This window comes from Danio rerio, chromosome 1 (assembly GCF_049306965.1).
Source record: "Danio rerio strain Tuebingen ecotype United States chromosome 1, GRCz12tu, whole genome shotgun sequence".
Taxonomy (NCBI): Eukaryota; Metazoa; Chordata; class Actinopteri; order Cypriniformes; family Danionidae; genus Danio; species Danio rerio.
Genome location: NC_133176.1, coordinates 48,096,645 through 48,240,823, shown reverse-complemented (window position 1 = coordinate 48,240,823; position 144,179 = coordinate 48,096,645). Strand labels below are relative to the sequence as shown.

The following is a 144,179-nucleotide window of genomic DNA, read 5'->3' as shown; positions in this document are numbered from 1 at the left end:
CATCTTTGCACTTCTCAAGTATGAAAAGAGGCTAAAAGCAGCTGCAAAGACACGTGCTATTAAAATTCAACAGTAACACATCAGAAACTATTATGAAACTGCAGAGCAGCCAAACACATTTAAAGAGATATAAGAAATGTCTAGGTTTAAAAAAAACTACTCTTTCTCTCCCACTGGTGCTTTTAGAAAAGAGAGTTTCACTTAGCGAGCATCAGTCAGGCAAGGCATAAGATTTTAAGCTCTTGTGATATTAAACCCCACTATGAGTGCGGTATTAAAAAATCAACTGGGTCAGAGAGAGAGAGAGAGATGGAGAGAGAGAGACTGAGAGAGGAGTAAATATTAAAAGAAGGAAACGAAGGAATGGAAATCAAACAAACAGAGACAAAGAAACGGCTGATAGAATGAGCGCAGTGAGTCTACAGTATATTTAGAGCAGGAGCGACAGAAATAACACAAACAGGAAGTCAATAGAATTACGACAGGAAACCGCATTGCTGCAAATGTGTGCATTAACACCGCATTCCCTCTTCCAAGCTTGACATCGCTCCCATGCCTCCTCAGAAGCCCACATTTCACATCAAAGCTCAAATGTCGATCTATTTAGCACTAATTAATTCATGTGTATTAATTTCAGTGTTTTCCAATTGTTTCACAGCATTGCTACAGAAAATGCAACCAAAACCGCAGTCCACGGTGTAAGAGTTTGAATCTTTCTTTCTTTTTCTATTCGTTAAAATCATTTAAATGACTAAACGAATGATAAAGTCATTCCAAAAAAATCAAAAAGTCATTAGTTAAAGCCTTCATGGAAACAAAATAGAGTTTTGTTTCCATGAAAAAATTGTTTCCACCCAAAAAATTGGTTCTAAACATTTATGAAATTCTTTCTTCTGTAGAACAAAAAAAGATATTCTGAAAACTGTTGAAAACCGGTAACCATTAACTTCCATAGTATTTTTCTTACTAATATGGATGTCAGTGGTTTCCAACAGTCTTCGAAATATCTTAATTTGAAACGAACTTGAAAGAACAAGTGAATGAATGAAAGAACTATCCCTTTAAGGTCATCTATAATCAGTGTTGGGCGTAACACATTACAAGTTACGTGAGTTTTGTTATATTATTATTTTTACTGAGTAACAAGTAAAGTAAAACAATACTTTAAAAATTAATTAATAACATTTGAGGTTCTTTAAATTTTTTAAATGCAAATTACTTTTTAATTTAGTTGATTTGCTTTGAAAAAATCTCATTGAATGCTGCACGGTGGCGCAGTGGGTTCACCTCACAGCTGGTTCGAGCCTCAGCTGGGTCAGTTTGCTTTTCTGCGTGGAGTTTGCATGTTCTCACCATGTTGGCGTGGGTTTCCTCCAGGGACTCCGGTTTCCCCCTCAAGTCCAAAGACATGCCATTCATTGTCTGAATGGACGGTGATTTTACTTTTTAATGAGATAAAATGTACAAAAGTAGCAAACGCATTGTTTTAAACTTTCATTAATCTGTATATACGGCATGTAGAGCTCTGGGGTCAGGAAGATCTCAGAAGGTAACATAATCTTACAAAGAAATTGTATGGACAGTGTGTTGTGTGGAACAAAATCAATGCCAAAAGTATTGAAATAAAAAGCTTGTCGAATAGCACTAACCAAAATAACAACTGCATTTTAATGACTTGAATTGCCAGGGTTTGTAATTTTAGGTCCTGGGAATTTACCATAGCTGTTGATTTAAGCTGTGAATATTTAAATTCAAAACACATTTTCATATTTTAATTCAATATTTAATTTTCAACTTCCAGATTTCACTTCCAAAATATTCAGTTCTGTTTAAAAAATACGAAGTATAATATTCAAAAAGCAATTTTCAGTTGATTTTATTTCAGTTCAAAAAATCGATTTCATAAATTCAGTGGCTCAAATTCAGCTGTTAAAATTCAACATTACATCCAGGAGCTGCAGGAAAAGTAATAGAATGCAGACAGCAGATTCAATAGATTGCAGACTGCTTTTTAAAATATTATAAACCAGTGAGTTTTAAGCAGTTATTAGCTTTTTCCTCACCTATTTACTGGTTTTAAAAAATATATATATTTTTTTAACTGAAGTAAATTTCAATACTTTTGGCATTGATTTTATTCCATAGTTATGTTAATCGCAAAAAAAAAGAAGAGGAAAAACTGCAAGTTTTAAAAGAAATCAAGCCTCTGCCAGGTCATGAAAAGTAGAGCAAAAGTAACTCAAAAGAAATGTAACTCATTTCTAGGGCCAGATGGAATCTGCGGAAGCTTTTTGCTATTTCTGCAGAGAATTTTGGTAAAAGTCTGCAGATTTCTGTGGAAATATTTTGGGAGTATCAGAACTAAAACCTTAATATGTGAAATAAAAATAAAATAAAAAGTTAATGTTTAAAATGCAAATCCAATCAGATTCACTTTATTTGGTAAAAAAAGCACGTTTGTCATATAATATATCTGGTAAAAGACAGAAAATATTACTGTGTAAACTGCATTGTACATAAATCAGATGTTTTCATATTAATAATAATATTACTGAAATTAATTTAAAAACTGAATAAATATAAATTTACACACATTTACTCAAGTAAATAAACAGAATTAATAATGGGCTAAAAATCTATGAAATTCTGCGCGTGCAACTAGTTACTTACTTGGGGAGTAACTCAATATTGCAATGCATTACTTTCTTAAGTAACTTTTCATGACAAAATTTACATTTAGAGGATACAAGCATTCAGAATTTACAGTTTCTCACTTCCACCAATGATACTAATGACATCACTCAGATCTTCTGTCCAATCAAATGTCCAATCTTTGTAGAATCTCCTACCTTATTGTCTATATACTGAAAAAGACACAACAGCAAATGTTTTTGTTACTTACATTATTACATGAATCAGCTTTCAACTAAATTTCTTGAGTTTATACAAAGTAACTTTATTTTAGTCCGTTTGATTGATGTAAGTTGAAAAGTTCATTCGATTAAACTAAAAAAATAGATTTACACACTTTTAAATGTAATTAGTAAATTAAAGTGAGGAAACTAATTCACTTGAAAACAATGTAAAGTAAAACCTGTTGAAAATTGAAACTTGATTTTTTTTTTTTTTTTTTTGATTATGCAAATCTTACTCACTTTTTATAGTCAACCAATCACTTTATACAGTGCAGCATAGCTAGACGGCAAAGCTAAAATCAGTCACTTGTTCACGCAGTTATATTTTCTATATGGGGATTGAGACACCGCACTATATAGGGGATTAACGATTCACACACTGCATATATGTTTTCCAATGGTGTGAATGAATTTTTGTTTTGCAAAAATGCAGTGTAAAGAGCAGATCAAATGTGCAAGACACCACAGACCACAATATGTATTAGACCCATTTGAACTGCACACAAAAATTCTGTATTTTAAAGTGATACGAAGGAGGTTTTGAGGTGAAATTGGCAGAACTGTTTCATGGACTAAACAAAATGACACAGGGAGGGGCTGTTCAATATGCCCCGCCCCCTTTCCCCATATTCAGTTGCAGCTATATCCACACATTGAATACATTTTTTTTGCTTTAAGCCATTTTAGAAAACCTTAAAGTCAAACTGTTAAATAATCTGAACTGATTTATTGAATAAATAAATGTAAAAAATCACCCTGAAGGTATATTAAATGATGTTCATATTATTGTTACATATAATTAATTTGATTTTCAGTCTTATTCTGCTTCTTTACTCAACTCAAAAGACACAAAAGATCAAAACGTTTTTCTTTTTAGTTCATTTAATATGATTTATACTCCAACTTTAACAATAAAAAACATTTATATAAATATATATATATATATATATACTTTTAACAATTTACAGGTTTTGATCATAATCCCATTTTGTTTCTGAGTATTTCAAAAATAACATGAACAAACACACTGGTCAAAATCAAGCAACTACTAAAAATATTCTAGTAATAATGAAAATCAAGCCTGCTAGCAACACAAAGTAAGCGCTCTGATGGGTTAACTTGATCCTAAATGGACTTCTCAGATGTATTTCTCCGACATATTTACACTCTGCCGAATGACAGCTCAAATAAAGCAAAGTCTCGTATTGTAAGACCGCTGACTGTAGGTCAGTTTTTTTTTCACACTCCTCAGTTGTAGCTGTATGAATCATAGTCACTGTTTCTGTTGGACGAAGGCTCTCTGCTGGTGTTTACCGTCAGTCGCTCCAAACCTGACAACACACATGACATAACACAGCATGACAGTGGGAGACATTAGGAGAGACTGCACATTTTAAATCAATTTGGCTAATTTAATCATTTGAACATTTAATTTTCAATGCTTTAAAAAAATGTTTTATATTTATTTCATGCTAACAAGCAATGATCAATACATTTGATTTATTTATTTATTTATTTATTTGTTGTTTATAATTAGTTTATGTTAGTAAATGTATTAATAAAGATTAAATGAAGCCGTATTGCACAGTGTCACCCAAAATGTTCATAACAATCTAAATGTGCTCAAATTTAGCATTAAATAAACATGTGAAACATAGATAAATAAAATTATTATCGCCTAAATTGAATTAAGATACACACTTTAAGAAATGCTTGATTATTTTTTGTCTTATTTCTTGTCTAAATATTTGAAAATTCCCCAAATTAATGGCAAAAATAAGTGAGTTTATCGTTTTGACATAAGATTATTTTTCTTACCCCATTGGCAGATTAGTTTGCTTGTTTTAAGGACAAACTCACTTAAATTTGGCACATTCATTTTTAAATCTATGAATTTAATGATAAATGCTGTTGAAGTATTGTTTAGAATTAGGTCATGTCGGTAAATATATTAATAAACATTAAATGAAGCCATATTGCAAAGTTCACCCAGAATGAATGGGTGAAATATACTAATTAAAATAAACAAAGCCGTATCGCAAAGTGCCTAAATTGAATTAAGATACACACTTTAAGATACACGCTTTTCTTACTTAAATTTTTTAATTTAAGATTTCTTGCCCAAATATCTAAATTATATCTGGTTTGATTAAATCAAACAGATGAAAATCAAAAGAAGCCAGCTAACATATGACAATTTTATTTTTAGATTTTAATAGATAAAAATATATATGTCGCTCATTTTATAAGATTTTTTTTTTTAAAGCAACTGCATATACAATAAGATCAGCCAATAAATATTACAGTGTTCATGCCTCTTCATGGCTAGATTTCACTGTCTTTACTCAATGCAGAGAGTATAGGGCTTCGCGATATAAAAAAAAAAACTGATATTGTGTTATTTTATTTTTCTGCAGTAAATATTACAATATAAATACAGTTTCACAAAATATTTGACTATAGCTCTTTTTGACGGTTTTAACAACTCTTAGGTATAGAAATTGAATAATCACACACAAAAATTGCTTTTCTATCCAAATATCTAAAAAAAAATCTTAGATATAAGATTATTTTATAGATATAAGATAAAAATATTATTTTGTTGTAAAATTCAGATGAAATACAGAACAATTAATAGTTTTTCCTTTAAACAAGCAAAATGATCTGCCAGTGGATTGAGTGAAATAATCTTGTTTTCACTTTGAGATGTAGATATTTGGACTAGAAACAAAGACAAAAAACTTTTTTGTTGCATAAATGGTATAAATTCTGTATAAAGGTTTGTATGAAGGTATAAAACTGAATAATTCTGTATAAAGGTATAAAACCGTTTTATAATTTTCATGTACAGAAACTAAATATTCACAATGCAAAAAATGTTTTTCTGACTTTGCTTCGTCTCAGTTTTACTCCAAATATCTAAAATAAATCGTAGATCAAGTAAAAATATCGTTTTGTTTAAAAATTGAGAGGAAATAAGGCAAAATTAAGAGTTTTTCCTTAAAACAAGCAAAATGATCTGCCAGTACAGTTAAAAATCTTGTTTTTGCTTTGAAATGTAGATATGTGGACTAGAAACAAAGACAAAAATGTTTGTTTCATTAATCGTATGAATTCTGTATAAATACATTAATTTAATATAATTATAACTATAATCCAGACATTGCATATCTGTGACTATTGCAGATGCACACATTGCGGTTTCAGTGTTGAAACAATACAGTATATTGTGCAGCCCTACAGGACAGTACTTATTTTAAACAGCAAAAGAAAGTTTGCGCTGGCTCAAGCTGCTAGTAAATGTGGTCACGTCAAATTCATGGCATTATTCAATGCTTTAAATGTCATGAAGAGTTCAGAAACTCATGGTCAATTTTATGAATGATGATGACTTGGATACGTTCATGCACAGTTCATTCTATGTTAGATAATAGTTTGTTCTGACATACTCAATAGATCTCACAACCATACAAAAGAACACAAACACACACACACCATTTATAATGCTGAGTAGTTTGAATGAAAAGCCCAATACATCATCATAATACTCTAGTCATCATTATGTAATTGAGTACAAAGTAAATGCGAGTGAGGGATTAATAGAGTTCAGAACGCTCAATAGAGAGACAGAGAGAGGGATGGACTCACCAGGATAAGACTGTCTCTTGACTGTGTTGTTGTTTGGTCCACCTTGACCTCTGTGATACGACACTTGAAGAAGAAAGATAAAATGCTGAATCGCCTGTCAGACTCAGGAGTCACGAATGTGTTCATGTGTGAAATGACTCACCACTCTGACTCTGAGTCGGCCCGATCCAGCGACTCTGACGCTTCTGTGAAACTGCAGCATAAAAGAAAAGGCAAATTAGACAGTATTTAACATAACATTTCTATTAAAAACTGGGCTAAACAACAGAAAATGCAACTACTTTAAAGTATAATAAAAGAAATAAATATATGGAAGTATATATTAGCAAAAATATAAGAAATTTTATTTTTATTTTTTCAGTTTTGCAATTACAAATTACCATTAACACTATGAAAAGCTTGTTATTTTTAAAATCAGTTTACAAGTTAACTCGAACCAGAGGAATATGAAAAATGCTTCTAAAATAAGTATTGATATTAACTTTTTACTAACTTATGCATTATAAACATTTAAGCCTTCAAAATTCAGCAGACAAATAAACACTATAACAAATGTACAGTTAAAGTCAGAATTATTAGCCCCCCCCCCCCCTGTTTATTTTCCCCCCAATTTCTGCTTTAATGGAGAGAAGATTTTTTTTCAGCACATTTCTAAACATAATAGTTTTAATAACTCATTTCTAATAACAGATTTATTTTATCTTTGCCATGATGACAGTAAATAATATTTTACTAGATATTTTTCAAGACACTTCTATACAGCTTAAAGTGACATTTAAAGGCTTAACTTGGTAAATTAGGTTAACTAGGCAGGTTAGGGGTAATTTGGCAAGTTATTGTAGAACGATGGTTTATTCTGTAGATTATAAAGAAATAGCTTAAAGGGGCTGATAATTTTGTCCTTAAAATGTTTTTAAAAAATTAAAAGCTGCTTTTATTCTAGCCGAAATAAACCAAATAAGACTTTCTCCAGAAGAAAAAAATATTATCAGACATACTGTGAGCATTGCCTTGCTCTGTTAAACATCATTTGGGAAATAAAAAAAATAAAAATAAAAAAACTCAAAGGGGGGCAAATAATTCTGACTTTAACTGTATTTCTCATTAGTTAATTTAAATGAATCCATTGACTAACTGATAGGATAGCATAGTATTATGTATTGCCAATATTTTATATCATATACAAGCTATTTGAGTAAAAAATTTCTGAGTTGAAAATGAGTGTGACTATGTTCTGAGGAACCATGCAGAGCTGTCAAATCCTCATGCATGAGCGCTAGAACAAATCAAATCGTATTGTTTTTATTGGACCACTAAAATGATGTTAGATAAATCTTACAGGAAAATTATTTCAGTCTTTTGGGATTAAAATGTCACTTTTAATTCAGTGTGTCACCTGCCACATCTCTATAACTACGTGCTGAATGTACAACTCGCAAAGACTTTACACAAGACTAAGAAGCTCTGCACAGAGTTCACATGATCAGTCTCTGTAATTTGCTTCGATTTGCTTGTTTGGAGAGTTATAAAAGTGTATCATCTGAAACATTTCTTCTCGATTTTACTTTATATATCTTTAATGCCTATTTTAAATACAGTCTTTGTACAGAAAATTATAAGCGAACACAGAAATGTTACATTATTCCATGCATGTAGAAACATTAAAGAGATTAAAGAGCGACTTCACCAACTCACATCTTTTTCGGATGACTTTGATCGTGGGGCGACTGAACTGAATCAAAATGAAAACCAGGATGAAGATCAATATGCCAGTTACTGCTTTATAAGCGACCAACTCATTTCCAAGCGAATCTGAAAAAATGGGAAAGAAAATAATGTTATTTATAATGCACATTTTATATACTAAGGTTTACAGGTATTTTGTCTAATAAAGCTTGTAAGTACACTGTCAAAATATCTGATTATTAACAGTTTCTGTATTTTGTGTTTCACTTTCCGTTTATTTACAGTTGTAATTTGTATTATGGGATGTTGATCTCTGCTCTGTCGACAATTATTATAAAAAATTAAACTCTATAGATTAACAAAGTAACTTTTATTGACATTTTAGTCAGTAGTTGAACTAATACACATATTGAACATATTCATCACACTACGTTGCACTAATTCATCTTGACTTGTTGATACCCACTGTACACATACAGTTGTAATTATCTATCTGCGTACCTCTGATTACTGTTACCTTACAACCTGTACATATATTCATCTAGTCTCTGTTCATGGCTAATACAATCTGTGTATAATGTTCATAGTACATCCTTCTGTAAATATCACCATACACTGTAAAAAAATCCATAGTTTTACTGTTTATGTCCGGCAGCTTGGGTGGCGTAAAAAAAGAAGAAGAAAAAAATGTAAAATAATCGCTGTTAAACTACAGAATTATACCGTAAAATAACGGATATCAAATTACAGAAATGTCCTTGAATTTTAATTTCTGGTAAATTTCTGTAAATTAATATCCATTATTTCACTGTAAATTTCTGTAGTTTAACAGCGGTTATTTTACATTTTCCCCCAAGCTGCCGGAAATAAACTGTAAAATTACAGATTTTGTTTTACAGTGTAGTTTTTCTATTACTGTACTTTATAACTTATACCTGTATCCTGCACTTGCTGCTATTGAACTCCTGGTTAGACCTCAACTGCATTTCATTGCCTTGTACTTCTAAATGTGTAATGACAATAAAGTTGAATCTAATATAATATAATATAATATAATATAATATAATATAATATAATATAATATAATATAATATAATATAATATAATATAATATAATATAATATAATATAATATAATATAATATAAAATAATATAATATAATATAATATAATATAATAGTCTAATATAATACGATGTATAAGAAGTAATATAGGGAGAAATAAGTCTGTAAAATGAAAGAAAATGTACTGGTAGTTTATTACAAGATTTTTGTGCCATAATATACAACCCCTACCCAGACAATATATGACTTTAAACTATTAAAAGTTTTCATAAAAGTCACTTATTTAAAATTTTTAAGGTTTAAAGTTAATGAAAGAAGGATCAAGCTATCATAATGCAATTGAAAAGCAGAAATAAATCAGGGAAGAAAAACATAAATCACAAACCTACGCAAAACTGCTTATTTACAGACTTCTTTTTTTTACAGTAAATATAATATCAAGAGGAACATTCCAACACAGATTCCTATTAAATGAGTATGCAGACATACCTGTGCAGCTTATACTCAGGCCTGAGCACTGAGTGATGTTCAACGTCATATTGCTTGTGAGCTCAATCCCAGAATTGTATTCATTAAAGTTAGTAACAGAGTTCAAGTCTCCACACCGCATGTCCTTACACAGTCCACGCAACAAGCTGGTTCTTTTGTGACTTGAGCAGCACAAAGGCTTTTCACCGAGAGTAGCGGAATAGACATACACCCGACCCTCACACGGACTCTTTCCTTTTACTTTCAGCCAGGCCATTACTGTCTCAGTGATCCTTTCAACAGTTTTCGGACATGTAATCTGTGGGACCATTAGTGTTGTAGGTATTGTTTTGCTTACATTAGCTGAGTTGTTTTCAGAGTTGTTGGTTGTGTTTAGATCTGTAATTCCTAGTCCTGCAAGAGGAAAACACACATGGAGATAAGTTACTTTGAGGACATGACATTGTTCATCTCTCTATGAGATGTTTAGTTTAGATATAAATACAAATCAAGGAGTTGTAAAGGTTTTATGTATAGAATACAATGAAAGCTGCACAGAGATTGCGTCTATATTTGTTTGCAGTGAGCATGGTATTCTGTGCTCTTATTTTGTCGCAGTGCATTTGAGGTGAAGTGATGGTGTCATTTTAATACAGCATGGTGTTCTCGACACATCACTTAATATTATTGAATAATTTTTCATTCAAAGAACCCCATGTTAAATGTTCGACCTTTGCCTGAAGGCATTCAGAAAATTATTGTGTGTGTGCACACACCTTCATATTTATGTTACATGTTTATAACATATGCCTATATTTGCAAACTGCAGTAAGGATTAAACCATTGTGTGTGTGAATGCTCATGATCACTGTGCAAAAAGATCACCGCGCAATCTGCTGTTACAGTATCATATTATACAGTGTGTGCACATATATACCACGCAGCTGTGGAGAAAATAAAGATTTGATTTATAGTTGTGTTCGAAAAAAACATTTAAATTAATTTTGTAAATTACTAAAGACATTTCTTTCAAATTTTAAATAAAAAAATTGTTAGAAAATTTTAGATTTTTTTTTTTTGTTGCATAAATTAAAAAAAGACACCATGGTTGTAGATCTGTTTAAATTCATCAGTCTTTAGACAAGACTTTACCAATGTCTTAACTTCTGAGAAGTTAAACCATATTTGGTGGAATAACTGCGACATTTGTAAACATTTGATATTATGACGGCTTGTCTTGTTTTGGCAAAATTTGCTTTAAATGATTTCATTCAGATATGGAAGAGATGTTATCAGACCTTTAGTATAAAATAAATATGAACATTTTAGTTAAGCCTAAATCTAGTTTCTAACTAACAAAGTTTCTAGCAAATTTTCCCATACTCTCTGTGAAGTATCTCTTATTTGTATACAGTTGAAGTCAGAATTATTAGGCCCCCTGTTTACTTTTCCCCCAATTTCTGTTTAATGGAGAGAAGATTTTTTCAGCATATTTCTAAACATAATAGTTTAAATAACTCATCTCTAATAGCGGATTTATTTTATCTTTGTCATGATGACAGTAAATAATATTTGACTAGATATTTTTCAAGACACTACTATACAGCTTAAAGTGACAGCTTAAAATGTTTTTTTAAAAATTAAAAACTGCTTTTATTCTAGCCAAAATAAAAAAAAAAAAAAAGACTTTCTCCAAAAGAAAAAATATTATCAGACATACTGTGAAAATTTCCTTGCTCAGTTAAACATCATTTGTAAATATTTAAAAAAGAACAAATAGCATATCTGGCATATACTTAAATAACATAACCAGACATAAAGTACAACCATTTGGACGTGTAAATATCACATTATAACACGATCTGCTCATGTAAAAATCAAGATTTGTAGCACACAGTTTATCCGTAAGCAACATTTTAAAAATGTAAATACATCATTCATCATATTAAAGAAATGTGCAATAAAGATATTGCAAATTTGACAAAGACTGAATTAACCATATTAGATAATCATTTATTCACCTTGTTATAAGTGCATAAGTTTTTAAATACACGTGCCAACATAACTCTGCAAAAACTGGAGAGTTCGTAAGACTACGAATTTAAATAGTTGCTTTAAATAGTGATTATAACACAAAAAATTACAACATTTTGATCAAAACAATACACGGCAAGTGCATTTCTAATGTCATTTTGCAGGCAATAAAATGCTGATATACGTGTTTACATACAAATATAATCCTCAAATGAAAACAGATACCATCAGCAAGTGGCAGGTTTTCAGCGGCAGAGCAGATCATGCAAAATGTGTCTCTAAATTCATCGACAACAAGGAATAAGCAAAGAATGAATCATGTACTCACCAGCATCAATGAGCAGAAGCGCCGTAAGACTCATCAGCAGACGGTTTTCCATCTGGCAGAAGGTTGTGCCAAACATTTAACATCATTTGACTTAACAAAGAATCAACACACTCAAACTTAAACCAGGCCCAGAGGTCAAATCAGTGACCTTTGGTGCACAACAGTTTAGAAAAAGGCAATTATAAGGTTTGTCGTCTATTTCAGGGGTTCAGCACGTAAGCAGACTACATTCAATGATCTGGCCTGTATGATGACGTGACTTTAAAAAGAACAAATGCTTCACCAAATTAACAATTGTAGAGTTATTTAGCTGCCACAAACCTTAATCTATTAAAGTATTACTTATGTTTATTGTTACTTTATAAATATGACACTACGTCTCGTCTTTTCTCCTCCGCTTCAACAGCGTTTGAAGATTGTCTTTCCCAAAGAGAGTCAAACATCAAAACATCAATGCTACACCACGACTTCTAACCAGCTTTTTTTATACAAGATTTATCAGATCTTACCTTGCTTGTGACTGACAAGAACAAACGTGTGCAACAAATGACAAGAAAAAATTAAGTGAAAGGAAATAGGCAGAGGTGTGGAGCTACAATCTTCATTCCCCGCCCCCATTCTCTCTCTCCATATACAGCGTGTTTTTTAATGTCGAGCATTGTTTGATTGCACATTGCACTGCTTCCTCTCTTCAAAGAGAGCGGCACACACACAAAAAATGAAGAAAACTTGAAAAAAAAAATGGGTAAGTGGGAGGAGAACAAGTATTTAGTGATGTGATATTGTCTCATCTTGATATGAAAAGGGATTTTACCAAATTCAAAACATTATGGTACACTCAAATAAATGAGTTAAGTTCAAACTACCTATTTAAAATGAGCTGAAACAACACAATTCCTACTTTTTTGTGGGGCGGGAAAACTTAATTGTTTTATGTTCAATCCACACTGAAAAAAATTATTCAGAGATGATTTCTTGGATTTACTCAATTTGTTTACGTTAAGTGGTTGTAAAAAATGTATTTGTGTTGAGTTAAAACAAACAAATTAAGTTGAACATTATTAAACTTAATTTGTTTGTTTAAATTGAACACAATTAATTTGTTTGCAACAGTTCTGCATGCAACACTTAAATTTGTACACAATTAACTTATTCGATTTGTGTTGGGACAAAATGAAGGAATTGTGTGCAGCATCTTTACAGTGTGGTTGACATGAAAAATCTGCATATTCAAAACTGAAAATGTGTTTGCATACAGGAACTGAGCATCCTGTGGTGTACGGCCCTCGAAAAATTGCACGAAAGATGATTAATGGCGCTTGTAGGAATCATTTGCGATCATCGTGGCAAATCAGTAAAGCTATAAAACCACCGATATATCCACCCCAATCCTTTGATTTCAGGGTTACTCATATCTTCTTTTCATTCACAATCTTTCCCAGCCGTCTTTGTGCCCTCCCTCACTCTTTCAGTCTCTCTCAGGTGTCGCCGGGCTTGGTTTACCATATCGTACAGTGGGAGAGAGACCCGTAACGACTGGTTTTTGTATGTGAAGAAAAAAAATTCCCCAACACCCTCTTGAAACTCTCATCTATGATTCAATACGGGACCGAATTCAAGCAGCCGTCGAATGTGAGTCAGTGAGTTCAAGTATAATTTATCTTCCTGTAAATTTGGCAACAAAAGGTGTAATCCTCAGTTTAAAAAAATGATTTAATAAAACAATTTGGGATTGGGGTTGCTAAGCAGTGGCAGTTCTAGACTAGAGTAACTGGGGGGAAGGCAGGGGCCACTTGTACTTTTAGGGGGCACACTTTAACATACATCACAAACTACTTAAACAATTATTCAGAGATTTTTTTCATGCATCAATCTGCAGTCTTCATGAACAGGCTAATTTAATAAACTCAAAATAGTCTTACATGTTAGTTTATTTGACAAGTAACTTTGTATTGTAGTAGGATAACGCGTTTTTAACATTCAAGTACAGTTGAAGTCAGAATTATTAGCCCCCTTTTGAATTTTTTCCTTTTTTAAATATTTCCCAAATGATGTTTAACAGAGCAATGAAATCTTCACAGTATGTCTGATAATATTTTTTTCTTCTGGAGAAAGTCTTATTTGTTTTATTTCGGCTAGAATAAAAGAAGTTTTATATATTTTAAAAAACATTTTTGGGACAAAATTATTAGCCCCTTTAACCTAATTTTTGATAGTCTACAGAACAAACCATCGTTCTACAATAACTTGCCTTATTACCCTAACCTGCCTAGTTAACCTAATTAACCTAGTTAAACCTTTAAATGTCGCTTTAAGCTGTATAGAAGTGTCTTTAAAAGATCTAGTTACATATTATTTAATATCATCATGGCAAAGATAAAAAAAATCAGTTATTAGAAATGAGTTATTATAACTATTATGCTTAGAAATGTGCTGAAAAAATCTTCTCTCCATTAAACAGAAATTGGGGAAAAAATGAACAGGGGCATTAATAATTCAGGAGGGCTAATAATTATGACTTCAACTGTACATCAAGGCACACCTGTAAACTTTAACAGATGCAGGTGAAGTCAATTTTGTTTTGTCCTCCCATTAATTTAAAATAATGTTTCCAAGTGATTTTTAATAAATCAAGGAAATCGACACAGTATTTCCTATAAAACAAAAATAATTCTTCTGGAGTCATAATAAGTCTTATTTCTTATAGTTTGTCTTAAATAAACAATTTTTAAAAAAACAATTTTAAGGTCAGTGATATTAGCCTCCTTAAGAAATATTTACTGTATATTGTATTGATTGTCTACACAACAAATCAGTTGTACAAGAACTTGACTAATTATTTAAACTTTCCTAGTTGACATAACTTAGTTAAGTCTATAAATTACACTTTAATCTGAATCAAAGACTACAGAATACTTAAACGGACTTTGTCTGAATACAAAATAACTAGTAAAATATTATGCACTTACTGTCACCATGGCAAAGACAAAAAAAAAAGTAGTTATTAGAAATTAGTCCGTTAAACTATTATGTTTAAAACATGTAGAAGAAAATCATGTGTTTGAAGACTCGTGCTTTATGTCACGACTGAAAACAAAAATGAATGAAGGCAAAACTAAACGAGTTGAATATTACTTTTACATGAGCGAGACTGAAAACTACTGGATCAATGAGTTTCATCTGTTCTCCTGCACTTGCCGACTGTTGCATTTTCCTAATGTAAAACTATGCACACTCAATTTCTGATTAATAATAGTTTCTGCATAGCCGAGGACTTGTTAAAATCACTATTGAAAAGAGAAGTCTAATATAATCAGCAGTGGACGTTTTGATGGTGTTTCACAACATGAACATGACTGTAGTTGAATCTTTTTGATTACCTGTGTCAATTTGGGGCTTAACTTCTAAAAAAAAATGTGGTAAACTGATTCGAGCAGCACCGTCAGTGACAAAAGTCAACAGAAAGCAGATAGAGGGAGTGCGCGCAACACTGAGAGCGGCCTCAGTCATATCTCCGTCTGCCACCGATGGCTGATCTCGCTTCTCTGTGGCGTTTTAGTTGTGACACAAAAATAAGCATCCTAATTTAGGGGGGCCAGAGAGGGGGCCAAGCTTGTTGACATGCTTTTTGTTAAATTACAAAAATTAAATACAGTCTTTAAGGTTCAGTGATTAAGCTTTTTAACATTTTGTTGTCATTCTTGGAGCAGGTTAAATCTCTGACAGGCCTGTAGCCAGAGAGAGCTCTGGTGGTTCATGAAACCCACACTCCACTGACAAAGTCCAGAATTTGACCCCTATATGAGCCCATTTGTCCAATTTTTGACTACTTCACCATCATAAATTGTGAAAATAACCGAAAGAAGAAAGCTTTAAGATAATGTTTCATTATTCAAATGGACAAATTCTGACTGAGGAGGGTTGAATGCGGCGGCCAGTTTGTTATTTTCCTACAGGCTACAGTTTTTAATTTAAAACAAGTTTTAACAGATTCTTCATTGCTATTTTTAATGGATCATAATATATTTAATTTTTTTATATTTCTTTTTTTTTACATTTAAAATGCTAATCTCATAACAATATTTATAAATTGTTATTGTGCATTGTTATATACATATTGCTTTGATAAAATTGTAGAAAATATTTTTGGTACAATAAAGAGTGTGGCTACTCTAATCCAGCAAAGTTTATTGCTTAAAATATCACTAAAATGCAATAGTTAAAGCTCATGATTTATGAAAAAATTTAAAATGAATCCACTTTTTTTTAGAAAACAGAACCACCCCTTTCAACAGGCTGGCTACAGTCCTGTCTGAAACCTGAAGCAGTTACCGTAGAATGAACGGTTCCCCATATTGCACTTTTAGTCTGTACCTGCAGTTGAATACTATAGCATACAACTCCTTGACATGAAACCACAAGTTGGAAGAACACCACTCCTCGGCCTATTCAGTTTAATTGTCTCTCTTTTTTTAAATATATTTATTTTCTTTAATTATCATTATTTATTTTATTTAAAGCACCAAGCTGCCAACTTCAACTTTCAGTACTGACCTGTCTATATGCTTAATTTGTACAATGAATGCACATCATATATTGTTTATGCACATCATACACTGTTTGTCGCACAATATTATGTTATAATATTATAGTGTGGTTTATTTTTTAATTTTTAATAAATTTAGTACAAGATTTAAATTATATACACACACACACACGCAGTTGAAGTCAGAATTATTAGCCCCCCTGAGTTATTAGTCCTAGTCCTGCTTTTCCCCACTTTCTGTTAACTCTAGTTATATAGCAATTTCTATAACAATTCTAGTTATTTTTCAACACATTTCTAAACATAATAGTTTTAATAACTAATTTCTGATAACTGATTTATTTTATCTTTGCCTTGATGACAGTAAATAATATTTGATTTGATTTAATTTTAATTTAAAGTCTTTAAAACATTTAAAGGCTTAACCTAAAGGGTATTTCCTTGCTCTGTTAAACATACTTTGGGAAATATTTAAAAGAAATAAACAATTAAATGGGGGCTAATAATTCTGACTTCAGCTGTGTGTTTGTGTGTGTGTGTGTATATTTGAACTGATATTTTCTCTTATAATTTTGTTTGTTAACTGTCACAAAAATCTAATAAATCCGTCTTATTAAAAAAAGGGTTTATTTAAAATATAAATCTTTGTAACACAAATATTAAATATATTAATGCTGAATAAAAATATTTATTATCCTTACTGACCCCAGACTATTGAACAGGACCAGTGAATGAATTCATAAATGAAATTAATAATTTATACAAATATAGGTCAGACCAGTATCCTCAGCAGTAAATAAATGGAGAACTTTTAAACAAATATTACTGTAAGGAAAGTAATTAAAACATGATTGTAAATAGAGTTAAAAAAAAAATTTTAAATAAAAAACATATTGAGATTGGGATTGTTGGTGATTTTATCAGTATTAATGGTAAAACTGGGAAGCTATACATGAACGGAGGAAAACTAAGACCTGTTAAAAATATATTTAAGACCTACAACACAACATTTTAGTAGATTTAAGACTTTTTAAGGCTTAAATTTAGTTTTTAGGACATTTAAGACCCCGCAGTTTCCCTGTATATGATGGACTTGCTTTGTTTTTAAATAAGTGGATGTAACTGGATTTGCATAGTTAGCATTAAATAAGTTTAAAACTTATTATTTAGTATTTCATATAATATGTTTATATTCATACAAGTTTGGCGTTACGATACTTTCAAAATACAAAATTATGTGCAGAAATAGTTAAAATTGTCTGTAGATTCTGTCTGGTCCAAGTTATGATTAACAAAAGCGCATGTTGTCATGACTAATTGATCATATAATCAGCACTAAAGTACTAGCAATTTTTAAACAGCATTCATCTAATAATAATAATAATAATAGAGAATGTTATATTTTAAATGTATTAAATAAAGGAGATATTGCAATCAACACAGAAATCATAGATCAACTTCAGATTTTAATATCCACACCCGAATAAAAGGACAATAAAAATAAAAATACACTTTTAACAGGCTACAGTCATCACAACCAATGCAATAGAATCTCTTTCCTCTAATGCTGCAAATCAATGTGCTAATAACATTTTCATCCCATTTTTCCCCCTTGTTATTTATTTTATTTTCTCTCTCATCCTCGTGTCGTGTCACCCCTCTCCCTCGCTCCAGGTGCTGGGGAGGGAACCTAAACGTGGGGGTTTTGCTACAAACCTGAGTCTTAATTACTGAGTTCATGAATTAGATAAAGCCACCCGAGGCTTGATTGAGGACGCCTCTGGTTTTGAATTGCTTTAAAGTACAAAAATAAAGAGAGACCCCGCACACACGCTTATGCTAAAGCTGATGGTTTGAAGGCCCCGCTCCAGCTCCTGTTGCCGAAAAAAAAGTTCAGGGCTCTTAGTGTGGAGTGATAGTGTGATTTACAGGAGACTTCGGTGGGGCTTTTACACAACTACATAACAGCTCATAATGACCGTTTCATTGAGTAGGCCTACATCTTTGTGTTTTGGAGGCTAGCATGAAGTGAAGTTGGGTTCAAATCAAACCACAACACAAAAAGTATTCGTTTGGTGAAGAATAAACGCTCCAGACTCCCCCTTTTTATTTTCATTCTGACGGGACATAGATATATACACTAGATACCACATACGGACCCAGAGCATGCGTCAGTAGCGCCACCATATTTGTACAGTGCTTCCAGGACAAATGTCATTCAACTGCACTAGTCAAGACGAAAGCCAATGTGAAGATGCTAGACTTTAGCGCTGTGTACGAGTGTAGTAATGAGTGAACAAAGAAAACAAAGCACAAAGGCTGAACATTTCATAGGTGAGATTTCCTTTTTATGTTACAAACTTTTGTGCTAAACAAGTATTGATGATAATATAGTCCCTTAGTGCACTGATCATGAGGAAAGTAGCACCAACTCGCACTAAATTCTAGGCTTATGCTAGTTTGGTTGAATAAAATCAGCAAACAATGTAAAAGAATTATGACAACAAAATGCTGAGATGCTAGAAACTTATATTATTGTAAAATCGTTCATAGCGGAAATTCATTTACAAAGTATTCCCTCCCTCTGTTAGCATTAGAAGTGAACGCAGGAGGGTTTCAGGAAACAGATTAGACCAAATTCAACAGGGAGGGCGGATAATACATTTATGCACACAAACACACGCTCTTTGTTGGCAATGCCCGTGCGATCACTCATCCATCGGTGTAGAAATGTGATATAATTTTCGTAACTTAAAAAAATATTTGCATACTGACCACCGGGAAAACTCCCGATAATAGATATAGGTATTTAATGTGTATATATATATCTCTGGCTCTGGATGGCCAGTCCTCCACTGCACCTTGTTTCCTCATTCATTTCAAACGAGCACTCCCCTGTACTAAAACGGCGGCTCTATTGACGCATTTCTCCAATATACACCAATAGCAAAGGCGACATCTAATGCAAATATCTATGTTGACTTGAGGGCTGGATATGCAAAACGGCTCATCTTTATCTGAATTCAGTGTGTAAAATATGCAGCCAGGTATTCATCTGCATAGTTTTACCAACAGAAAGGTTTCTCTACCTTACTGGTAGATTCTCAAGGCTATATCTACTAACCTAAGCGTATTATGCAGCGCCTATTTTCTTTGCATATGCTCTGTGCTATGTTACATCTCACCTGCCCCACCAAATCCTGTGCTATAACTGATACAGCGCTCAGCATATACGAGTACACCCCTCACCAATCTTTTTAAACAGGAAGCTCTGCAATATTATATTTGTGCATATATATTAGATTAGTCAGTACTGAAGCCAAATCTGAAGCTTATCTAACAAAATAGCTTGAAATAACGCACCAATAAATAGCACACCCAAATTAATGTTATAGAAAAATATTAAATACAAATTTTAAAAAAAGGAAAGATCAAAAATTTTGTTGATTTTTGTAGTTTTAATTTTATTTGCAATATTTTGCTTGAATTTTATTGTATTATCTTTCAATTTCTGAATATGTTTGGTGACTAAAACCTTATTTTAATAAATATACCCGTTCAATAAATATGTTTTGTTTAAATGCACCAAAAACATTCCCTATATTTACTGAGAAACGGACAAAAATATTCATTTTCAGAATGGGGTGTACTCAATTATGCTGAGCACTGTAGATATGTCTATATTATTATCCCTAGTTCTCCAGTTTCCCTTCAATATTAGGTTGATTTAAGTACACCATTCCCACTAGAAAACATGATAATAGTCTACTCCTTCTGATCAAGCGGTATTACAAATAAAAGGAAGTGTGTGAAGGAAAAAAAGAGGGAGCAAACAGAAGATTAGGAGCAACTGTTACACAAAGCATCCGTAACAGCGTCCGGTGACATTTTAAATCTGCACACATGGAAGTCATCTAAATGTATGATAAAGATAATCTTGGCTTTATTTAAGGAGTTTTTAATCTGTGATAGAATGGAGAATGATGCTGTGCTTTCTGGATCGACTCTGTCAACAAGGGTCCATACAGACAAGAGATCCGCCTAACGCTAATGTAACCCTTCCGTGTAGTGTGGCGTGTTTTTCTCAGTAGATTAAACTAAATCATTGAGGAAACAAAGAAACAGCCTGATACGGCTGAGCTGTAACACAAAAAAAGCATCTTGTCGTTTGAATATAATCAGAGATTTTGAAAACATGCTTCAGAATGGACAGGAACCGAGCCGTTTTAGCTCATCTCGAGTCTCTGACTGAGGTTGGGTCGGGGAAACAAGCACACGCTCAATCTCAAGTGTCTTTATAAGCCTCAGACAGGAACAGGATGTGACATGTGTACGCAAACCACAAATCTGAGAGGGCAGAGCAGGAGGGGAAAGGTGGGAGAGACAAGAGGGAGGATTATGAGAAAAAGAGAACAGACAGACAGACAGACAGACAGAGTGGCTCAGGAGTATGGCTGTGGTACCCCAAAACCTGCCCTATAAAGCGGTCTACCTGGGGGTGACTGGGTTGATGGTGCATGGGGGCCTGTGGGGTAGTTGTATACTCCATATTGCGGGTATGGAGCAGGATACTGGGCAGGCGTGGGACCAAACTGCCCAAACGGAGGGGCAGGAAACTGGGGCTGAGTGGGATATGGGCATGCTGGGGGACCAAACGCAGGCCTGGGAGCTGGAAAGCCTGTTGCCTGAGGGAATGGGGCGCCCTGGCTGGGGTAGGGCTGAAACGCTGTGCTGGGGTTAGTGCTGCCTGCTGTGGAGGCTGATGGAGGAGCGACGGGATAGGGGGAATAAGGGAGAGCAGAACTAGAGGCGTTGGAGGGTGCATTGATTTTGGAGCTCTGCTGCGGCTGCTGTTGTTGCCACGGCGATGATGATCCAGCATCCTGACTGGCACAGGGCTGTGATGCAATTGTAGCATCTCCGATCCCTTTGCTTTTTTGGCTGAGAATTTCTTGCAGCTTTTCGATGCGCACTCGTCTCGTGTGTGCGAGGGAGCGCAGGGAAAGGAAGCGTTCGAGGAAAGAGTCCAGCGATATTGAACCTTCCAGAAACTCATCTGCTAGAGCCTGAGAGAAAGACATTGAGTGGTTTTTAAATCCTCACACTTTGGGTTTGGTAATACAAGATCAAACCTTTATAACATTATGCAATGAAAAATGTTAGCTCGAAACTACAGTTCAAAACATATGTAGCATTCAATGCTTTTGATTTTTCACTTTTGCTGATTTCAAATGTGTTTAAAGGTGCAGATGGTGATTGTCTTCAGAAACGTTTTGTTGTGCTGGTTGAAAGTCTCTTCACAGTCCAATAGTAATGATTAAAATAAATTATCTAAATGTGTTTATATGTACTTTTTATATTCTGGGTAAGGTATAAAAAAATGTTCATCCAATTAAAATTTGTCGGGCTGATGATTCCCATAATTCTGATAAGTAGTCCAAACCGTCTGTCAATAAATGTAGATTTGTACATCTGTGCACCCCTGCTTACGCAGACAGATTCGCCAGCGGTGACAGCAGTAAAAACAAACGCTCAATCAAAACTTTTTAAAATCTCGAACTAGTATTGTAGTTACTTTTGCACGCTGGAGGAAGGATGACAGCATGGATGAAGTATTTGTTTTAGACAATGTATATTTAAAAAGCATTTTAGTTCTGCAAAGCTTATGTAGATTGGGTTGTTATGAATAGGTTATATGCACAGAAGTGTTGTTTACCCACTGAAAATCTTCTGGTGATAGCTTGATGTGACTATTTTCAGTTTCATAAGGGTCCTTTTACAGCATCGATAATGTAGATTTTTATTTAGTTTAACAACAAAACACAAGCAAACAGCACTATTCCTCCTAGCCTACTTTACTGAGCTGAAGTTGCTTTTATATTCACATTGGTTCATTTTTGAACAATGACACCTGTGACCCACTCCCCATATTGTTTACAATGCTACTCTGAAAATTGGGTCTGAAATAGCATGTAAGTACGGCTTAGTAACAAGTGCAATTTCTGCCAACCACTAAGCATACAGTAGTTGCTTTAGGACAAAGCACAGGAGAGAGTGAGGCCAGCAATCCTTGTATGCATGAAATATTGCACATTATGACAGGTTTGCTTGCTACACAACATAAAATGTGCTAGATATAATTCATTTTATTCTTTGGCAGTTGTAGAATTATAAAGTACAATAATGTTTTTTAACTGTCACATAACATGATCTAGTGGGATGTCCACTGTCATCTTTAACCTCCTAGGGCTTATTGGCTACATACGTAGACAGAACACTATAGCTATAAAGTTGGTATTTAAAATACTTTGAATGTTTTATATTTTGATACAGACATAGTGTCATCCTGCAACTGTTTTGCAGCTCAAGAAATGTCCCACATACTATTTTAACCATTCAAAATGGGCAAAAAAGTTTGTGTTTACTCTCTGATAGTCAAAACATGTTCAAAAAAATTATATGTTATACATGTATTAAAAAAAACTGTCAGGAAAAAGTGTTTATGTAAACTCACACCTGGAGTCCACATATATGAACATAATTTTTCTCTAAAAGTACATCATATCAAAAGATAATTAGATAATTAGAAAAAGATCATTTTAATTAGGTTCCAATAAGCCCAAATAGCAAACAGAAATGAAAAATGCATGCAAAAAACACTTTGGGCCTTTAGAGGTTAAGATGCGCCTTCAGGATTTCAGGCGGCGTGGCTTTAGGTGAGGACAGGGGGTGGACTGTGTTTTCAAAGATATTATGGTAACAGATTATTTTGGCAGATCACCTACGGCAGCTTTAAGTAATATAAACGTTGTATAACATTCTTAATAATATAAAAGCAGTTATTCAACATCTCCGCTCAAAGAATCATTATAAGGATTACATCAGATTTTCTTAGTAAACTGGAGTAATGACTGATGCATAATATTCGTAAATTGTTATATTAGTATCATTAAAATATTGTTCATATTTATTTTTTTGTTACATTTTAGTTATAATACATTACAAATGTTTACTATATTTTAAATGGAATTAAATAATAAGTTGCTGATGCAAACTATGAAGTTTATTTATGAAACACGTGTCCAAACATTTTAATTGTACATCATATGAAATATAGGTTAGGACTACATTAAAATGTATAGGTGTTAACCATCTGAATGTACAAGAATTACTCATTACCCAAGTAAATTCACAGATCAGATAAATGAAAAGCCAAGGATCAACAAAGAAGAAAGAATATTTTAAGTAGATTATAAAAGGGATGGTAACCCACCTCTGACTCTGCCTCTGTGCTGGCGCCCTCTGCCTGCAGACGAGACAACAGACCCTCCGGAGACACCTGTCCCATGATGCTGTCTGCGCAGAGGGAAAGAGAGAGACAGAAGTGAGACAGCGTTGATGCATAAATAGGTCTGTAAGAAACTGAGGATTGAAAACGGTTCTGCAAACACACAAGTTGGCCAGAAATGTGTTGTAATTATAAAAAAAAAAAAAAGGTCTAAAGGACTGAGAGGAAGTAGAATAGGGCTACAGTGAAGAAACAAGCCAGACACATAGCAATCCTGTGATGTCATGTCACAAGAGGAGGAGAAACAGTGGCAGAACAAAACAAGCTCTTAGAACAGCTCTATACCACAGACCTACGCACAGATAGAAGATTTTCTGGCCGAACAACATGCTCCGTTCAGAAATCGAGTTTAAATTCTTTTCAGAGCTTCATTCTTTCAGAGTCTTTGAAACTACAGTGACATTTGCCATTGCAGATTAACTACAGAGTGAACAGAAGCTGAAAGAGCACTGTCATTTTAATCTTATGTAATCACTATTTTAATAGAATATTTGGATGGTTTATTTTTACTTCGATAAATTTCATTTGATGCAGACACCAAAGTTTTGTGTCTCCTATTTGACTAAAAAGTAAACAAAACCCAAGATGTTTTAATAAGAGAATTACAATTACAGTCATGCCATAAAAAGATCTGAAAATGTTGGTCGGTTTAGATGAATGTAGATTTCTCGTATATTCATTCATTCATTTTCCTTCGGCTGGTCCTTTATTTATCAGGGGTCACACCACAGTGGAATGAACCACTAACTATTCTGGCATATGTTTTATGCTTTTTTATGCCTTTCTAGCTGCAACCCTTTACTGGGAAACAACCATACACTCTTGCATTCACACACTACAGCCAATTTGTTTTACTCAATTCACCTTTAGCGAATGTTTTTGAATTGTGGGGGAAACTGGAGCACTCGGAGAAAACCTACGCCAACACGGGGAGAACATGCAACCCCCACACAGAAATGTCAACTAGCCCAGCTGGGACTCGAACCAGCAACCTTCATGCTGTGTAGTGACAGTGCCAACCACTGACCCACCGTGCCACCCTTTATCCTATATTTTATTTCTTTATTACCCATGGATGAACCTATATTGTTCCTGTTGTAATAAGGAAAAAAGTAAGCACATCATTACTATCAAAAGTAGTTTCAGCTCCGAACAAAACTACTCGCTTCTCGTTTTCCAGAAAAGCTGCACTGACAATAATTAATCTCATTTCACATCCGTTTACCCAGAATGCATTCACAATCTTTTATATTTCACAGTAAGTATGTCCCTTACCTCTCAGGACACAGTGCTGTTTGTATTTCTCCCTCACTGCCTCCAGTTCAGTGTATTTCTCCACCAGCCGTGCTCTGTCATTTTCAATACGGGGCTTCATGTCTAGGTTCTGCTCAGCCAGACTGCGGTTTGCAGCCAGAGCCATCTCTCTCTCCAGCTGAATGTTCTGGATCTGAAAGAAAAATATAGACAATGTCAAATGACCAAAGACATAACTCTACGGCCATTTCTAAAGCATTAACTGCAACAAAAAATGAGGTTGTGAGAGATAACCTTTTTGCATTTACAATGGCAAGCAACTTTCAAAATTGTTTTATGTCATTTTTGTATACAGTGGTCCCTCGCTATAATGCAGTTCAGTTTTCGCAGCTTCCAGAATGTTTTCTCGTGCAATTTGAAATTGCGCATTGTTTTCTGTGTCCTGATTAGTGAATTGTGTTGTGCATCCTGATTGGCTGTAGAGCATTGTCAATCAATCTCCTGTGCCATGTCTCCTGTACAGTACAGAATGCGTTCAACTTGCCAAATTGACCTTAATCTTTTAATAGCAATCAGTGTGAGCCTGAAGTGCTGTACTACAAGTTTTCTCCCCACAATGTCGACGAAACATTCTGCACTGTCAAAAGCCATTGCACAAAAAGTTGGCTTTCTGGACATGCTAAAGGCATTATTCCATTATGGAATAAATAAATAAATGAAGATCAAATGGTATCGATCTTTGGTTTCATTCTATAATACTGGACTTATTTTTATATGAAGGTTTGAACTTTGAGAGTGTTTTTGCAGCTTTAAAACATCTATAATAAAAAATAAAGCTGACTACATTGTGGATTTCACCAATTGTGGGTTATTTTTTAAAACATAACTTCTGTGAATAGCAAGGGACCAATGTATTGAAGTTTTTTCTTCAGAACCCTAGTATGTTGTTAAAAAACAGAACAATAAACACACTGAGCTCCTCATACATGTTAAAAATTAAACTCATGGTTGCACTGTAAGCCCATAAACAGGAAGACTACAATTATCATCAATGAGCTCTATATACACTAATCTGAATCAATTTAAAATAGCATTTTGTGCCTAAAAACTCTTCCTGTCCACACTATTGTTTTCTTTAGTTTCCCAAAATCCACACTGAAATACTGAAAATGCTTTTGTCCTTGTACTGCACAAGGATGGTGGTATGCTTTGAGCTTTTGGCTCTTTAAATCATTGTGGCAATAATTCAAGAAAAGGCACCAAGTTTTTTGTCAATGGACCAACAGTGTAGTCTTGGAGTTGTTGTTGCAAGTAACACAGGAGTATAAAGTTTCAAAAGCAAGCCAGAATATAGATTGAGATGCCAATACAGCTCTGAGTGAACAGCAATTTAGAGCATGCACAAACTGACAGGAATCTTTAACAACACTGTCCAAATGGAGAGCATCCAAAGCAACCGCTGTACAAAGTCCTCTCCATTTTAGCTCAATTGGTCACATTACTGACAATGGGTCATCGTTTCCAAAAGCCTCCATTTTCACAGTCCACACTGTGACACAAAACCTGCAATTGCACATGTATCCAATTTGGTAGAGCTTTTTCAATAATAGTTCAATAATCATCTTAAGTAGGCAAGGGCCAGTATAAGATTCTAATGATATGATAACCTTAAATATCACTGTTTCACAGTACTGTGATTAAAATATATTCTTTTTAAATGTCCGGGTAAACAACTAGATGTTTTTTTCCACTTTGAAAACAATGGCTGCATCCCAAATAACATACTGCCAAACTATATAGTTCGCTAAAACAGTATGTGAGCCAATTAGTATGTCAGAATGTTTGAAAAACAGTATGTGAGAAGTACCCGGATGACCTACTACTTCTGACGAGATTCTGAAGTGAGCATAAGATATGCTACGCTATGCCATGATGCACAACGAGAGAATTCATGAATGGGAGTGAAGCAGATAGGTCATGTAATGATGACAAAATGGCATCCGTAGTACGTCAGAGCTCATTCATACGACTCGCATTCATGCTGTATAGAACATATTTTTCTATCAGTCAGGTGGTACATTAAATTTTAAATGCAGTATCTACTGAGTAGTACGCGATTTCAGATGCAGCCAATACATTTTATTTTCAGAAACTTTTAAAATATTTTGTTACAGTAAACATGTCAAGCTAAATATTTCAAATATATCATTGACTTTCGCTGTCTTAATTCATTTCAAAAACACAGATTTCTTTACAATTTCAAATGGCTACTTTGGATCTCTTTTCTGCTGGAGATACTGTTGTCCTAAAAAAGTAAAAATAAAATTAGAAACAGTTTAACAGAAAATTTTCCTAGTGTTGGGTTGCGGCTGGAAGGACACCTGCTGCGTAAAACATGTGCTGGATAGGTTGGCGGTTCATTCCGCTGTGGTGACCCCAGATTAATAAAGCGACTAAGCCGAAAAGAAATTGAATGAACATTGATGAACAACAGAATATTTTGGCTGTTTTAAAACCTTGACTTTCACAAACCACGGTATACCTTGAAAACGGTTTTGTCCCTTGCCTAATCTTAAATGTGGACAGAAGGCCAAAACTGAGAGAAAACAAGCATTTTTAAACAAAATCATATTAGTGTGGAAATGGCCTTAGGTTTGCACTGCTTTTTGTAAGCAGAGTTTTGCAATCTGAACAAGTGAAAATTCTACAGTGCAGTGTTTTTTAGCATCCTTAAAACGGCCAAAACGACAAGCTAAGGTATGTGCCACTTTATTATTTAATAGTGTGACAAAACCCCAGCTCCACAGAAGATCAACAATGACTTTTACATCACTGCAGAAGCCAAACGGTAAAGAGTAACTGTTTTTAAAACACAGTCAGAATTGCTGTGTGAGATTATTTTATAAGTACTTGTTATCAATGACGTTTTCAACTTAAATCACATTTATAGATATATACATTAGATGTCGCCTACCCTGTTGTTGTCTATTAGAAAGAATGTGTCAATAGAGCCGCCATTTCAGTACAGGGTAGCGCTCCTTTGAAATGAATGTGGGACCAAGCTGCAGTGGAGCACTGTGGCCATTCAGAGCGAGACAATTACACACATACAAAACTTAAATTTGACATCACTTTTCTACATTGATGGATATAAGTGATCGCACAGGCATTCCTGACAAACAGCTTGTGTTTGTGTGTATGGAAATGTACTATCCACCCTCGCTGTTAAATTTGATCTAATCCGTGTCCCGAAACACACCTCCTCTCTTACTTTCACTTATCATTCTGACGGAGAGAGCGATTCCTTTGTGAATAAATCTCCGTTATGAACGACTTCTTCAGTAGCCGACAGTAATACAAGTTTCTAGCAGCGCAGCATCTCGTTGTCATATTTCTTTTGCATTGTTTGCAGATTTTACTTAACTAAACTAGCATAAGCCGACTGTTTAGTGTGAGTTGGTGCTACTTTGCCTTATGGTGAATGCAGCAAGTGACTGTATCATCAATAACGTTACCTGTTAAGCACAAAAGTTCATAACATACAAAAAACGTAAAAAACTAAATCTTACCTATGAAATGTTCTGCCTTTGTGCTTTGTTTTTTCGTTACTACAACCATAGTGAGCGCTAAAGTCCCGCATCTTCATGTAATAACACTGTCTTGACTAATGCAGTTGAATGACACTTGTCCTGGGAGCACTGTACAAATATGGCGGCACTATTGACGCATGCTCAGGGTCCCTATGCGATATCTAGTGAATATATCTATGAATCACATTTATGAAGAATGTTTCCTGTTTTACAGGAGGACAGTGATTCGGGTATGGAACAACATGACTGGATATATACAGTTAAAGTCAGAATTATTAGCCCCCCTTTGAATTTTTTATTTATTTTTTTTTATATTTCTGAAATGCTGTTTAACAGAGCAAGGAAATTTTCACAGTATGTCTGATGTTTTTTGTTTTATTTCTGCTAGAATAAAAGCAGTTTTTAATTTTTTAAACACCATTAAGGACAAAATTATAAGCCCCTTTGAGCTATTTTTTTTTCTCGATAGGACTACAGAACAAACCATCATTATACAATAACTTGCCTAATTACCCTAACCTGCCTATTTAACCTAATTACCCTAGTTAAGCCTTTAAATGTCACTTTAAGCTGTATAGTAGTATCTTAAAAATATCTAGTAAAATATTATTTACAGTCATCATGGCAAAGATAAAATAAAAAAGTTATTAGAAATTAGTTATTAAAACTATTGTGTTTAGAAATGTGTTGAAAAAATATTCTCTCTGGTAAACAGAAATTTTAGAAAAAAATAAACAGGGGGGCAAATAATTCTCACTTCAACTGCATGTCAAATCTATTTCCTTTAAAGGAGAACTTCACCCAAAAATGTTTTAGATGAAACCTGAGAGCTCCCTCATCCTTCATCTGAAATATTACGAGACATTCAAAGTCCAGAAAATGAACCAAAAACATTTAATGTGACTTCAGTGATTCAACAAACGTCTCTAGGGCTTGAAACACCATGATACGAATTAATAACATTATAAAACATATTTTTGGGTGAACTAATGCTTTAGCAGTTATCCATCATCGTGATGATGATCTTACCTCATCAGACTCCAGTGCCATAGACTCCACCCGCTCCAAGTTGTCCAGCAAATCCTGCAACTCGGACTGGCTGAGGTCTTGAAGCTTCTCCATTGATTTGCTAGGACAGCTAATAAACAACAGTAACGTTTACTTATACTATATGTAATAACATTTACTGCTCATCATAAGCTAGCCTGCTGTTGACATCTCTTATTGAGTTCCACCACAAATAAATACAGGTTTGAATAGGAGTAAATCATGAGATTTTAATTTTAGGTTGATACATGCTTTCAGGTTGAAACTAGACTAACAGTGTGTACTTAAGTATAATGTTTGATATCAAACCACAACTAGAAGACTGGTCAACAGTTAAGCGATCTGCATCACTTATGCCAGTTCTGTTATCCAGACAGTGAGTATGAGGAAAAATATGCTAATGAAGTTAGGGTTAACCCTAACTGCCAAGACATCTCAAGAAATGTCCAAATACTTACAAAGCACAAGCAAATCAAAGTCCTCTCCACACGGTGCTCATGGAAAAACATCAAACTTGACTGGAAGCGAGTGACGTGAAGATGTAGACGGAAGCGCGAGCGTCTTCAGCATTAAAACCCTCTTCCTGTTGGAAACATCTACGAGATATAATCTGTACCAGGTCTCGGGTGTTATTTAACCCGGCGGAAAGTGGAAATAAATGTGAGAAATGATTCCCGGAGACAGGAATCTCTCCGCGGTTAGCTGGACGGCTAGCTTACTTAAAAGACAGCAGTTGGACAAGGCGGTTTGCTATTCAAAATAAAACGTCGCCAGGCGAAATAATAACTCAGAAAGGCATACTTAAGTGTGTCCGTAAAAGCAGCATCGATGACAATTCGAGCAAAACAGTCCAAATGAAGGTTATTTCACGGGGTATGTTCCTATTCTTAAGGGAAAGTTTCACTTCTGGTTGACAGATATCACGGCCATCTTTGATGAAACCATTGTCAGTTTGATTAGGGGAGTAAGATGTGTTTCAAGTAACCTTCTTATAAAATTTACGTTTATTGTTAAGTATATGTTATTCGCATTAGATTATGGATTGTATGTCTATGTAAAAATTTACAATACAGACAATTAAAAGCCGTTCTTGTACGTATTTAATGAAAAGAACATCATCCTCCCCTATTTTTGGTATTACATGGTATGGTCTTACGTTCAGCTGACTGAAAGGGAAACCCCGATGTGACGGGAATATTCCATATGTGACATGGCAATAGGGTTGGTCCTAATATTTCACCACACGGACAAGGATGTAGTTTTAGCATTTAAAAGTTTAATACTGTAGAGAATCTGTGAGTTTAAACATTGGTTTTATACATTTACACATGACACTAACGAAATTACATAATACAAAACAAAGGTAGCTTATTTACATGCCGTTTTTATCATTATTTTTTATATTACATCCATTTGTCTTTTTTTCCATTAGTAATTGTATCCCAAATGGTAGAAATGATCATCAATGCAGGTTGTAATTACCTTCACTAAAGGTGAGACACTGCAAGCATCTGTCAAGATTTTTTCTGTAGCGTTTTTTTTTCTATCGGAAAGTAAATTTTAAATGTTTCTTTTATCACATTTTAATAACAAATCATAGTTTTAAAGGCTCGAAATTAGACATTTTTAGTTAGCTTCACAAGACGTAAATACACTAAACGTTTTATTTTTTACTGAGGTATTTGTTCATAGTTTACCTGATTGTATTGTATTGTGAGATTTTGTGATAAAAACAAATTTAAACTATCCTTAACATTTTTAAAAAATTGGCTTTATCCAATATTAAAGGTCTTATGCAAAAAATAAATGCAAACTTCCTGATTTGCCTGCTCAAACAACATTTAAAGGTGCTGTATGTAAGTTTGACACCCAGTGGTTTAACCAGGTATTGCACGCCTGGTTCAAAACACACGCAAGCGCGGGTTGCCAGATTGAGAACATCAACAAGAGCGTGCCCTACTAAATTTAAGGCTGATTTAAAATTGATTTCTGAAAAAACTAAGGCACGTGAATTTTACATGATATTTAGTGCGATACTACTGAAAGCAGCAGCAGATAGTTCCCCTCAGATCTGGAAAATAAGATGAACTGTTTGAAATTAAACTTTAGAGTTGTGACTCAGTGCAAACCAACACATATCAGTGATTCAGCATGTACATTTAATAATGGTAAACAGGGGCGCCCCCAAGGGGTGGCCAGGGGTGGCCACGGCCACCCCTCGGTAAACTCTGGCCACCCCTGTGGCCACCCCAATATAATTTTGCCGTTGACATTATTGATTTAAATGTACTTATAAATCCCCAATGTTTAAATAAATAAAATGCAGCCACTAAATTATTGTTGGTGTTACTGACGTAGCTGATTGATTGTCTCTCCCCCTTGGCGCTGGTTCAATGCTGAATGCTGGTGAAAGCAAACTGACGCATGCGCGCAGAAAACCATTCCCGCGCGCCTCACGCACTCCTGTGTGAATCCCGGTTGGTTGTTTGCATGCACGCCGACAAAATACGCGCCGCTCATGCGCCGTGAAACGGAGTAACAGAATTTTGTGCAGAGGTGAAAGTCGACTAAAGTTTATATAATATGATGATGATGATGATGATGATGTTACTTTCACTATGCATGCCTTTAAAGCAGAAAGGAGGGATAATGAGTCAGGGAGGTAAGACTTCATAACATGAGTTATCAGCCATGATCTGGTCTAAGACCACAGATAATTCTATAATACATTTTTTTGTATTCTTTAGAATTGTCATAATTCATTTCCATGCAAAAGGTTTCTTAAGTGACCTTGGCATATCACTCCAGTTGTTGTTTTCCAGTAATATTTAGGATTGATTTCTGTTATTTATTCAGAATAATAATTGTATATAAATAATAATAAAATAAATATAAATAAATTGCTATATTTATTGAATAACAAATCTAACAATTCAAGGGAGGTGGGGTGTATAGGGTGGTTCGCCCAGGGTGTCATTTAAACTAGAACCGCCACTACCCTTCCCGATCGTCGTTGACAGCACGCACACACCTTCAATAGACAGCAATGGCAATTTAATATTTACCTTAGGGTACAGTATATCAATTGAAGAAGCTGCATTAATAAAATGGCTCAAAAAGTAATATGGATAAATGATATTATTAGGTATAGTGAGTGTGTATAGTAATCCCTTTTGTTCAGTTTGTTTATTTGTTTGGGTTATTAATAAACTCATTATTCTTTCATTCATTTTCTTTTCGGCTTAGTCCCTTTATTAATCCAGGGTCGCCACAGTGGAATGAACCGCCAACTTATCCAGCACATTTTTACACAGTGGATGCCCTGCCAGCTGCAACCCATCACTGGGAATAATAAACTCATTAATCTTCATTAATTTTAGACATGGCATATACCGTATGATGTACAATAAAAGCACGTAAAAAGTTAATTATACAGTATATATATATATGAAAAGTGTTTTTAAACTAAACATAGATTTTTATTTGGTTTGCACATGTACTTCCTGAATTACTTTAAGGAATAAATAACAATATTTCAAGGAGAATTAATTAAATGTATAAAAACTACATTATTAAATTTACCAAAAACAAAAATATAACATTACACTGAATTCATAATTTTTTTTTTTTTGTGTGCCACCCCAAGATTTGGTGCGGCCTCTTCTGGCCACCCCTAAGAAAATTTTCTGGGGGCGCCACTGATGGTAAAGTGGTTTTATATGTATTAATTAGATTGTAAACCTTACCATTCTCTATAGAGTGCAGTGAGTGCACTATTCTGTGCTTATGAATGGCTGTATTTAAATGTCTTTCATGTATCTTTGGGTGCAAACTGCCAACTTGCTCATCATGCAAATCTCCTTATGCAGCGTGTTGTTAGGACACAGGCTTACAATGTAACCTCCTTACCAAATGTTTACATTCATAATGTTTATATTATTTGCTAATTAAAAACCTCATGTGGAACTCTGAATCTGCGTCTCATTTCAGAGGCAGTTACTGTCCACCAGAGGTCGGATTTAGGTTGCGGACATACACTTTGAAAGCCTTCCTCACTACATGAATAAAACAAAGACATTCTCATTTTTACATTTTCAAAGCAGAATATCTGACTTCAGCATTGTTTTACAGATAAACAAGAATGTTCAATTAGCAAGTTTCTTAAATATCTGCAAACATATTATGGCGTTCTTATGCTTTAGAAGAGTTTAAAACGTACATACAGCACCTTTAAGAAAACATGTGATACAAAAATCTTAATGGAATCACTCAATTGGAAAAGCATGGCGATGAACATTAGTTTTCACCTGCAGTGTCTTCCCTTTAAAAGCAATTCAACCTAGTTTGATTTATAGTGGGTAAATTATTTACAGTGTGTAACAGGTTACTTTCTATAAATTCACAAACACAAATAGTATATTCACATTTTAAGACACAATACTATTTTTATAGACCATTTTTAGGGATGTATACAATAACAACTAAAGTATTTCTTGTTTCACATATTTAATTTCTATAGCTCCCGAGAATCCAAAAAGAGCCACATATTGATAATGATAGATGTTTTAGCATTAAGTTATGATTGAATTGCCTCTTATTACAGTTATAAAGTTTGATAACAAGCAGGAAACATTCATGGTCCAATGATATTACCACAATGAAATGGTCTATAGCAAATCCTCATAGAAGCTTCTAAAAAATATTGTCTCTAAAATGACCAAAGATAAGTGTATAGTGTATGAAAAGTCATCTCAGTGACCTCTCAATCCTTTAAATGCGGAGAGTGATAGAAAACTAAGAGCAACCACAGCTGCAATATCGTAAAGCAATAGCTGTCCGGACACTGCTTTGTAAAAGCCCTGTCAAAAAAAAGGAGATTGAATGAGTTTATTAGAATATGCTGTTTGAAAAAAAAAGTGCTTTGTAAAGAGTTTTACAGTTAAAATTTGAAAATAAAATGATTATTAGTGATGGAAAAATCAAAGTAATGTTTAATATAAGTGTATACAGAGAAAACAATAGAGAATATAGTGGTCATATTACATTTTTTACACAAAAAGTACATTGTATTAAATAGTTTTAGACGACCAAAGCTATTCAATTTTCATACAGACAGAAAATAGAGAGGAGTTTTGACAAAATTTCTCATAATTAATCAAAATCAACAAAAGATCAATAGTTTTAAAGGGCACCTGTGGTGAAAATGAACTTTTGTAAGCTGTTTGGACAGAACTGTCAAATTGTGTGTGATATAAACCAAACTAATCTCTTTTTTAAAGTCTCCTGACGTTAAAATAGGACCCAAATCCCAGTGATTTTGAAGCCCACCGCAATGTGACGTAGGAGTGCGTTTTCCCCAACCACCGAATTGATTGACAGGTGCCATGTTTCTATAATAACATGTATACACATGTCCACAGAACATTTGTTTTTGCAAATAAACCTGGATTAAATTATTTGTTCCAACTCTCTGTATTTTTATAAGTGTAAAACGTTTTTAAAACAGAGCATGTTTGCAGTAAAACCCCTATTTGATTCTTAACTGCTATAATCACCCTGGCTGCAAGGTGTCAGTAATCGTGCATGTGTGTGTGTGCATGTGTACTGCAAATGGCATTTGTGTGAGACTCATCATTTCAGAGAGGCTTGAATAGACTCCATCACAAATACATCAATTAATGCACTTGGTATTTTTGACTTAAGAACTCTATTTCAGCACCATCCGGGTCTGTTTCTGTCCTTGTTGCCAACTATTTTTAATGAAAAGGGGGCTAGCTCTGCCTGAAAAGTCGCAAAAAGTCGCTAGATTATGTCATATATTAATTTGCATTTTACTGACGTCATCACGTTCTACCATTTCTGTTTGTTTAACAGTCTATGGTTAATAAAGGGGTATTTATATTTGCACTACGCTTTATGTAAGCATGTCAATTTAACTAAATTTATTGCTGTTTGAATACAGTATATCAGTATAGATGTGTAGTGAATTTGCAGCAATCTCCCAGACGTAATAAACTCAGACAAGTTCTGAAATTGTCACTAAAATATTGGTGATTGTGAACAAGAAAAGAGTAAACGGTCAAATTAAACTGTTAAAATAAAGAAGAAGCAGATCAGTTTGACTGTGCAGGGGAAATACATTCACACTGCTGGTGCTAAATCATTTGCCATCGGTATGCAGAGGAGAGATCTGCTTTCGGGCTGCAGGTGGGAGAGGCTGCTGTACGAGGATTGACTGGGTCGCCTGTCAGTGCTCTGAGGCAGGGGAGGGGCTTGCAGCATCAGCCACAGCTCGTAGGTACAGCAAGCACGGTACGGTACAGTGTGGACAAATGACAGTCTATAAAAATCTCCAGTAACACACAAAAAAAGTTGCTAGATTTGTCGCTAGTCGCTTTTTTGAAAATTTGTCGCTAAGGGGGTCTGAAAAGTCGCTAAATCTAGCGCCAAAGTTGCTAATTTGGCAACACTGCTCTCTCACTGTTCTGTTTAACTGACGTAATGCATGATGAAAAGCAGACATGGACATGGTAACAGTGGGCGGGGAGAAGCAGCCCATTTGCATTTAAAGCCACAGGCTACAAAAACAGCTACACTTTACACAAAAATTGGCATATTCTGGAGGCTATAATAAATAATCTGACGGGTATTTTGAGCTGAAATTTTATAGATACATTCTGGAGACAGCAAAGGATTATCTTACATCTTGTAAAAGGGGTAAAATAGGTGCCATTTAAAAACAATATAATCCTTTAAAAACAAATTTGCACTTACTTGAAAGAGTTTTTCTGCACACGGTTCATTGGGTGAACAAGGAGGGAGGTCCAGAGAGGTACTGGTAGCATAAATGTACAGAAAAAGACCAATCAGTGTCGCCACCAGTCCAGCAAGACCAGAGATGAGAGTGTTCTTCAGCTTGAAGGAAGAAAAACACACCAATGTCAGGACAATGTTTAACAATACACATCCAATAAGAAGCTCTGATGACGGTGCCTTTACCAGGTCTCTCCTAGGAGTTCTTTCAGATGCCAAACCAAATGATCCAGCAATTATAGTCTATTTAGAGGAGAAAAATCTGAATTAGGAAAAAAGTTTGGATCTGTCAGAAGAAAATGTGCAATTGTGCAACATCTTATCACTGCTGCAATACACTTAAAGGTCAATAGGATGCTTCTGTCACTATTTCCTCCATTTATTAGGGCAAATCTATTATTTCAGGATCCTCATGTCAATGTGTGCATCCGCAATAGTCCCATCACAGGATGTGCAGTGTCTACAGTTATGAACACGTGTGTGAAATGTTGATTAAAGTATACTTTAATAACAATTTATGCATATTAAAAGGATTTAGACATATGGTGAGATAACATTGGTATCTTTAATAATGAAGATTGACTGCACTGTATTTACACAGTAAAAACTATACCATGTAATTCTATTCAGCCGGCAACTAGCTCTCTGAAACTCTCACATGGTTGCCCACTGAGGCTAAGCAGGGCTGCACCTGGTCAGTATCTGGATGGGAGACCACATGGGAAAGCTAGGTTGCTGCCGGAAGTGGTGTTAGTGAGACCAGCAGGGGGCACTCAACCTGTGGTATAGGTGGGTCCTAACACCCCAATATATGATAGGGACTCTAATCTGCTCAGTGAGCGCTGTCTTTCGGATGAGACATTTAACCGAGGTCTTGACTCTTTGTGGTCTTTAAAATCCCAGGAGTTAGCGGTTTAATGGCGACATTTGCCCACTGGCCTCTGTCCATCATGGCCTCCTAACCATCCCCATATGATAATTGGCTTCATCACTGTGACACCCTATTTTAGTTCTCTATTTTATTATACTTAAACATTTAATTTATTAGTTGTTAACTGTAATAATTTCTTAATTTATTTGTGGTGGTAAAGCACTATTGCTCCAATCTTCTGTCACAGGAGTCATGACCCTTCAAAATGTATTCTTATGTTGATTTAATTTTTCATTTCTGATTAAAAGAAAATCATATTTTATATAGATAGTTATTTAAAAAAGGAGCAGCAGTGGGTAGTGCCGTCGGCTCACAGCAAGAAGGTCGCTGGTTCAAGCCCTGGCTGGGTCAGTTGGCATTTCAGCGTGGAGTTTGCATGTTCTCCCCATGTCCGTGTGGATTTTCTCTGGTTTCCTCCACAGTCCAAAGACATGCACCATAGGTGAATTGGGTAAGCTAAATTGTCTGTAGTGTATGTGTGTATGCCCTGGTCCTCCAGGTGGGGGGTTGAGCGTTGGGCTAACGACCTACCTTGTTAAAAAATTAGATGTTACGAAACACCAAAATGGTCCTGCTAAGTACCAACTTCGATATAAACAACCTTGGGGGTAAGTTATTTAAAAAAAAAAACAATAAAACCACAACTAATTAATCATTAACCAACAACTAATCATTTAATCCAAAACAACTACATGTGTTTAGTAGTAATGAAATAAACCTACCACAGAACCAACACAAAGGGGGCACACGAACATATACTTCATGTCAAGGCTGACGGTGTGAGTTAATAAAGTCAGGAGCAGCTGGAACAGACCTAGCAGTATTGCCATAACCTAGAAAAATGCACACATTAAACAACAGCAACATTAAGCAAAACATCTCTACACTGTTCATTTCCTGTAGACTCTGTAGTAACTTACTGTAAATCAATTACAGCACACATACTGTATTTACATTTACAGCACCATTTATCTTGCTCGATATCATAGGTCTCAAACTCAATTCCTGGAGGGCCGCAGCTCTGTAGTTTTGCTCCAACCCCAATCAAACACGAGGCCTATATGCTCTATTTGTATTTACAGTATTGTATATTATTACTGTAAAATATACAGTCATTTTCTTATTGCAACTTTAAAATACAGTAACACACTGCAAAACTGTCTTACTGTAAAATACAGTTCATGTTACAGTTAAATACTGTATAATTTATTTATCTATTACTGTTTTCTTTATCTGTTATCGTCTTTACTTACTGCCACCACTTCAGGGTCATGGAACCTAAAGAGACGGTGGAATTTGGGAGGATCCGTGTCAGCAGAATGAGCTTGTGTGCTGGGCATTTTCAAGTCAGCAGAAAGGCAACTGATGTCCTGAAAAACAGGAACATTCGAAAGTTCAGATCAGTGGTTATAATAGCTCCTCACAATCAGACATAATGGTGAGAGAGTCCGACTGAAACATGATCTGATCCCCCCGGATTGATGGAACGTTTTGCGGGAATACAGATGCTGGAGGAGAAAAACATCTTTGTGAGGAGAGGAAGTGGGCGGATATAAAACAGAGAAAATGTGGCTGGAGAGAGGAGTAGCGCAGCTTGAGACAATCCCGATTGCTCAACAGCACTGCAGGGAAAAGGGTTAGGGTTATGAGAGAGAAAAAACCTTTGGTACACATCATTCATCTCCTTAAGTAGGCTGGACTGACCAGTTGTCTAAAACAGATCTTATTTGTTAAAAACACAAAGACACATAACAGCCACTGGAAATAAACAACTGCCCGCATCAGCCGCGCGATTTTTAAGATACCATTATAAAACACACACACCCACACACTCGGGTATATAAACATATATAACATAACATAGGATTCATGTAGGAATTTATTAAACATATTTCCAAGTAAAACAACACGCGACAGGCTCACCTCGATGTGTTGTTCAGGAGAATCCTAGAACGAAAGAGCGAGGCTTTACGAAGTGGTCGAAAAAACACTTATTAAAAGTTACTGTGAGGGAGAAAAGGGGGCCGGGCAGACCCCCATTTCTCCTCAATCCATGGGTGTGTCTAAAGTCTTTTTCTGAGAAGGAAAGTCTGATATTTTTTGTGGAATTATTGCTCATTATTAACGAGTTTTCTAATCAGGAGAAGGCGCTAGTGCTGGTTTTACATTACGGACATCTTGAAGCTCGCGCGGAATCCTTGCAGATAGTTTTTTTTAGGCCAGACTGGTCCCATTCATGCAGAATTTCACTCTGGGTGTTACGTATTACAAACTCGACTTACTTGAAGACGAAAAATGGCCTTGACGGTGTCGACTGACCTGTCCGTGAATACTGGTCCAACATACGTAGATGAAAAACTTGAGGACAAACAAAAAGCGTTGCGGGAGAGCATCGAGAAGGGGGAGCCCAAAATATTTGGGGTGAGTGAACTTCATGTTGTGACTTCAAGCAGATTCTCACAGAAAGTAGCCTAATTTCATGTTTTAAAGGGAACAAAAGAAATTTGTTTTCTGGTGTCTTCATAAATAAAGTAGTCATATTTAACGTGTTAAAGAAATGTGTGCAAATCAGAATAAATATCAAAGTCCTCAACATCTCAAGGGAAAATACTGAGAACACAAACAGAGGAAAGCAGAAGTAGAATCTTCTAAAAATTTCATTATCTATCTTCATTTCTTGGTCTTTTTGTCTGTTGTACAATTTTAAATAGCTCAAAAAGTTTAAGTCATATTTCATTATTTTGCAAGGCTACTATTTTATTAGAAAACAGATAAGGATTGGATAACAGTGATCCAGTTTTTCTGTTTTTATTTTATTTTCTTTTTGTGTGTGTGTAGTAATAAGATACTGTTATAAATCAGTGTGCTTGTGATTTTGCTAAGTAGGATGCAACTCTGGATTAATATATGTTTTTTTTTTTTTTTTAAATGTAACCCATACTCCTAAACCTTACCCTAACTAAATTATTGATAGTTGGAGCACATAAACCTAACTGTAAACTTGTCCCTTAAATCTGATCGGCTGATTATAATGTTGGTAGCACGTCCTATAGGGGAATCGTTTAGGGGTTGGTTTAGGGGTAGGGATTAGGTATGGATTACATATTTGAACAGGAATGTTTCAGGATAAACATAGATTATGGAGAAATGACACTAACCTTGTTGTAAACCTTGTAAGTCTGGACTATATTAACATTAGACAAGTGACTCATTTTTTTGGCATGTTATTTGCTGAATCTTTGGTCACTGTGTGACATTGTCCACTCAGGCTATTAATCTAGTGAAACAGGATTTTTTTTTTAATAGCAAGTTACATGCTGTCACATAAAAAAATGATGTCTGCAAAACTGTTGCAAACTATTTATATGGGTTAAATTTAAACAAACAAATTAAAATTAGTAATGTTTAACTTAATGTTTTTGTTTAAATTCAGCCATTGTTTACAACCACTTAATTTAAAAATCTTTTAGTAAATTCAAGGAATCATCTTTGAATATTTTTAGTGTCATACATTTCCTTAGTAAGGTGAGCTACAAAGTCTTTAAAATCTCTTCAGGGAAAATACTGAGAAAACAAACAGAGCACAGTCTTAAAAGTAGAATTTTCTCAAAATTTAATTCTCAATATCTTCATTTTTTGGTATTTTTGTCTGTTGTCCAGTTTTAAATAGCTCAAAGTGTTTATCCTAACGTAAGTCATATTTCATTATTTTACTAGAAAACAGATGATGATTGGATTACAGTGATTCGGTTTTCCCTTTTCTTTTCTTTTCTTTCATGTGTGTAGTCAGTTGTCAGTGTTGTAGCGGTTGTGATTTTGCTAAATATAGTGCAATCCTGGTTTAAATTTTTGTTAATCCTTGAACATAATTCCTGTTTAAAAAATGTAACCCATACTCCTACCCTAAACCTTATCCCAACTAACTTATTCCCAAAAGGGGATTGATAGTTGGAGCACATAACCCTTACTGTATGCTTAACATAAACGGCAAACTTGTCCCTTAAAACTGATCGGCTGATTATAATGTTGGTCTAGCACGTCCTATAGGGGAGTTGTTATGGTTAGGGGTAGTGATTAGGTATGGATTACATTTTTTTTTGACTTAAACTTTATTGTGTTTTTAATAAACATGGTTATCAACAATAGTAATAAACAGAATTTCTCAACATTGACTTGGTTCAATGTGTATAGCATAGTTGATAACAATATGAAACAAAAAAAAAATGACAAATTATATATGTACACAAACAAACACACATATTTATGAATATATACATGTATGCATACAGAAACCTGTAAATAAATATGAGGAAAGAAAAAAAACTATTCACAGAATGTCAGAGAAGTATATAAATGAAGAAAGTGTCTACTAAGATTATTGTAAAACATTAAACAGAAAAAAAAATAGTTTGTTGTCACCTATATCCTGAAACATTTTAAATGTTTCTCCTATGTTGTTGAATTAAATCACTTAAGTTTTAATAATGGAGATCAAATTGTTATGTATTTGGTTCCAATGAAGGATTGTTGAAATCTTTGCTTTGTTAATTAAGGCAGTGGACTGTTCTAGTCGAACAATGTCTACAAAATAGTGTAATGGATTACATCTTTGAACAGGAATGTTTCAGGATAAACATAGATGTTGGTGAAATCACACTTGTTGTGATTGAAGTCTGGACTACATTAACATTAGACAAGTGATTCACTTTTCTGCCATGCTAACTGTTTAATCTTTGGTCACTGTGTGACACTGCCCACTCAAAAGGTCAACCATTTCCTTCCTAAGGTATGCTACAAAAATAAACAAAAACTGTAATTCACAGTAATTAGAAGCATCCACATTAACAAAAATTTGCATATGCATTACCATATTAAATTGTATTATTGAATGCTGATATTTGTAGCACAGTTACTTATCTCTGTTGTTTAAAAGAGAATTTTAGATTTAAATCAAGTGTTAAAAAAAGATGATGTCACACAACACAAACACTGAAATTTTCATTTTACAACTGATTTAAATATTTATGTCAACTCAACCTTTCTTTAAACAGCATCTCTCTCTCTTGAATTGCTTTTCAGGTCTCTCAGATAGTAATAGGTCTGCTGATCATTTCCTATGCTATACCTCTGCTCTTTGGCGATGCGACAGTGATCCTTAACAGCGGTGTGCCATGGTGGAGTGGTATTATGGTAATGTTATTTCAGGAAATAATCATTAAATAACAAATTAGGGTCACGGCAGAGTATTCAGGGTAATTGGCCAAAACTAAACTAGTGATAAAATAAACAGAAATAAATGACTACACATATAAAGTCTGTCTTTGACCACTAGACTAGTTTTGGCATATTCTTAAATGTCTTTTAGATTTTCTCTAACAGCCCAAGCTTAGCCTTGTTTTAGCCAAGGTGTCTATGTTTAGATGTCTATCAGACCTCTACTAAACACACAATTGTTTGCTGAGATTCGTAACTTAACTTCTATTTTCTTTTCCCCCAACAGTCAGTCATTTCTGGCGCAGCCGCAATAACATTGGAGAAAAAGCCCACCTTGAAGACAGTGAGTTTGAACTTTGAAACATCATTAGAGTGTTTTCCAGACAATAGCATATACAGATTTCATGCATAATTTAATTCAGTCATGGTCAATCAATCAGCAATGACTCTAAATCACTTACAGGTACAGTTGGATATGAAATTAATTTAAATTAGTTTTAAAATATTTCCAGTTTAATGAAGAGAAGGTTTTTTCAACACATTTTCAAACTAAATAATTTCAATTGCTAATTTTCTTTGTCTTTGCCATATTAACACTACATATTATTTTACTAGTTATTTGGCAAGATACTAAAATTTAGCCTAAAGTGCAATTTAAAGCTTAACTAGGCTAATCACTGTAGGTTAATAACGTTTGAACAGCAGTGATTAGTTCTGTAGCCACTTGAAAATATTTACTTCCTAAAGGGGCTAATAATGTTGACCTCCAAAATAAAAAGGAAATGCCTTTACTCCAGCTAAACTATCAAACATCAGATATTTTCCAAAAAAAAAATAATGTTATTGGAAATACTCTCTAATTTTCCTTGCTCATTTAAATATCACTCGGGAAATATTTGAGAAGAATCAAAAAAACTGATAATGAATTTGACTGTATGCGTTTCAAAAGACAAAATTGATTAAAGTTGCTCTTGTGTTTAGGTCTCTGTTTGTTTGGCAATTTCTGGTGCGGCCATAGTCATCTCAGTTATTGCACTTATCCTGTACTATGTTGACATGGCCGTCAATCCGGCGACTGAATGCCGCAAAGGACCAGATGGCTTGTGTGACTATCGCTATTTTGCCACTGTATGTGCATTTATCTCTTATTTGAGTGTCTAATGTATTATATTAAAGGTGTAAAGACATGTAAACAGAAATATATGCTCATGTTTGGGTTCTTTTTCCTAAACAGCATTTCAACACAGGTGTGAAGGCAACCATCTCCGTGGTTGGTTTGGTTCAGACAGGATTATCCACAGCTTTTACAGTCATACTGTATAACCAGAGGAAGTCCTTTACAGGTTATGTGGTAAGAGAAATAATATGTTGTTTTTAAAAAATACTTAATTATCGTTATAGTAGGGGCGACACAGTGGCTCAGTGGTTAGCACTGTCTCCTCACAGCAAGAAGGTCACTGGTTCAAGCCCCAGCTGGGTCAGTTGGCATTTCTGTGTGGAGTTTGCATCTTCTCCCCGTGTTCGTGTGGGTTTCCTCTATTTTCCCCCTCAGTCCAAAGACATGCGGTATAAGTGAATTGAGCAAGCTAAACTGGCTATAGTGTATGTTTGTGGATGAGTAAGTATGGATGTTATCTTTGTACAGGGTTACAGCTGGGAGGGTATCCGCTTTGTAAACAAATGTTGGATAAGTTGTCAGTTCATTCTGCTGTGGCGACCCCTGATGAATAAAGGGACTAAGTGAAGGAAAATAAATGAATCATTATAGTAGAATTGTATTATTTTTATTATTATTATTATTATGTGAGATCTGTACTTTTATTGATGATGTATTTTCTGTTTAGGGAAAAAACTATGGATTTATTAGATTCGTTGTCTCAATTTTTACATATTAGTGTCCAATTTAGCATAAAAATCAAAGTTAACTCCATTATGCTTTTATTTTCAAGCATTTATGGTTTATCTTTAAGAAATAAACCTTTAAAAAACACTGAAATGGGTTGCATTTTTAGAACATTTAGGATCTTGTTTAAACTGTATCTCAGAAATGGTTTTCTACTTTACGCATTTTTTTCCTCTTTTTCAGATCGTGAACGAATGACATTTGGCTTGATTTCCATGTGTAAGATTTTTGGATTTTAATCAGATGTCCTTTGACTATCCACTTCATATACATATATGTGGTTTTGCTTGTAACCAAATGTAATGCTTGTATGTGTAAGACTGTAAAGCACTGATGTACTGTTAAATGTCATGTGAAATAAATATAAATGTGAATGGTTTGATTTTATAAAATATCAAAATAAACCTTTAAAGATCGTTTTTCTATTAATAAAGATATATTTCAAGTTTATATGTAGCCTTTTGTGGTTTTATTTTACCATTGTTCTGATAATTACAGCCCTAAAAGAAAAAAGAAAAAAAATCACAGCGTCGGTCACGTGACAGGGTCCAGCGGATGATAGGGCTTGGTTCATGAATATTAATCGTGTGTAATGCAATATTTTAAAAGCGTTTAAATACTTCTTTGTAAACTGGCAAATTAATCATATCTACAGAAGATTGGTGAAATAATATTAGTTAAAGTGAAATATATAAATAAATTTACCCTAAAAACTGTGACTATGAAACATTCATAACTTATTAATATTCATAAGCTATGCGTTACCGATAGCAACACAGGCAACAGACCTCACAGAGACAGTCTATTCGCTAATATACACCAAGATTTAAGGTTTGTTTCTAGGGACAGCGATGATACTTCGTTAGAAAACTGAACAAAAATGAAGAACAATCATTACACAACGCTCTTTGCTTGTTTTGGGCGTGGTTTCGTATGATTTGAATCAGATGCAAATTACGGATGTGTTGATAAAAGGGAGGAGGTATAGAAAATCGGCTTATAACACACGTGTTAAAGTTTTAGGATTGTAAATATATGTTTCAGTGTTGGTTTTCAAAAACGAATAGTATATCACGCCCTTACATCCTGTTAGGTATGTTAAATACATAAAAATGATGTAACAAATAGGCCTACTACTGAGAGTTTTGAGTTAATATGTTTTCTTAGGATTACTCTGTCTATATTTAAAGGTCAGTAGCCTATATATGGGGTTTATTTCAAATTGAAACGCACTTACACTCACCGGCCACTTTATTGGGTACACCTTACTAGTAGGCTACTACCAGGTTGGACCCCTTTTACCTTTAGAACTGCCTTAATCCTTCAACAGAGTAGGTAAATAGATTCAACAAGGTACTGGAAATATTCCTCAGAGATTTTGACTCATATTGACATGATAGCATCACACAGTTGCTGCAGATTTGTCGGCTGCACATCCATGATGCAAATATCTCATCCTACCACATCTCATAGGTGCTCTATTGGATTGAGTTCTGGTAACTGTGGAGGCCATTTGAGTACAGTGAACTCATTGTCATGTTCAAGAAACCAGTCTAAGATGATTCACGCTTTATGACATGGCGTGCTATCCATTTAAAAGTAGCCATCAGAAGATGGGGGATGGACATAGTCAGCAACAATATTCAGGCAGACTGGTGTTGACACAATGTTCAGTTAATAATAATGGGCCCAAAAGTGTGCCAAGAATATATCCCCCACATCATTACACCACCACCACCAGCATGAACCATTGATACAAGGCAGGATGGATCCATGCTTTTATATTGTTGATGTCAAATTCTGACCCTACCATCCAAATGTTGCAGCAGAAATCGAGTCTCATCAGACCAGGCAATGTTTTTCCAATCTTCCATTCTCCTCTTTTGGTGAGCCTGTGCCAATTGTAGCCTTAGTTTTCTGTTTTTAGCTGACAGGATTGGGACCCTGTGTGGTCTTCTGCTGACCTCGGTTGTAACGAGTGGTTATTTGAGTTACTGTTGCCTTTCTATCAGCTCAAACCAGTCTGGCCATTCTCTTCTGACATTACAAAACATTTGCACCCACAGAACTGCCACTCACTGGATATCTTCTCTATTTTAGACCATTCTCTGTAAACCATAGATATGGTTGTGCATGAAAATCCCAGTAGATCAGCAGTTTCTGAAATAATCAGACCAGCCCGTCTGGCAACCATGCCACGTTCAAAGTCACTTAAATCACCTTTCTTCTCCATTCTGATGCTCGGTTTGAACTGCAGCAGATCATCTTGACCATGTCTACATGCCTAAATGTGTTGCGTTGCTGCCATATGATTAACTGAGTAGAAGTTTGCATTGACGAGCAGTTGGACAGGTGTACCTAATAAAAATAGCCGGTGAGTGTATATTTAAGTAACAAACACGTGTAGACTATGCGCATACAAGCTGCGGTCACACTAGAGTTTGTGTGTGCAAAATACTGTCGTACGGCACTGTGAAAAGGGGCGGGATTAAACAAGATGATTAGACATTTAAAAAGCGAGCGATTTGCTCCGTGTTTTAAACTTCTGTCCAGAGAGGTCATGTTTTGATCCTCGATTGGTCTCACGCAGTCAAGTGATACAATTTCGCAGGTCAGAGTTCACCAAGCTTGAACTTTGCACTGCAGCAACCTGCGAAATTTTCCGGTCTAACGCATTCGCGTCCTTATGAATGGAAAGCTATGGGAGGAAAAGCCCAGTGTGACCGCAGCTTTATAGTCCATTGAACTTGTAGATTTAATTTTAAATACAAATCACCTTCAGTTCTGTCTCTCTCTTAGTTTGTGTGATGCAGAGCCAAGAGGACATCTTTAATCCTCTCATCATCAATGGAGTGGTGACCCGAGACAAAGACTTCCTACACAAACTCGGCAAAGTGCTGAAACTTGACTGGATAGTCGGCAAAAGCTTCAAGGCATGAACAGACTCACTTGCAAGCAGCGTCAGGACAACAATAATTGCCATTTTAATTGCTTTGTAGGCTAGATGATTTATTCAAAACCTTAACATTAATTATATGTCTCATCGTTATAGGTTTGAATTCAAACTAATGTAGCGTAACTTATTCATTTTCATTGGGCTTGAGTTTACCTTGCTATATTTCTCAGATGAGGAGATCGCTCATTAACAGAATCATCCCATCTTTTGCTTGCCTCGCTGTGAAAAACAATGATTTCATTGCACTTAGTGGACTTCTGGAGAAGGTTATTAAACGTATAGTTTCCTAAGTTAAACATATGTACAGGATTCAAGCCTATATATTACCCAAAGGGATTTATTTATTGATTTATTTTTAAAACCTCTTAAGACGGAAGTCAGTCATCGTACCTACGATGATTCCACGGCCCTTCATACAGCCTGTGAGCTGGGGAACATAGACATGATCAAGTTCTTGTTATCAAAGGGGGCATCGCATCATCTGGACCACCGAGGAAACTGCCCCTTATACATGGCTGTTAAGAACAGGTATGTCTAAAAAAATTTATGATTAGTTGGTTTAGCAGACATTTTTTTTGTCTTGTATATGTCAATGACTGTTTCATCTATTGCCACTTGTTTATAGACTACATACACTCACTGGCCACTTTATTAGGTACACCTGTTGCTCGTAAAACAAATTTCTAATCCATCCTGCCTTGTATCAATAGTTCTGGTGGTGGTGGTGTAATGGTGTGGGGGATGTTTTCTTGGCACAATTTGAGCCATTTAGTACTAATTAAGCATTGTGTCCACGCCACAGCCACCTGAGTATTGTTGCTGACCATGTCAGTTCATTTATGACCACTGTGTACCCATCTTCTAATGGCTACTTCCAGCAGGATAACCTGCCATGTCATAAAGCGTTAATCATCTCAGACTGGTTTCTTGAACATGACAGTGAGTTCACTGTACTCAAATGGCCTCCACAGTCACCAGAACTCAATCCAGTATAGCACCTTTTGGATGTGGTGGAAGATTCGCATTATGGACGTGCAGCCGACAAAACTGCAGCAACTGTGTGATGCTATCGTGTCAATGTGGACTAAAATCTCTGGCATAGATTCAACAAGATACTGGAAATATACAATCAACCACAAAGCCAAAAGGTACTAGTAAGGTGTACCTAAAAAAGTGGCCGGTGAGTGTATGTTACCTTAAACAAATTGATGAAGGAATGATGTGTATTTATTGGCCAAAGTCCAGAAACAAGTTGGCATTTTATCATTTAGGTCTCCATTGTTCTGAAATCAGGACCTCAACTACTTCTGTGCTCATCACAACCTCTGTATTTTCTTTTATTCTATATAATAAATATTAGTAATATCACTTTATGTTTGAAGTTTTTACCCATCTTAAAAAATGTGATCGCTAGCATGACTAAATGGCACATTAAATGTGGCATTTTAAGAGAATTCAGACAGTACTCTTCAATACAGACGGTGCTCTTGTATTCTGTCATCATTTATCTACCAATCATTGTTCCAATCCTGTCTGAATTTCTTCCAGAAAAGAACATATTTTAAAGAAAGCTTACAACTAGTAACCATTGACATCCATAGTAGAAAAAAGAAATGCTATCGAGGTAAATAGTTACTGTATATTAGTTTCTCTCTCTCTCTCTCTCTCTTATACCCCCTCTGTAAACATTGTGCTAAAAATTGGCAGTATTCCCTAATAAAAAAGGGAATGAGCCAAAGCAAAGTGAGTGATGACTGCATTTGTGCTCAATTTCTTTCAAGCTTACATTAGAGTAGTAATGCATCATTTGTACATTCTCAGCTCGACATGGCAGTGATGCCAGTTCATACATGTGCTTCTTTTTAGGCATCATCATGCTGTCAGCCTCCTGCACTTTAATGGAGCCACTGTTACTAAACCCCCTGTGACAATCGCTATGGAAATGATCCAGTAATATCTCACTCATAAAACTCACACAGAGCATTTTACCTACAATGTAATATTATAAGCCTATGAGCCTATTCTTTGGTTTAACTCATCACTGAACAGAGTGATACAGATCAAAGACCACCGTCTTCTGCTTGCTTGGGCTATAGCAGGCGTCGACATGGACGCTCAAGACTATAATGGACGCACAGCAATGCATGAGGCGGTTTATTTGGGAGATGTGTTCATGATCAGAAAACTACTGGAATATGGAGCCACACCACTGGTATGATTAGACGATGGTCTTTTAGTGTCTCATGTGTGAATCAATGAATTAAGTACAATGACAGTAAATGAACCATTTTCTCTCTCTCTCTTTTTTAAATCCAATCCAGATGAAAGATGTGTGGGGTCAGACAGCAGTGGATGATGCTCAGAATAAGGCAGCCATCATGGCTCTTTTTGAGCCTATTTTTACAGTTCATTGCCCCACCAAAGAGGCCTATTTACTATGTGAGCCTAAACTTTCAGTCAGATACTAAAATGTTTTTTGTAATTATATGTGTCTCACTGTTCTGTTGTACTGCATTTGTCTTAAATAATACCTTTTTATTTAAAAATGCTTTGTTTCCTCTGAGATTTTGGTCCATATTGACATGATAGCATCACGCAGTTGCCGCAGATTTGACGGCTGCACATCTATGATGCGAAAAATCCCGTTCCACCACATCCCAAAGGTGCTATACTGGATTGAGTTCTGGTGACTGTGGAGGCCATTTGAGTACAGTGAACTCATTGTCATGTTCAAGAAACCAGTCTGAGATGATTCACGCTTTATGACATGGCGGGTTATCCTGCTGGAAGTAGTCATCAGAAGAAGTCCCTTTAAGACAAGTCTATTAACTCAGCGGCCATCTTTGAAATGCCTCTCGGGCATTATACTTAGGCATTCTGTTTGAAAGGAAACATCAAATTGTACAAAACTGTTTTCCAAGCTTATGATTACATTAGATACTTGGAACCACCAATAAAATTCTAAATCTAAATTTTAATTTCTAAACGTTCGAAGCCAACAAAGTCTTCATATTTTCATGTTGCCCAAGCTAATTAAAAGGAACAAGATCACGACACCAACCTCATTTATGGCCATTCTACATATTACTATCCTCTGGATTAATACAGTTTTTCCAATTCAAAACTATAAGAGTGACATGTCCCTGCTGTAAAATCCAGCTTAAACCAGCCTAGGCTGGTTGGCTGGTTTTAGCTTGCCGACCAGGCTGGTTTTAGAGGGGTTTTGGCCATTTCCAGGCTGGTTTCCAGCCATTTCCAGCCTGGTCTTAGCTGGTCAGGCTGGAAAATGACCAGCTAAATCCAGCTTGACCAGCCTGGTTTAAGCTGGACATAGCTGGTTTTAGCTGGTCGTCTCCCAGCCTGACCAGCTAAGACAAGGCTGGAAACCAGCCTGGAAATGGCCAAAACCACTCTAAAACCAGCCTGGTCAATCAGCTTAAACCAGCCAACCAGCCTAGGCTGGTTTAAGCTGGATTTTTCAGCAGGGGTTGTGTGTATTCTATAGTCTTTGACTACGGTCATAAAGGAATGGACATGGTCTGCAACAATTGGTTCTAATGGGTAACACAATTACACCACCACCATCAGCCTAAACCGTTGATACAGAGAACGTAAGATGGAACCATGCTTTCATGTTGTTGGCGCCAGATTCTGACTCTAGAAGTGGACGTTGATTATATATATATCAACATTTGTAAGGATCTTAGTGATGATAACCTCCGGATGGACTACTCCTTTGTGCCTGCTGGAGGCTCTTGGCTTTTGCAAGGTCACATTCCTATTGTTACAATAAACAACCCTTGCAAACACAGAATAAACATGGTCAATATCTTACCCTCCAAGATTGAGCAAGCTCATCTCTAGAAGAGAACAAGACATTCACACAGAGTGAAACATGGATTTAGAGTAAACCAAAAAAGGACAAAACATCATACTGTGGAAATCCTAATAAAATGAAGCCGTTAAAAACAACATGTTTGTCCTCCGGAAGTCAGACTTTAACGAATAAACACTGTTACTGCAGATCCTGACACGGCTGTGTCAGATAAATACAGACATCAGTCATGACAAAGCAGAGGACGGGATTACACATCTATATAACCACTGTAAATTTTGGAACAAAACCACCACATTTGTACAAGCGTGTTTAAGAAAATAATGTTTCCGCAATTCTCATATGGAATCACTTTATGTGAGTTTCCCTCCTGTTAATCCGCAGTCTCCATAGTCATCAGCAGGCGGCAGAATTGCTCTTTGCAGGAAGAGGAGAGGAAGCGGGCGTTGCTCAGGGAAATGAAATATTTTATGGATCACTAAACGTCCAGTTTATTTGAGTTTTGGTAAACACCGAGCTTATTTGCGAATAGTACATCTGGCATTCTTTGTAGGATAGTTTCTATATAATATAACGTGTTAAGAGCAGTTTTCTAATCCCCAAGTAAAGAAGCCTGAATGCAGCGTTTTCACTCCTTCCATGTTGTCCGTGCGGTTGTTTTGGATTAGCTTGTTTAACTCACGAACACAGGTTTAACTTCTCTACCGACGCGATATACGCCTTGTGAAAATTAAAATGGTACAATGTTTCTATTTCACCACACTTCTACTTTCAGTATCACTTCAGTTTATACCATTGTGTCAGTCGGTCGAATGGAAAAACCACTCTGGTCCACTTCAAAATGCGCGGTCCATTATCACCAGTTTGTCCGAGGAAGCCCACAGTTTCCTTGTCTCTACTATCGGTGAAAAAAGAGTCGACCTGTCTCTCAAGGTGAGTTCTGTCTGTTTAACCGGGTCTGTCTGATATCTGAAATGAAACTTTGTCTATCTGATACTATGTGATATGTATCTGATCTGTGTTGATCTGATACAAAACACAATGACAAGTTTGTTAAGGTTTATATCGGGGAAACTTTATTTTGCTAATGCAGTAGAATTCAAACAATTCTACACTATTTAGTTAATTGGATACAAATGACAATGGCACTTTAAGTACTTTGTCTGAAAAGTAACTGGATTAGTCAGTAAGTCATTTAATTTCTTGACTAAATACTGCTTAAAATGCAGATAAATTTCAACATGTAGACCAGGGATGCCCAAACTTTTTCTTATGAAGGGCCAACAACCAAACTTGTTTGAGGCTAGTGGGCCAAGGTAAATATAGTTGCAATGGGTAATTTCCTTATTTATTTAATAGTATTTAAAATGACTAGGAAACATTGCCTTATATTAACTAATACAGCATACATTACATTTTAACTTGTTACAGTAAAACAATCTCATTTATAACAGAATTAAACTAGTTTTTGCCTTGATTTGCCCACTGATGTCTACTGCATAGTTCTCTATTTGTCGAGTGACATTATTTGCTGTACATTTTTAAAAATCTGGTTCATTTACAACATTTAATTGAAACATTTCATTTCAGTTTGCTTTTTTGTAGCTCAGCAATTAAATTAATAAACAAAACAATTACATCAAATTAAAAATGATCTGCTTTAACTACTCCATCACGAAAAAATGTTTGGATTGCATTTCCTAACTCCTAATATCGCTAGTTAACACACTCAATGCACTTTTTTTTCCAAAACATCCCATAATTTCTAAAATATCAATCTTTATCAAATCTCACTCTCTTCTCAGATGGGATGGTGGGCCAAATCCAAGGTTACAATGGGCCAACTTTGGCCTGCGGGCCCTACTTTAGGCATTTTCAGTGTAGACAAAGAAATAAACTGGTTTACTTCCTTAAATTCAAGTCAAACCAGATCTTTTAGATTTTTTTAATACACTATAAAAATGCTAAACACTAAATGTAAATGCTTTAAATGTATTAAAGCACCAAGTGTTTCAAGTAAATGATACACACACACACACACACACACACACATATATATATATATATATATATATATATATATATATATATATATATATGTGTGTGTATATATCTTTCTCAATTTATGGTTAAGCATGTGCATTTACTTTGCTCCTCAGAATTAGCTTATATCATTTTTTCTCACTCACTTTTTTCTCACTAATTTTTCTTAAGCATATGCAATCATCTTGTAAAATGTAACCTTTAGAATTATTCTGCAAAATATGTGTATGACAAGAATACACTTACTCTGTTTCTCTGAATTGATTTATCTAGAACAGTTTCATTTATTAACAGTATTTAAGGCAAGTATATTATAAAGTAACTGTAGCTAAATCACCTAAAAATGAAAAGTAGTCCTGGGGTAGCATGATAGCTCAGTGGTTAGCACTGTCGCCTCACAGCAAGAAGATTGCTGGTTTAAGTCCCGGCGGGGTCAGTTGGCATTTCTTTGTGGAGTTTGGATGTTCTCCCCCATGGCGTGGGTGTCCTCTGGTTTCCCCCACAGTCCAAAGACATGCAGTATAGGTGAAGTAAGCTAAATTGACCGTAGTGTGTAAATGAGAGTGTATGAGTGTTTCCTTGTACTGGGTTGCAGCTGGAAGGGTATTGACTGCATAAAACATATGCTGGAATAGTTGGCGGTTCATTCAACTGTGGTGACTCCTGAAATAAAGACTCAGCCAATAGAAAATGAATGAATGAATGAATGAAAAGTAATCCGTTACTATACTTTTTTTAGTGTTAAAGTAATTTGATTACATTAACTCGTCACTTCATAACTAATTACACCCAACAATGCAGTTCTAAGTTACTCAAGTGTTTTTAAAGGATTATTTTATGTGTTTAAAATTACTATCGGATGCTTTTGACCATAAATTACTTGCGCATGATAACTGTATTTATTTTACGGGCATCAGTTTCTCCAGAGCGGTGTGAAGTGGCTGTCAGATGCAGTGGCATCAGCTCTAAACGTGGCCATCCGGTATATTACGGAAATCTTGGAATCGGCAGGAATTGATGGTAAATTCTTTTCTCACACAAATTCACTTGTGAATTATTTACTTTACATTTTAAATTAATTTCACTCAAAGCACATGCTCACATGTATGTTTCTCAATATGTTCATCTAGCCAAGTTACCTTTCCAAAAAGTGACTCCGGAGGGGGTGATTTTTGTGACTCAGTGGGCCATCCTGGCTGTTTTGGCCTACTGGATCTTGTCCTTCATCCTGCGTTTGGTTGTGGGAGCTGTGAGGCAGGCGCTGTGGCTGCTCAAGCTCTCCTTTGCTGTTGGCACGTTTGGATTGATTCTCAGCGACTCTGGAGCCTCAGCAGAAACCACAGCACTGAGATTAGCAGGCCTGGCGTGCGTCTGTGTCCTGCTGGGAATCGGTACAGCATCTGCAAAGTCAGACGCACACCTGGAGAACAAAGTCAAGATGCTGGAGAGGAGATTGAAAGAGATGGAGAAAAGCAAAATGGAGTGAGATGATGGAAAGCAGATCTGAAATAACACCATTGCGAATGCGAGATGTTAAACTTGAAAATAGAAGCACAATTTTTTTGCCAAAACTTAAATTGTTGTTCAGTAATTGTTTGTTAAAGGATCAGTTGATTAGCAAAGTTGACTTTACTTATAAAATTGAGCTAATCCATTGTAACTTGGAACTGTTAAGTTGACTTTATTTTTTATAATTATGCATACAGCTCATTTACTTAATCATTTTAAGGAAACAGGTTTACTCATTTTTTCTAAGTTAAGTCAACTATTTGCGATTGACAGTATAGGGTCCCATAGCAAAGCTCTTTGTGGCATTTGAGATACTGAATTTTAAACCAAAATACTAAATCAAATGTACAAGCATTTGTCATTCGGGGAAATGTATTTAACGAGTTCATTATAATAAATTTGTTGAAAAAATCCTTGTCTGAAAAGTGATGTCTGTGACATGAATCCTTAAAGGGCACCTATAATGAGAATCATCTTTTGTAAGCTGTTTTGTCAGAACTGTGTGTAGGTATAGTGTATCCACTGTCACACTGGAGTGATAGAGGCCCACCACAACGTGACATAGGAGTGCGGTTTTCCCGCCTATCAAATTGATTGACAGATGCATATTAACATGTCTCGGTAGTAATGCATATAATCATATCAACAAGACAGGACGAGCGCAAATCAACTGGGATTAATAGATCTGTTCAGCAGGTGAAGGCTACACCCATCAGAGAGATCTCTATGGCTGTTTCTCAATATGCGTCCTTGTGTTCTCGTCCTCATCATCCGACAAAGTTCAGTTCCAGAACCCAAGAACCATGTTAAAGTTCCCAGATGTGTTCTTGATATCAAGGATGCATACTTGAGCACCTAACTCGCTCTAAAAGTAATTGTGGCTGAATAAAGGTGGTGGGAAGCGCAGCATTTTATTTAGATTTATTATTAAAGTTCAGAGATAAAACTTGTTTATCTCAGTAGTTGCCTAAATGAGACGGTAAGAGTAAACATTAACATGATAATCTTAATAAAGGAGTGAATGTTTATGTGCTGAGATTTTGTATTAAAATTGTGTTATTTGTATTGTGCAAAGTATAATTATAAGTGTTTTGTGCATGTTATATTGAAAATGAAAACAAAAACGTGTAAATGCTGTAATGTTTACATAATTTACCATTAAAAATGTGTGAAGGTCATGTGACCATTAGGAAGAACACAGCATCTCATTTCTCACAGGACGTGTTCAGTGTTCTCGCGCTCTCCCGAGTTAGTTCTTCCAAGGTGATCTGACAAGAACGGTCTTTACAAGAACGCAAGTCTGTTCTCTGCTTTCTTGTAATTGAGGAACAGCCTATGGCTCTGACACGCAGGGTGAGCGGGGGAACCAACTCATTTGCATTAAAGGCACAGTCAACAAAAACGGCTACAATAGCCTAACAGCTCAAATTTCCCTCATTTAAAATGCTATAATGAATAATCTGATGGGTGTTTTGAGTTGAAACTTTACAGACACATTCTGGAGACACAAAACACTCATCTTAAATCTTGAAAAAGGGGTAAAAAATGTGCCCTTTAAAGTCAAAAATCACAAAATTCCAGCTTCTCCACCGTTTTATTTTTATTTATTTTTTTGTATCATGACTACTGAATCTGCAGCATTTGCACACATTTGCACAGTCGGTTTACAAAACGCTTGAGGTGTTCGAGTTATAATGACAGTCATGCTGATTGTCATCTTATTACAGTTCAAGTTGTTAAACCAAATTACATTCAGTTTGTTCGTATAGTGCAGCATGGAACGAGGAGTATTACAACACAAGTTGGCACTATTAAAAAACAAAAGACGAATCAAAAATACAGAGAACATGATGACCACAATAAAACATTAGGCAATACAGCACTGCACTGTACAGTAGGCTGAAACTAAAAGCATTTCTTTCATTGAGAACAGTAGTAGACCTTTTATATTACTGTGATATGCAGCTTAGTTTAAAGTAAGGCATTGATGTTGTCTGTTACAAGTTAAAAATGTCACTATACTACTTATACACATTGACATTGTAGCTGTTTGCACCATTTTAAATGTTTTCAAGCAAAATGTAATAAAATGCCCTAATGCAGCTACTGGTATGCTATCTGTGGTAGTTAGGAAAATTCCCTGAAAGCCTACATTTTATTTACTTCCATGCATTAACAATCACACTCACCGGCCACTTTATTAGGTACACCTTACTAGTACCAGGTTGGACCCCATTTTGCCTTCAGAACTGCCTTAATCCTACATGGCATAGATTCAACAAGGCACAGGAAATATTCCTCAGATATTTTGGTCCATATTGACATGATAGCATCAAGCAGTTGCTGCAGATTTGTCGGCTACACATCCATGATGCGAATCTCCCGTTCAACCACATCCCAAAAGTGCTCTATTGGATTGAGATCTGGTGACTGTGGAGGCCATTTGAGTACAGTGAACTCATTGTCATGTCCAAGAAACCAGTCTGAGATGATTCACACTTCATAAATTGGCGCATTATCCTGCTGGAAGTAGCCATCAGAAGATGGGTACACTGTGGTCATAAAGGGATGGACATGATCATGTTTAAACAGCAGCAGATCGTCTTGACCATGTCTACATGCCTAAATGCACTGAGTTGCTGCCATGTGATTGGCTGATTAGAAATTTGCGTCAACAAGCAGTTGGACAGGTGTACCTAATAAAGTGGCCAGTGAGTGAATGTCTATCCTGTGTGTTAATTTAATGGCTGAAGATACATGTAAGTGCGTTTGTATACAGGAAGGGTGTATATGCAATGTCTACCAACTAATAAACATTAATAAACAAGGAGTTACCTGTGTTTGCAAATATATATTTTAAATGTGGAACTGCCTTTCTTTATAATATATAACAATTTGTTTCAGACACTACTTTAACAGCAAACACAACGATAAGTACTTATTTTCCTTGCCTCTCAAGAGACGAGAGGTTATTTAATAATATACAGCGCTGTTAAAAGAACTAAAAAACTACCTGCACAACAACATCCTAAATTAAAGTTTTAATACTATTAAGCCTTTTTTATATATGTTTTATTATACATAGTTCTACACAAAGTCCCGTTAACCCCTTAATAGGTCCCTCTGATAAAGGGTTAGGACTGACCCATGGGGAAATTAAAAAAATAGCAGCTCAGTGTTACTTTAAAGGGATAGTTAAGTCCTAAAATAATAGGTGTGACAGTTATCATATTTTAATCAAACGTGCATGCATTTTGTTAGTCTGTTAATAGCAGAAGAACTAATTTTAAAGGATATTGTTAACCAGACAGTACTGCGATCTCCATTGTATGGACAAAAACACAATTCCCAAGATGTCTTCTATTATTTTCTACAGACGAGCTTTAATTTTATTATTGGAGTTTGTGAATGTCCCTGTTGAAAGTGAGCTTCTCTGTCTATGGATATTGCTTTGTTGTCCACTATACACACAAACACACAAACACAGCTATCAGCTATGAGTGTCACTGGAAGCCCATTCACAACTTCTTGTGGTATGTGATTATAATATAAAGATGTTTCACCTGCAAATATGGAGGTAGGAGGTTGTAAAGATGATCTTTCCATCTTTGGTATTATTTAACTTCTGCTTTCCTACTATTAAAATGAGCCAAAAGAGAGTGACGTTAAAAGGTTATGTTTTGTTTTCTGCTTCCCTTACGAGGATAATCCAGCATTTTGGAGAAACTACAGGAAGTTGTTGCTTGTAGACTTTCCTTTGTTGATGTCAAACTGGACCCCAGAGTCGCTAGTGCTGAGCATATTCATTGAAAGGCTGTCCAGAGCAGACCTGTAACCCTATTAAAAAAAGACAGGTCAACTTGTGAGATACATGTGTGAGACAGTGGAAGTATTTATAAATTTAACAATAATTACACTATTACTTATAGACCGTAAACAAACATTAGTACTGGAGACTGTACTGCAACTTTTACACATCAAAAATGATATCATGTTTTATAAAACTGTGATAAAAGGATAGGTGTTACCTCAGGCTGGGGTGCAAGCAGGGGCGCAGTTTGAGGTGGATCATTCGTAGTCATCCCTGTGGTTTCAGGCCCAGGAGAAGAATAGTTCTGAGGACACACATGACATCACATTAGAAAAACATACACAAGCAGGCACACCAAGAGTTCATAAACTACTTATCATATTTTATATTCTGTGTAGATCGAAATTAAAGTACAATTTATGAACACATCTTCATTTTTCAGAAAGTTTTTCCTGACATACTGTAATCATGATCAAAATTAGAGAACACCAGTGTTTCTCAACCATGTTCCTGGAGGACCACCAGCTCTGCACATTTTCCATGTCATGTAAGCAAACACACCCGATTCAGATGTTTAGCTCGTTAGCAGAGGCTGAAAGATCTGTGATGGGTGTGACAAAAGAGACATCCAAAACATGCAGTGTTGGTGGTCCTCCAGGAACGTGGTTGAGAAACACTGCTCTACACTGTAAAAAAAAAAAAAACATTGTTAAATGTTACACCTAAATAAATAAGGTTTTTCAAACTTTATAACATTTTTTCAGTAAAAACGTAACTTTTTAAATGTTTTTTTTGTGTGTGTGTGTGTGCTGAATGAAGAAAGATTACTAAAATTGAAACTAACATGTCTAAAATTTACAGAAGTCAAAAATAAGTAGGAAGTGTAATTGCGTTAATTCAGCACATCTGCGGCCACAGGACTATCACTAGATTAACCAGTGTTTCACACTGCTCTGCTGTGACCGTGATCAGATCTTCCTCTGTCTCCTTCACAGTTTGGAGGAGTTCAGGTTTAGGTCAGGACACTGGGCTGCCATTTCATTTTTTCAGTGTTTTCAGCTTCAATAGAGCTTAGATCGAGCCCAAAAAATTGAACGCAAGCCTAAAGCCTGTTTCACACCGCAAGCGTGAGCAGCGCGTGTTTTTTTGGCGTCCATGTTAACAAATTAGAGCTTTCATACCGCACGCAGCAGCAGCGCGTCAGAGCGAGGAATGAGTGTCACTGAAGCTGCAGTGCTGCGACAGTTTCGGCGCTGGGTCTATTTTTCCACACTGCTCACGCTCAATTAAAGTGACAGCATTGATAATGATCAAAACACATTGAATGACAGTAAAAAGTAGCAATTTTACCCAATAAATGCATCGATAAGATCCACTGGAGCTAGAGCGTTGCTATGCATGACACGCATTGCGAATTGTGCAACTTTGTAGTCCCAAATATTTGCTTAGGCTGACTTTACTAAAATATTTGTTTAATATTTCTAATTATGGCATAGCTTTCCACCCAATTAGGCTAACTAAGTAAAGACAAAAAAACACTCACAACTCCTTGATCAAGGCCTGGCCCACTGATTATGGCATGAAATACTGCCCTAACCTGGCATGCGAGTCAGGTTGAGTCTGGCCTCGGGCAGAGAATCTAAACTCTAAGCTTTAACGCACTACTTGACGTGTTTTGCTGTAAAACAGGCCTCATTCTCATTTACTCCTATCAGGATTACTTGACAAGAGACTAAGCAACCAATCAAAAATGTAGAAAGTTGTAAGTTTTTCTCTCATTTTGATCAGGTCACTAAATAACAGTGCAAAACAAAATAACAATTGCAGAACTTTTGAACATTTTGCAAAGAATCTGAATGTACCATAGCAGGAGACGGGTTGTATTGGGAGGCAGGTTCAGTATATGTGGGTCCAGACTGAGGTGGATAGAGCGGGTTTTGAGGCACATTCCCAGGATTAAAGCCCTTAAATGATGGAAAAATGCAGAAATGATTAGTAATACTCTTTACAGTGAGAACACAAGGCTTCTGTAGGAATCTACTTTAAATTAATAGTACTAATATACAATACAATATTAAAGAATATAGTATATTACAGTACTGCAGTTGTGCTCTCCAAACAATGAACCACATGTTACTACCTTCAGGATCAATAATGCATTAAGAGTTGTTTTTAACTTGTACGTATTCGCTTGCTGTTTTAACATTTAAAATAAATCAATAAAACTAAAAGCAAAAGAGCTTGGATGTACCTGATTTGGAAATGGGTTGTTCTGGGAGGCAGGGTCATTCCACTGGGGAGGATGAGTGGGTGCAGATTGAGGTGGATAGACAGGGTTTTGAGGCACATTCACAGGATTATAACCCTAAAATGATGGGAGAAATAATTAGTAATACTCTTTACAGTGATAATGACCAAACACATTGTTAAAAGAATCTAATCTAAGTGGTTGTCTGTATAATAGGGATAATTAAACATTTTGGAGGAACGAGAGAAAGTTGCTGCCTGAAGAAATAGTAGATACACACTAAAATATAATACATTCTGGAATACAGTGTGTAATAGTACGCCAAGCCGACCCCGCAACTAAGGCCAAAGAAAAAGAAGAAGAGGAGGAGTGTGTAATAGTATGCCAATAGTATTGTTACTCCTTTCAGGACCAATAATGCATTAGTAGGAGTTGTTTTTACCTTTTACGTATTTGCTTGCTGTCTTAATATTAAAAATAAACATATAAAGTGAAAAGCAAAAGTGTTTGGATGTACCTCATGAGTATATGGGTGGTAGGGTGGAGCAGGTTGATTCCAATTGGAAGGATGACCTGGGGAAACTCCGGGTTGAGGTACAGCAGGATAGAGAGGGCTTTGAGGCATACCTCCAGGATTAATGCTCTTAATAGAAACAAGCACAAGCACATCCTTTTTACTTCTTTTTTAGTAAGAGGATAAGTACACCTGAAATGCTATCCTGTCTATACTAGTCACCAGAAAGACCTACAGCAAACTGCAAACCAGCATTAACAGCGTGATGAGCATGGTATTCACACAAGCCTCAAGGTGGATTTTAATAACCGGTGTGTGTCCTCTACAAAGGTGCCTGAGAGAGCTCAAACACTAACAAATTGTAAAAACATATGAATCAAAGAGACACATGCAAATTCTTACAACATGCAAATGCAGTATATTGCTGCAAATAGCGCAGACCGCAACAGAAGAGTGTAAGGGCTCCCCAAAAATTATGAGCCTGGCTGCTTCTGGTTTAGAGTTAGCTGTGTTGTCGGAGACATGAGAGTTGAGTTTTTTCTTTATCTTAATTCCCTGGTTATATGGTTATATTATGATATAGATCAGTGTTTCTCAACTGGTGGGTCGCGACCCAAAAGTGGGTCGTAGAAACATTTTCAGTGGGTCGCAGAGTGTGTGGTCAAAAAAAATACAAAAGTTAAATTTTTTACTTATTTTGACTTTTATTTTGAAATGCATGCACGACCATTTGACAAATGAAATTTTATTTAATTATAGCAACAGATAAGTCAAAGCGCAAGTAGGACCCCGAAAATGTAAAGTATGGATTTACATATATTGACGACAAAAAAAAAAAACGTAAAGCATCAGTGTGTCATAAGCAGTGAGGTGCTCTCAAGAGAGCACGAAACCTTCTAAATTAAAACGACATTTAGAAACTAGACAACATGTTTTATTAACAGTTTAGTTCATGGTAACTGAACCTTTCGTTACTCTAACCACTGTTTACAGTATTTGTCGCTTTTACTCTGTAATTTGATACATTTTGTTAAATGACAGCAATTAAATATAGTTTATTTGTAAGTCTTGGGGATTTTCTTAGGATTTATCTGTCACTACTTGTGTATGTTAACAAATAAATACAAATAATTATAATTCCTAAAATTGTATTATAGTTCCTAAAAATTTTGGTGGCGGCTTGATGACCATGTAAAAATGTGGGTCCCATATCCAAACCAGTTGAGAACCACTGATATAGATTATTAGGGCTAAACATATACAAACTACAACTCCCCTCTCAGATCTCCAACAGAACCGCTGACTCTAAACAGAAAGCAGCCGTGTTTGTCACTTTTTCGGGATTCGATTATAGTGAGAATTTGCTTGCATGTGTGTTGGCAAATTGATAAAAGTGTTTTCTCAATTTGTAAGTTGTTTTCTATTTGGGTATTTCCTTTTAAAGGGACAGTGCACCCAAAAAAAGAAAATTCTCTCATCATTTACTTTGTTATTTCTTTATTTTATTTACTCATATTACTTAATTTATTTCACACCTTTATGAGATTCTTTTTTACTGTTGAACACAAAAGAAGATATTTTGAAGAAAGCTGCAAACATGTAACCATCGTATTTGTTTTCCCTACTATGGAAGTCAATGGTTACAGGTTTTCAGCTTTTTTCTGAATATCTTATTTTGTGTTAAACAGACATAAGAAACATAAAGAGGTTAGCAATCACTTGAGGGTAAGTACATTTCCAGTTTTGGGTGAACTCTCTCTTTAACTTACAGTGTGCTTGAGCTCTTTCAGCCATCATGCTTCACTACTTTGTAACAAATTCTTAGCAAGCCTTTTTTGGTTCAATATAATTCTGAGACAGCCAGGCTGTACTCTAACATCAATGCAATTGGCAAAGAAAACAAATTTATTAAGCTCACATATTCAATTATTTTATAATTAAACTATCAAATGCTACCTAACACTACTATTTTAACAACCTTATCTGCCAATAAGATGCAACAGATGCTTACTTAACTGCTGTTTTTTCACTTTTGTTGTGTTCTTTAGTTAGCACCTATTTACACTCTCAAAAGCATGGCTGCATCTGAAATCACATACTTCCATAATATATAGTATGTTAAAAACAGTATACGAGCAGAGTAGTATGTCCAAATACACAGAATTTACCAAGCAGTATACGGGAAGGACCCTGATGACCTACTACTTCCAATGAGATTATAAAGTGCGCATCTGATGGACACTGCACTATGCCATGATGCACTGCGAGACCATTCATGAATGAGAGTGAAGCAACTGACGCAGGTGGGTCATGTGATCATGACAAAATGGCGAATGCAGTACGTTAGATTTCCATTCATGCTACTGACATTCATACTGTACAAAACCTACTTTTCTAACGGTCCAGTAGTACATTCAAATGCAGTACCTACTGAGTAGTAGGCAATTTCGTATGCAGCCCATGGTCATTGCCAGGATGTTTGTTATCTATATACCACTTATTAGAATGATCTAAGAAAGAGGGAAATAACCTTCATGTTTATTTTACCAGGTCAGAGCCTTCGGGACTTACTGGATCAATCACATTGCAAGGTATAGACACTGGTTCAGAATTAGGGGAGGTGGCGCTGTGAGTGTTTGATTTGGAGGTCCGGCAACATTTGCACAATCTTCTTCGGCAGCAATAGCAGATTCCACCAGGAACGCCAACCAGCAGAATGGCTAATAGACCCAAATTAGGAGTAAACGGATGATGATCTATAGTCAGATTTGAAGAGATGAGACAAGGAAAAACATTGAGAGATGGTGAATACTGATTCATACAACACAAATCTTGAAAATAATCCAGATAATTAAAGGTGGTTTCAGCACAGGCTCTGTTGCAGCACTAGTTTGTAACACTAGACTAGTTCACTAGAGTTAAGCCATTCATTGAGGTAGCCCAGGCACACATAGTCTAGTACAGGGGTGGCCAACCCTGTTCCTGGAGAACCACCTACCTGCAGATTTCAGTTGCAACCCATACCAAACACACCTGAACCAATTAATTAGGACCTGAACACCACGTGATAATAACAGGCAGGTGTGTTTGATATGGATTGCAACTGAAATCTGCAGGAAGGTGGCTCTCCAGGAACAGGGTTGGCCACCCCTTGTCTAGTTCATTATAGTTAAGTCATTTAGCGAGGTAGCCCAGGCACACATAGTTTAGTTCACTTGAGTTAAGCCATTTGGCGAGGCAGCCCAGCCACACAGTCTAGTTCACTAGAATTAAGCTATTTAACAAGGTAGCCCAGGCACATATAGTTTAGTTCCCTTGAGTTAAGGCATTTGGTGAGGTATCCCAGGCATACATAGTCTAGTTCACTACAGTTAAGCAATTTAGCGAGGTAACCCAGGCACATATAGTCTAGTAGTTCACTAGAGTTAAGCCATTCTGCGAGGTAGCCCAGTCACATATAATCTAATTCACTTAAGTTAAGCCATTTAGTGAGGTAGACCAGGCACACATAGTCTAGTTCACTAGAGTTAAGCCATTCTGCGAGGTAGCCCAGTCACATATAGTCTAGTTCACTAAAGTTAAGCCATTTAGTGAGGTAGCCCAGGCACATATAGTCTAGTTCACTAAAGTTAAGCCATTTAGTGAGGTAGCCCAGGCACATATAGTCTAGTTCACTAAAGTTAAGCCATTTAGTGAGGTAGCCCAGGCACATATAGTCTAGTTCACTAAAGATAAGCCATTTAGTGAGGTAGCCCAGGCACATATAGTCTAGTTCACTAAAGTTAAGCCATTTAGTGAGGTAGCCCAGGCACATATAGTCTAGTTCACTAAAGTTAAGCCATTTAGTGAGGTAGCCCAGGCACATATAGTCTAGTTCACTAAAGTTAAGCCATTTAGTGAGGTAGCCCAGGCACATATAGTCTAGTTCACTAAAGTTAAGCCATTTAGTGAGGTAGCCCAGGCACATATAGTCTAGTTCACTAAAGTTAAGCCATTCAGCAAGGTAGCCCAGGAACATATAGTTTAGCTCCCTAGAGTTAAGCCATTTAGTGAGGTAGCCCAGGCACATAGTCTAGTTTCCTAGAGTTAAGCTATTCAGCGAGGTAGCCCAGGCACATATAGTTTAGTTCTCTGGAGTTAAGCCATTTGGCGAGGTAGCCCAGGCATACATAGTCTAGTTCACTAGAGTTAAGCCATTCTGCGAGTTAGCCCAGTCACATATATTTTAGTTCACTAAAGGTAAGCCATATAGTGAGGTAGCCCAGGCACATATAGTCTAGTTCCCTAGAGTTAAGCCATTAGGCGAGGTAGCCCAGGTGCACATAGATAGTAAAACATGCAGTCCTTTAACGGCAAGAAAAGAAATAGACACATTTCGCCAATAGATCAGCCTGTTCTGGGGGAGTGTTTAACTTGTTAAAGTTAGTTAACTTCTGTTGTAAAATGCATGTTCCTAATTGATAATTTGTAAACACACAACACAGCTTCAGTTTTCATGGGTCTGTTTGCCTTGTTTGGTGGGTTCCATACATGTTGTGTTTGCAGAAACAGCTTGTTATGTTCTCAGACAAAAATTAAATTGTCTGTGACTATACTGGCAGTAGCAAATCTCAATACTTGCTCTGCACCAATAATCAAAGCAGCAGCAGCAGAGCAAATCTATCCTGCCAAGACCAAGCAGATCAACATTGTTATAATGCATGCTTGTAAATAACTCCAAAATTTTAAGAGTTGTTGTTCTTACCAACTAGTATCATTGTATTGCTTGAGATCAGTCTGCCTTTCTTATCGGTGAGCTCGTATCTACCCAAGTCTGATGTGTTGACATTGACAACCTCAATTGAATTCAAGTACACTTTAAGTCGGTTATAGTAGTCCCGGTAGTTTTTGCCTACAGGAACTCCATTCTCTACCAGGGTGATGGCTGAATCATTATCGTAAAAGCGAAGCGTGACATTAGACATTTTGAGTCCTCTCAGTGGTATTTTCAGAGTTTCTCCAGCGATACGCGGAATGGTATCAGTGTTGGCTGTAAGAGAGGAAAGACAGTAAAAACGTGAAGGAAGAGTAAGAATATGTGGACAGTCATTAAAGATTTTAATCACTTAAAATGCTACTTACTCTGGACCTTCACTGTATAACTGGAGATGGCTGAGCCAAAGATGTTGCGCACGAGATAGGTCCCCTCATCGTCAAACGTAGCCTGTTGGATTTTGAATGTCCAGCCATTATTGGTAGAGGTCACGTGTCCTTTTTTGGTTCTACTGTACCAAGCTGTCAATCTGTTTTCCCAGATGATATAATGTTCAGTTTCATCAGCAGAAGCAAACTCCAGTTTATCTGTCCTTTCTGGAAGCTCCAGAATCAGCTGATTGCCATGGTCTATAGCTTTGCGATAGGTAGAGACTGCAGAGACTGACACTAAAGGGAGAAATGGTGGTGGTTTGTAAGATGAGTAAAAGTTTATTACAAATGACAGCAATTAGAACCATGTAAAAATCCATTTGTTTTGCTGTTTGTCTTTCTTTTTTTGTCATTATAACCAATGATTCAACTGTCAACGTCTAAATCCTTCTTCATTAATGGCAATTATCTGTTCACTAAAATGCTGGGTAAAGCATGTGTTGGCTGAATTTGTGTATGTGTGTAGTGCAGTTTTTGTTCAAATGCAGGTCAAAGGCATCTCTCCCACCCATTGATGTAATAACCCAGTGATTATATTCCTGAGAGAACACGCCTCAATTGCAGCTGTTTCAATAGGCCTCTATACAAAAGTGGTTTGCCAAAAGCCAATCTATCAACACTCGAGTCTGCAACACTAGCTGTATGTATGAATATATCTATATCTGCAATAAGGTCAGCAGTTGACTTTGCTTAACTAACACAATAAAACAAGACTGTAGCTATTAACAATACATTAAAAAGTGCACAGTGCTTAAGACCCTTAAAGGGATAGTTCACCCAAACATGAAGGTATATGTTTGGAAGAATGTCAGTAACCGAACAGCTCTCACCTATTCAACTGAAATATTAGTCTTTTTTCCAACTATAGCATTAAATGAATGGTGAGATCTGTTTGGTTGAGTAGGGTCTGTCTGCAGATTGCAAGACAGGGGCATAACATGAAGTAATGAGTAACTTGTAGTTATGGAGACCTACATGTCAAAACAGTGTTGTCGGTAGATGGGACTGTACATTAGTCATTAACCTCTACACCAACTCCACAGCTTAACCCAACCATTAACATCTATACCTACTACAACCCTAAACCCAACCATCATCATTAATACCGTCTACACCTTCCCCAAACCTAAACCTAACTATCACAGCTATTAACGTCTACAATCTCCAAACCCTAAACCCAACCATTATCATTATTAACATCTACACCTTCTCCAACCCTAAACCCAACCATCATCCTTAATAAAGTCTACACCTTCCCCAAACCTAAACCCAACCATTATCATTATTAACATCTACACCTTCCCCAACCCTAAACCCAACTATCACAGTTATTAAGGTCTACACCTTCCCCAACCTTAAACTCAACCATCAGTTATTAAAGTCTACACCCTCCCAACCCTAAACCCAACCATCATCCTTAATAAAGTCTACCCCTTCCCCAAACCTAAACCCAACCATCACCGTTATTGACATCTACACTCTCCCAACCCTAAACCCAACAATCATCATCATCATTAACGTCTACACCTTGCCCAACCATCACAGTAATAACGTATACATCCTCCCAACCCTAAACCCAACCATTATCAATATTACCGTCCCCACCTTTCCAAAACACAAACCCAACCATCACAGTTATTAAAATCTACACCTTCCCTAACCCTAATCCCAACAATCACCGTTTTTGAGATCGACAACTTTTCCAAACCGAAACCCAACCATAACAGCCGCGAGTTGCAGAGGCTTTAATACTTGACACGCTTCCCATTGTACTGTTATTTGCAAGCACACAGGGCAATGTAGAGAAGGTTGAATGTCAACTGACAAAATGGATGAAGTCAGCAAGTGGAGTTGCTAAATAATTTGAATATAACAATATATCAAATGAATTGACAAGTGGAGCAGTGGCTAGCGCTGTCGCCTCATAGCAAGAAGGTCGCTGGTTCGAGCCTCGGCTTGGTCAGTTGGCATTTCTGTGTGGAGTTTGCATGTTCTCCCCGTGTTCCTGTGGGTTTCCTCTGGGTGCTCCGGTTTCCCCCACAAGTCCAAAAACATGTGGTACAGGTGAATTGGGTAGGCTAAATTGTCTGAAGTGTATGTTTGTGAATGAGTGTGTATGGATGTTTCCCAGTACAGCAGCTGGAAGGGCATCTGCCGTGTAAAATATATGCTGGATAAGTTGGCGGTTCATTCAGCTGTGGTGACCCTTGATAAAGGGACTAAGCCGAAAAGAAACTGAATGAATAAATGAATGAATTCGTTGTGGATAAATTTGGAGAACACTCATTGGTGAAAATGTTCTCTGGTAAGTATTTTTGGCAACAACATCTCGTTGACATCTTGCATGGTACAATGGCATCTTGATAACTACAAGTTACACCCATTCATGTTACATCAGCAGACAGATTCACTTGGTTTGATTACTGATATTTTTCCAAATATCTCCCTTTGTGTTGATCAGAACATTAAAATTTCTATAGGTTTCAAACAACCTGAAGTTGAGTAAATCCTGACAGAATTTTTATGTTTTCCTAATACATTCTGTCCTGTATTATTTAGCTACTTAGCTGCCATTGGGCTGCTTTTAAGCCAGTGGATTTTAAAAGTGTAAGCAGCAAATTTTTTTACCTGCACAAAAAGCAGCAGCAAGGAAGGGCCAAACAATCTGCATCTGTTTGAAAAAACAAAACAAAATATTTCACTATACAGCCATTTGAAAACAGTTAGGACATCCTTTGAACTCCGTGATTTTCTGCGACAGGACATCATAAAAAATGATCTTAGTAGGACTTACAATTTGAAAAATAAAACCTCAGACGAACAACATGACATACTGCACCGTGACATTTTTACTTACCAAAAATAAAGCCAACATGGAAAAGTCTTGAGTAACTGACACACTGGGACACCCTAACTGTTAACTACGTAATTAAAGGAGTAGTTCACACAAAAAACAAAATTACCTCCTAATTAAGTTTCTTTCTTCTGTTGAACATAATAAAATATGTTTTTTAAATGCTCATTGCTGGGACCCATTCACTATAGGAAACAAAATCCTATGGATGTCAATGGGTACCAGCAACCAGTATTTTTCAAAACATCTCAAATAGGTATTCAACAATTGAAGGGTGAGTAAATAATGGCAAAACATTTTTATTTTAGGGTAACGTATCCCTTTAAAAGGGTAAGTACCACTCAGACACTGTTAAACAAATGCCTTTGATTAACTGATCAATAAAGTCATTAATCTAGCAGGAGTAAAACAGTCCACAGTTAGGAAGTTTATTCACAAATGGAGGACATTCAAAGCAAGACAGAACTGCAAATTCCCAGAACTGCAAATTCACCCTGAAATCAGACTGTGTAAAGTTCAGAGAGATGGCAGAACTTCACCACAGACTCTACAGGCTTCATTTAACGAGTGAAGTAGGGCTGCATGATATTGGAAAAATCTAACATTGATATTTTGCGATTATTTTATGATATAATTTCACGAAATTAGTTGCATAACTATTTGCAAAAACTGATTGGGACAATTCTGTAGGAGAGTGCATATGCATAAAAAATAAAAAATGATCTACAATCTAAAACTGAATAAACAGCATTTAATTACTTTCCAAGGAGTTGAACTGGACTCAGATGTACAGTAACTGAATAAACAAATGTAGAAATAACACTGCATAGTCTTCGTTTATGAACAATTAAATACAATTTATATATTTTAAATTCATCAAAGTTACAGTACAGTACAGTTTCTTAAGCCTAAACGCTTTTAAAACCCTCACACAGTCACAAGCCTCAAAAATACTTGTAAGACGATCATTTATAATCCAGACTAAACATTGCATAAACTCACGATATTACTATTGAATGATCACAATGCGCTATCAATGCTGAAACTATATATTGTGCAGCCCTAAAGTGAAATAAAAAAGTTCATGACAGTACAATTAGAAAAAGACAGGACAAGTATAGAATGTCTGGAATGGTTGACAGAGGAAAGCCTCTACTTGCTAAAAATAAACCCCGAAAGAACAGCACGTATGCAAAGCTGCATGCAAAGCTGCATCTTCTGAACAAAGCATACGACAGGCTTCATCAAGTCAAAGAATTTTTAAGACCATTATGAATGAAATTTTAGACTTATACAAGTCTAAACACTAATGATTATTTCTAATGGCTCAACAAAATAAAAGTTAATGTAATTACAATTTTAGCGACATACTTTAACGTGTCACAACAAAAAAGTAGTTGTATACACTTGTTTCAACATATTATTCCTTTCTGTTTTTATGACAAGTTTTAAAATGGTAAAAGTATATTTATTGTGGAGGCAATTACATAAATAACCAAATAATAATAATAATATATATATATATATATATATATATATATATATATATATATATATATATATATATATATATATATATATATATATATATATATATATATATATATATATATATTGCATAATATTATTTGGTTATTTATGTAATTGGAGCCAACAAATATAAAAAAATTTATATATATATATATAATTTTTTTAATATTTGTTAGCTTTTAGTCCAAATCGAGTATAAATTTTATTCAATCAATTGCATTTCTTTTATAAAACCTTAAGTTTGATGCTCATTTATAAATATTATGTCTACTCTCCTTACTTCTGTAAATAGTTTTTGTATGAATGGAAGATAACGTAAAGCGATATGTTGCTCTGTTATTATCATGAGGAACTGTGTAATTGTTTTTAGTTTTCTTTCCCTGATTTTATTTAGATGGGTTGGTGGTGATTGGATGAATTTCGGCCCAATTGAGTAGCTCTACTTGGACAGAGGAAAATTAAGATTTGTTTAATATTATTTAAGACACAACAAAATATTTCAGTCCTTAAAACTTAAAACTTTTTAAGGTCTAAAATTTTGTTTTTGAAATTTAGGACTTTTCTTAAGACTTCACGGATACAAAGATAAAAGAAAACATCTAATCAAGCTTTGGCAGGAGTCCAGTCAAAGTCCAGACCTTTTCCTGAAAACCATAGAATTCAAGTGTCCTAATGTTTGTGCATGACAGTATATTACTGAATGAATTAAATATAATACATGAACTTATTGAGAATGAAAAGATTATTTGTCTAAGCTATAGAGCCAGATCTGTCTCAAAAATAATACATTTGTATTCTTAAAATTCATACGTCCTCCGATTCATAAATTCAAAACACAATTCCTCAATTCAAAAGCAATAATTAAACATTTTCCCCAAATGCTCACACATATGCATCTTACATAAACACATTTGAAATGTTTACACAATTATGTACAGTATATATGAAGGTCTTGGATTACTTTCCTCATACGTTTATGAAATATGTTAGATGTACTTATGACCAGCTGAATGTGCATTTGAAAATGCTCACACGATCATGGAGTCCTTTAAATTTGCGTGTGGTATATTTGAGACCTTCCTAGCAGGACATGATTTGTGCACGTCTTTTTTTAGAGGATATTCTGTTTAGCCAATAGCCACTGATCTAAACTCACTGAACAAACTCAGGAAGATCCACCATTTAATTATTATTTTATATAAAGTAAAATAAGCTCTTAGCACTATTATTAGACATTTGTCATTAAAATAGCATCATAATAAAGCAATTTTATCTTGACACACTGGCACAAATATTCAGACCCTCATCATACTCTAAGGTTGGGCGATGTACACCAATTTGAATTATTTATTTTTTAATAATAAATTAATTCATAACAAATTAATTATTTGTAGCCTACAGTTTCAATTACCTGACCCGCATGGTTTTCATTTTACCCAAAACCAAATCATAAGTAAATAAAGATGTTACACACAAATTACCATCTGTCAATCACTTTTTCCGTGGGACTTTTGCATGAATAGGCAGAGTGATCTGTGTTGACATGTCGTTGACAAACTTAGTCCACACGTGAAAGCAAAAGATTGAAGCGGTGTACAGACACTATGACACGTTACCTGATGGATTCAAAACACCGAAGAGTTTTTATATAAAGACAAGATTAACTAAGTATCACGTTTAACAACTATAGTGAGATGCGATCCAGCGGTACATCCGTGATAAACTGTCCGACGTGCACTGCTCTCTGGGGTGAGTGCTGGAGCACACATAGCCTAGAGTGTTTGTGTGTGTGTGTGGTCACGTGATGTGCGTTTTCAGTGGTGTAGTGTGGAAGAAGGGCTTTTCAGAATTGCTAGGTGAAACGCCAGTGTGGATCGTTTTCCTTCTAAAATGCCAATTTAAAACGGAGACATATTAGTGTAAACAGAACCTAAGCATGTGTTTTTCGCAAGCTGGTTTGCGACGGGGGGCGAGGCGGAGGATCACGATGGCATCGTCTATCGACCCAACCCTATCATACTCGGGCATCTTAGCATGTCCTCTTTTATTTTGCTGACCAGCTCTCATAATCCGTGCTAAAACTGTCGCATTGCACAGCATGAAGCGAATTAATTTGTAGTGACCAGCAGACTCGACTTCAGTGTAGATATAATATATATGCAACAGTCATCAACTGAGTACGCTGAGTAGCGTTATATATAAGTGATATTGAGTATGATGACCTTATGTCTTTGGCGAATAGCTGGATTCAATGCATTCAGTAGCTAAATTTACCGAATGAATCTCTGATTCAAATAAATCGGTAAGTAATACAATGCATTTATGAATTTTGTGAATGCAAATGAATTATTTTTGAGACTGATCTGGCTCCATAGTGGGCATCTCATAAAAGCTACACTCATGCTCCAAGAGTAGATGTTTCCCCTGCGCCCACACACACACACACTCAAGAAAATTGCAAAACTTGTGGTTAAACAGCATTCTTTTGTTTGAGAGATGTTCACGACACGTCCGCCACATTATGAATAACATACATACACAGTGAGTGTATTTTCATTAATACACTAGTAGTGAACAGTTTAGCCACGCCCACATGAATGGCGTCTGATGATCTGCTTCTTTGAGATGCATTAGATGAATTGATTGGGTCAGACTCTCAATGACATCATGAAGTAACGCGGGAATCCACGAAATAATTAGATTTAGATATCTGCAGTGACCTAATGAATGGCAAAAATCAAACAATTATCTCAAACTCAAAGAGACTCAAATGTATACGCAACTTTTCTGTGTTTTGGTTACATTCGTCGAATAAACACACCCAACAAGAGCAAACCCGACAGGCTCGAATAACACAGGGTTGGGTAAAGAACGTGTTTGTAAACATAAATGTTCAAAAACTCACGCGCATTGTTGAATGAATTAAAATGAAGTTTGTTTATAACTGAAAGGAGAAAACGGATTCATGAACAACACCGGAGAAAAGGAAGGACGCAAGAAAATGAGCGGACTGTCTTTACTCTGCGTGCGTTTATTTGCGCAATTCTAACAAAGGATAATACTCTATCCATCGGAAAAAACATAGGGTACTTACAGTTTATTAAATCTGTAGGCTGTTCCAGTTGTAAATTTAGGATTTAACCGTGTCCGACTGCTGCAAATTGTGTTCGGCTGTAGGAGTGTCCAGTAGTCAAACTCAACCCCTCTGCTACAGAGCTCTGCTATCGTGCGAGCGACTGCTATTGCAATCTGCACACCGCCCAGGGCACATTCCGTGTGTTTTGTCTTGATTATCTGGGAGGTTATGGACGATTAGTGCTTTTGTGTGGACCGAGTATGCGAGGAAATATCGCAACAAACGTGGAAAGTGTCGTCTTCTTACCTTTATGCACGATTTAGAAACATCTAATGTGAGCTTTAATATTTTTATTTATTTTTTATCATAAAATACTTATTAAAAATAGAGAATACGAACAGTTAGTATATTAACAACAATTATTTTTATTAAACGCTAAATAAATGCAGTAGTAGGTTAATTATCCACACCTTATTTATTCTCCCGAATTTGGAGTGTCTAAATATATTACTGCTCTTGACTTCAGCTGTTCCTTCTAAAAAGCTTTGAGCTTCCATAGAGAGGCTAACTACTCGGGTTGGCAAGGCTGCATAAACAAACGCAACAGGATACATATGTTAAGGCGTGGCAGCAAGACCCCTTCGCTTATCCCAGCATGCATCACTCTTCGCTTCGCATGCAACGCTAATGAGTAACGTTAGTTGTGGAAGGAATATGATAATCCCAAAATGTAGATTCCACTGATGACTTACAGAGGAACGAAATGTAAACACAAACACAACACTGGACTTACGAGCTATTAAAAAAACTATGCATAACTAACATTTACAAGATACTTCACTTAATACTGAGGCAGGCTATATATAACTACTTTTACATGAGACTTAACAATGCGCAGGATATTGTGCGAGAGAGGTATTAAAGGTAAATATTGTGCAAAAGAGGTATTCAAGGTTTAATATTGTGCAAGAGTTATTTAAGGTTGAAGCTAAATGAATTTGTGGTAAACATTGTTTTCATTATTAAGTTCTTGTAAAATGGAGATTAGATCAAACTTGGGGTTTGGATGAGATTTCAGGGGGTAAATTGTAAATTGACTGAAGTTTGACTTGTTTCAAACCAGTTTGAGTTGTGGCGGGGGGGGTTCTTTCTGTTAAGTACAAAATAAGATATATTAAGGAATGTTTGGAACCTGTAACCACTGACTTGCATAGAAGGAAAACAAATAGAAGGTTTTAACATCCTTCAATATATATTTTGTGTTTAACACCACAGAAAAAAAAAGTCAAGGGTGTGTAAATGCTGACAGAGTTTTAATATTTGGCTGAACTGTCCCTTAAGATGCTGCTTCCAATTCTATTACTCTATTAAAGAGTGTCTTTTTGGTGCAACATTATACACTCACATACTCTTTTAAACAAATACTTCTTGACCATTGCAAATAATGATTTATACAGTATTAATGTACATTGCATGAATGTATTCACTGCAATGTTGCTACTATCACATGACCTATTTCATATTCAGTTACTTTCATTTTAAAGAATTGGCAAATTTTCAGAGTTATTAAAAAAATATTATGTCTAATACTAAAAAATATTAAGTCTACCCGGATCACTTCCAATATCTGACAAGATTCTAATGTGTGTATCTGATGGACCTTTAACTATCCCATGCGGCCACAGGAGTGGATTAATAAATGCTGGTGAAGTGACACTAGTATAGGTCAGGTTACTGTATTAACATGGTGAATTTCATTCATACCGGAGACATTTAAAGATATAGGACACACATATGCCTGCTTGACATGGAGTTCCTCAGGGTTCGGTATTGGGTCCATTTTGCTTTTGTTTTACTGTACAATAACTCTGTGGCAGAAGAGTGCATTTTAAAATCTTTTTTTTTTAAGTAGATCAACCAGGTACTTTTTACATGCTCTACTGCAGGGCTTCCATCATATCAAATGGAAAAAAATTGAAAGGCTGTTTTTTTTAAAATGATATTTTTATCTTCTGTAGGTTATGGATAAAATATGGTAATACCAATAGTTTAATAAAATATATGAGATTTTTGGAAATCACCAAGCAACAGCCCTTTGGGAACCACTACTACTGTGTTATAAAAAGTATATCTGATACCTGATAATATGATGATTAAAACTTACTTTGTTGTTGACCATTGGAACTATAAACATATTCTTTGAGTAATATATGGGCTTTGGTTCAATAGGATTTAATGGATAGCGGGGGAAATATGTACTGAACACGTCACCATTTTTCTCAAAAAAAAATATTTCTAAAGGTGCCGTTGACTTGAATTTTTCTCCCGAATGTTGGTTCAATCAAAGAAATCCATGTATGCAAAGAAGACAAATCTAATTAGTTTACCAATGAAGTTATGCGTAATAAAATGAAATGACAAAGAAAAAGTATTGAACACATGAAAAAGGGAGGTGTAGAAAGACAGTGAAAGCCCAGACTGCAGCTGAAATCTCTCTTTTCAGCAACCCTCTGCCCTTAGTAGTTTTAAATTAATTGCTGCTTCAGTCCAACATCTACATTGTCAGGATGATGAGGATGAAACCAGGGTGGACATTTCAGCAAGACAATGATCCAAAACACAGCCAAGTAAGCTCTCAAATGGTTTCAGAAAAAAAAGCTGTAGAATGGCCCAGCCAATCCCCTACTTGAATCCAACAGAAAATACAAATTAAACCTCTGATTAGATAGACGAGACCCACAGAACCATCAAGATTTTTACACTCTGTTGAAGTCTGTGGAAAAACTCACACCTGAGCAGTGCATCTGGCTTGAATCTCCATATGAGAGGCGTCTTAAAGCTGCCAAAAATCAACATAATCACTAAAAAAGCCTTTTATATAAAGTATTACATATATTTCAAATCTGGTTCAATTCTATATCAGCAGCTACTACGATGCAGGAAAAAAGACGGTGTGTTCAATAATACTTATTTTCCCCATTGTATTATTTTGCCCCCATTGGGGTTGGGATCATGGCCCAATGAATTATTCCTAATTTTGTTTTCAATTGCATTATGGTTTTTGCTCTTTGTCCTGCAACTTTAGAAATTTTAGCAAAGTGACTATTGTAATTTTTAGTAGGGTAAAATGGTCTGGATCGGTTATTTAAATGACAGTACAAGTACTAGTGCTTCTGTTCGATTTTCAAAATCAAAATTTCAAGTACATAGAATTCGAAAGAATAAATAAACTATGAACACATGTGAATCATAAGCTTTGGCCGTTAATTACGGTTATTTTTACAGTGTAAGTTTTCAGAAAAAAACATTAAGTTGTTCTACATGATATGTTAAAACTGGCGTAACACGTTTAATATGGACTAGAATGTTTTGAGATTGGTAAGGAAAAAAAAAGGTTGGCAAGCTGATGAAAATGACTAGGAGGTGCAGATACAAACAGTCCATTAAAGATACTATAGCCTACTTGAACACAAATTTTCTGTTCCACCCATCATGTTTTCTCCTTCTCCTTTTTTGCCCAAGACAAATTGTCCTCTCGGGGACAAATAAAGTTTATCCTTATCCTTTTATCCTTATCCTTTCTCCAGTAGTGATGTATACTCAAGTGTGGTTTGTTGTCTCTGGTAACTGAATGCAGATATTGAGAGCTCATGAGGATGCTGTGACTCTTTCTTCATGCCACAGGAGACTTTTGGTCAGCTCCTCTGAGGAACAGTAACACACACACACACACATTTCCCCCATGTAATAGGAGAATCTTTATCATTCCTTCTCTAAACTGTGTTGCTTTTGAGATCTGTCTGAAAGTGGTAATCTTTGCAAGATTGATAGAAAACTAAACCTTTATTAAATTAAATATTATTTTGTGATGTTTTGGTTCTTACATTAACAATATTCACAGAGTTTTTTTCCAGAATATTTTCTCTTGGCATTCCCCACACGACAGTATTATTTAACAAGCACATAATACAGTCTAAGAACTGTTTCAAGGTTTTGTGGTTATTCATTTATTCATTCATTTTCTTTTCAGCTTAGTCCCCTTATTATTCTGGGGTCACCACAGCGGAATGAACCGCCAACTTATCCAGCAAATGTTTTATGCAGCGGATGCCCTTCCAGCCGCAACCCATCACTTGGAAACATCCACACACACCCATTAACACATACACTTTGGACAATTTAGACTACCCAATTCACCTATACCACATGTTTTTGGACTCGTGGGGGACACTGAAGCACTCGGAGGAAACCCACGCGAGTGCAGGGAAAACGTGTTTTTTCATTGTCTGCTAATTATTTGGTAAGTTTAATGAATGCTTTTTAATATTCACTGGATGAACTGTGAGGTAAAAAAAATGCCATCTCATTAGCATCTCATACCCAGTTTACACAAAAACACTTCACTCATTGTTTACAGCAGGGGTGCTCAACCCTGTTCCTGGAGATCTACCTTTCTACAAAGTTCAGCTCCAACCCTGAGCAAACGCACCTGAACCAGTTAATTAGGACCTGAACAGCACTTGATAATTACAGGCAGGTGTGTTTGATAAGGGTTGCAACTGAAATCTGCAGGAAGGTAGATCTCCAGGAACAGGGTTGAGCACCCCTGGTTTACAGTTTAACAGACGTTTATTCCCATTCATGCAAATCATCATGCGATAAAAATAAAAATAATAGCAGCTATTTAATTCAGATAAACATCCTGTAGAACCACTTCTAGAATTCCAATAAACCAAATAAGTTCACATGGAAATTCAGTGTGGCATTTGAAGAACTTTAAAGATGCAAGATACCATCCACTGAGCCACCGTGCCGCCCTATTTATTTATTTTAGTAAACACAAAGTCATTTTTAAACATCGTTTGGTTTGCTTGAACTTTCTTCAACACTGATTAAATTGATCCGCGTGTTTACAAGATTTTAATGAAAACAGCACATCTGGTGCTTATAGTTTTGTCAACACAGTAAGCTTTACATGAACATATTAACTGTAAATTTAATATGAATAAATGATTAGCCATTTAGCTGTTCAAACCATTTACAATACAGGTTTTGATGTGTACAATAGTTTTTTTATTAAACCTAAAGTACTATAATTTACAGTAAATAGCTTTTATTATTATTATTATTATTATTAATAATAATAATAATAATAATAACAAGCATATATTTTTGATCCATAAATAATCTGGTAATGCTTGCTATGGTAATACAACAATACTATAAACAAAACGACCCAGTAATTTTACATAGCACCAGGTATATTGTACTACATTTTACCACATTTTAATGTAGAAGTATTTTAGAGTTTTTAATGCAGTTTATTAGTTAGGCTTCCATGCTGTAGCATTCATTAGTTCTATAATACAGTATAATACACATTCAAAAACACTATAGGTTAGTATACTCTAAATTAGTTTACTTTAGTTTATTAATTTTTTTCATGTGGAAAAGACATTTTTCGCATATATTCATTTTATATTTTAGATTGTGCAAAAAATAGGTACACATGAACATATTACAATGTAATTACCAGATATTGTCTAAAAAACTAGCATGCGCTATACTGTTTTCAATGGGGTTTAGAGGTAGTGTGTTTTTGCGCGCTGCAGCAGGTTTACAGTCAGTGTCTGAATCACATGGCATTGACTGAGCTAAAGTAATGAGCGGCCACGAGCTCATGCTGTTTACATCGCAACACCTCAGAAGAACACTACCGACCATGAGATCAAATTGTGGATAATCTTTCTTCTATCGACTTGGATTTATCGACGATTGTCTCCAGCTAAAGGTAAGTCTGTCAGTTTAATGCGCATTTAAAATGAAATATTATATAAAACAGCTCATTTTTAAAGCCATACAGTCTGGTGTTTGTGTTACACAAACATCAAATAAAGCGATTTACAGGCATCTGAAGAGCGTTTGTTGACTGTACAGTGATGCCCTAATTCTGTCGCCGGGTTTTGTTTACGTTTTTCCGCCATGCTGCTGCAGTAACGGCACACTGACTGACGCTCACGCCAGACAGCATTACATTAAGCAAAGTGCTTTCTCGACTATTGCCACAAGCCAACCACATATATTTAAAGAATTTATGATGATAACTGAAAATGCTTTTTAGCAGCACGGGTTTATTACACTAAAGACACAATGACGGGGTTTCTGTAACGTTACAGCTAACGTTAACGTGCTTGACCTGTAAACACGAGAAAATGCACTTAAAATATACACCGCGGTCTTACAGTAAGCTAGCTACTTATTTATAAATTGTAATAATTTGAATATAGTGTCAATATATGTCAATATAAGGTAGTCAAATATATTATATTAGGTTAAGTTCATGGGTTTAAGGATATATCATTATTTTATACAGAACCGTTACATTACTTTAAAAAAAGTGCTACAGCAAGCTATGGTAGTTCATATATCCATGGTAGCCTATGTGACATTTTATATGACAGCGTCCTTATTACATTTGATAGAAGTACAGCAGCCAAATTGCATGAACCTAGTGACCCTGAACCAAATCCCAATCCTATAGTAATTACAGATATTTAATTAACACATTACTTAAAAGGACATAGTTAATCTAAAATTAAAATGTGCTCACTATTTACTCACCCTCAAGTGGTTTTAAACCTTTATGAGTTTCTTTATTCTTTAGAAAATAAATGTATTGTGAAGAAAGCTAAAAAACGTAATCTGTAACCTTCATAATATTAAAAAACAAACACTATGGAAGTCAATGATGACCGGTTTCCAGCTTTCTTCATAATATCTTCCTTTGGATTTAATTGAAGCTAGAAACTTAAAGAGGTTTGAAACAAGGGGGATTAAGTAATGACAGATTTTTTTTCATGTTATGTACTGTAACAAAGAGACTTAAATTGAAATGTAACATTTAAATTTAAATTTATAAGACAATCAATAGACTCGGTTTCATTTGAGCTAAAACCTATTGTATTAATATGATCTTTAGTTCCTTCCTCATAATTAATAGTTATCAATGTCATTTTATAACGTTTTATCAAGTACTGAACACAGATAATGCTTTATCTCAGATAAGTTTCAGATGACTCTAATTGAGGTTTTCTTCTCTGAAGTATTCATCATATGACCCGACCGAGTGAATCTCCTATGAAATCTCAATTAGATTACTAACTAACCACTGTCACATGCAACTGATCAGTGCACAAACCCTTTTTAATCAAAATAAAGAAAAACACACGCTGTCCAATTAGACAAGAAGCTTCTATTCATAAATACTGGCATATAAACAAGATTTAATCTAAGAAATGCAATAAATAAGGTCACACTGATCATTTGATCTTCATTTTCGTAAGAGATGTATGTCTTTTTTACTGTTCAGGTCATATTGTATATCAAACTTCTTATTTCAGGCTAACATGGGATGCCTCTTTCGAAGTGAGGAGATGTGTCTGGTCCAGATCTTTCTACAGGCTGGTTCAGCTTACAACTGCGTCAGTGAGCTTGGGGAGCTGGGTTTAGTCGAATTCAGAGATGTGAGTTTAATGCAAATACTGCTGTTTTGGTGTTTGAGGTCAGTAAGAATTACATTTTTTTAAATAAATAGTTTGACTTGGCTCAACATTTGGATTGTTGGTAAAAGGGATAGAGCTGTGGCCGGAAGTTATCAACAAATATTTTGTTTATTATATAGTAAATTGTATTTTATTCAAATCTACCCCAACAGTAATTATACAGTGTTATTCATATTATTTATTAAATAATCTATTAAATTGTATTTTATTAAAGTCTACCCCTAACCAAACTAAACCCAACCCCCACAGTAATATAAAAAAATCAATTATTGTTGTATATATACTGATGTGAGCATCAGCAGCTGTATCCCATTTACACAAAAATACATTGATGTGCAGTGAGTAATTATACATACAGTGTTTTATTATTTATTAAATAACCCATTAAATTGTATTTTCCTAATGTCTACTCCTAACCCAAGACTAAACCCAAGCTCTACAGTAATGTAAAAATATGAATAATTTCACAAACTTATATATATATATGCGAGTATCAGCAGCTGTATCCCATCTAGATAGATAAAAATAGTGATGTACAGTGAGTAATTATACAGTGTTATTCATATTATTTATTAAATAACCAATTAAATTGTATTTAATAACGTCTACCCCTAAACTAATACTAAGCCTAAGCCCTACAATAATGTAAAAATATTAGTTATTGTTATACAGTGTCACAAACATTATTGATATACACTTGAAGTCAGAATTATTAGCCCCCCTAAATTATTAACCGTCCTGTTTGTTTTTTTCCCCAATTTCTGTTTAATGGAGAGAAGATTTTTCAGCACATTTCTAAACATAATAGTTTTAAAAACTCATTTTTAATAACTGATTTATTTTATCTTTGCCATGATGACAGTAAATAATATTTAATTAGATATTTTTCAAGACTCTTCTATACAGCTTAAAGTGACATTTAAAGGCTTAACTAGGTTAATTAGGTAAACTAGGCAGGCTAGGGTAATTAGTTAAGTTATTGTATAACGATAGTTTGTTCTGTAGACTATCAAAAAACAAAATAGCTTAAAGGGGCTAATGATTTTTTCCTTAAAATGGTGTTTAAAAAATTAAAAACTGCTTTTATTCTAGATTAAATAAAACAAATAAGACTTTCTCCAGAAGAAAAAAATATTATTAGACATACTGTGAAGATTTCTTTGCTCTGTTAAACATCATTTGGGAAATACTTAAAAAAAGAACAAAAAATTCAAAGGTGGGCTAATAATTCTGACTTTAACTGTATATTGATGTGAGTATCTGCAGCTGTATCACATCTAGACAAAAAGTAATTTTTACTTAACCTAATTATTTACAACCTAAATATTAAATATAACAGCATTAAAATATAAAGGTTCAGTTGTATTAACATTCACTATATTACAGCTGCACATTTTTTTCTGAACAAATTAGTGCAACCCTGTAGCATAAAAGATCTGTTAAAAAACATTAAAAATCTTGCCAACCACAAACATTTGAACATTAGTTTGCTTGACAGATTCAAATAGCACTTTTTCAGATAAATTTTTTTACTCATATCCTTTTAATGTTCACAATTGAACTTGCTTTATTAATGTCTAATATATTCGCCTCTCCTAAACCCATTTTATTTTCAGTTGAATCCAAATGTGAACGCATTTCAGAAGAAGTTTGTGTCAGAAGTCAGAAGATGCGAAGAGCTGGAGAAAACCTTCAGTAAGTGTTAAAAACCAGCCACCTAGCTAAAACTAGCTCTATTTTAGTCACTTTTTTCTTCATAAGCACTCAGCATAATCAGTGTAGTCTGACTGTGCATATCTTCAACATGTTGTCTCCTTATCAGAATATCTGGAGCAAGAGATCAGTCGTTCTCTCTATCCTCCTCTGAAAGGAGCTCTACCCACCGCCAGCCCAATCCCATCAGCCCCACAGCCCAGAGAGCTGCTCTGCATCGAGGAGGAGAGCGAACGACTGGCCAGAGAGCTCAGAGAGGTGTGATGCTTACAAATCATCAGTCTCTGGTGTCCTGAAGAGGAGACTCTGATGTAGTCAGAGCTGGGTAGTAATGGATTATTTGACATCCAGAATACAAAAATTAAGAGCAAACGTAAAGAATTTTTAAAAACACTTGTAATCAGACTACAGTTACTTTTTATGGATTACATATTATTTACACAATGACAGTAAGTTATTTATAAAATTGATTCTTCTAATTTTTTTTAGATTTATATTATTTTCATAATATAGCAGCTGCTTTCATAGTCATCATTTTTTGTTATTCACTTTTTTGTTGCTATTGTTTTTTTCTTTGGCAAATGCAATTCTAGTGTTTTTTTCTTATGAAATACTTGATGTAGCAGTGATTTTGCTGTATTCTCTTTTGTTTTTTAATGTTTTATTATGATATTGCTGTTTTCTACATGTACTTATATTTTAAAGTCATAAGATGTGATTTTTAATCAGTGTTACTATCAGCAAACATCAACAAAAAGGTAAATTAGTGTCAGTGTTTTACAATATTAGTATCTTTTTTCTTTGTGTCTGTCAGAATTGTACAATATTATACTTCTGTCACATCAAATTGGCGAGAAGAGTATAAACCGGAGGTCGGAGCCAGCTCCAAGTGGCTGGGACTTGATCTCCAAACCTACAAACCTGGAGTTATATATTTATTTAATATCTTGTTAATGATACGGAGTCCAATATTGTGCTTTATGAATGTCTACACCTACCCCAACCCTAAACCCAACCTCACAGTAATCTGTTGTGTTTTATTAATGTCTACTCCACCTACACCTTCTTAACCCAGCCTACTTCAAACCCTTAACAAAAATAGCCTGATTTTATCTACGTAACATTGCACGGATTACACCTTTTCTATCACGGCCTGATGCAGAAAGCCTTATCTATGCCTTTATCACATCACGTCTTGATTTCTGTAACTCATTCTTCGGTGGCCTAACAACAAGCTCTCTTAGACGTTTACAGTATATTCAAAATTCCTTTGCACGGGTTTCTTTACCCCACCATATCACCCCTGTACTTCTGCAACTTCACTGGCTTCCTATTGAGTCGCTTATTGATTTTAAGATCTTTTAAGATTTTAACATATAAAGCAGTTCATGGGCTAGCACCTGACTACATTTGTGACCTGGTAACTCTCGCCACTCCCACCTGCAGTCTTCGTTCTGCATCTGGACTTACCCTGTATCAGCTATAATGTAATCTTAAGACCATCTACGTGGTAGAGCTTTTTCAAACAGTGCACCTAAGCTATGGATGGTCTACCCATCAGCATCTGGAATGCCACTTCTCTGGACTGTTTTAAGAAACTTCTCAAGACACCTTTTTACCATTGCTTTTAACTTAGAGTGATTATTTTTGTCAATTTAATCATTCAATTTTATTGTTCATATTTTATTATCTTATTGTGGTGTTTTTACAGTTTTTTTATTGTTCTGCTTTGTTACTGCATGCCTTGTAGCGCTTTGGGTTTGAGAAAAGCGCATTATAAATAAAGTATATTATTATTATTATTACTTGTGGCATAAGTCTCTCCCACTTGGAGGTCACCCAACCTCCTTTCGGTATGATCCCTCCCACTTGGAGGTCTCCGGGCTGCATCGATACCTTCTTGAAATTGGCTCAAAAGTAATTTAAATATAATCCGAACATACTACCGTAAATGTGTAATCTAAAAGATTAAATTTGTTATATAATTTGTTATGAGTATCTTATTAAAGGTGCAGTATGTAAGAGTGACAGTTTGCAGTCCAAAGTCTAAATATTGGAGAGGTTTTTATTTATTTATTTATTTTTTTACCTGGCCCCTACTCTGACGACTGAACATAGTCATGACACAAATAAAGAGAACATACCTGATGATCAAATGTCAATTAGAATTGTAAAACTCTGAATCTGCGTCTCATTTTGGGTTGCTAGTGTCCACAAATGGTCACATTTTCGGCAGCACTCACATAGATTGAAGCAGCCTTTATGACTGAAATGAAATACTCTGCATTTACCTCCAAGGCCACCAGGGGTGCTGAAATATAACTGGGTTAAACTTGTAGTGGGCTGGTTATAGAGACCAAAACAAATACAGATATTCCGTCACAGAATGCACATTTCAAAGCAGAATATCTGACTTCAGCATTGTTTTCAGATAAACAAGAATGCTCACTTAGCACATTTCGTTAATATCTGCCAACATATTATAATGTTTCTATGCTTTATGAGAGTCGAAAACTTACATGCAGCGCCTTTAAGTGTTAAGTGATGTCCTTGACCATGTGTTAATGTACTGTAGGTGTCCAGGAACAGGGACAGTCTTCGTAACCAGCTGACCCAGCTCAGCCAGTACAGAGGGGTCCTGAAGCAGAGCATTTTACTACCAACCTCACAGGTAAAAAGTAAACACAGTTTTTAGCAAGCTTACCTCCAAGAGATGTCTTTCTGATGCCCACCAAACCATCTCATAATGTCCTTCAAGGTTCCACCTCTGACTCTTGAGACATCAGCATTACTGGACAGCAGGCAAGATATGCGTTTGAGGTGAGGATGATATCTATTTAAAGTAGAAATGCCCAAAGTAGGGCCCACGGGGTAAAGTTGGCCCACCATCCCATCTACGAAGAGAGTGAGAAGGATGGAGAGAGTTGGGTAGAATGCCATTAACAGAGATCGTCACATCGAATCATATGAAACATATCGTGATAAATTTTTTTAACAACATCGTCCAGCCCTATGGAGCACCACTCACACATAAGGGAAAAGTTCACCCAGAAATGTTTATTTCCTCATTATTTACTCACATTTAAGTGATTTAAAACTAGTATGAATTTTTGTCTTTTTATGAACACAAAACAAGATATTCTGAATAATTTTAGAAGAACGCAGCCACCGACATCCATAGTAGAAACAAAAAATACTACGAATGGCTAAACATTGATGTTTTTTTCGATGGTTTAAAGTATATCTTGCTTTGTGTTTAACAGAAGAAGCTCAAACTGGTTTGGAACAAGTGGAGAATGAGTAAATAATAAGATTTAGTAGAGTAAATTACACCTGATGACATTGTTTTACTCTGAAATGACAAACACAAAAATAACGATACACGCGACAGCAGTTTTAGCTAAAAGGTGTAAATTTTATTTTCACATTACACATGACGTGTGAACTACTTTCCTGTGAAGTTTTGTTGCTGGTGTGGTCCATCCGTGGAAGGTGCCAGCGTTTGAGAGGCTGCTGTGGCGGGCCTGTCGTGGATACATCATTGTAGACTTCTGGGAGATGGAGGAAAGGCTGGAGGAGCCAGACACTGTAAGAGACATTACGGTCAATGCTATAAGACATTTCAATAGACATATCAACTTGCATGGTTAGTGATGTTTGAGTTTCATCCTGCTCACAGGGAGAGACGATTCAGTGGACTGTCTTTGTGATCTCTTTTTGGGGGGAGCAGATTGGACAAAAAGTGAAGAAGATCTGCGATTGGTAACTCATTTCAGTTATAGCTTACTGTTTTTCACTTTATGGTATCAGATTTTAGAAATCTCACCCTGTTTGATTCATTTTGAAATGAATAATACAATGCAGGTTCAGCATCTCTATTTTCGCAGTTTCCGCACACATACCTTTGTGTATCCGGAAGGATTGGAGGAGAGGGAAGGAATACTCCAGGGGCTGGAAAGCAGAATAGTGGACATCAGAACAGTACGCAGAATAATTCCTTCATCTTTTTATTTTGAAGAATTACATTCTCTCTGAAATAAGAGCATGCAGGCAATCTAGTTTAGATGATTTGGACAATTAAAATGTTAGAAAGTAGGGCTGGGTGATTTGGGTCAATGCTACCAAGCCGACCAATCACAGAGCTTGCGTTATGCGTCGTTGCAACGTGTAGTTACATTTTTTGAGAAGTCAGCATCGGCAAAGAACTGCGCCAGCCTATACGCTGTGCTCGATGCAGAAGTGTAAACAGAGCGGGGTCACGGGACTCCACATGCGGTAGGGAAAGTAATTGGAAAAAATTGACCTGGACAAATTAAATCGATTATAAGTTCTGAATGTTGATTTCGATTACTTTTCGATGAATTGCCCAGCGCTATTAGAAAGTTCACTGCTTAGCAGTTAAATACCTATATAGATTAAATTAATTTATTCATTTTATTTTCGGCTTTATTAATCCGGGGTTACCACAGCGGAATGAACCCCCTATATTTTTAGATACATCACAAATTTTCTTGCTTTTGCATATGATATTTTGGTAACACTTTACAATACAGGACACAGGTAATGTTAGGTAATGTATTTACTAACATGAAAAAACAATAAACAATACATTTATTAGAGTATTTATCCATCTTTGAACATACAGTTGTTCACTGTTAGTTCATGTTTACTCAGAGAGCATTAACTAATGCATTAATAAATTATGAGCTATAATTAATAAATGCAGTACAAACTTACAAATACATATAAATACATAAACTATTTACATAAACTACTTTTCTCATATTTTAAAGTTAAGATTTAACAGTTTAGATCTTTTAACGTGCAATAAGACGCTGAAAATGCAAAAATCAAAACATAAAACATACAGTTAAAGTCAGAATTATTAGCCCCCCTTTGGATTTTATTTTCTTTTTTAAATATTTCCTAAATGATGTTCAACAGAGCAATGAAATTTTCACTGTATGTCTGATAATATTTTTTTCTTCTGGAGAAAGTCTTATTTGCTTTATTTCGGCTAGAATAAAAGCAGTTTTAAATTAAAAAAAAAAAACATTTTAAGGACAAAATTATTAGCCCTTTTAAGCTATTTATTTTTTTTAAAAGTCAGCAGAACAAACCATCGTTATATAATAACCTGCCTAATTACCCTAACCTGCCTAGTTAACCTAATTAACCTAGTTAAGCCTTCAAATGTCACTTTAAGCTGTTTAGAAGTGTCTTAAAAATATCTAGTCAAATATTACTTACTGTCATCATGGTAAAGATAAAATAAATCATAAAAAGATAAAATTAAAACTATGATGTTTAGAAATGTGTTCAAATAGTCTTCTCTCCATTACACAGAAATTGGGGAAAAAATAAACTGGAGGGCTAATAATTCTGACTTTAACTTTAAATACTTACACAAAATGCATTGTCAAACAGCCATTTTTTTCTGTGAGCAGTTTTTAAAAATAGATATTGATCATTTTATTAAGCCAAAAATGACAGCAAATGCTATTTTATATAAATCCTGTAAAAAAGGAACAACATTTCTTAATTTCTTCGATTAAAATAGACAATAAAAGGTCAAACTTTTGTTTTTTTTATGTAACTTTGTGTCTATATGACAGTTTATTCTGCATGAACTGCATGAAAACAAACACGCATAACGTGCACTGTCTGACAGCCGTATTTCTCTGCACATCTTTTAAAATATATATTGATCATTTTATTAGGCGCAGACACATTAAATGAACCAAAAATGACTGTAAATGCTATTTTATGTAAATCCTATAAAAAGGGAAAACCATTTCTTAATTTATATAATTAAAATGTACAAAAAAGTCAAATTTGTTTGTTTTTTAATGTAACTTTGTCTATTTGACAGTTTATTCTGCAAAAAGATGCTAAAAATGCAAAAAAATAAAAAATAAAAATAATCACTCACACAATGTGCAGTCTAACAGCCATATTTCTCTGTGTGCATCTACATAATGATCATTTTATTAGGCACGGACACATAAATGAACCAAAAATGACAGTAAATACTTTTTTTAATAAATCCTGTAAAAGTAGGACAATTTCTTAAGCAAGCTCTTCAAATAAAATGAACAGTAAAGGACAGACTTTACCTATTCTGCAGGTGCTGTCTCAGACGGAGCAGTATATGCAGCAGCTGCTGTCCCGCTGTGTGTGTCAGATGCCACAGTGGAAGATACGTGTGCAGAAGTGTAAAGCTGTGCAGATGGTCCTTAATCTGTGCAGCCCTTCAGTCACAGACAAGTGTCTGATTGCTGAGGCCTGGTGTCCCGTGGCCAAACTGCTTCTGCTCCAGAGCGCTCTGATGGAGGGAACGGTAAGAAATGGCTTTTTATTCACACAGAAGTCAAATGAGTTTATTTTAGAAATGCTTTTCTTTTGAAATCCCAGACCTTTTATGTAGCGTGTAATATAGCTGCTTGTAAACATAAAAGATCTGTTTTAAAGATCTTCCAGGTCCAAACTCGGTCCTGGAGGGCCAGTGTCCTGCATATTTTAGTTTCAACCCCAATTAAACACATCTCAACCAGCTAATCAAGCTCTTCGTAGGTATACTAGAAACCTCAAGGCATGTGCGTTGAAGCTAAACTCTGCAGGATAACGGCTTTCCAGGACCGAGTTTGGACACCCCTGATCTAAGTGAATGATAGATAGAGTTGTTAGACAATTAAATTCTTGCTTCTTATTGGTAACAAATCTGTAAAATGCCCGCCTGTGGTCTTCATTGGCTGCCTATGAGCACTGTAGTTGTACTTGAGGCCTGGAAAAGTTTGGTTCTTTTGTCAAAATGTTGTTTTTTTCTGCTTTATGAAAGCAAATCTACTTTAAATTCATATCCAGGTTGATTCTGTCATTACTGTTTACATCCCTATGTTTAAATGGTATTAATAGTCTCATTTATTTATAATGTGCTGTATATGGTGGACTAATCACAACAGACTGGGCCAATCAGTTATCAGGGTGTGGGAAAATATTGATATAGCATAATATAGCCATTTCTTTTCATGAAAATACTTTATCAATACAAGGGTGACCATCTCAATATATGGCCAATATTTTTAATTGAATAACAAAACATGTTTCTTTACAGTCCTGTAGATGATGGCCTCAGAAAGGTGCATTTACCATTTATTACAGGATTTCTTTCATGTGCTGATCAGTTAGTTTGCTTGAGAGTCCCATTTTGCACTGCAGTAATAAAACTTTGCCCAAGATTTCCTTTGTGGACATAATTGGAAGTTGGAAAAAGGTTACAAGTTCATAATAAAATAGCAATAATATTGTATTGTGACATGTATTGTTCGTGGTAATATCATGTTGTGGGTTCGTATCGTATCCCCAGCCCTGATCAGAGAAGATTATCCTCTAGGTGAGTTTAGGGTCACTGAACAAAATTGAAAATTCTGAGAGAAGGTAAATGTTTTTTTATTATTTTAGATAAATGCAAACCTACAGAAAACCACCAAAACTAATTTAGAAACCTTTAGAGTAGCATAATACAGCAATATAGTTATGCAGCATACATTTTTAGATGCCCAAATAATAATTAAAACTCTTATATACTAATGTAAAGCCTTAGTTTAGTATTCGTATTTACTAATGTAAAACTAAATAAATGAATCATAATGGTGGCAACAGTGGCTCGGTTGTTAGCACTGTCACCTCACAGCAGGAAGGTTGCAGGATCGAATCCCGGGTGGCCCAGTTGGCATTTCTGTGTGGAGTTTGCAAAACAAAACTAGAGTAATTTTGTGGAGTAAACAAAATTGGTCTTAGTGTGTGTGAATGTTAGAGTTTAAGGGTGTTTCCCAATAATGGGTTGCGGCTGGAAGGGCATCCACTGCGTAAAACATGTGCCGGAATAGTTGGTGCTTCATTCCGCTGTGACGACCTCTGATAAATAAGTGACGAAGCCTAAGGAAAAATAATAAATGAATCTCATAACATCATATCCTTCTGTATTTTAGAGAAAGAGCGGTAGCAGTGTCGATTCTTTCTACAACCGTTTACCAGCACCCACATCTCCTCCAACACTCTTTGAAACCAACGCTTTCACTTCCAGCTTCCAAAACATTGTGGATGCTTACGGTGTAGCCAGTTACAGAGAAGTTAATCCGGGTAACATTCACACATTTGATGGATTATAGGTCTTTTTTTATTGTTCTGTTTAATTCTGTTTTGATAGAGAAACAGAAGCATCTGACAGTAAATGTCTTGTGTGTGTGTTTTCTTCTCAGCTGTGTACACCATTATCACTTTCCCCTTTCTGTTTGCGGTCATGTTTGGAGATGTTGGTCATGGTTTACTCATGACATTGGCTGCCCTGTGGATGATTCTAGAGGAAAGAGACCCCAAGATGAGGACTAGCACTAATGAGGTTTGTTTTAGATTATGCATATCTCAATCGTTGTAACTGATTTAAACGGATAGTTCACCCAAATATGAAAATACTTTATTTATTCTCCACCTTTTGAAGACGTGTTTGAATTGTATTGAACACAAAAGAAGCTATATTGAAGGATGTTGGAAACGGGTTACCGTTGAGTTGTTCAGAGTAGTTGTTTTTCCAACTATGGATGTCAGTTGTTAATGGTTTCAAACATTTAAAAACATTCTATCGGGTTCAACAGAAAGAATAGAAACTCATGAACGTTTTGAATAATCTGAAGATGATTAGATGGGGAGCACATTTTAGCTTTTGGGTTAGTGCCTGTACAGTTCAAAACAAAAATGACCTATTTGCCATCATTAATAGGAACATGTGTTTTAGAAAAAAGCAAATAAGAGCTTCAGAACTGAATACGAGTGTGTCTAACTCACATTGTACAGCAATTATCATGTTATGGTAAAGAGTATTGACAATTTCTGTTTATCACAGACTCATTATAAATGACTGAAAATTATTAATATCTTAAAAAAATAAATTACTACCTACTCCAAATGGTCAATCAGTAGTGTATCCATCTGCCTTTCTCTTTTTGGTCTGTACTTTAGGTTTGTAAGTTTTTGGCTACACTTTAGTTTAAGCAATTATTGCGTCAAATTTTTATGAATATAAAAAAATTATATTCAAGTTTTGCTTTAATAAATTCCTAATTTATGAATAGTTAATAAGGTAGTAGTAAGGTATTAGGTAGGATTAAGAGCACTATTACTTGGCAGCAAATGCCAGAGCTCTCCTATTCTGGCAGAGGGGCGTTCTGGAGCATGTGACATCTGAGACTTCTCCATTATGGGTTTATGCCGAGGCCATTTCTGTGCCGGAGTCCTCTCTCCCAACATTGCTTTTTACGGAGTCTAAACTAATTAAAAAATAAGGAAGTTGTAATTTTGTGGTTAGGACTTTGTTAAGGATTTTAAATCATAAATAAATTTGACAAATTAGCTACGGTTTTAGTCAGTACGCCGAGTTCACACAATCCTGTATTTAAACATTTCCTGATTGACAGTACTTTTACAGCATGGAAAACAAAAGGGCTGTTTCGCATAGGAGATCTTTACATAGACAACCAATTTGCATCCTTTGCACAGCTGAAGGATGAGTTTTCTCTCCCGCAGTCTCATTTCTTTCGCTATCTGCAGATTAGAAACTATGTAAAGGAAAATACCTCACAATTTATAAATGAACCAGAAAATCATATTAATCAGAATCTTCCATCCTCGAACCCTAATACTAGACATTTGATATCAAGCTTTAAGACATTAAGCAGATTTAAGCACATTAAGACAGCTTGAGCCATGGATTTAAATGAAGAAGTGGCTGATGAGATCTGGGAGGAAGCCCTGTCGAGAATAAAAAAAAAGCTTCAATAAATTCGAGACAAAGTAATTCAATTTAAAGTTTGAGATTGAGTAAAACCTTTCCCTCTGTATCTCCTAAATGCGACAGATGTGGTTGGGCAGAAGGGATTTTGGCACATTTATTTAGGTTTTGTCCGGTTCTTTATGAGTCAATTTTGAATTGTTTTCCAGTGCTCATGGAACCAATAACCAAAGTGACTACAATTTGGCTATTTTTGGATATTTTAATATAATGGATACCTTACCATCAACCCAACAGCAAGCCCTGATGGTTGGCATGATTACAGCTAAAAAGGTGATCTTACTCAATTGGAAATCTCCAAAGGCTCCCTGTTTTAGGAGATGGTTGAATGAGCTGCTTTATGTCATTCACGACTACATCTTGAAACTTATTAGAAAAAAGCTGAAACTACATGGGGACCTATTTTAAGACTCCTGAAAATCTAGCATTTTACCTTTGTAAATTTTCATCTCTAACCCAAACATTCATGACACTGACCTTGTAAAAACGTAAATACTGTCATCCGTTTTATATATATATATATATATATATATATATATATATATATATATATATATATAAATATATATAAATATATATATATAAATATATATATATATAAATATATATAAATATATATATAAATATAATATAATATATATATATATATATATATATATATATATATATATATATATATATATATATATATATAAATAAATGTTTATGCTACATATGTCATGGCTAACGTCAATTATTTAGTTTTGTTTTCTTCTTTTTATTGGTATTGTACAGTTTTTGTAAAATATCTTATACAAAATGTTAAATAAAACAAAACATTACCAGGTAGGATTAAGGATGTAGAAAAAGATCATGAAGAATATGTACTTTATAACTACTAATAAACACCGAAAATCTTAATAATAGGCAGGTAATACATCACAAACTAAAGAGGTAATATTTATTTTCTGTGTGTATCTTAGATCTGGCGTATGCTGTTTGGCGGGAGGTATCTGATCCTCATGATGGGGTTGTTCTCCATCTACACTGGGGCTATTTATAATGAGTGCTTCAGTAAAGGACTCAGTCCTGTTTCCTCTGGCTGGCACCTCAAACCCATGATTCAGCATTACAACTGGAGGTACTGCACACTCTTACTTTTAACCAAAAGATTCAACTAGCATCCCAATTTTGCAGTTTCAAATAACTTGTGCACCTGCAGAGTGCAAAGTAGCTTTCTGCCAATGTAAAAGGTCTACAAAGTAGGATAAAGTCGATAAAAGGTGTTCTGTTTTGACAACTCTGAGAGAATTAGTGTGATATGTACAGTATATGGCTCTGTTGATGTGTTTGGATTGGTGTTACAGATCATAGGACATTAATTTGGACAACTATGCATTACTTTGATCATTTCAATATAACATATTAAAAGAAATCCAAAAAATTATAAACATTGAGAGTTAGTTTTAATCTCGCGGCCCACCTGCAGGGTCGCTGAGGCCCAGTGGTTGAGAATCCCTGGTGTAGAGTGTAGTGGCCAAGGCACTACATGATGCTGGTGGGGGAAAAAGGTTTTCTGGCTCGCCACTTCAAAACACCCCAAAGTGGCTTATTAATATTTAGATCTGGTGAATGTGCAGGCCATGGGAGATATTTCAGCTTCCCTTGTACATCCATGATTACAACAATAAATTTGTACATCAAACCACAAGAAGCACAACATAAATTTGCAGATATAGCCATTGCTTCTGTACAAGCATCTTAAAAGCCCCATTAAAACCTTCTGCTCAGTTAACGAATGATATGGAATAAGCACAGCACAGGATGTCCTTTAATATATAGTGTTAATGACCCCGACTGACTGTCAGGAAGTTCAGGATTTCCTTAGCTTTGTGAGGCCAAACTGATTAAAAACTTTGCCTTTTTCTAGGAATCAGCCATGAGTTTTTATTAGTCTAATTGTCATTGGTGTTCAGCAGATTTTCCATTTACACATTTTGAAACTGGATTAAGTTAGGGATGAAGATTTATAAAAAAAAAACTTCTCCAACACTTCAACTTGCCCTTGTTTTACTCTCTTGTTTTGTTTTTGTTCCTCTGGCTTGGTTTAGTGATGAAACTTTGAGGAGCAACCAGTACCTCACGTTGGATCCTAATATAACTGGAGTATTCCAGGGACCATATCCATTCGGCATTGACCCGGTAAGCACGTTTCTGATCAGATCCTCCCTGTCTTGCTCTCTGCGAGGTTCAGATTTTGATTTCACTGTTTCCTGGTTCTTAGATCTGGAGTCTTGCCAATAACCACCTCACCTTCCTCAATTCCTACAAGATGAAGATGTCTGTGATCATCGGGGTCATCCACATGACGTTCGGGGTCTGCTTATCCTTCTTTAACTACATGTAAGCCATCATATGTCTGGTTTTCTCTGGTTTTAATGATCTGCAGTGTGTTTATTTAGTATACCTATCCATGAACTCTTTTTTTTTTTTTCAGGTACTTTGGGAACGTGAGCAGTGTGTTCCTGGTGTTGATTCCTGAGTTAGTGTTCATGTTGTGTCTTTTCGGGTACCTGGTCTTCATGGTGGTGTTTAAATGGATTGCGTTTGGACCTCAGGATTCAGACCGTGCTCCCAGCATACTGATCCACTTCATTGACATGTTCCTGTTCTCCGAGAATCCAAGCAACCCACCACTTTATCCTAGACAGGTAAGAGAACCAGTCACATACTGATTAGTTTTCAACATAGTTTAGTCATACTTTTACTGCCACGACTAATATACATCTCACTTTCTTTAGATGACAGTGCAGAGGATATTAGTGTGTTTGGCTCTACTAGCGGTTCCAGTGCTGTTACTGGGAAAACCACTTCAGCTCTACTTCCAGCATAGGAACAGCAGGAGAACGGTAAACATGAGGGAAACCTCTGACTCATAGATGGGTAGATCGTGATAGTAAACAAGCAATGAAAACAGCTTGTTATGATTATCAGGGTTCATACACATTTTTACTACTAAAATTCCATGATTTTTCCATGACTATCAAGTGACCTAATGTTTCATGCAATGTTTACATATGCATGGTAAAAGAAAAACAATTCATGTTCAATTTTATTACAGCATATCGTAAAACACACAACAATTTAAATCATATTTATATCTATGTAAAATTGATTTAGATAATGCTTTCACAGCACTAATAATGTGAGAGTATGTGATTGGCCAAGTAAGTAAGTAAGTAAAGTTTATTTATAAAGCACATTTACTTCAGTTTGGCACTGACCAAAGTGCTGAACAAAACCATAGCACACACTCTAAAAGAGTAAAAGATAACAATAAAAGTAATAATAGGAATAAAAGTATTACAGCAACAACCACAATAAAGATTAAAAGCCTGGGAATGCAATAGAATAAAAATGTGTCTTAAGTCTGGACTTAAAAATAGAGAGAGAAGAAGCACTTGTAATATCCGGTGGCAGCTGGTTCCACAAACGAGGAGCAGCGACTGCAAAGGCTCTATCCCCTTTCAGTTTAAGTCGTGACCGAGGAACATGAAGTAAAATTTTATTTGAGGACCTAAGAGACCGAGGAGTTGACTGTAAGTTAATAAGCTCTGATATATAAGAAGGTGCTTGCCCATTCAGTGCTTTAAAAACAATAAGTAAAATCTTGAACTGAATTCTAAAATTAACAGGAAGCCAATGAAGGGATGCTAAAACTGGAGAGATATGAGCATGTTTTTTGGTGCCTGTTAAAAGTCTAGCTGCCGCATTTTGAACCAACTGCAACCGTGCCAATGAGGATTGGGGGAGACCAACATATAGAGAATTGCAATAGTCTAGGCGGGACGTGATAAAAGCATGTATGACCTTTTCCAGATCTTGAAAGGAAAGAATGGATTTGAGTCTGGAGATGATCCTCAGCTGATAATAACTATTCTTAACCACTGAGCTAATTTGTTTTTCTAGACAAAGCTCAGAATCAAAGATAACACCTAGATTTTTTACTTGCGATTTAACATACGGTGCAAGACTTCCCAAGCCCCCAATATACGACATTCTTGTTTTTGAGGGGCCGAAGAGAATAACTTCAGTTTTGTCATTATTAAGTTGAAGGAAGTTTTTTGCCATCCAACATTTAATATCCTCAAGACAATTAATTAGAGACTGCAGGGAGTTCTGAGATTTTAAAGGAACATACAGCTGAGAGTCATCTGCATAAAAATGAAAAGATATGTTATGTTTCCTTATAATATTACCAAGAGGAAGCATATATAAGTTGAAGAGCATTGGACCCAGAATAGAGCCCTGGGGGACACCACACAGAAGAGGGGCAGATGTTGACATAAATTGGCCAACAGAAACTGAAAAAGACCTGGATTTCAGATATGACTGAAACCATTGAAGTGCTGAACCCTTTATGCCCACCCAATGTTCCAGACGTGACAGAAGTATGGTATGATCAACTGTATCAAAAGCAGAACTCAGATCTAGTAAAACCAAAACTGCATTACTGCCTGAATCTACCGACAGCAGTAAGTCATTCCACACTTTTAACAGAGCGGTTTCAGTACTGTGGTGCATAGTGAAACCTGACTGTAAAGGTTCAAGTTTATGGGACGATTTTAAAAAAGGCTGTAGCTGTGATAAGACAGCTCTTTCTAGAACCTTTGACATAAATGGAAGTTTAGAGATAGGACGGAAGTTATTTAAGCAATTTATATCTGCATTGGGTTTTTTAAGCAATGGCTGGACAACTGCATGCTTTAAAAACGCAGGGACAGTGCCTGAAACTAAGCAGGAATTAACAATTGCTTGTATACTAGAACCTATTGTGTTGAAAGTCTCCTTTAAAAGATTAGAGGAAATAGGATCACACGGCGAAGTTGAAGTTTTTGTCTGAAACACTAAACCCCTCAACTCAGAGAGAGACACTGGTTCAAAATTACAGAAGGTAGCTGAAGAAACTGTCGAGTCCACACAGGAACTAGGGCAGAGAGGGGCAAAAGAGGATCTGATATCAGCTACCTTCTCAGTAAAGAACCTTTTAAATCTCTCACATATCTCTGATGACTGCTCAATTTTGCATGAGGTACGTGGAGAAATTATTGCGTTAATTGTGTCAAATAAAATTTTAGGGGTGTGTGAATGTTTATTAATAATGTCTGAAAAGTATGTAGCTCTAGCCTTTTTTGCTGCTTTTTGAAAGTTTACTTGTGCATCTCTAAAGATTTCAAGAGAGACAACAAGGTGATCTTTTCTCCAGCGCCGTTCTGCTTTACGACAAATCTGTCTGAGTGAGCGAGAGAGATCATCCAGCCATGGCTGTGATTTCATTTTTGGATACTTATATTTTAAAGGAGCTACACAGTCTAAGATATCTGAACAAGAAGAATTAAAAAGAGAAATTAAATCATCAGGACTTGAGGAATGCTCAGCAGCAGCTAATATTGCTGTAGACACTTTGTTACTATTAAACATAGTAGAAAACTGATTTGCAGTGAGAGAGTTTATGCAGCGAGAGTGAAAACCTTCACTTTTTGTAGTACCAGAGAAGTATGACAGAGTAGTGTTAAAAACAATAGGCTTATGATCTGAGAAGGAGGCATCTTCAATGACAATATTTTCTATGGAAAACCCGTAGGACATTATAAGGTCCAAAGTGTGGCCTAGTGCATGTGTAGCACCAACAATATGCTGAGTAAATCCAAAAGAATCCAAAACATGCATAAACTCAGTTTCCAAAGGCTTTCCAGGGCAGCACACGTGAATATTAAAATCCCCTAAGATTAATAAACGATCATAAGATGTGATTATATGAGAAACAAATTCAGAAAACTCCTTTATGAAACCTCTATCAGGCTTAGGAGGCCTGTAAACCAGAACACACAGAAAAGGAGTGGTATCCGATTCTATCAGAGCACATTGGGATTCAAATGTAGTGAAGTCCCCGACAGAGATAGTCCGACATCTGAACCAGTTTCTGAAAACCATAGCCACCCCACCTCCTTTCCCAATACATCTAGGAGTGCTGATAAAAGAACAGTTTAAAGGACAAAGTTCACCGAACACAGAGGACTCACCCGCTCCAATCCAGGTCTCAGTTAAAAAAAGGAAGTCCAAATTGTGGCTTGTAAAAAAGTCATTCAAAATAAATGTCTTATTGGACACAGATCTAGCGTTCAACAAAGCCATGTTGATGTGGGAAATGACTTGTAGATCTGACTGATGAACATAATCCAGTGATTTGATGTGTTGGAGATTTACGCCCCTACGTCGGATGCGCACCCGTGGAGGAGCTCCGAATTCGGCCAGCTGCCGTTTGTCCGGGAAGATAGGCAAGTGACAGGTGTATCTCACGTCCCACGAGCGTCGAGCCGGGTGCAAACCGCGGTGACCATACGTAGGTACAAATGAGCACGCAGTATGTAGAGCCAATGAAATAGAAATTTCCTTCCTCATCCTCACCCGGACACCTCCGCGATTTCCTCTTCTTCTGCGACGTTTTCGTTGATAGATAAGACAGCAGGGAAGCCGGCGAACAAACGCGGCCGTGGGAAAAGGAAACGATGAATAGCAGTAGTCATGTGTTATGGAGCAGTCTCTGGGTTGATTCTCCAACAAACCTCTAATGTTTAACAGTGCTTGGCGATCATATGAAATTAATGCATCAACGCAGCTCATGAATAAGAGAAGAAAAAGCACTGATAGAATGGTTGCCGAACAGACATTTAAAAATTGACGAGGCAAACGGCATGCCGACAAACACACAGGCGCCATCTTTTGCACACGTCCAAGGACAGATAAGAAGTAAATAACCTATATTCAATGAATACAGATATCCATTTTCCATGACTTTTCCAAAACTTTGTGGGGTTTTCAGATTTTCCAAAACTTTTCCAGGTTTGGAAAATGTCATATCAAAATTCCATGACTTTTCCAGGTTTTCCATGACGGGATAAACCCTGGATTATGGACGCAGTAGCACAATAGGGTCATGTTCTAGCTATAGTCACGTGAAAAAAAGCTAATACGCCCTGTGAAATTCCATTTCTTTGGCTTAGTCCCTCATTTATCTGGGGTTGCCACAGCGGAATGAACCATTAACCATTCCAGCATATGTTTTGTGCAGCGGATACCCTTCCAGCCAGTTCTGGGAAACACCCATACATATACACACTACGGCCAAATTAGTACATTCAGTTCACCTATAGTTAGGGCCAGACGGAATCTGCAACCGTTTTTTGCTATTTCTGCGGAGAATTTTGGTAAAAATCTGCGGATTTCTGCAGAATTAATTTGGGAGTATCCAGCGGAGTATAATAACTTACACCTTAATATATTAATTAAAAAGTAATAAATTACTGAAAAAAAACTGAATGAATTCAGATTTACACATTTACTCAAGTTAATAAACAGAATTAATAATGGGCTGCGGAATTCTGCGGGATATCTGCGGAAAATGTGCGGAATTCTGTGCGCGCAGATTCCGTGTGGGCCTACCTATAGTGCATGTCCTTGGACTGTGGGGGAAAACGGAGCACCCAGAGCAAACCCATGCAAACTCCACACAGAAATGTCAACTAATTAAAATTTAAATATGAAAAGTAAAACATTAGATGAACAATGTATATCGTTAAAGCTGCCATGAAATCAAAATGTACTCTACTCGTTTGAATATGTACATTGTAGTGTTTGTTTTTAAAGATGTATCAAAAATCATAACCTTCTCTCCCCCCTCGAAATGACTTCTCTTCACTTATCCACTTATCATTGAATGTGTCGTTTCTGCTCTAAATTTGTCCATTTGTCAATTATCCTTCATTTTGTTAGTAATACCCGTCTTTCAACAATCTAATCAGTTTGAGAAAAAAAGGACAGTCTTAACTTTTGTTCCATGGTGACTTTAAAATAAGTCAGGCAGTGCTCTGTCAATGTAATGCTTTAACTGAATAGCTACAGAGGTTTTGGAGCTTTCATTTGTGTTAATGTCTGTCCAACAGCTAAAGATTAGCCAAAATTGGTTGATGCAATAAGACAATAGCTATGTTTCAATCCACCTATTTTAATGTGCATTTTGGATATATGTTGATGGAAAAGCCAAGATGCACATAAAAGACATATGCACATTACTGAGCAGTAAGAACTGTTTATTTGATGAAAAAGATGCACCTAAACTACAACTGTAACACTTATTGAACAAATTGCAGTATGCGCATTTAAAAAAGGTCATGTGATTTTGTTATAAGAGGAGACGTGTGTCCATGCTTTTATTACATCACGGTTTGACTATTGCAATGCACTTTACAGTGGCATGTCAAAATCCCTAATTTCTTGCCGTCAGTTTGTCCAAAAGGCTGCTGCTAGATTCATTTGTAATAGCAGAAATTATGACCACATTACCCCTCTTCTAAGAGGCCTTCATTGGCTGCCTGTCCAATTCAGAATTGATTTTGAAGTGCTTTTACTGGTATATAAATCCCTCCATAATCTAGCTCCATCCTTTCTCTCAGAGCTGCTTCATTTTTACACTCCCGTGAGATCTCTTAGGTCAATTGATCAGATTCTGCGTTTAGTTCCTCAGTCCAGACTGAAGTGTAGAGGGGACAGAGCTTTCTCTGTGGCGGGTCCTCAATTGTGGAACACTTTGCCCCTTGAGATTAGAAAGGCTCCATCATTATCTATTTTCAAATCACTTCTTAAAACGTACCTTTTTAGCTTGGCTTTTTAATCTTATTTTAATAGTCCTTTCTACTGCTACATTTTTACAGACGTTTCTCTTGCCTTATTTCTCTGTTTTTATATTTTGTCTTTTTATTTTTACTTTGTTTTATGTACAGCACTTTGGTCAGTCTTGTGACTGCTTTTAAATGTGCTCTATAAATAAATGAACTTGATGTGATGAATGGACAAACCAGCAGGCTAAGCACATTGTAAAACATCTGAAATGTTGTTTTGGTCACTCTAAAACACCTTAACCATTTCAGTATTAGTGTTATTATATTATCAATGACCTCCAGAACTGTCAAGAGCTTCTGTGTGTCTTATGCCTTCAAACTCCACCGCGGGCTTATTGCGTGTCAGCATTGTCTTCTGAGGTGAAAGTCGTTTATTAAATAAGGAAAAGACTCTTGCAGTTTTGTCTACCGCAGAAAAGTCCATTTTAATTTTTGATTTGGCACCAGTCAATCAGGAAGTTACAGGATTTTATTCTCTGACTCGTTGGATGGAAACGCTGATTTATTCGCATGTCATTTATGCGACATTGCAGTTTTGCACACAAATTTAATTCACATCTATGTATGGAAACAGCTAATGATACCAAACACACCAGCAAAAAAAAGAACAGCGGTAAAAGTAAACTAAAAGTTTGTAATAGTTTAGTCACACTGAAATACTGTGGCAAGAGCTGTGCGAAACACTCAGAAGCCACAAGAAACAAGTATCCTCCCATAATAGGCCACACATAAAGGTCTGGGTAAATTAGTAATCAAACAAACGTGTTGTTTTAATCGTCGTGTTGGAAACAGGCGGGAACAAAGATCACAACATTGCTTTAAAAAAGGCAATCAGTCTGAATTTCTGTGAAATGGCAAGGCTTGCACTTACCGAAGAGTCATGTGGTTCTTTTAGATGAATTGCTGTGTTTAACAGTTGTCATATTGCAGTTATCAACCATACGGTGTCTGATGAAAATGGTGTCTGTTAACAGCTACATGAGGAGCAGCGTTCTCTAGTCACAGACACCAGCTCAATAAATGCACAACTAGTTGACCTAGAGGGAGGAGGAGGAATAGATGAACAGGTAAGAAACATAAAATCAGTAGATCAATAATTGTACACTCATTCTTACCGGATGACCTAAAGGGCAATTACGGATTTTTCCGGGAAAAATAACAAAACGGGAGGGTGGCGGGAGATGGGTCTGAATTACGGTAGACTCCCGAGAAAAAACGGGAGTGTTGGCAGGTATGCTACAGTAAGAACTTTCCCAATGATTATTTGATGTATGTATTGGTGAGTTAATTCAAGCCTTTCTGCAACGATGAGACACACATAATGTTGCGTAAGCACGCACGCACACTCAGTTGTTGATAAGATTATACACGTTAATAAGATTATACACACAGACTTGTTCTAAGTTCTGTCAATCAATTCACTGGGCAGGAAAACCACACTTCTATGTCACGTTGCGGTGGGCCTCAAAATAGGAGGGATTTGAATCATATGTCAGGAAATGAAAAAGAAAAAAAAAAAAAGACTTATTGACTTTATATCACCCCAATGTGACTGTGGACACTATACCTACACACAGTTCTGTCCAAACAGCTTACAAAAGTTGATTTTCATCATAGGTGCCCTTTAAATCAGTAGATCAATAACCAAAGACTCTCTCTGATGTGAAAACTTAAGTCAGTGAATCATTAACTGGAGACTCTTTGATTGGATCATTTGAATCAGGGACACATTACTAGTGGAGAACTCTAAGGTGCTGGGCTGTTGATATTGTTATAATTTTAATATTTAACAATATTGTGATATTCAAAATTTTGGAGTCAAACAGGATAACAGTGGCCACAAGTGTCTCCACCATCTTTAAAAGTCCCTGTAGCCATCTTGACAGAAATCCCACTTCTGCTTTTATTTGATCGAGTGAAATAAGGACAAATGGCAGATTTAGTTCATCTGAATTTATACTATTTGCATTCAGTCTTATAGTAAATTCAATTCAAATGCAATACCTTCTCGAGTAGTAGGTTATTTTGGACACATCCACTGATCAGTCCAGTTCCTGAATGGATTCTTCAGTGCGAGTGATGCTGATTGCTCTTTCCAGGAGTTTGAGTGGACGGAGGTGTTCATGCAGCAGGCCATCCATACTATAGAGTACTGTCTGGGCTGCATCTCTAACACTGCCTCATACCTCCGCCTTTGGGCCCTCAGCCTCGCTCATGCACGTATGCGCACAATTACAAGCATCCACAACTGCCACACATTCACTTACAGTCCAACTGTCAGATGCGTAATATGTTGTGTATTTGTGTGTGTTAGAGCTGGCGGAAGTCCTCTGGGTGATGGTAATGAGGATTTCCTTGTCGTGGCAAGGCTATGTTGGCTCTGTGGTTCTGTCAGTGGTTTTCTCCCTCTTCGCCACGCTCACCGTCTCCATCCTGCTGGTTATGGAGGGACTGTCGGCCTTCCTGCATGCACTGCGGCTGCACTGGTGAGAAAAACACACACAGGAGAAGAGTGTTTGCAAAAATCTAAGAAACATGCCAATTCAATATATTTGTTTATGTGAAAAACAATGCTGAAGTTCGTCAGTCTTCCTGGAAAATGTACATTTCATGTCAGAATTTCTGTCCTTGTTTTGGTCTCGATAATCAGCCCACTGCTAATAAGCAATTATAGTTCAGCACCCCAGGTTGCCATTGCAGAATACACTGCGTTTTCCCCATTTTAGGCATGAAGGGTACCACAATATATGCGGGCACTGACAAAAATGTGACCTTTAGAGGACAGTAGCATTTTCCAAAATGAAAATGGTGTTATTTTTAATCAGTAAATGATATAAGTATTAGCTGAGCAGCTTACAGTGCAAGGCTTGATGGTCAGGCTGGCTAGCTCCTTTTGGTGGCTTTAATCTGGCAACCTGGATTTGTGTAGTGGTCAGAGGAGGGTCCAGGTAAAATAAAAAAAATCTCCAACAATTTGAATTTGGACTGTTATACCTAGTTCAACCACTAGGTCAATCCAACATACTGCACCTTAAAAAAAATAGATGTCCACCTTTAAACATTTTTCTAGGTCAGTTGACTGAAGAGGTCCAGTGCAGCCCCAAAATACAAACAGTCATGTAAAACTGTATAAATAAGTTGCACCATTTTGTTAGCCACTAGATTTGACGTACTCTTTCTCTCCTTCGGGTTATTTCTATCATTTTTTGTTGAATCCAAATAATGATATACATGTTTTACTTCAGGGCTATTCAATTAGTTTGTTATGGGGGCCGGTTTATGAAAAGCATCCCAAACGTAGGGCCGGAGAGATGGGACTTGCTAGATGAGTGATAACACAACTGCATATAAGAGCCCATATGCTGTATTTTTGCTCCTTAAGACACCCACATTGGCTTTTTCTACATTAAAATGTTAATATGTTGTATTTTGAAACTACATAATATTACTGCATTGTAAAATAGGCTTTTTTATTTTTTTACATACATTCAAATGTATTTCAGAGAACAAAAGCAGTGCATTGCTTAAGTAGGCTTCTTCTACAATCAGACATTCATTTGTTGTTTTGAACTACATAATTAGGAATGCAACATGGTTTCCGCTACATTCATTCTTCCTAGGCGGGGCGGCACGCCAAAATTCATCCCGCCACGGCTACATTACAGCTTCTCATTCAAAACATTATTTTTTTTAATAGCGGGTGATAATCGCACCAAAACGTATAAAAAGGTAAGTGAATTATAACAGTGCAAACTTTTCTGTAACCATAGTAGTGCTGTGCGTAATTTGTTATGTGCTGACTGTCTGACTGACAGATGCATGATGCATGAGGCCAGCAAACACGACGTATAGCCGTTTCACTTTACTTCTGGAAGCATTATCGCTCTGTAGGTCTATTGGAGACATTCATAAAATGTTTCTAGCAAATCTAATAAATGCTGGAGACATAAATGCACTAAATCGCACTTCAGCAGCGTTTATTTGAGAGCACACAAGAAGATCTGCGCGCTCTTGAAGCGGCTTATATCTGATGTGGCGTGCAAAAAGTTTTGTGCACAAGCAGAGGAAATTAGCGTGCAAGCAAAGAGATGCGCATGCTGTAATCTATCAGATAAATGCGATCTCGACTTCTAATACTGCGCTTACGACATTTGTCATTGAAAAAAACGCCACAGGTAGTTGGTAGATCTGCGTGTAAAAAAAAAAGGCTTGCCGCCACAGCTGGAAAAAATCCTTAAGCAAACACTGATGCAACAATTATAGATGTTGGTTGTACGACTATATATAGTGTGAAGAATAATCATGGTTTCACGGTTATCACGTCTAATGTGAATTCAAGCTTTATATTAAGTAGCTATTTACATTAACTGTTGTTGCCATCTGCGTTCACATGTGTAGGAATTATAGTGGACATTTTAATTGCATTTAATGTTTGCGATCTATTATTACTTAATCACACAAACGTGCACCTGTATGACATTAGGCTTTGATGTTAATATGACGTTAGCTTGCTTTATTTTAGTGTGTAGCACTTGGGCCTTTAGTCTCACCAATTAAATTACCCTTACCTTAATGATTTATGGCAATCCCACCCGACCTGTCATCCATTTAATGGTTGTAAAGGATAATAGACATCTAGTCAGTTGTTTTCTCTTCATTCTTATATACATAACAGCGGATTAGCTTGTCCGGTTTTATTCTGCATGCATAACAGCCTAGGTTTATATTATCCTGATTATCACATGGCTATTTGCCACATAACTAAACAGTTGGACACAAAACAGATCTAATCTATAATGATGAAGTATCTTTTTTGTTAAATGTAAAGCTGACAGGAACACAAATGGCTAAACGCAGCTGATATACAAACCTACGTATTATTCAGTCACAAGATGGCGCCAAACGGTCACAAACAGCAGCATGACAGGAGATGAGCAGAGAAAAACGGTCAAAATGCGGTAACATGGTTATTACTTACGTTTGAACGTCCATTGACGAATCAGTATCAAGTATTCCAGAGAGACGTGTAATAATCACTGTTAAGCACCTGCTATAAACACATTTACTCCACTCCAGACAGACACAAAGTTAGTAGTAATTACAATGTAAATTAAACGATATTCAGCAAAGGAAAAAAATGGAGGCAAACTTGCCATACCCCTGCTGAAAAATCCTACTTAAACCAGCCTCCAGGTCAGGCTGGAAAATGACCAGCTAAAGCCAGCTTGACCAGCCTGGTTTAAGCTGGACATAGCTGGTTTTGGCTGGGCTCCCAGCCTGGCTAAGCTGGTTTTAGCTGGTCATCTCCCAGCCTGACCATCTAAGACCAGGCTGGAAATGGCCAAAACCCCTCTAAAACCAGCCTGGTCGACCAGCTAAAACCAGCCAACCAGCCTAGGCTGGTTTACTCTGTTTTTTTCAGCAGGGACGTGTCAAGGACAACTTTCAATATGATAAAATCCTATTAATGTAAAGATGTAATACTCTTCAGGGCTTCCACTAATTTAAAGTATCAGTCAGTTCAGTTGTGTTTTATTTTTGTCTCTTTGTGTGTGTGTGTGTGTCATATCAGGACACAAATCTGTACAATGACAAAGGTATGACAGGTATTACAAAAAGAAGGTGAAATATGAGGACATTGGTGACGTCCTCATTTCTCAAAGCTTTTAAATCACACAGGATAAGTTTAATCAGAGAGTAAAGCTGCACAAAATCTCCTGTGATGGTTTGGTTTAGGGATAGGGTGGGGTGAGGGCAATACAATATATGGTTTGGACAGTATAAAATGAATGGAAACTTATGTAATGTCCTCACTTTTCATAAAAACAGGCGTGTGTGTGTGTGTGTCAAACTGACATTTCCATTCCTCTTTCGGCGCAGGGTGGAGTTTCAGAATAAATTCTACCGCGGATCTGGATACAAGTTCAACCCTTTCTCCTTTGAATCAATCCAGCGTTTGGAGTGAATGTAAATACTACATGTAAAGATGCTTTTATACTTCATTTTGAAGCTGAATGTGTTTCTCAAGTATTAAAAAGCAATCAAATGGATAGTTCATCCTAAATTAAAAACGAAAAAGTATTCCAAACCGGTGAAGTTTGTTGTAATATAACAAAATAAGCTGTTTTGATGCTGTCCAAAGACATGCGCTGTAGGCGAATTGAATAAGCTAAATTGGCCGCAGTGTATGTGTGTGAATCAGTGTGTATGGATGTTTCCGAGTGTTGGATTGCAACTTGTAAGGCATCTGCAACATACGTTTCAAAATGAATGAATGGTGATGTTTTGAGAAATGTTCATTTAACACAGTCAATACACGTCACCACATGAGGATTTTTTTATTTTAAGTTGAACTGTCCCTTTTATTATTTATTTGGTCTCAGGGTTTGTTTTATAAGCTTCCTGAGGACTTAATGCTGAGCATATGATGTATGGATTACAAAGATAATACTAATAAAGCTTTTAACTAAGAAATTTGTGAATTATTGTATTCCTTTCAAAATAAAGACAAATGGACTCTTAGGGGCCGATCACTCCGAACGTGCTTTTACGTTTCATGAGGCGCACCACACTGCCTTTTTTGTTGGCAAAAAAATAAAAATAATAAGCGTGGTGCACTTTTTATCTTGCTGGGCAGGCAACGACTGAGCGCCCGATCACACCAAACATGCTTTTCTATCCAAAAAACTTGAGGCACACTGCAATGCCTTTTTTTTTGACAAGAAAAAAAGTGCGGTGTGATTTTTATTTCGCTAGGCAACGACTGAATCAGCTTTGTATTGTGCGCAAGTGTTGCTGATGATAATTGTGATATTTAATAATATTGTGATATTTAAGACTTGAAGTCATACAGCTCCAGATAACTCAAAACAGCAACCACTAGTCTCGGTCTTCAAAAGTCTTCATAGTCGTCTTGACAACACAAACACTGCTGTCACCTCAACGGAAACCCCGCCTCTGCTTTCGTTTAATTGGAGAATGAAAATGAGCGGTAAAAGTGTTATGTCACTTGTCAAAAAGTGCTTTCAGTGTGACCGCCCCCTTAAGGAGAGACTTGTGGTTGCGGCTTTGAGTTATCCGGTACTGTAAGAATCATATTAAAATCAACAGCAACAATCAGTGCATATTATGTGGCGCACTATGCATATTACGTTTTTGGAACGGAAAAGTGTGTCAAGTGTGATCAGAGAAGTCAGTTTTTTTTTTTGGTATTGTGATGCAGTTCCTAAAAAAAAACAGATTATTAAATGCCACAACAGTGGGCGTGGCTTGCTTTTTTCTACCGAGAGCTGATTGGATTTAGTAAAGTAGGCATTTTATTCAGAAAGATCAGGAAAATAGTTTGGGGAGAGTTATTACAACCTAACAGACTCCTCCTGGGGTCCGTTCTTCGTACGTGGATTACTCAGTTAGCTAGATTTGGATATTGACGATTTGACACGATCCAGGATCGTTTCGTTCTTCAAAGCTGATCCGAGAGTTGTTGTCATAGCAACAGCTCTGCTAGGTCAAACCTGATCGGGAGCAGGTTCAATTCATATAAACAGGATTAGATCGGCTTAGTTCAAGCAAAGATAATACAGAAAGTATGTTCCCAATTCTGATATTTTCTTACAGTAGTAGTTATACACACTTGGGAAAATGGTACATATTTTTAACCATATATATATATAAAAAGTTATAGTCATTAATAAAATAAATTAAGTTATACATATTAATAAAACGTATGCAATCTGCACCCTCGAAATGAAAGTACAAAGACTGCCACCTGGTGGTGCAAAGAGAAAACTTATTGATATGAACTTTTTAGATCGCTTTAGTACAAATTGTGTATAATAGAAATGCACAATATGTGACTTTTTAAAAGCAATAATACATTTCAGCAGTCATTAACATGTTTTGACAGTTAATATGCCGGTGATTTGATGCTTCACAAAAGTTGCAGATGCCTTTACCAATATCAAAATGCTTTTATAAACAACCAGTTATTCTTTACACCGATTAAAAAACGGCTACTATAATAAAGAAAATATTTTCTAAATGTAGAACTAAATACATTGATTTGCATTGAAATACACACTTGACACATGAAAGTGTAAAGCCTGCAGCTCACAACAAATGTGGAAGGTTATTGCGTATCATATTTAACAAGCCGTTTACTGCTAATTTGATGTAATTTTGCTCACATGGATAATTGAATATTAATTAGATGATGTCATTACGCTGCTGTGCCGTCAGCCAATCGTTGCACTGCTGATCATGATTTCAAGGATCGATAGATCTGTCCTTCACAACACACGCAGCGATCTCAGATCAGTTTATCCAGACATTCTAATCTGATTCGCGTCAAATTTGAAGAACCAAATTAGCGAGAGATCAGTTATCAAGATTAAAAGATCCAGGATCTGCCAAATCATCTTAGATCATTTAAGCGAGGTATGAAGAACGGACCCCTGCTCACTTTTTCTGTTTTTTGTCAAAACTGACAGTTAAAGGGGTGTGGTTAATTTGTTAGCCACGCCCAATTCCTATCATATACTGACTATTTAACTGAAAAAAACGGATGCATTTGCACCTTAGGTTTAAAGATGAGAAGGGCAAACTTTTTCTTTCTTAATGACATGCACAGATGAATTGTTCACCACAAAACAAGCAATGTGAGCTAACAAAGTCATATGGTTGGTTTTGATTTCACGGGCATTTGCATAACGTATAATAAACTGCAAAATTTGATGAACCCATAAACTAACAGACAGAGTGATGAAGCGTCCAATAATGAAAGCAAAATTCAAACACCTCGTTTGCTTTCCACTTTTTATTTTTCTGCTTTTTAATGAAAAAAAAAAAACCCTAACCGAACAGCAACTTTTCCATTTTTAAAAAGTCCTCAGAAAATAATTGCTATCATGTTGCTACAAGTTGCACTTAAATTATAGCTTTCCCAGGGTAAATGGAACAACTTAGCCTAAACCGCGAGTTTAGACAGAACAGGAGAACGCAGGTGAACCAGCCGTTAAGAGATGACAGCAAGCAGAAGAACAAACCATCAGATGACAGAAAACTAAGAAAGAGTGAGCTCAGTTTTGGTGTGACTGAGTTTAAACTTGTGTGTTTCGCGTCAGGCAGCAGAACTTTCAGAACCATTGAACCACCAAAACTGTGTTCAGACACAAAAGAGTCTCTAAGAGTATGAATGAACCATCAGGGTGACTATCATTGCTGCCACTACATTCCCTCAAGTGTGGAGGATGACAACTATCAGGATCTGCCATTTTCTTCCTTTATACAGCTTACCTAGCACTGATACCACGGCAAACACACGAGTGGCTGCATCTGGACCAGAACCAACCTTCTTGGATGACGCAGTTCAGATTCTCCTGAAGAATTCACTTTGGATTAGGCTGAACGTCCAGAGAAGAAGAAAAGCCACACGCTGGGTGTTTCTGAATCAGATTCGACTGGGTGCTGGAAATCAAATCCTCCCCTTGACTTAAAGACACACCAGCACAGGACATAAGCCTGTTTTCCGGCTGTGTCTAGAAGAGCAGCGATCCGTCCGTCTATGTTCCTCAGCCTCATCCTCTCAGTCAGGCTAGACGTGCCTGTGTTTGAGTGGGATGGAGCACTCGTGAGCTCGCTAAGCTGAGCTGTGTGTGTGTATATATATATGTGTGTATATATATGTAAATGTGTGTGTGTGTGTGCTTGTGGGCGAGTTAGGATACTCTCTGAATGAGTTTGTCCTCGGTCAGGCAGAATACGGTGCAGTAGGACAGGTCCGAGATGAAGTTTTCGCAGCCATGTCGGGTCACGTTCTTGCAGCCCCGCAGATCCAACAGAGCCAGAGCGGATAATCGCTTCATATATGAGAGACAGCCATCTGACAGCTTATTACAACCTGGACAGAAGATCAAAACAAGTCAATACCCCAAACACACAAACACACACACACCCACCCACAGAAAGCTATCTTTATGGGAGCTTCTCATAGACGTAATGATTTTTATACTGTACAAACACCTGCCAACATTGGTCTCTGAAATTCCAGGAGGGGGTGTTTGTCTGAATGTGTTTGAGGGGTGTGTGTTTGTCTGAATAACAGTTAAGAACTGGGTTAGTAACTGTACTATGCACCGGGTTTCAGTCGGATTCTGTATCAAAGTTGGAGACCTGAGGGTTATTACAGACTGTACCAAAAAGCTGAGGACCAAGGGTAGGGTGAAATTACAGGAGTTTTCCAGGAGAAATAACAAAACGGGAGGGTGGGGGGAGATGGGTCTGAAATACGGCAGATTCCCGGAAAAACAAGAGCGTGTTTGCAGGTATGGTACAAACTGTAAAGTCTATCCCCATACTCAAATCCTACTCCTAAATGAAACCCTCTGTATTTTTATAATAGTTGTCCAAGAGGACCACCAGCTCTGCACATTTTCCATGTCTCCTAATCACACACACCTGATTCAGATCATCAGCTCATTAGCAGAGACTGAGAGATCTGTAATGGGTGTGACAATAGCCCCTTTCACACAGTGATACCGGTAAATATCCGGAAAATTTCCGGAACGACTTTACCGGTATATTCAAAAAAGCGCTGTTCACACAGGCGAGGACGTTACGGAAATTTTCCGGAAAAGAGCATTCACACATCCATTCCAAAATACCGGTAAATTCTGACATCATTCACCACAAATGAGCTTTAAACGGCTGCGCTTGTATTTGTAAACATTTGACTAAATTACAAACTCTGTGGATGATCAATATTGTGAACAACTTTCGCAGGATCACTTTCGCATGTCGAGATGTTTATAATGTACGTGCGCAGGCGCTCACAGGCTGTTTCACAGGCACACGCAAAGCTTGAAGGTAAACAAACAATGGCTTATCATAAGCATCTCATCGATGATTATTTACACAGTTGGCATTAAGAAGAACATATATTCCGTCAATTTTCCGGAAAGGTCTGTATGTGTGAAAGGGGCTAAAGAAGACATCCATAACATGCAGTGTTGGTGGCCTTTCTGGAACATGGTTGAGAAACACTGATCTACATTATAATACACTAACCGGCCACTTTTTTTTTAGGTACACCTGTCAACTGCTCGTAATGCAAATTTCCAATCAGCCAATCACATGGCAACATCACCTTGCATTTAGGAGTGTAGACAAGACGATCTGCTGCAGTACAAACTGAGCATCAGAATGGAGAAGAAAGGGGATTTAAGTGACTTTGAATGTGGCATGGTTGTTTGTGCCAGATGGGCTGATCCGAGTATTTCAGAAACTGCTGATCTACAGGGATTTTCATGCACAACAATCTCTAGGGTTTACAGAGAATGTTCTGAAAAAGAGAAAATATCCAGTGAGCGGCAGTTCTGTGGGAGCAAATGCCTTGTTGATGCCAGTGGTCAGAGGAGAACGACCAGACTGGTTCGAGGTGATAGAAAGGCAACAGGTACTCAAATAAGCACTCGTTACAACTGAGGTCTGCAGAAGAGCATCTCTGAACGCACAAGACTTTCAACCTTGAAGCAATGTCATAAAGAGCAAATCATCTCAGACTGGTTTCCTGAACATGACAATGAGCTCACTGTACTCAAATGGCCTCTACGGTCACCAGATCTCAATCCAATAGAGCACCATTGGGATGTGGTGGAACCAGAGATTTGCATCATTGATGTGCTGCCGATAAATCTGCAGCAACTCCGTTAAATTATTATTTTTATTATGTCAGTATAGAGCAAACTCTGAGGAATATTTCCAGTACTTTGTTGAATCTATGCCACGAAGGATTAAGGCAGTTCTGAAGGCAAAAGGGGGTCCAACCTGGTACTAGTACGGTGTACCTAATAAAGTGGCCGGTGAGTGTATATAAAACTTCACTAGTCTTTATTTTAATCTGAAACTGAATTTAAGAAAGTTTAAACATACAAGATGCAGTGACCATACTGAAACAAAAACAAAGTGCTTTTTAAATACCCAAATAATACACTTAATAAAGAAAGAAAATACTGAATACTGGTCATCAATGCTGAAAGACTAAATAATAATATACACTTCCTACATTACATGGCTTAGGGCATAGTCATTGAGTCATCTGGGACATGACTTGTTTTGGCAGGACCAATCACAGCGCCTCAGAATCCCTAAATACACATATTGAGGCATTAAAAATTACAGTGTTTCAAGAAAATGTAGAGTACCTGAAAGATTGAGCTGTCTGAGTGTGTTGCGAGTGTTGCATCCAGTAGCAGTGAGCAGGTTGATGGACTGGTCTGTGAGGCCCTGACAGTAGGACAGATCTAACTGGCGCAGTGAAGGCATGTGTCGGACCATCGTCTTAATGACAGCGTCACTCAATTCCAAACCAGACAAGCGCAGACTGACCAAACTTCTGAGACGACTGCGACTTTCACTGCCTGCGGGACAGCAGAAGAGTTCAGCGTCAGCTCAGATTGCACATGTAGTTTAATTAACAGAGTTATAAGTGCCTCACCTGGCTGCACAATAAGATCTTTTATCTGCGAGTCTTTGACGCCCACAGCCCAACACAGGTCAAGAGTTCGCAAACTCGGACAGCTCGGCGAGCTTAATGCAGACACACATAATGAAGAACAACCGGACATTATTAGATCTTTTAAACCTGTAGGAAAACAGAGAGAGAGAGTGAGAGAGAGAGAGAGAGAGAGTGAAAGGATGTTTTAGGTTTTACACAAGAATAATTGTTTACATTATTAGCCCAGTGTGAATTAAGTTGCTAAGACTTTTCTTTCAGTGTGCTGATATACTTCCAACTGAAACTGTATATTAAGTAGGGGGCAGGGCTTATTTTCTGCACGTCATTCCCTCAAAGCAAACTTATGGTAAGAGGGGCGTGGTTAAGAATATTGTTGTTTAACTGACATCATCAGTAATGGACTGACATTACAAACAAGAAAGCAAACGGTCAAAATTAGACTGAAAATTATCAAAAACTTACTTCATTAGATTAACTTCTAATCGTTGATCAAAAGAATGGCAATATGCGCTAAAGGCCCGTTTCCACTGAGTGGTATGGTACGGTTTGGTTTGGTACGCTTTTATGGCCGTTTCCACTGTCAATAAGCGTACCGAACCAAACCGCACCGTACCACTTTTTCGGCACCCTTTCGAAACAGTCCCAAAAACGAGGAAGGGTATCAAAAGGTGGAGCTACACGCGCAGCCGAACGCGGATTGGTTACAGAGATACCTCACGAGCTCGTGGAGCTAGACAGAATGTAAACAAAGGATCTGCCATGATTTAATACACAGCCGAGAGATTACATGGATATACTATATGCATAAAATAACCAGCCATGGATGACCCAGGCTCAAACAAACCGTGTCATCGTCTGGATTAACAGACACAATGCAAAGAAGAACAAAATCTGCCGCGTCCTGTTATTGTTTACGAGCCCATCTAAAAGTGCGAGCTGTATTCGCTTTCTTACGGGAGCTTGCGAGCTAGCTCGTGTCTATATTTAATATAACAAACTTCTTGAGCTGATGATGATATTGCGTAACGTTACGTGATTGTTGAAGTGTCTCCGTCATCTGATCTATTCAGTAAGAAAAGGACAAGCGCGAGAGTAAAGCGCGGGAAAAAGGAAAAACCCGGCAAAACACAGGAGCAAAAGTGTTTAACAACCTGAATCATGAACAAACTGCCATGATTATTTTTGCCTTTTGGACTATTATGAACTGGGAATGACAAAGACTCTCTAACAGAGTTTGCATGTGCTGGTGAAGATTACAGACACAGATGAGAGGTTTGACTGTGGGCTATATTGCATGTGTTTTTGAACTCAAATAAGTACTAAATGTATAATGCATGTAGTTTTTCTGTAATTAATAATATATCGGAGACTGTAAGGGTCTGTATGTGTTCATATATGTTGCATTTATGTTATATAATTACAGACGTTACAGTAGCCTATTTTGCACTGTCATTGATCTGCAGTTATAATCAACTCCTGTTCATAGAAAAGTTAGTTATAAACATTTATAAACGAGCATTTATGTGTATAGAGCATCTGTTTTGTGAGAAGTGCTTCTCATATGATATGTCCCGTTCAGCCTTACTGTAGACATTTATTCGAGCGAGCATGACGTCGACTTAAACTTTGTCGTACATTACGCCCACCAAAAAGGGTACCCTTTGTGGTGGAAACGCAAGCCTGATAAAGGTGACCCGTACCGACCCGAACCGTACTGAACTGTACCAGTCAGTGGAAATGAGCCATAAGACAAACATTTCAAATAGATTTCACACTGACTTTAGCTGTTCTCTGAAAAGATCAAGACTGAAAGGCTGATAAGTGTATAAACTGTACTTGGGAGGTGATGAATGAGCCAGGCCAGCTGTTTCTTTGACACAGGTGTCCAGGAGAGGTCAAGGGTCACAGGTTGTAGTTTAATGATAGCCGTCACAGCCTGAGGACTGAGAGCCCGACAGCGACTCAGATCTATCCGTGTCCATAAGCGTTTATCACAACACCTACAGCAGGAGTAACACAGAAGTATTGTTAATAATTAAGATCACTATAAAGATCACATTAACTAAAGATCCCGGCCTGCAAAAGTCCAAAATTACAACTAAAAACATCAACCTTGCAGAAACCAATGCAAAGGTGTCTTTTGTTAAAAGATCCTCAAAGTGACAAACAATTACACGTGACGTTTCTGTACGATATTACATATTCCATGCACACTGCCACTATTAATAAAAGTTATTTTTCAAAGAATTTAACATGTGGCCCTTCACTTGGTTTGCAAAACTCGATGTGGCCCTCGGGTCTAAAAAGTTTGCCCACCACTGGCCTAGACCGTATGGATGTGATGTATTTCAGTGTTTCCAAGTAGGTTCGTGTATGCGACATGAGAAATAGTAGTTTTTTGTTATTTTTTGGAATCAGAAAAAAGATTACATTAAAAAAAAAACATTTCTATTCATAAATAAGAAATATGACTTTTTAAATGTTGTCCCCACATTCCCTTCAATGTATATTGATTTATGAGTTTCTAGTATTCTTTCATTCAACCATGGTGAATGAATGAATAGTAAAGGCTCTTGCTTTCACACTCCTTTATTTCGGACACGTGAATCATCTTCTCTCTCATGGTGCACGACAAAACTGAAAATTTATTGTGACTGCCACAAGGGGGTGTATACCGACAGTCCTGTCTGAATGTGTTGTGCAGTGGAAGGCGGCTTTAAAATATGAGAGAAAATTTCTGATATGCATGTAAACATAACTTGGTCACACTTTACAATAAGGTTCATTAGTTAATGTTATTTAATGCATTTACTAACATGACCAAAAAATAAACCATACATCTACTACTGTATTTGTTCATGTTAGTTAACGAAAATACATTTGTTCATTGTTAGTTCATGTTAACTCATGGTGCATTAACTAATGTTAACAAGCATGGACTTGGATGTTAATAATGCATTAGTAAATGTTCAATTATGATTAATAAATGCTGTACATGTGTTGTTCGTGATTAGTTGATGTTAGTAAATGCATTATCTAATGAACCCTATTGTAAAGTGTTACCCATGACTTTTTCAGAACTAATTAGAATTAGAAAATTTCTCTGCATATTTTGTGCATGTAAAGTAAGGTGAACAAGAGAAGCAAACTCACAGATATTAGTTTGTGTGGATCAGCATTAATAGATTAATGCCCAAAACAGAAAAAAGTTCTGCATTTTCAGTGAAAAACTATGTGGTACTGCTCAATCACAGAATTTTGAGATGCATTACACCAAAAAAAAAAATCATAATAGAGCTTAGTATGAATAATTCTGAAGCCCAAGTGTGAACAGGCCTTTAGTTTAGTCAAAATGTGTATCTTAAAGTAATATAAAAACACCAGGGAGTAATTTAAAAAAAAAAAATCAATTTAGGTTACATGTAGTCCTCAACTGTGTGCTGCACTTACCATTTAAACCAAGCCTTGCAGACTCTCATGCACACAGCTAAATCTGTCCGATCCAGGTAACGAAACACAGACACCCAAATGTCCTTTTCACAGCCGAGCTCGTTTCCTGCATCACGGAATGAAGGATGTGAGAGAAGGGAAGGAGAGGAAGAGGTGACAGCTGGAGGAGGAGGAGGTGGAGAAACAGAGGAGCGAGACGACATGGAGGAGGGCGACGCCGTGTCTCTCTCTCTGCCATCTTGGTTGGAGCTTCGCCTCGTGGGACGGCCGCTTTTAGCCTGAGAGAGGCCGTTTCCAGCAGGGGTGGAGCTGCTGGTCTTGGGCCGCGCTTTGGGAAGAGTTTTTCGCTGCATGAAGCCAGAACTGCCACCCGTGCGGGGGGACATCGCCGCCTCTAGTTTAGGGACAATTGAGCCAGGGTCACGTTTGGCCTTCGGCGGCCGATGGAGGGTCACGGTCAGGTAGGAATCGTTCAGCAGGTCATCGTTCAAGTCTGAGACGAGCAAAACTGGTGGATCAGGATCAGAGTCTGATTGGTTTTCTCCATCCTCATCATCTTCATCTCCTCCATCATCCAAGTCCTCCATTTCATCGTCCTCTCCCTCATAGTCCTGTTCTTCGCTGTCCTCCTCATCATCGTCATCCTCGTCCTCATCATCATCGTAATCATCACCTCTTCGTCTTCGTCTCCTGGAACGATGCTCCTTCTCTGACCGGCTCACATGCCTGTCTTCTTCGCTGTCATCCTCATCATCCTCATCCTCGTCATCATCATCGTCGTCGTCATCATCATCATCATCGTCGTCATCATCATCATCATCAGTTTCATACCGCCGTCTCCTCATCTGCGATCCTCCTCGCAACCTCACCCGACCTCCTCTCTCTCCTCTTGCTCCGAGTCCTCTCCTCATTTTGAGGGAACTTGAGGACAGGCTTCCGCCCCCTCGAGGGCCCCGCTGTGAGGAGCCTCTCCAAACGCCTCGCCTGCTAGCTCCATAACCTCTGCGAGATGAGGAAACGCTGCTGCGCACTGAAGACATTCTGCCACCGTCTCCGTCATCATCGCTGCCTGAATCATCGTCGTGCTCCATCCCATGTCTCCGGTAGATTTTAGCCACGCGGGGATCAAGAGATGAAGACTTGCGCTTCTGAAAACAAGAATATTGGAGAGAGAAATTAAGTAAATAATTAGTGACACAAAGTTACACAAAAGCTGCCTCACACTTTCAGAAAAAAAATAGAGAAGTCAACCAGAAAGTTTTACCAGTCAAAACACTAAGTATTTTTTGTAATGGCCAGTGGAATTTTTTTACTTGCCCCATTAAAATTAAAATTCAGTTTTTTCTTAGCCAAACATTTTAAATAACGTCAAAATATAGGTATACATTACCTTACCTGTGATACCTGTAATTATCTCTAAAAAAAAGACAAGTTTTAAAACTACAATGAACAAAATTTATTTACAACATACTTTAATGCATAACTACATGTATAACTTTTAAACAAATGTATTGTAAGGAAGATAATTAAACCACATTGGTAAATAGTGTTTATCAAGTTTACTTTTGTTAAACTTTTTTTTTTAGATGGATTGTTGGTTGTACCGATTGGGTAGCTTTACATGAACAGGAAAATTAAGACCTGTTTAAAAGTATTTAAGACCTAGAACACCATATTTCAGTGCATTTAGGATCTAGTATTAGAAATTTAGGACCCTGTGGACACCATGATAAATAAATCATTCTGCAACAGAATTAGTATTACAAATAACACCAAAGCCTATTGGTGGGATGTGGTGTGACTATAGAGTGGTGGACAGGAAATCATTGAAAATATCATTTCTACTTCACTACAATACAAATTGTACATTTCTGTACTTTGTGTGAATGTTTTAATTTTAGGAAATGTTTACTACACTACATCTCAAAACAAAATAATAATAAATGTGGCAGAATAAAAAGTGATTTTGAAATGGAGAAATCAGCACCATCTCAGAAACCTGATAAAATCGGTTGACCAATCACGCGAAGAATTTTAGGCAGTACTACATCCAATTAAATATTTTTCTTTCATTTCGGTTTAATATTATTTGCTTTATTTTCAAGTAATATATTTTAAGTTTAAAAAATATACAAATATTTGGATTAAGAGCTTAACTAAAAATATTTGTTTTGATCAATGTAAAATGTTATGGTTACTCGTACAGGCCAGTGAATGCATATTTAACCAACTCAATATGCTTTGTTCTTTCATGGACTTAAAAAAATTGTTTAAGGCAAACTATTTATTTTTCATTGGCTCAAGTGGTCAAATTTAGATATAAAACCATTACCCTAAATTTTTTGAAATTTGATGAATGAACATTTTATGGGAATTGTTGTTTTGATTACAGGTACATCTTTAAAGTTGTTTTGATTAAATGTTTAGAACAAAAAGAGAATGCAAATAAATTGACTTTCAACAAGACAAATATGCTTTGTACCAGGTTATATAAAATTGTTCTCATGAAGATAGAAAATATTAAGGCAAATTATGTTTTCATTGGGTCAAGTGATGAAATTTACATGTGAAGCATTAACCTAATTTTTATAAATTGGATAAATGAAAGCTTTTTTCCCCAGTGTACTGTCATGAGTAACAATCACACAAATGAATGGCTATGCATTACCCCTGCCACAGTGTCCCACAATGGATATAAAACACAGTATTTTGAATTGCGTTTTTCATTTTGAGATACATTTAATTCATGTTGATGATTGTCAGCAAACATTTACACATTTTTCTTTTATACCGATGTAAAAAGTTTATTTAGAGAACTACAAAGGTTTAAAGAGAGGACTTTATACTTTTACTGAAGTAACATTTGATTAAGGTATGCACGCTTACTCAAATGCTTGATTATTCTGTCTACCATTGTGCACATAAGGAGCAAGTGCTGTGATCCATTTGTGCTATACTGAAATTCTTTGTCAGCCATCTATTGGTCCCAATATGCGATTAAGGAAATCTGATTGCTGCTTTTAGAAGCTTTCAGTTTTAAACTGCATGCGAATATAAATATACAGCCAAGCACGCAAATATAATGTACAGCCAAGCACTGACTAATGCAGCAAGACTAGTCAAAAGCTATTCGTTAGCAGATTTTAATCATTTATGAAACCAGAATTTTCAAATCAGATTTTCTTGAGCTTCAGATGCACTGAAAATGAAATACTTTTGCAGCTATAATATCCAGACCATAGGTGATGTATCCTAATAAACACTATGTGTGTGAGATGACATTGACAAACAGTTTAAAATTAAAATATTATTCTTGATCATTAAAAGAAAATAATTATAAAAAAATAATAATAATCCAATTAGTTTTTGTGGAAATGAAAAATTATGACAAGATTATTTTAAATTTTACAAACATATATATAAAGTGCTTTTATTAGAAATTCATTCAAGCATTATTAAATCAAAACAAACATGCTACTTACATGTGATTTACCACCATCCAGTTTAATCTGCAAAGCAAAACAGAACAAAAACCCCCTCTTAATCTGAACTTGAACAGAAAAAGATGAACACATCAGGATCAGTGAAGGCAATCACACAAGCCGCAAAAACACAAAGCTGATTGGGAAACCCTCGGTCAGTCATAGCAGTGATGGGGCACAATGATAATGATGATGAACAGGGCAGGGTGGGCCAAAGAGAGAGCGGGAGGAGACGAAAAACAAACAGAAAAATAAAGTTAAAAAAAATACAAATAAAAGGTGGAACATTACAGGGGGTTTTACTGTAGGAGGCAGATAGAGACTTATGGGAGCTGCTGTGCATGCGGCTGCAGTGGTGGGAGGAAGGCGGATCCTCTCACCCTCTTCCTGAGCCGCTGCTCAGGGGCTGCTGCCCGTTTCTGGAGCGAGCCGTGAGAGAGAGAAGAGGGGGGCCGCCCGACCCCATGCCACGCCCCGCCCTCGCCCCCTCGCCCCCCTGACCCATCCTGTGCCGTGATGTCATCACCGCTGCCTGACGACTGGCACACAGGGAAACAAGCGTTACTGGTACACACGCAGATCCCGGTGTGTACAACACAGTAAGCTCTCAGCATGCGCCTTTCTACAGGGTGTGAATGAGTGTACGCAAGCCTGCAAAAGCTAGTAGCATTAGAACAAAGGGGAAAAGCTTCCTTCATCTCAAAGGCCTGAATGTGTGTTCAAACGTGAGGGGAAATCCTCAATAAAAATGGTAATCAGTGTGTCGGCGAACGCTTGACTTGTAAAAATCTTACCTCAGAATCGGTGTCTTTTCCCAAAACACACTTGGGACACTCCCAGCAGCTCGGCAGGTCTTTGTTCACCACTCCCTCACCAGACGTCTACACAGACAGAAGAGAGGAGTTTTACAATAGTCAAACTGCTGGAGAACATAATATCTCCAGTAAATCAAGAAGTGCTCAAATCAAAAACAGAAAACCTGAACAAAACATCCCAAGCATAGAGAACAACAAATAAAAACAGCAACAGTGATATGTTATGAAAGCATTATATCTTCATATAAATACAAACTTAGGTTCAGTGAAAATGCTTTTAACTTAGACGCATTAATATTGTTTTACAATGACAGTAAGAACTTGGTACTTTCTACTGAATATTATACTTAAATTAATCAAACCTGCATTAATTATAATTTTTTATCTGTTTAATTAAATGCAGGTTTAATTATTGCAAGTTTAATATTCAGTATAAAATACCAAGTTTGGAGGTGTACAGTGTATAACGTCTAACATTCAACCCTACTAAATAGTAAAACAATTACAATAAAAAAAGTGAAGGTAACTGAATAGTCTGCTTTGAATGACAAAATGATGATGAGAATCTATTGACATTTTCATCTGTAAATTTAAGTGAGACAAAGATAATAGTGTGGGACAATTTAAAAAGAGAAGCAAACAGAGGTAATCTGCATGGCGGGAGGTCAATGATAAGAACATCTGAATTAGGGATGCTCATAAAAACCGATTCACTGTTAACCAAAAGGATGCATTTTTAACCAATTAATGGTGTCAGTTAAACGATTAAAATAGATTTTTTTAATGGGCTTTATAAATGTGCAACTAGGGTTGTGCGATGTCGACCAACTTGGATGTGTCTGAAGAGCGAGGAGGGATCCGGTTGTGAGAAGGGTGCGCAACTTATTTAACGATTCGACTTATCACTCGTTTGCAGGCATCATGAGTCCCGCAAATGCATAGAGACTCCCGGAACTTCTGGGAGACTTTGGATGTCTGAATATCACGTTTCACAACTATAGTGAGATGCAACCCAGTGGTACATCCTTGATAAACTGTCCGACGTGCACTGCTCTCGGGAGCTCAGAGGAGCGCATGACAGTGTGCGGCTGTTTGTGTGTTTGTGGCTTTGCAGTGAGCACCACTTGTGTCTGTGGGTGTGTGTTTGGTCACATGATGTGTGTTTTCAGCAGATGGAGGGCTGTTCAGAAATGCTAGGTAAAACACGATGTGGATCATTTGCGTTCTATAATGCCATTTTAACACTAAAACATATTAGTGTCAACGGGGCCTGAGTGTGTATTTTTCGTGAGCAGGTTTGCGACGGGGGCGGAGAATCGGGGATGCGGGCTCAGCATCGTGTTGTCTATTGGCCATCGGCGATGAACGATGGCATCGTCTATCGGCCCAACCCTATGTGCAAAACATATCTGACTTGCTGGATGGTAACACGAGCAACCACATGAGCGTACAAACATATTTTGCCAAAGAAGCAGAATGAAAGAAGAATATTGCTGGTCAATTTAACACAGACGAGTTGATGACAAACCAGCGGTGATGCTGTTTGTCCTGGATCTGCATTATAAACACTTTTGTTTATTTGATTGGGAAAAAAGAAACTACAAAACAAAACTTTCTGAAATGTGCGCTGCTTTAAAAAAACATGCCGGCCACAAGATGGAGCATCAGGATTTTCTCTCCATCAGAGCGCGCTGCGGCAACGCTTATAAACAAAACAAATAGGCTATAGTTGTGATGATTTAGTTTACAACTAACAAACCAACCTTTTGTCCATATGGAAAATTACAGTTATTAATAGTTCTTATAAAATATGCATTTTTAAGACAGCCTACATAATCTACGAATCAAACGAATTCAAAGATTTTCTTGCTTTTTGCAAAATGATAACTCGGCACCAAACTGAGGCTTTTATGTTACAGCTTATAAAACATGTATGCAAATTAATGTCATATGCAAACAACTAAATTGTTATCTGCTAAAGTAGCCTATACTTTACAAAAAGTCAACATATGAGCCTTGTTATTGCCTTTCATCACACGGTGCGCGCACATGAACCACGAGTGAGAGGAAATGAAAGCACAGATCCTCTAAGGTAAAACCAGACGCTTTATGATATTTGTGATATTAGAATTACAGCCGAGCACAAATTAAAAGGCATATTTTCCAGAGCGATTGATTTGAGGTAGCCTGCTATTTTGATTTGACGAATGGGGAAAAAAAAAAAAAAAAAAAAAAAAAAAACCAGCCTATGCCGGTTGTTAAAAAGATTTAGTCAGTGTTTTCGTTTTGCAAACAAAATTTGTTATTTCAGTGAAAAATATCTAGGGCAGGCCTTATTTTTGTTCTTTTTATTTAGTTTATTCTTTTTTTCTACGCTGTTTGCAGGTGCGTGAAGATCTTCAGTTGTTAATATGTTTACATGTTAAAATAAATCAGTATTTTAAAATGCAATATTTAACATGTCAGACACAAAATAGACATCATTTTTTCCCATTAAATTAAATTTAAAATTAATCTGACCAGTTAACAGTTAATATTTGGTTAACGATCGGCAGTTGTCGGTTAAGCAAACTGGTTAAGCCAACACTTGCTGTATATCTAAAGATGTTCAAAAATGTCCACATTGAAATTAAAGAAAAGAGCAGACAGATGGCTAAACTGGAAACGGAGAACAATTTGTTAGGTCTTGAAGTGAAAGTAACCTAATAAAGCTTCTGCTGTCTGCATCATTAAAGCCCTCAATAGATTCATCTCTATAATATATAAACAAATGTGTGAAAAAAAAAGAATGTTATGTTCACATAACCACTGGCTTTTTGATGAAAATAATATCAAGCTCTTGTTTCTAATTAAGTAGGAGTTTTTTTGTTATAGCAGTTTGGTACAGTGGGTATGCAAAGATGAAGATAATTCAGGTTAATAGATGAGTTTTCAGCACTGTATTTTTAGTCTTCAGTAGTGTACTTCTAGTCTATTTTTATGTTTTAGTATGCGGTTTTAATCTCCTTTTTAAAAAAACGTTTTAGTGCTTTCCAATTCATCATATAAAATAATAGTATTGGACTGAGCTGGTAATAATGTTTGTACCTTCAAACAGCTGGGATGTGCAATCTGAGCACAGTTGGAACACTCCATCAGCTCTTCACTGGTCTCCTGATTCCCTTCGCCACAGAGCTCACACACAGCAGAGAGCGGCAGACCAGGCTGTTGAGAGATTGCGGGAAGAGATATTAATCAATACATGAAAACAAAAGAACAAAGATGCTGAATGGGAAAACGCTCACAGCAAGACATTGCCGCAGGACGCAGGTCTGTTTGAGCTTGCCAGGGCCGCCAAATTTCTTCATGTCTCGGCAGAAGTTGCAGTCGCCACATTCTGTGCGCAGACAGGCCTCGCAGCGTTTGCAACGCACGCGGCGCCGGCGCAGGACCGACATGTTGGAGGCTGGTTTGACAGGCCGTGGGACAATAGGTGTGGTCGCCAGCTTGGGACGCATGACAGGTGGAGGCGGAGGAGGGGGCTGGTACCAGGGAGGCTGGGGAGAGCGACAAACAGAGAGAGAGAGAGAAAAGAATGAGACATAAGCAGTGTGGTGGGTTTAGATACAATCAGATGAGGCAGCAAAGAAAATGAACCAAATCAAATAACATTCTGCATTGCCGCATTAATCTCAAATAATGAATGTCAAAACTACGACTGCATGATAGTTTACATTTTTTACAATAATCTATTATTTTTATTATTTTGTTTACAATATAAAAATACAGAAAAAATAAATAAAATAGCAATAATAATACTTCACAGGAATTTAAAATCCTGGAAAGAATGAATCATAAATGAGGAAAAAAAAGTGGTAAACATGTTTTACACGACAAGACTGCATCAGTGTTTCAAAATGTCAAAGATTTTATTAGGGGTGTCAAAATGAATTGTTTCTTGGATGCACTGCGATGCAGATGCGAGGAATTCGATATCGGTTCACTGCTTGCAAGTTTGCTGGACAGTCTATCATTTACAGGGAAGTACATCAGAACCTAGCTTTCTCTCTCTCACTCTAGGTGAAGTAACGTTTTATCTCTTCTCTCGGCTGTTACAACAATAAAGTTACTTGTGGATCCAGAGACAATCGTATCTGCAGAGCGAGTTTTCTCTAACGCGTCGCCATCTATGATGGATCAGCTGATCAAGTGGCCATTTAACATCAGTGTCCGTGTCACTGTTTGCTGTACAGCACCAAAGCAGTGCTGACTGTAAGAGCCAATCGCAGCCTTTTCTGTTGAGCATGTGATCAATCACAGGCATTTAAGAACTCTCTCGACAATCCTCAAAAAGCAAGAGAGTAACATTTACATTTGTATATTTGCTATAAATGCTCACGTGCATGCACTTGAAAATTTTAAAAATTTAAAACATTTAAAAATGTATTTAAAAAGTGTGTTCTCTTTGAGCAGGTAAAATTAAAGGTGCAGTTCATATATCTTACTGCTTGTATAAAAGGAAAAAATTGTATTACAAATATATAAACAAATTATACATTTTAATACGAGAATTATTGCTTTGCAAAGTGAAATATCAAATTGTTTTTGGAAAGTATCGTCAATGCACCAAGATGCAGAGATATCAAATTGAACCGTATCAATGGCATAATAATTGTAACTGAACTGAGACCAGTGCAGATTCAAACCTCTAGATTTTATGTCGAATTCATTGTTGTTTATTGTGAAATCGAGCCATTTCTGAGAGCATGTGTAAATCTAAAATTTTTCCCCATCTTTTGAAAAATGTGCTAAGAAAATCTATTAGATTTTTTCCACAGGCCACATTCCCACTATCTTGACTACAAATTAATAACTGTTAGTATTTTATTCTGACAGATTTAAAAAATATAAACTTAATGACGTTTGCACACCATTTCTTAGTGCAATAAGAAAAGAGCAAATGTAATTTAATGTATAATTACAGTACTAACATTTGGGTCTTAGTACAGTTATAATTCTACTTGCTGACAAGAAAAAAGTATGTGCTGACAAAGTCAATAGGCAGAGCGTATATCTATTTATTAAATCTGCAGCTGGTGCAATGTGATATTTGTTCTCACACAAATCTGATAACTTTTATTTCACTATTTTGTTCAGTTCTAGTCAGAACAAAATAAATTAAAAGAAAAAAGAAGATACCATGATGTTCCTTATGCTGATTTGAGACCAATGTATATAGCATAAAAGTGGTCAAAAATCATAAAACTGGTCAAACTAAAATTTATTTATTTGAGGTTTTTTTGGAAGGTCAGATAAAAGGAGCAAATTAAAAAGGAAAGCAATTCTGTCATCTTACCCTCTTTGGCCACCTGACAATGGGTCTTCCAGTGTAAGAGAGCTTAGGGATGTCATTTGCATGTTCTTTTAACAATGCCTAAATGGAAAACAAACATTTCATCATATTTCAAAAAGCCAATCAGGTCTTTCATAAACAAAACCTACTATGAAATAATTCAAATTACGTTGTATATTGCATCACATTTCAAACACAAACCCACACAGTTTTAGAAACATCACCAATGACTACAAAAGAATAACGAGTACATGTAAATGACAATATGCACAAGTTCTGACCCGTATGTCCAGCAGCAGGGCAGCAGCATTGTGTATTCCTGAAGGCACACACTTCTTATTTGAGGGCAGCGATTCCAGCTTCCCTACCAGCCTCCACAGGCCTTCCAGCTCGAAAGCAGTCAAGTGAGTCTTTAACCCTGGTGCACTAGGGGGAGAGGGGGCATCCATCTCATCTCTTTCCTCTTTTGCATGCCCATTCAGCACCTCAGAGTTTTCCCGCTTCAAGCCTGTGCGGAAAAGTCAGGACAGCTTAATAAATCTGCGCTCATTAAAAGCAAATATAAAGTGGATGTGAAAATGTAGTCGATGCACTGACCAATGCCCAGTGAGTGTTTCTGGAACTCCGGGATGAGGTGGGATTTGTTGGTCAAGCTGTAGAGATAACGCTCCAACACATACCAGCACATCTCAAAGAAGAACGGATAGCGGAACTTCACAGGCACCTGAAGACAACCAGAGCTTCTTATGATTTACGAGGCTCTTATTATTTTCATGAAACACATTTTCCAACCAAAACGGTTCTTGCAAGGTTCTGCACAAGGTACTTATAGGAACTTGCCACCAGAACAGTCCCCTCATTAACTAGTAAAAGGTTATTTCAGCAAAAAAACTGTTATAATTTACTCCTCCTTTACCTGCTCAAAACCTTTTTAAAAAGCCCCTATCATGGGTTTTTGAAAATGACCTTCCATGCAGTGTTTAACACAGCTCTAAGTGAAGTGAAATATCCAGCTGAGGTTTAAACCTGAAAGTGCTCTGCGTTTAAACAACTGATTCATCTATAAACGAGTCGACTCATAGTGGTTTGAATGAATCGCAGCGATTGTTAAGCCGTGTCTGTGACACGTCGATTGGGAACTAAAGCCCCACCTATTTGTTGCGTGCGAGGACCCGGGAAAATTTAAACCACCAGCCATGCCCACAAACACTGTAGAAAGAAAAAGTGGAAGACAAACACTGTAGCAGATCCCAGTTAAATCAAGTCACAAAAACGATGTGCTCTGAAGTGTGAGGGAAAGTTAGTGTTATTTTCTCTACCCAAAGATGAGGCTGTGAAGAGTCAGTGGTTAAAGTTTATTTTTGCAAAAATACGTCAGCATTATAGCCGCAGCCTTGTGCCGTGTTCCCGTCATTTTTAGAATGCTTTAGCAATCTACATGCTTACAACGGGGGATTCCTGGGACGTTTGTTAAAGTAAGGGCCAGAAAAGACTATTGATGGGATTTTATCAGAGCTTGACTGTTTTTACTTATGGTTAAGAATAGAGCAATATCCTGGTTATCTCCTGCATTGGGCTCACACACTCTGCACTCTACTTCAAATATGTTGATAAACCATGGTGGGCAATTCTCTCTGTCTCAAGCTGAACGCAGTCAACCAATCACAACAGACTGGGTCATCGGACTAATCTGTTACTAAATGAAAACAACAGTTCTGAACTCGTCCCCTTTATTGCATGACCACCATGGCCGTTCACAAACAAAAACAGTAACTCCCGCTCACACCGGAAGTGACCTTTTGACATAACATAAAAGTCCTACTTCCTTTCTCTGTGCAGCATACACATTTACGGTTGTCATCACCAAGAATTTAACTTAACAATCAACGCAGATAAGCATCGCGGTAAGGAGAAGTTTGGAAACAAATGAATCGCTGAAAAAAAAACATATGAGAGTCGGGAAAATTAGGTAAAATAAATGCATATCATCTGACAATGAAAGTGTTTTTGGACCTTGCATGCATATCAGCCTGTTGTTGGAAACCCCCAAAACCAAAATTTGACCCTCTTTAATGCACAACAGGGGCTCTAACGGCCTGTTTCCTCTGAGTGGTACAGTACGGTATGCTTTTATGGCCATTTCCACTGTCAAAAGGTGTTACGAACCGTACCGTACCACTTTTTTGGCACCCTTTCGAAAGGGTGAACGCTGATTGATTAAAGAAATACGCCACGAGCTTGTGAAGCTAGCCAGAATGAAAACAAAGTAACTGCCATGTTTTAAATACACAGCCGAGAGATTACATTGTAAAACTATTTGCATATAATAACAAGCCATGAATGACCGCAGCTCAAACAAACCTCGTCATTGTCTTGATGCACAGACAAAGCCAAGTAGAACAAAATCTGCCGTGTCCTGTTGTTGTTTTACAAGGCAGTCTAAAAGTGCGAGCAGTTTTCGCTTTCTTCAGGGAGCTCTCGATCGCGTCCATATTTGATTTAACAAATTTCTTGAGCTGATGATAATAACATGTGCGTGATTATTGAAGCCTCTCCGTCATCTGATCCTTTCAGAAAGAAAAGGACAAACGCGAGAGTGAAGCGAGAACAAAGGAGAAGCCCGACAAAACACAGGAGCAAGTTGTTTCAGCAACCTGAATCATGAACTAACAGCCATGTTTATCATCGCCTTTTAGACTATTATGAACTTGGAATGACAGAATTAGTCTATAACAGAGCTTACATGTGCTGGTGAAGACTGCGGACACAGACGAGAGGTTTGCACCGACTGTGGGTTATGTTGCGTGCTGTTTTTGAACCTAAATAAGGACTAAATGTATGCTGTGTGTAGTTTTTCTTTAATTGGTAACATATCGGAGACTTTAAGTGCCTGTATTTGTTTATAAATGTTGCATTTATTTATTTATTTAAGATAGTTGCAGATATAATAGAAGGCTATTTCGCATCTGCAGTTATAATCAAATCATGTTCATTGAAAAGTTAGTAATAAACATTTATACAGAAGTATTTGTGTGTATAAAGCATCTGTTTTGTGAGAAGTGCTTCTCATATGATGTGAACAACCTGTACAGCTTTACTGTAGAGATTTGTTTTCCAAGTGAGAATGACGTCGACTGAAATATTTTGTCGTACACCACGGCCACCAAAAGAGTACCCTCAGTAGCGAAAACGCAAGCCTGACAAAGGTGACCCGTACTGTACCAGTCAGTGGAAAAGGGCCATAAGTTTTTTACAAAAGTAGTTATTTTGAAAAGTTCTGATTGCAGTTTGACAGATTGACTTCCATAGTAATTTTTTCCTACTATGGATACTGATGAGTCCCAGCAACAAGAAGTCTTTAAAAGGATTAAAACCACATAAGGGTGAGATAATTAAGAGATTTTTTTTTTTTTTTTTAAGTCCTGCGTTCAGTCAATTAACATTCACATACATCATTCGCAGTTCCTATTTTGTCATACCTTAAGGCGTTTAGTTCTCATGGAGCTAATGGGTACATCTATCAGTGGTTATAGCAACTACAAAAACCTTTCTCCAGTGTGAGAGCCTCTGATTAATAATGACAAAATGTCCTACAAGCGATCCAAAAACAGAAAATGTTAGTAAAACGTAGTCCTCACCCGTGTCCTGTCTTCAATGCCGGAGATGTCCAATTGCATGGGGACGTTAAAACTATGAAGAAAATTCCCACCAAAGACAAGCGTGTCCACTGGTGTGTACACAGCATGGATCCAGCCTAAAACAACAACAACTTAAGTTTTGAAGGCAATAACTATGCACTAAACCCAAAAGTATCCCCAATTACACGTTTAAAAAAAAAAAAAAAAAAAAACACACAGATGCACACTTTTAAAACCAATCATTCATTCAATACAAAAACTATGAAATGTGTAAAATTCTAGCCATTCATACCAAAACAGCATTATAGTGTTTCTGATTATGTCTTTCAGGCTTACCTGATGGAATGATGAACGTGTAGCCCTGCTTGAGCTCAATCCTCTGGCAATCAGTGGCCCTGTCACCAAGAAAGATGTCGCCTTGTTTCCCTGACAACACCCAGTTCTCATAAAGCTCCAGGTTTTGAGGCGTGGGAGGGATTAACCAAAACACCTGTAGCAGATGCAGACCAATCACACTTAATCAGGCCAAAAATATTTTGATAGCAAGCTGATGCAGGGAAGGATAATATATAACAGCAAAAATGTATAGAATTCAAGTAAATGTTATGAAAACTAATTTGGCATAAATGCTGTTCCTTTTCATGTACTATTTATCTCTGCTTCCATAAAAAAATAATAAGCAACACAACTAATACACACATAATAATTTGCCATTTTGTTAGCACCAAATCAGCATCAGGATGATTTCTCATGTATTTGCGACACTGGGAAGCCTGGAGTAAAAATTTGCCTCTTTGCAACTAAATTGATTCCAAAAAATATATTCAGTGAAATCGATTACAGCAAAAAAATGTATATACTACATTTTAAAGGGGACTTATTATGCCTTTTTTTTTTTAACAAGATTAAAATGTCTCTATTTATTATGTCCCTAGAGTGTGTATGTGAAGTTTCAACTCAATACACTCCACAAATAATGTTTAATAACTCTTTAAAACAGCCCCTTTTAGGCTTTGATCCCAATTGTTCTATTTAGGTGACTGTCGCTTTAAATCAAATAAGATTGTGCCCTTTTAAAAAGAGGGCAGGGCTACTAATGCTTGACGAATGACGAATGACATATGCTAATGAGAAAGATATCGTCACTAATGGGCGGGGCTTTCCCTCTCTGATGACGTACAATGGAAATTGTCATGTAAAGTGTGTGCAAACTGTTCTTATCGAGTTTGATCATTACAACAATATCAATAAATTATTAGAAGCTGGTTAGATTCACAGACTGTTGCCACACAACCATCTTTAAACCCCTTATAAAATGTTTGCATAATAGGTCCCTTTTAAGGAGTATATTTTGGATCATAAAAACCTTTAAAACCAATACTATGTCCCGTCTGACCTTGCAGCCTTTATGTATGTGGTACCACACAGACGTGCCTCCAAAGTCTATGTGGAAATCTGTGTAACAGCCCTGCACACTCATCAGGCAGTACCTGGACACATGACAAAGACAAATGGGAATGGGGGTATGAATACACAACATCTTTTATTTAAAATAATAATTATTATAAGCCTTTGTAATGAGCTATACAAACTGGACCGATAAAGTAGCCTCATTATATCCTGATAACACGGCTCTTTATATTATCAACTTTACATAATATGAAGTAAAATTAATACACAAAGGATCTTAAAAACTGCTCACTTTTGCACTTTGGGGTATTGCATCTCCATGATAGAGTTTGTAGAATCTCTTTGTCTTTCCTTTAAGTGTCGAGGCCACATGTTGTCCACCCAGTCAATCATGTCCACCTACACCAATATGGAAAGTCCCACCATCACACACTGGCCAAAATAACAATACCTTTTTTTATATGCATGTAAAAGTGTTGAAGTGCTTACCGTGGAGGGTCTTTTGACAAGGGTCTCTAGTTTAGTGTGGCTAAACTCAAGGCTGATTACATTATAAAGCTTTTCTCTCTGAGAGGGAGGAGTCTCGTAGTAGCGCCTCCACTGGGCCATCGACATCTCCGTCCCTTTCTGAGTAGCCACGTCCATCACGTCAACTATCCGTCGACTTCCTATTAAAAGAGATGAGCAGCAAGCAGGTTAACCGTTGTCCGTCAACGTTAAAATTCACCAATAACAAAAACACTTACCTACAAACAACTTCACATCATTTACTGTGAAGTCTGGATCTGGCATTCTGAAACAGAAAGATTATAAACCTAGATTAGATTAAAATCTAAAACTTTATGTAGAAGAGTAATGAGATTGGAGGAAGAGTAAAAAAGCACAATCTCTTACTTGATGCCAAGACCTTCGGGTTTCTCAAAGATGATAGGATCCCGGAGACCATGCCTCTGGACGTACTCATAAGAGAAATCTTAAAAAAAAAAAAAAATACAGCCAATGTAAATTAGGCACTCCATAAGGAGCTGCATGTTTGAAGAGTTTTATAAAAAGTCTCTCACCTTTGCCCTCCATGCGTTTGACTCGGTCTGAGCTGAAGAAGCTGCTGTGTAGCTTCTCTTCCAGATCGAAAGTCCTCCTTCCATCGATCTCGTCGTCGGAAATGCCATCGTCTTGGTAACGCCTCCGCGTGCCAGACCGCTGTAAGACACGAGCGAGAGGGAGAGAAAGAAACAATGAAAAGCCAATGCCAGAGTAACAGTATTCCTCCGCATACACTCACTCCTTCTGAATGTCGAACAAATGTTGTATAATCACCAACTCCAACTTGACAGGCTATTTGAGCGCACACCTACACTAGGGTAAAAGACACATTTGCCCACAATCTCACACATACACTCCATAACTTACAGCCATCACAAGCACTAGCCCACACACAACAACTACTAATAAAACATCATAAATTATTCAATGTTGAGAAGTCTTGGAGTAGAATGGTTGTTGTGGTTTTTAGGATCATTCAGACACTAAACATCCAACGGACACATTCTGTTTCCTGTTTAATATAGAAAATCTCTTCATATGAGAGTTCATTTATGCACAAATCCTAAAAGCAGGGATGCAATTTCGCAGAGATGCTTGAAAAAATATTTTTATAAGTAAACTCTTACAAGAATGCATTAATTTGATTCAATGATTAAATCAATGATACTGATTAAAATATTTTAATATATATATTTTTGTAAGTAAACTCTTACAACCAAGAATGCATTAATTTGATTAAAACTAGAGGAAACAGTAATATCCTGAAAGATTAGTACAAGTAAAGAACTGTTTAACCTTCAATATTATAAATGCAGTGTGTAAGTTTGACACCCAGTGGTTGAACTAGGTATTGCAATCCTGAATCAAAACAAATGCAAACACAGGTTGCCAGATTGAGGACCAACAGGAGCGAGTCTGACGATAGACTACAGGCTGATTTAAATGGTGTCTGATTTAAATGGTGTTCTAAATAAAAGCAATGGCACACGATAGAAGGAATATTCTCCATACTAAAAGGAGTTTTGTCCAAAGCAACACCGGAAACTGACATATAAGAAACGGCTATTGGTTTCTCACAGATGAACAACAGAATAAACTGATCACCTCAGGTACACCTCGTGTTTTATTCAGTGTTAAATGCTAATAAATGTGAGTTTAAATGTCACTTTATTGCCATATACTGAAAGCAGCAGCAGATCATTTACTTTAAATAAATAAACCATTTAAAATTGAACTTTAGAAGTGTGACTTAAAACCAACACATATCAGTGATTCAGCATCTACATGTAATAATGTTAAAGAGTTTTAATATGTATTAATGTTATTATTAACCTCACCATTTCGTGACTGAGTGCACTATTGTGTTCTTCAGAATGGCTGTATTTAAATTTCTGTCGTGTTTCTTGTGCAAAAAGCCAAATTGCTCTTAACTGTGCATGTCATCACGTAGCTTGTTGTTGCGACACAGGGTTACACAATGTAACTTGCTCACCTAATGTTTACGTTCATAATATTTGCCAATTAATAACCACCTCATGTGGAACTCTGAATCAGTCTCATTTCCGAGTCTGCTACTGTCCGTCGGCGGTCGCATTTCGGTCCTGGATGCATGCTTTGAGAGCCTTCCTGACTGAGTGCGTAATCGCACTATGTACAGTTGCCTTGAACCGGGATAAAGCATGCTTGTCCCCCCTCCCGTCTCCTCTGATGACCCGCACTCACATTACATTCGGGCCTGGGCACGTTTAAATCATCGATGATGCACTGTACAGTAAGTGCTTTCGCTGAGCACAGTGAAGATTTCTTTAGTTATATCGGTTTAGTGGTTTGGGATGCGGTGACACGCAGTCAAATATTTTGCCGAACAGATCCGCCACTTTTGACACTCATAAACAATCATAAAGTCCTCATGCTGCAGGAATTAGGAGGTTTGCTAAAGGTGCAGCTGTCATGCAGTGAGGGGTTTGCCTCTTTAATAATCTACGACAGTTTGCGTTCATTGAACAGCAAGAATGAATAATAGATCCATATAAAACAAATCGCGTAAAAGTCATGTCTCTTCTTCAGTTTCGGGCACTGGTACGATTTGTACTCACACTATAAGCGTACTGCACCAAAGCCCAAGTGAACCGCGCTCTGGCACACCTCTTCCAACCGGGCCAGGGTTGGCCAAGTGAACCATGCCTGACCCCGAATTTATAAAATATTCTGTTTTTCTATCAAGGCAACTCTGGGGTACTGAAATATAATTGGCTAAACTAGCATTTGGTGGGTTAAAAGAACCAAAACAAAGACAGCGCTCCAGCATGTAACACACCTTTTCAAATCAGAATATCTGACTTAAGCATAGTTTTTCAGATGAACAACAATGTTCACTTGGCATGTTTCTGAAATATCTGCAAATATATAATGGTATTTTTATGCTTTAGAGGAGTCAAAAACTTACATACAGCATCTTTAATGCAGTTTTCAATATCTCATAATGCCTATAGGGTACATGTAAGTATAAAGTTCAATTCAAAAGTCTTGACGCGTAGTTGTGCTCTTACACTTGATCACGACACGAGAGTCTATCTAATTCAATGAATCTTCGTTTTATTTTCACATCTGATATCCACATGAGCCAATGTCATCTAATTCCACTCAAATACCAATTGTTTGTTCCAGCCTGATGAACAATGACTCCAATATGGAATACGGTCAAAAGCTTGTGCTCTCCAGCTTCTGCACATAACACTATAAACTCATGTGTATTATAAAAAAAAACCGTACTCAAAGTATATGACATGCAAATCAGCAAGAACAGTATTTTATAACAAAAAAGATTTATGAAAATTACCTAGAACTAAACTATGAAATATGGCTCCTAAAATGCCAGATATATTTTTAATATAGTATGTGTATATATATATATATATATATATATATATATATATATTCAGTGTTTTACATTCAATCTAAACTACGATTGACCATGATATATTACAACTGTTTAAAAAGTATTGCATTTATCTCAAATAAAAAGCTTTATAGCAATGTAAAGGTCTAATTTAGATTTTGCTGATCTCCAACTTTTAAATGGCTGTGTACAAACTATATAGATACAAGCAGAATTTCGCTAAGAAAACAAAAAGCATCTAAAATGAAGCTCGTTCACAATTTGAATGACGCAAGTCTCTTCATCAGCAGAAGGCGAGTAACAATAACAAGCACACATTGAACCAAACAATAAGACCCTCCTCTGCTCGCCCTTGCCTCTGCCCTCAATGTCTCTATGGTGATGTGGAGCCACTAGCCAATCACACGCTTCCTAAATCCCTGTCGTCACACCCTCTCAAAGACAAGAGAAAAAAGCAAGAAAAAAAATCAATGAAATGAGCATGACTGTGCAGTATTTGGGTTATTTGTTTTAACATCCTAAATTAACTTGCACATCCACCTTTTGATAGACTGACTGAACCATGCTTCTCTCCAAAAACTAATCAAAATAAAGCTTCACATAAAAACGTAACACAAAGTAGTCAACTACATGAACTCTTTATCTAAAATAAAAAAAAAAATAAAAAATCACCCATGTTCAGTTAAAGCACATCAACAGTGTTCTGTTTAATTGCTTTTAATGGAAGAGCTTTCATTAAATCAACATTAAACTGCTGTCAAAATCTCAGTCATCATGTATCCACCCTAACCAATCAGACTGCAAGGCACCACCCAAAACGCACTTGTAAACAACCAAAACATATTAAAAACAAACATTTGTAGATGCAAAAATGGTCTACTAATGCTACAATTTTTAAGTACTTCAATAACAGAGTCCATCCTTGGTCAAAACAGCTGCAGTTTCCACATCCGCTGGATCGGTGCGCAAATCCTGCCAGCCTCTGCTGCTGCATCACTGCATCTCTCAATCTTTCCCACTCACGACAGAATCTCCAGGCAACTAAAGCAGCGAATATGCCTTTAGAGTGGCACTGAACAAGTTACACTACAAAGTGTCCTCATTTGACACCAACAACAAAGTAAGGGAACACCCAAAGCTCAAAACAAGCAAGCACGCAATAAACCAGTATGAATGGAGGAAAATGAACGGCAACACAACTAGTCAAAGGATTAACACCTCATCTGTGCTCTTCCATACAACTATACGCTCTATTTCCTCCCTATCTTTCATCAAGCCAGGCCCTAGACTGCAGTGCGCTAGGAGGAAGCCCTTGTGGAGGGCAATGAGACACTACACACCTCGCACCTTCAGTGTCACATCTTCATCCCCCTGCTGGCTTTTCCTCTTCCTGCCTCTCCGTCTCATCAGCAACATCCCCCCGTCAACAAGCGTAAGCACCTCCTGTCCGTTCTCCATCCCTGCATGTCTTCCAGCCTCTTAAAATGAGAAAATCTGCCGTCTGCTCTCTTCTGTCATCCTTTCGCCTCTGCAGTGCCCCCCCCTCCCACTCTCCCCCTGTTTCCGCATGTCTGATCACATGGTCTGCTGGACCAATCTAATCACTTCTCCAGCCTGCACACAACACTCTCTCCAAGCCTCCTTAGTACTCTCCATCCCAAACTCATACTTGGGCAACCAAGCAAACTAATGATTTCAGACCATTTTAGCCTTTAGAAAAATTCTCATGCATGTCTCTCGAGAAAAACGGACACTGTCTTTTATTTCATGTGCAACTCATGAGTCTTAAAACACAACCTTAAACAATAGAACCACAACATGGAAACAATCAGTCAACCATTTTAAAAACGTGCATCAGTAACAAATAATCAGTACATTAATGAAATGAAATTTTAAAGTAGAGACTTTCATTTGCGTTGGTTTTAATTGAACCATTTAAAAATATAAATTCATTTTATTAAATTTGGGTTCTTCTTGTCAGTGTTAATTGTGTTGAATATGCATTCAACAGAGGTTTTCTAGAGGTTGTTACAAAAACAAATGAAAGAACCAAAAGCTGCTGAGAATTTTTTCAGTATGTTGATACTCCAAACCGAAATTGACACTAGAAACACTGAAGCAAATGGACAGACTTTAGCTGCAAATTACGAAAACAATTTTTTTTTTGGTTTATTAATTGTTTACTTGTAGAACAACATTAGCTACTTTCCATCCAACATTTTTTTTGTGCAATTTGGATCTGCGCATAAAAAATAAAATTAATAATAATAAAAATGAAATAAATAAATACAAATAATAAATAAAATAAAAAATAAAAATAGGTTGATGGAAACGCCAAGATGTGCATTACTTTTTGAAAATTGTTCGCAATGTGGGGAGAGAGTTAAAATCAAGTCAACTTTATGGTAATGAGCAATGACGTGGTTCGGCGGAAACTAGTCGAAATGTAGATGTCCACTGCTTGGGAGGAGTCCAGAGAACACAGTTTTGTGAGCTTTGTTTCTAACCACAGTTATACCAAAGGGTTTGATTTTTGCGGTTGCCTAATTTCCAATTATTTACAATGTATTCTTATAGGGACATACCTTACCAGTGCTTTTGCATTCCAAATTTAAGTATTTTTAAAACCCTTTTAATACCATTATGAATTAAATTTTATACTTGTACAGAGCTAAACACAAGCATTTTTTAATGGCCCGGTTACTTTTGTAAATAGTTTTTGTATTAATGCAAGATCATGTAAAGGGCGTGTTGCTTTAGTTTTCTTTCCCTGATTCGGGAATTTAATTTAAAGAATTTGCTGTCAACAGCTGTTGTGAATTGTATCTCTCTGCAACAAAAAAGTTAAATATAAAAAAAGATGTCTTGAGACATTTGAGACTTTTTTTGGTATTGGGTGTCGGCCAGATTGGGTAGCTTTACTTGAACATAGGGAAATTAAGACCTGTTTAAAATAATTTAAGACATACAACAAAATATTTCAGCGAATTTAAGACTTTAAGGTCTAAAATGTTGTTTTTGAAATTTAAGACTTTAAGATCGTGCGAACACCCTAATAAAAAAAAGTAACTGGGGAGTTACTGATGTGCTTTAATGTTATTCTTTTTCTTAAATAAGCGGGAATCTCATGCTAACTATAACAACAATACAAAACAGAATTGCTGCTTCAGAATGTTTTAGACATGGAGCCATATTGAATAAGTGGAGCAAAGCCACACCACAAGCAACAACTTGATCTTCCATAGTTAAATAGTTTGATCAACATTTTCACGCTAAAAAGCTTGTTTTTATGTAGGAATGTAACAGATCTGCTGCAATGGCCCTTTAAATAAGAGATTAATGTACTGAATTTTGATTCTCTCACTGCCTTTGGTGTGAACGCAGTTAAGAGAGCAAAAGTGACCTAAGAGATTAAATAAACAGAATTTGACTGGGGACTTGAGTTTAGTACTCTTTAAGAATTACACGACTCAATTGTTTGATTGCAAAAAATAAAAAATGAGCATCTCAAGTTTTTAATCGCATTTAAGACAATTACATAAAATAATCACATCTAATTGGCTTAAAACTTAAACATAGTTACAAATTAAAGATTCAGCTACCTGATGTGTCAGCATGTCATGCACATTTGCCAGGACATCAAGGATTCCTCAGAACTGTTTATCGAAATCATAATAAAAAAAAAAAACTTTATGAAACATTGCGACCCCTGATTTATAACGGGACTAAGTGGAAAAGAAAATGAAAGAATGCATGAATGCTAATGTTTTCAGATCATAAAACTGGTTGTTGTGGTCACGTGGTCCTTCTGCCAGTCAAAACTTCTATATATTCTGCATCAAAACTTTCCCCAAGACAAGGTTTCAACACAGCTTGAACTGACATGTCCAGAATAATAAAAACCTCAACAAGGATTAGTCTTGCCACTCAAATGACAGCACTTGTGTATAAACATTTCTGCAGCTTCAGCCAAAGTTTTCTGCAACATGCTTAGTCAGGACACTCCACTGCTCAAAACACAGTGTACCCATCAAGCAAAGCATTTTATTTTCCTTACTATGAAGTGTGCACTTACCAGTCGCTTGCTGTAGCGCGGTTTGTGATCGTCCATTGTCAGGATGGAGTCTCGCGCGCAGCCCGCCGGTGCACGGGCAAATCGTGAACGCGCTTCTGTCAGATACTCCCGTTAGAAATAAACGCAAAACTGGCCTTGATAGTCACTTCATTACAGTGTCATTGTTTTCAAAATAGCTATACTTCACATTAATACAGCTTGTTTTTAAATATGGTTAGCAGCTTCTCACATAAAAGCTCCGTTTTTGGCGATTTCAATGTGTTCTTCAATACTACACAAGAATACCGTTACATTCTCACACAAAATGGGAAAATAACTGTATAAATAAAACGATATTTAGCCTGGTATTCACGCTGAACGCTGCTAAATAAGTGACGGGCAACAGCTAACGTTAACGTAACGTAACCATCCGCTATCTAGTCGCAAAATAATAAATTACAAGGCGATATGGAGTATTGGTTATACATACGGCTTATATGTACAACGTCTAATATTACAGTCAACCATAAAGAGTGAAGCGAGAAATGAGCAGCGTATTTTTATCGACCAACATACGCTAAATCCACCTCAAGTTTAAAATATAAAGCATATTTCCACAAGACTTAAACTCGGGCTCACTGTGGGGGAAATCCAGCGGTAAAAGGAGTCCTCGTGTATTGCTTACAGATAAACTGTGCACCCCGAGTAAACCTATCTAGTAACTTTTTTTATCCTACATGAAAGTAAGCATTATTAAGCTTCACACAGCTCCACTGTGTGAATTCACGACAAAGTTAACGTAGTAGATCATTCGCCGCCATTTTCAGACCGTCACAAAAACACCACGAAGCAAGGACCGCCCATCTGAGGTTAAGCGTCCAATCACAAACACATGCGACGCCACCGCTTTCACTCTTATTGGCTAATGTTGTTGTCAGTCCAGGGGAAGGCGGTGATAAGAAGCAAATAATAATGCACGTGACCAACAAAACCGAACTCTTGTTGGCTACTGATGCACGCCGATCAAAACATCTAAACAAAGATTGGTTTACATGCGCTGGAAGCGTCGCGTTCCCAACCAATCGAATATAAAACATGAACGCAATCGGTTTTAACAATTTTAAGCATAAAAAGACTTTAACTAGAAGTAACATCACAAGTGAAATATAGATTTTACATACCTTAGATCTTGACGTCGCATCGCCAGCGGACATCACGTCCATAACCGAGTATAAAGCCGTCGCTTTTGGCCGTCTGGTGAAAGAAACCTACATTTTCTTTGGGTTTTGGTCGGTGTTACTTCGCATAAGTTTTTCACGGTGTCATCGAGATTTCCTTTAGTCTAATAAGTTGTCTGAAAACACTCCGAGTAATTGTACACATTGAATTATCTCCCCCACCCGTCCCCGTGTTACTCCGCATGGTAAAACTTTTCGTTGAACCCCAGAGATCAGGAAGTAGTTGCTGATTGGTCAATCATTAGCCGACGCGCAGCTGCTCATTGGATTAAACGTGTCGATGACGCCCAAAAACCTTCCACAGAAAACTTCTCATATGAATATAAATTAATAACAAGTCTATCGACTTAAAGCACGGACAAAAGAATGAACAACACCGATTTTACACAACGGCTTTTATTCACAATTAGCCTCAATCTAGAGATGAATTCAAGTTAGACAACTGTAAAATTCACATCCAGTGCCTCCTAATTATAAAAGTCTAGAGACAAATATCACCAAAACTATTGCTACTTATCTAAATTAAGCAAATGATCAGAAACAGCAGAAATCAGAAATAATCTGCACTAATATAAAATAACTTGAGGATAAAAGAATAAAATAAGCCTATTCAAGACTACCACTGCAGCCGTGACACCAAAACCTTTAAAAACCCTCACACAACACACCTTTCAACTAAAAAACACATTGTTTTTACCATTTTATAGGCATGATAATGCAGTTTTTAATAACACAAGTCAAAGTATAGTCTTTTAAAACTATGCCATCACTGTCTATGTGAAAACATTTGAAAACTGTCAGATAATGTGCATAACTACTACATGTTCAGGCTAAAGCTATGTGTACAGGTGCATAATGCTGTTGCCAACTATTGGCTTTGCATGCATTTAAAAAAAAGAGTATGTGTGACTGTGACCTGAGATCATTTTGATAGCATTCAAGTAGAAACAATGCAAAAAGACATTAATTCAGTTTTTTTAGTACATCATTGTCGTGTAAATGTACTCCAATTCACCACTGAATCCCTCAAGACCTTCAATTTCTTTTTATAGTGTTGTATTTAAATATGTGAGCAAAAAATGTCTACCGCATGTTCTCCCTGTCTTCGCGTGGGTTTCCTCCAGGTGCTTTCCCCACAAGTCCAAAGACATGCAATATAGGTGAATTGGGTAGGATAAATTGTCTGTAGTGTATGTGTGAATGAGAGTGTATGGGTGTTTCCCAGTACAGCTGGAAGGGCATCCGCTGTGTAAAACATATGCTGGATAAGTTGGCGGTTCATTCCACTGTGACAACCCCTGATTAATAAAGGGACTAAGCTGAAAAGAAAATGAATGAATGAATGAAAAATGTCTACAGGTAAAATTGTTGACGTTACTTTGAGATGTAGTTCTTTGTTGTTAACCTTAAAGTCCGTCAGCGCACATTGTTATTTTTTTTAGGTGAATTATCAATTTCATTCATTTCCTTTCGGCTCAGTCCCTTTGTTCATCAGGGGTCGCCACAGCGGAATGAACCGACAACTAATCTAGTACATGTTTTACACTGTGGATGCTCTTCCATCAGCAACCCAATACTGGAAACATCCATACACACTCATTCACACACATATACTACGGACAACTCTGTTTATTCAATTCACCTATAGCGCATGTCTTTGGACTGTGGGAGAAACCGGAGCACCCAGAGGGCACCCACTCAAACACGGGGAGAACATGCAAACTTTACACAGAAATGCCAACTGACCCAGCCAGGGCTTGAACCAGTGACCTTCATGCTTTGAGGTGACAGTGCTAACCACTGAGCCACCATGTGGCTTACTATCAATTTGTAAAAGTTAATTTATTCCAAAAAAAAGTTTGTTTTGATAATCTTCAACCAAAGTCTGCCCATTTCCTTCTATGTTTGGAGTGGCGGTCCTGCTCTGGTGTCGTTAGTTTGATGGCTTCAGCCAAAATATACTTAACCACACCCCCTATTATTGTTAATTTGCTAAAAGAAAGCTCAGCCCCTACTTAATATTGAGTTTCAGTTGGAAGTGCATCAACATACTGAAATAAAAGTCTCAGCAACTTCCTTTAAACTTTAAATTTACCACAGACTTTGTTTCACTCAT

At 36.5% G+C, this 144,179-nt stretch overlaps 8 protein-coding genes across 21 annotated transcripts; 3 read left to right on the top strand and 5 right to left on the bottom strand.

The window, feature by feature from the left end:
* Positions 1-4,025: 4,025 nt before the first annotated feature.
* On the bottom strand, positions 4,026-12,302 carry cd5 (CD5 molecule). 2 transcript variants are annotated; one of them, XM_017356437.4, is made up of 6 exons: positions 12,143-12,302; positions 9,802-10,194; positions 8,259-8,375; positions 6,706-6,756; positions 6,564-6,626; positions 4,026-4,246 (listed from the first exon to the last, which is right to left on the bottom strand). In XM_017356437.4, exons 1-6 carry the CDS (start codon positions 12,216-12,218, stop codon positions 4,164-4,166), a joined length of 783 nt encoding a protein of 260 aa, XP_017211926.1. In that variant the 5' UTR covers positions 12,219-12,302; the 3' UTR covers positions 4,026-4,163. The 2 variants fall into 2 exon arrangements, with proteins under 2 accessions (XP_017211926.1, XP_073809864.1); XM_073953763.1 differs by lacking the exon at positions 4,026-4,246 and having other exon boundaries at positions 6,434-6,626.
* Positions 12,303-18,134: 5,832 nt separating this feature from the next.
* vps37c (VPS37C subunit of ESCRT-I) lies at positions 18,135-30,870 on the bottom strand. 2 transcript variants are annotated; one of them, XM_073949178.1, is made up of 5 exons: positions 30,386-30,870; positions 29,910-30,018; positions 24,617-25,483; positions 23,962-24,250; positions 18,135-21,754 (listed from the first exon to the last, which is right to left on the bottom strand). In XM_073949178.1, the coding sequence occupies exons 4-5, from the start codon at positions 24,034-24,036 to the stop codon at positions 21,131-21,133; spliced, it is 699 nt and encodes a 232-aa protein (XP_073805279.1). In that variant the 5' UTR covers positions 24,037-24,250; positions 24,617-25,483; positions 29,910-30,018; positions 30,386-30,870; the 3' UTR covers positions 18,135-21,130. The 2 variants fall into 2 exon arrangements, with proteins under 2 accessions (XP_073805279.1, NP_001071253.1); NM_001077785.1 differs by having other exon boundaries at positions 19,201-21,754; positions 23,962-24,044; positions 25,312-25,483; positions 30,386-30,703.
* A 3,585-nt stretch (positions 30,871-34,455) lies between these two features.
* Positions 34,456-39,649, bottom strand: si:dkey-9i23.16. Its single transcript, NM_001145611.1, has 6 exons — positions 39,595-39,649; positions 38,925-39,041; positions 38,394-38,504; positions 36,927-36,983; positions 36,702-36,842; positions 34,456-34,786 (listed from the first exon to the last, which is right to left on the bottom strand). Exons 2-6 carry the CDS (start codon positions 39,009-39,011, stop codon positions 34,679-34,681), a joined length of 504 nt encoding a protein of 167 aa, NP_001139083.1. The 5' UTR covers positions 39,012-39,041; positions 39,595-39,649; the 3' UTR covers positions 34,456-34,678.
* Positions 39,650-39,726: 77 nt separating this feature from the next.
* Positions 39,727-45,238, top strand: tmem176 (transmembrane protein 176). Of its 3 annotated transcripts, NM_001145610.1 has the most exons (7): positions 39,850-40,092; positions 42,751-42,861; positions 43,172-43,228; positions 43,867-44,013; positions 44,120-44,236; positions 44,332-44,410; positions 44,972-45,108. In NM_001145610.1, exons 1-7 carry the CDS (start codon positions 39,967-39,969, stop codon positions 45,025-45,027), a joined length of 693 nt encoding a protein of 230 aa, NP_001139082.1. In that variant the 5' UTR covers positions 39,850-39,966; the 3' UTR covers positions 45,028-45,108. The 3 variants fall into 3 exon arrangements, with proteins under 3 accessions (XP_005160308.1, XP_073804714.1, NP_001139082.1); XM_005160251.5 differs by lacking the exon at positions 44,332-44,410 and having other exon boundaries at positions 39,727-40,092; positions 44,972-45,238; XM_073948613.1 differs by lacking the exon at positions 44,332-44,410 and having other exon boundaries at positions 39,727-40,092; positions 43,867-44,017; positions 44,972-45,238.
* Positions 45,239-51,976: 6,738 nt separating this feature from the next.
* si:dkey-9i23.15 lies at positions 51,977-55,542 on the top strand. Its single transcript, NM_001145559.1, has 3 exons — positions 51,977-52,512; positions 54,540-54,642; positions 54,753-55,542. The coding sequence occupies exons 1-3, from the start codon at positions 52,315-52,317 to the stop codon at positions 55,106-55,108; spliced, it is 657 nt and encodes a 218-aa protein (NP_001139031.1). The 5' UTR covers positions 51,977-52,314; the 3' UTR covers positions 55,109-55,542.
* A 1,168-nt stretch (positions 55,543-56,710) lies between these two features.
* On the bottom strand, positions 56,711-100,244 carry wu:fc21g02. 3 transcript variants are annotated; one of them, XM_005160269.6, is made up of 15 exons: positions 99,533-100,244; positions 96,023-96,152; positions 89,740-89,948; positions 87,526-87,574; positions 86,328-87,209; positions 86,143-86,261; positions 69,517-69,559; positions 66,826-67,125; positions 66,449-66,733; positions 64,276-64,460; positions 61,708-61,833; positions 61,194-61,307; positions 60,805-60,906; positions 59,160-59,246; positions 56,711-58,968 (listed from the first exon to the last, which is right to left on the bottom strand). In XM_005160269.6, exons 7-15 carry the CDS (start codon positions 69,557-69,559, stop codon positions 58,858-58,860), a joined length of 1,353 nt encoding a protein of 450 aa, XP_005160326.1. In that variant the 5' UTR covers positions 86,143-86,261; positions 86,328-87,209; positions 87,526-87,574; positions 89,740-89,948; positions 96,023-96,152; positions 99,533-100,244; the 3' UTR covers positions 56,711-58,857. The 3 variants fall into 3 exon arrangements, with proteins under 3 accessions (XP_005160326.1, XP_005160324.1, NP_001410689.1); XM_005160267.6 differs by lacking the exon at positions 86,143-86,261; NM_001423760.1 differs by lacking the exons at positions 86,143-86,261; positions 86,328-87,209; positions 87,526-87,574; ... (1 more) ...; positions 96,023-96,152; positions 99,533-100,244 and adding an exon at positions 74,367-74,523.
* On the top strand, positions 79,970-108,661 carry tcirg1a (T cell immune regulator 1, ATPase H+ transporting V0 subunit a3a). The gene is made up of 21 exons (XM_005160272.6): positions 79,970-80,139; positions 81,749-81,871; positions 83,527-83,605; positions 83,733-83,881; positions 86,199-86,294; positions 86,382-86,443; positions 87,085-87,211; positions 87,303-87,385; positions 87,511-87,604; positions 89,751-89,963; positions 91,615-91,765; positions 91,885-92,024; positions 94,433-94,590; positions 95,561-95,651; positions 95,734-95,852; positions 95,947-96,160; positions 96,251-96,358; positions 103,162-103,254; positions 104,287-104,407; positions 104,502-104,673; positions 108,068-108,661. The coding sequence occupies exons 2-21, from the start codon at positions 81,755-81,757 to the stop codon at positions 108,150-108,152; spliced, it is 2,472 nt and encodes an 823-aa protein (XP_005160329.1). The 5' UTR covers positions 79,970-80,139; positions 81,749-81,754; the 3' UTR covers positions 108,153-108,661.
* A 2,326-nt stretch (positions 108,662-110,987) lies between these two features.
* On the bottom strand, positions 110,988-142,270 carry kdm2aa (lysine (K)-specific demethylase 2Aa). Of its 8 annotated transcripts, none has more exons than XM_009293357.5 (22): positions 140,847-142,270; positions 133,890-134,028; positions 133,723-133,801; positions 133,575-133,621; positions 133,318-133,496; positions 133,121-133,227; positions 132,815-132,908; positions 131,755-131,908; positions 131,419-131,534; positions 128,378-128,504; positions 128,062-128,288; positions 127,784-127,861; positions 125,733-125,984; positions 125,536-125,652; positions 122,428-122,514; positions 122,014-122,172; positions 121,634-121,660; positions 118,152-119,299; positions 116,538-116,701; positions 114,681-114,827; positions 114,388-114,603; positions 110,988-112,085 (listed from the first exon to the last, which is right to left on the bottom strand). In XM_009293357.5, the coding sequence occupies exons 1-22, from the start codon at positions 140,880-140,882 to the stop codon at positions 111,904-111,906; spliced, it is 3,882 nt and encodes a 1,293-aa protein (XP_009291632.1). In that variant the 5' UTR covers positions 140,883-142,270; the 3' UTR covers positions 110,988-111,903. The 8 variants fall into 8 exon arrangements, with proteins under 8 accessions (XP_009291632.1, NP_001075161.2, XP_009291640.1 ...); NM_001081692.2 differs by having other exon boundaries at positions 142,007-142,254; XM_009293365.5 differs by lacking the exon at positions 140,847-142,270 and adding an exon at positions 138,112-138,301.
* Between the last annotated feature and the right edge of the window lie 1,909 nt (positions 142,271-144,179).

Excerpts from the sequence above, each read along its gene's own strand:
- wu:fc21g02 (XM_005160267.6), bottom strand. The coding sequence starts at position 86,363 with ATGGTTTGGTGGGCATCAGAAAGACATCTCTTGGAG. Across the intron at positions 66,734-66,825 it reads TTATACAGTGAAGGTCCAGA|CCAACACTGATACCATTCCG; the intron begins GTAAGTAGCATT and ends CCTCTCTTACAG. Across the intron at positions 58,969-59,159 it reads TGCTTGCACCCCAGCCTGAG|GGTTACAGGTCTGCTCTGGA; the intron begins GTAACACCTATC and ends TTTTTTTAATAG.
- vps37c (NM_001077785.1), bottom strand. The coding sequence starts at position 30,002 with ATGGAGAAGCTTCAAGACCTCAGCCAGTCCGAGTTGCAGGATTTGCTG. Across the intron at positions 24,045-25,311 it reads ACAGCACTGTGTCCTGAGAG|ACAGCATCATGGGACAGGTG; the intron begins GTAAGGGACATA and ends CCCTCTGCGCAG. Across the intron at positions 21,755-23,961 it reads GCACAGAGGCAGAGTCAGAG|GCTCTAGCAGATGAGTTTCT; the intron begins GTGGGTTACCAT and ends TCTTTCTCTCAG.
- tmem176 (NM_001145610.1), top strand. The coding sequence starts at position 39,967 with ATGGCCTTGACGGTGTCGACTGACCTGTCCGTGAATACTGGTCCAACA. Across the intron at positions 40,093-42,750 it reads GGGAGCCCAAAATATTTGGG|GTCTCTCAGATAGTAATAGG; the intron begins GTGAGTGAACTT and ends ATTGCTTTTCAG. Across the intron at positions 43,229-43,866 it reads AAAAGCCCACCTTGAAGACA|GTCTCTGTTTGTTTGGCAAT; the intron begins GTGAGTTTGAAC and ends TCTTGTGTTTAG.
- tcirg1a (XM_005160272.6), top strand. The coding sequence starts at position 81,755 with ATGGGATGCCTCTTTCGAAGTGAGGAGATGTGTCTGGTCCAGATCTTT. Across the intron at positions 91,766-91,884 it reads TTACAGAGAAGTTAATCCGG|CTGTGTACACCATTATCACT; the intron begins GTAACATTCACA and ends TTTTCTTCTCAG. Across the intron at positions 95,853-95,946 it reads TTATCCTTCTTTAACTACAT|GTACTTTGGGAACGTGAGCA; the intron begins GTAAGCCATCAT and ends TTTTTTTTTCAG.
- si:dkey-9i23.15 (NM_001145559.1), top strand. The coding sequence starts at position 52,315 with ATGGTACAATGTTTCTATTTCACCACACTTCTACTTTCAGTATCACTT. Across the intron at positions 52,513-54,539 it reads GAGTCGACCTGTCTCTCAAG|TTTCTCCAGAGCGGTGTGAA; the intron begins GTGAGTTCTGTC and ends TACGGGCATCAG. Across the intron at positions 54,643-54,752 it reads GGAATCGGCAGGAATTGATG|CCAAGTTACCTTTCCAAAAA; the intron begins GTAAATTCTTTT and ends ATGTTCATCTAG.
- kdm2aa (XM_005160248.6), bottom strand. The coding sequence starts at position 138,229 with ATGGAGAACGGACAGGAGGTGCTTACGCTTGTTGACGGGGGGATGTTG. Across the intron at positions 131,535-131,754 it reads CACGTTCATCATTCCATCAG|GCTGGATCCATGCTGTGTAC; the intron begins GTAAGCCTGAAA and ends TTGTTGTTTTAG. Across the intron at positions 122,173-122,427 it reads GAAAAGACACCGATTCTGAG|TCGTCAGGCAGCGGTGATGA; the intron begins GTAAGATTTTTA and ends CCTGTGTGCCAG.
- si:dkey-9i23.16 (NM_001145611.1), bottom strand. The coding sequence starts at position 39,011 with ATGCCCAGCACACAAGCTCATTCTGCTGACACGGATCCTCCCAAATTC. Across the intron at positions 36,843-36,926 it reads GAACTCCTAGGAGAGACCTG|CTGAAGAACACTCTCATCTC; the intron begins GTAAAGGCACCG and ends TCTTCCTTCAAG. Across the intron at positions 34,787-36,701 it reads GTGCAGAAAAACTCTTTCAA|GGCTTTTACAAAGCAGTGTC; the intron begins GTAAGTGCAAAT and ends TTTTTTTGACAG.
- cd5 (XM_073953763.1), bottom strand. The coding sequence starts at position 12,218 with ATGTTTGGCACAACCTTCTGCCAGATGGAAAACCGTCTGCTGATGAGT. Across the intron at positions 10,195-12,142 it reads GCTTCTGCTCATTGATGCTG|GACTAGGAATTACAGATCTA; the intron begins GTGAGTACATGA and ends TTCCTCTTGCAG. Across the intron at positions 6,757-8,258 it reads CAAAGTCATCCGAAAAAGAT|TTTCACAGAAGCGTCAGAGT; the intron begins GTGAGTTGGTGA and ends TTTATGCTGCAG.